Source organism: Oncorhynchus keta, chromosome 14 (genome assembly GCF_023373465.1).
Source record: "Oncorhynchus keta strain PuntledgeMale-10-30-2019 chromosome 14, Oket_V2, whole genome shotgun sequence".
Taxonomy (NCBI): domain Eukaryota; kingdom Metazoa; phylum Chordata; class Actinopteri; order Salmoniformes; family Salmonidae; genus Oncorhynchus; species Oncorhynchus keta.
Window position 1 is genome coordinate 35122366 of NC_068434.1, and position 120000 is coordinate 35242365.

General features: G+C 45.2%; 4 protein-coding genes and 2 long non-coding RNA genes across 10 annotated transcripts; 3 read left to right on the forward strand and 3 right to left on the reverse strand.

Annotated features, from left to right (window-relative positions):
- The first annotated feature begins 32744 nt into the window (after positions 1–32744).
- rgmb (repulsive guidance molecule BMP co-receptor b) lies at positions 32745–44434 on the forward strand. The gene is made up of 3 exons (XM_035785867.2): positions 32745–33450; positions 40094–40617; positions 42959–44434. The coding sequence occupies exons 1-3, from the start codon at positions 33342–33344 to the stop codon at positions 43709–43711; spliced, it is 1386 nt and encodes a 461-aa protein (XP_035641760.1). The 5' UTR covers positions 32745–33341; the 3' UTR covers positions 43712–44434.
- A 583-nt stretch (positions 44435–45017) lies between these two features.
- Positions 45018–64271, forward strand: erap2 (endoplasmic reticulum aminopeptidase 2). Of its 2 annotated transcripts, none has more exons than XM_052461606.1 (20): positions 45018–47769; positions 50314–50888; positions 50996–51165; positions 51363–51501; positions 51589–51723; positions 51810–51930; positions 52709–52863; positions 53711–53824; positions 53958–54089; positions 54262–54393; positions 54765–54833; positions 55032–55207; positions 55326–55405; positions 56176–56359; positions 56919–57075; positions 62956–63140; positions 63307–63468; positions 63541–63681; positions 63900–63981; positions 64105–64271. In XM_052461606.1, the coding sequence occupies exons 2-20, from the start codon at positions 50541–50543 to the stop codon at positions 64249–64251; spliced, it is 2829 nt and encodes a 942-aa protein (XP_052317566.1). In that variant the 5' UTR covers positions 45018–47769; positions 50314–50540; the 3' UTR covers positions 64252–64271. The 2 variants fall into 2 exon arrangements, with proteins under 2 accessions (XP_052317566.1, XP_052317567.1); XM_052461607.1 differs by having other exon boundaries at positions 45018–47638.
- LOC127907275 (uncharacterized) lies at positions 47693–50295 on the reverse strand. Of its 3 annotated transcripts, none has more exons than XR_008063976.1 (3): positions 49118–50295; positions 48086–48673; positions 47693–47840 (listed from the first exon to the last, which is right to left on the reverse strand). It is a non-coding gene; the product is annotated as an uncharacterized LOC127907275 (long non-coding RNA). The 3 variants fall into 3 exon arrangements; XR_008063978.1 differs by having other exon boundaries at positions 47734–47840; positions 48625–48673; XR_008063977.1 differs by having other exon boundaries at positions 47734–47840; positions 48135–48673.
- Positions 52038–52669, reverse strand: LOC127907276 (uncharacterized). The gene is made up of 3 exons (XR_008063979.1): positions 52524–52669; positions 52223–52394; positions 52038–52179 (listed from the first exon to the last, which is right to left on the reverse strand). It is a non-coding gene; the product is annotated as an uncharacterized LOC127907276 (long non-coding RNA).
- Positions 64272–74427: 10156 nt separating the features above from the next.
- On the forward strand, positions 74428–92693 carry lnpep (leucyl/cystinyl aminopeptidase). Of its 2 annotated transcripts, none has more exons than XM_052461608.1 (22): positions 74428–74849; positions 79611–79705; positions 79832–80034; positions 80188–80299; positions 80497–80754; positions 80979–81169; positions 81350–81488; positions 81799–81933; positions 82060–82180; positions 82437–82588; positions 82792–82905; positions 83003–83140; positions 83265–83405; positions 85267–85427; positions 85511–85599; positions 85788–85971; positions 86297–86453; positions 86550–86734; positions 87088–87249; positions 88056–88196; positions 88395–88476; positions 88571–92693. In XM_052461608.1, the coding sequence occupies exons 1-22, from the start codon at positions 74828–74830 to the stop codon at positions 88700–88702; spliced, it is 3114 nt and encodes a 1037-aa protein (XP_052317568.1). In that variant the 5' UTR covers positions 74428–74827; the 3' UTR covers positions 88703–92693. The 2 variants fall into 2 exon arrangements, with proteins under 2 accessions (XP_052317568.1, XP_052317569.1); XM_052461609.1 differs by having other exon boundaries at positions 74429–74849; positions 83265–83396.
- A 5069-nt stretch (positions 92694–97762) lies between these two features.
- slc14a2 (solute carrier family 14 member 2) lies at positions 97763–114376 on the reverse strand. The gene is made up of 9 exons (XM_035785870.2): positions 114220–114376; positions 102667–102862; positions 101973–102162; positions 101759–101887; positions 101060–101252; positions 100301–100448; positions 100047–100181; positions 99869–99918; positions 97763–98474 (listed from the first exon to the last, which is right to left on the reverse strand). Exons 1-9 carry the CDS (start codon positions 114241–114243, stop codon positions 98097–98099), a joined length of 1443 nt encoding a protein of 480 aa, XP_035641763.1. The 5' UTR covers positions 114244–114376; the 3' UTR covers positions 97763–98096.
- Between the last annotated feature and the right edge of the window lie 5624 nt (positions 114377–120000).

Below are 120000 nucleotides of genomic sequence, written 5' to 3' on the forward strand. Positions count from 1 at the left end.
TGTGCAGTGTGCGTGCTAGCGCACTGTGTGTTTTACTCAATGTTCTACTAATTTAGCAGAGAATATGAATTTGAAACTTGGATTATACCTTCAGATGTATTCTTTAAACACCAGACCAAAGAAATGCATATTCTAGATATTCAGTGGTTGTCTGAGAACATTGCTCAGTGACAGCTGTGTGGATCTGTGTTGAAGAAGTGGAGTTACCACTTCAGCTTCTAGATCACTGTGAGCTGACAATTGACCATGGCTGTATGTCTGATCATCACAGTATTCTGAGGTTAGTTCAGGTTAGGTTAGTGTTCATTCAGCTAGAAACAGCCAGCTACACACACGTACGCTCATCATGAGAACCCTAGTGTGTCTGTCTGTGTGTTTGTTATGTGTGGGTGTGTACTGCTGAGTCCACGCATGTGTGTGTGAGGTGCTGTTTGATGTTCAGGAGAGGTTAATACATGTGCATTTGTATGAGGCCCCTGCAGCTGCTAGCCCCTTCCTCTGTCTCCATGTCTCTCTCTCTCTCTCTCTCTCTCTCTCTCTCTCTCTCTCTCTCTCTCTCTCTCTCTCTCTCTCTCTCTCTCTTTCTCTTTGTCTCCTATTTGTCTCTTTCTTTCTCTCTCTCTCTCTCTCTGTCTCTCTCTCTCTAGTTCTCTCTATATATGTGTATACAGTATATATATATATATATATATATATATATATATATATATATATATATATATATATATATACGCATGTCAATTACATGATAACATATAGGTAAGTAGAAAGATGGATGGACGTGCATAAGAATGGTTATGTGGGTCAAAATTATAATCCCATTTCACCTTTATGAATGATTGTCTTTTTGGACACTTCGAGAAGTGTAAAAAGAAAGTTTGATTTCACCTAATTTTAACATTCTGTCATAAGGAGCACATATAAAAATCACTATAGTACGTGCCTTTAAGTGCATCATAAAGTAACAGGGTGGACTGTAACAGGGTGGACCGTAACAGGGTGGACCGTAACAGGGTTGACGATTAAATCAGCCATGAATCCCCTTGTGCCAGGGGGAATGGAAGTTTGTTAAATTGTTAAAACCTTTCTAGCCAGTCTATCTATGTGTAACAGGGTTGACGTGTTATGCTCGACCAGCTCAGTCTTCCACCACAAAACATCAGAGAAATTGCCAAAATGAGTAGAACCAGCTCACCTGCTTTTACGCTATGATTTGACTATTAGTGAGCTACAATCTTCATAGAAATCACAGAGGGACATGTCTAAATGCAGAATTTGGGCACTTTAGCAAGTCTTTATTCATATAAAAAAAACAGATTTATTGAATTCTCCATGCAGTCTATATTAAATGTCACTTAATTTAATATAACAGGCTTTTAAAATTCAATATTGGTGCACGAGAGAGAGAGAGAGAGAGAGCGAGAGAAAGAGAGAAAGAGGGAAAGAGAGAGAAACGGAGGAGAGATAAAGAGATGGAGTGGGTGTCGTAAAAGAGCGAGAGAGAGTTGAGACCACTCCTGGGAGCGTAAATGCTTCCTCATCAGTAAACAGTGAATAATTCATATATATATTTATATATATATACACATACAGAGAGAGAGAGAGAGAGAGAGAGAGAGAGAGAGAGAGAGAGAGAGAGAGAGAGAGAGAGAGAGAGAGAGCTGAGAGTGGTCCTTCTGTAGCTCAGTTGGTAGAGAGGCGCTTGTAGAGGGTAGTGGGTTCGATTCCGACCACCCATACGAGAATGTATGCACACATGACTGTAAGATAAAAGAGCTAAATGGCATATATTATTATTATTATTATAGAGAGAGACAGGTAAATGATATTCGTGTCACAGACCTTCCATTTTTACAGCAGACAGCCCAGTCCTGAGTGGACGCTTTTATTATTCACTACACTATGAACTCTCAGAGACCCTCAAGACCTCAAGTGTGTGTGGCGTGTGCGTGTGTGTGAGAGAGAGAGGGAGATAGATAGAGAGAGAGAGAGGGAGGGAGAGAGGGTGAACCAGAGGACAAGGTGGGGCAGCACGCAAAGCTCCCCTAACGGTGACCCCAGCACACACTCGGCTCTCTGCCAGGGGGAAATGGATTGAGCAGACTTCTGTCTGAACCAGTGGTGTAGTTCTGACCCAGATACACACCCTCATGGGAACCAAAACAGCGAAGAAGTTTAGCCTCGCTCTTCAGGGCTCTTAGTATCGCTGTTTCCCTCATACATCGCTGGCTCTACCTTGAACATCTACAGTATATACCATACAGTAGCATCCACCATGTCCCCTTTAAATCAGGAGCTGTAAGAGATCGACCTCTACATTGGAGACAAGTATAACTGAAAGCACATGATGCTTCACAGACAGAATCTCTACTGACTTGTATTGACATTATAACCTCTGACCCCTGAACATGACTCCCGACACAGGCGTGTCAGGGATGTACACTATTCTACACAATACTGTGCTTATGGTGATGTCGATGTCATAAATATGATAGATGACACAGAGGCTGAAGCAGTCAGCAGTTTGTTCACCCCTCACACACAACTCACTGCATTATCACACACAACTCACTGCATTATCACACACAACTCACTGCATTATCACACACAAACACTCAGACATAATTTACAAACAAAGCATTTGTGTTTAGTGAGTATGCCAGATCAGAGGCAGTAGGGAGGACCAGAGATGTGTGTGAATCGGCCCCTTTTCTGTCCTGCTAAGCATTCAAAATGTAAGTATTTTTGGGTGTCAGGGAAAATGTATGGAGTAAAAAGTACATTATTTTCTTTAGGAATGTATTAAAGTAAAAGCAAATTTTCTAAAAAATATAAATAGTAAAATAAAGTACAGATACCCCCAAAAACGACTTAAGTAGTACTTTAAAGTATCTTTACTTTGTACTTAAGTACACCACTCAATATTTGATCACAGTATTATTTAGCATTGACATAAAACAGCCAGACAGTAATATGATGAAGGCCCACTGATATGAAGGAAATGGGTTTTGTCCCATTGTTTCTGTAGTGATTGTGTGTGTGTGTGCGTGTGTGTATGTGTGTGTGTGTGTGTGTGTGTGTGTGTGTGTGTGTGTGTGTGTGTGTGTGTGTGTGTGTGTGTGTGTGTGTGTGTGTGTGTGTGTGTGTGTGTGTGTGTGTGTGTGTGTGTGTGTGTGTGTGTGTGTGTGTGATGAGTGCTGTCTGGGGCATTGACCTCTGCCCCAGTGTTCCTTTAGATCAAGCTCAACTCAGGACACCTATCTTCCTCCAGCAGAACCCTCTCTTGTCTCAACACAGATCTGAAGATATGACAGAGAGTGAGAGAAAGACAGAGAGTGAGAGAAAGACAGAGAGTGAGAGAAAGACAGAGAGTGAGAGAAAGACAGCGAGTGAGAGAAAGACAGAGAGTGAGAGAAAGACAGAGAGTGAGAGAAAGACAGAGCGTGAGAGAAAGACAGAGAGTCAGAGAAAGACAGAGAGTGAGAGAAAGACAGAGAGTGAGAGAAAGACAGAGAGTGAGAGAAAGACAGCGAGTGAGAGAAAGAGAGAGAGTGAGAGAAAGACAGAGAGTGAGAGAAAGACAGCGAGTGAGAGAAAGACAGAGAGTGAGAGAAAGACAGAGAGTGAGAGACAGACCGAGAGTGAGAGAAAGACAGAGAGTGAGAGAAAGACAGAGAGTGAGAGAAAGACAGAGAGAGAGTGAGAGAAAGAGAGAGAGTGAGAGAAAGACAGAGAGTGAGAGAAAGACAGAGAGTGTCACGACTTCCACCGAAGGTGGCTCCTCTCCCTGTTCGGGCGGCGCCCGGCGGTCGTCGTCACCGGTCTACAAGCTGCCACCGATTCCCTTTTCAATTCTGTTACTTTTGTCTTGATTGTTTTCACCTTGTTACTTATTTGTTGTTAATTATGGCCTATTTAAACTTCCAGGGCCCGCATGCTTTTGTGCCGGCTTATTCTCACTGTCGGTGGTGAAATTGTTTTGCTTATACGTATTTTGCTGTCTGTTATTTTCCCTGTTTTTGGGGACATACCTGCTTATTGGTCATAATGCCTGTTTGTTGGCTCGATCCAGCTTAATAAACGTATGCATTGGAAGCATTGCTCTCTGCGCCTGACTCCACACCCACCACTCCTAGCTATCCGTGACAGAGAGAGAACTGTCGTTGTCATGTTTCTCTTTCTCTCGAACGGGTGACTTCAACTGTCACAGAAGCCCTACACCCAAACAAGGGCACTGCGTTCATCCACCTCTGGCCTGCTCGCCTCCCTACCACTGAGGAAGTACAGTTCCCGCTCAGCCCAGTCAAAACTGTTCGCTGCTCTGGCCCCCAATGGTGGAACAAACTCCCCACGACGCCAGGACAGAGTCAATCACCACCTTCCGGAGACACCTGAAACCCCACCTCTTTAAGGAATACCTAGGATAGGATAAAGTAATCCTTCTCACCCCCCAAAAAGATTTAGATGCACTATTGTAAAGTGGCTGTTCCACTGGATGTCATAAGGTGAATGCATCAATTTGTAAGTCGCTCTGGATAAGAGCGTCTGCTAAATGACTTAAATGTAAATGTAAAATGTAAGAAAGAGCATCAAACAAATGAAGCTCCCGAGTGGAGCTGAAGGACGGGACTGAAAACAAACAAAGGATAACTATGTCAAATATACTGTGTCCGTAAAATGTGTTTAGTATGTATAAGCTGGAAGTAGAAGCCTAAGTGTTGTTGTCCATTAGTTTACTCCAATTAGGGGAGGGGTGGTAGGGTTAGATGAAAATAATACATGGAAATACATGTAAAAATATATATGATATATGTATTTACAAAAAATGTATATGGAGGAATAGAAATAATGCAGACAATTACATTGATGGAAGCCACAACCTATCTGCAATATTAAAGCTGATCTACCCCCACCACAAAAAAAGGAAGGAAGCTCCTCTTTCTATCTCTCTACAAGAAACCCCTCTCTCTCTCTCTCTTTCTCTCTCTCTCTCTCTCTCTCTCTCTCTCTCTCTCTCTCTCTCTCTCTCTCTCTCTCTCTCTCTCTCTCTCTCTCTCTCTCGCTCTCTCTCTCTCTCTCTCTCTCTCTCTCTCTCTCTCTCTCTCTCTCTCTCTCTCTCTCTCTCTCTCTCTCTCTCTCTCTCTCTCTCTCTCTCTCTCTCTCTCTCTCTCTCTCTCTCTCTCTCGCTCCTCGCTCTCTCTCTGTCCCGTATATGTTGTAGTTTGGGTGTTTGTGGATCAGGGGTGTGTGTGAGTGGAAGCACATACTTAGACAAACACAGTAAGTCAGGCAAGTTTTCACAGTGGAGTGGTTGAGAGAGGTCTGTGCAGGGTTCACACACACACACGCACTCACACACACGCACACGCACGCACACACACACACACACACACACACACACACACACACACACACACACACACACACACACACACACACACACACACACACACACACACACACACACACACACACACACACACACACACACACACACACACACACACACACACACAGACCCAGCTGCAATCTGAGTGGAGTATCATTGAACAGCATATATTCGTCTTCCTGGGTGTCTCAGCTCATGCCTCTGTGTGTCTGTATGCTAGGAAGCTAAACGCTGTACACTCACAGAGCTGTGGTCACCTACTGACAGTTACTATGTTGTGTGTGTGATAGACAGGATGAGCTGTACCCAGGTGCATGGCTGGAGGGGGAATGGAGAAATGGGGGAGAGGAAAAGGGAAGAGAGAGAGAGCGAGAGAGAGGAGGGTTACCAGTTGGGGCCTGGGTTTGTGTTTGGGTGTGAGGGAGTCGTAAAATCATAGGAGAGGAAATCAACGCTGAGCTACACACACACACACACAAACTGAATTCTACATAAACTTACCACCTGCACCTGCTTCTCGACACCACATCACCACACAAGTCACCCTCACACCAATATCCCCTTCTTCATCACCAGTGCACCAGTTCACAAGATCATCCTCGGCCTCCCAGCGTGCCGTCCACCGTCAGAAGGAGCAGGCAGACCGCCACCTCAGTGAGACTCCAGCGCGCCGTCCACCGTCAGAAGGAGCAGGCAGACGGCCACCGCAGTGAGACTCCAGCGCGCCGTCCACCATCAGAAGGAGCAGGCAGACCGCCACCTCAGTGAGACTCCAGCGCGCCGTCCACCGTCAGAAGGAGCAGGCAGACGGCCACAGCAGTGAGACTGCAGCACGCCGTCCACCGTCAGAAGGAGCAGGCAGACCGCCACCTCAGTGAGACTCCAGCGCGCCGTCCACCGTCAGAAGGAGCAGGCAGACCGCCACCGCAGTGAGACTCCAGCGCGCCGTCCACCGTCAGAAGGAGCAGGCAGACCGCCACCGCAGTGAGACTCCAGCGTGCCGTCCACCGTCCGAAGGAGCAGGCAGACCGCCACCGCAGTGAGACTCCAGCGCGCCGTCCACCGTCCGAAGGAGCAGGCAGACCGCCACCGCAGTGAGACTCCAGCGCGCTGTCCACCGTCCGAAGGAGCAGGCAGACCGCCACCGCAGTGAGACTCCAGCGCGCCGTCCACCGTCCGAAGGAGCAGGCAGACCGCCACCGCAGTGAGACTCCAGCGCGCCGTCCACCGTCCGAAGGAGCAGGCAGACCGCCACCGCAGTGAGACTCCAGCGCGCCGTCCACCGTCAGAAGGAGCAGGCAGACGGCCACCGCAGTGAGACTCCAGCACGCCGTCCACCGTCAGAAGGAGCAGGCAGACGGCCACCGCAGTGAGCCTCCAGCACGCCGTCCACCGTCAGAAGGAGCAGGAAGACCGCCACCTCAGTGAGACTCTAGCGCGCCGTCCACCGTCAGAAGGAGCAGGAAGACCGCCACCTCAGTGAGACTCTAGCGCGCCGTCCACCGTCAGAAGGAGCAGGCAGACCGCCACCTCAGTGAGACTCTAGCGCGCCGTCCACCGTCAGAAGGAGCAGGAAGACCGCCACCTCAGTGAGACTCTAGCGCGCCGTCCACCGTCAGAAGGAGCAGGAAGACCGCCACCTCAGTGAGACTCCAGCACGCCGTCCACCGTCAGAAGGAGCAGGCAGACCGCCACCTCAGTGAGACTCCAGCGCGCCGTCCACCGTCAGAAGGAGCAGGAAGACCGCCACTGCAGTGAGACTCCAGCGTGCCGTCCACCGTCAGAAGGAGCAGGAAGACCGCCACCGCTGTGAGACTCCAGCGTGCCGTCCACCGTCAGAAGGAGCAGGCAGACCGCCACCGCAGTGAGACTACAGTGTTCCATCCTGGGGATTGCATCTGGCTATCTACCAGGAACCTCCCACTCCGCCTGCCCTGCAAGAAGCTGAGCCCCCGGTTTGTGTGGCTGTTCAATATTCCCCAGAGTGTCAACGAGGTGACTTATAGGTTACAGCTTCCCAGTGATTACCGTATCTCACCTTCTTTTCATGTCTCCCTTCTCAGGCCGGTGGTTCCTGGTCCCCTGGCTGATGCTGTCCATCACAACACCCCTCCGCCCCCCCTGGACGTTGAGGGAGGTCCCGCCTATGCCGTCATATCCCTACTGGACTCCCGACGTCGTGGAGGTCGGCTCCAGTACCCGGTGCCCTGGGAGGGGTACGGCCCAAAGGAGCAGTGTTTGATTCCAGTGGAGGACATTCTGGATCCCAACATCCGGCAGCGTCTTGCGGCTGGAGCCACGCGTCGGGGGGTGGGGGTCTACTCCCGCTCCTCCCCTCCGGCGTTCGACATCGCTGGTTTATTAACCACTGGTCCTGGGAATCATCATTACGCACACCTGTTCTCCATTATCTCACTCATTACCTCCCCTTTATTTGGCAGTATTGTTTCTGTTTCTGTTTGTTCATGTCTAGATCCTACTCCTACGTCGTATCGTTGCATGTTTGTTGTTATATTAAACTTACCACCTGCATCTTCTTCTCGACTCCCAGCGTCTACGTTACAGGATGAAACAACTAAAAAAATCCTCGGTACACACTACCCCATAATGACAAAGCAAAAACTGATTACATTTTTTGGGGGAAAATGTATTAAAAATAAAAAAACAGAAATGACTTATTTACAAGTATTCAGACCCTTTGCTATGAGGCTCGAAATTGAGCTCAGGTGCATCCTGTTTCAATTGATCATCCTTGAGATGTTTCTACAACTTGATTGGAGTCCACATGTGGTAAATTCAATTGATTGGACATGATTTGGAAAGGCACACACCTTTCTATGTAAGGTCCCACAGTTGACAGTGCAAAAACCAAGCCATGAGGTCAAAAGATTGACATTTTTTATTTTTTATTGAACCTTTATTTAACTATGAAAGTCAGTTAAGAACAAATTCTTATTTACAATGACGGCCTACCCCGGCCAAACCCGAAAGACGCTGGGCCAATTGTGTGCCGCCCTATGGGACTCCCAATAAAGGCCGGATGTGATGCAGCCTGGATTCAAGCCAGGTACTGCAGTGATGCCTCTTGCACTGAGATGCAGTGTCTTAGACCACTACACAACTCAGGAGCCCTGGAGAAGGGTACCATCATACCATCATTCTTAAATGGAAGAAGTTTGGAACCACCAAGACCCTTCCTAGAGCTGGCCGCCCGGCCAAACTGAGAAGTCGGGGGAAACTGGTCTTGGTCAGGGAGGTGACCAAGCTCTAGAGTTCCTCTGTAGAGATGGGTTAACCTTTCAGATGGACAACTATCTCTACAGCACTTCACCAATCAGGCGTTAATGGTAGAGTGGCCAGATAGAAGCCACTCGTCAGTAAAAGGCACATGACAGCACGCTTAGAGTTTGCCAAAAGGCTCCTAAAGATTCTTAGACCACGAGAAACAAGATTCTCTGGTCTGATGAAACCAAGATTGAACTCTTTGGCCTGAATGCCAAGCATCATGTCTGGTGGAAACCTGGCACCATCCCTATGGTGAAGCATGGTGTTGGCAGCATCATGCTGTGGCTACATTTTTCAGCGAGCGGGACTGGGAGACTAGTCAGGATCAAGGCAAAGATGAACGGAGCAAAGTACAGAGAGCTCCTTGATGAAAACCTGCTCCAGAGCGCTCAAGACCTCAGGACAACGACCCTAAGCACACAGCCAAGACAATGAAGGAGTGGCTTCGGGACAAGTCTCTGACCTTGAGTGGTCCAGCCAGAGCCCGAACTTGAACCTGATCGAACATCTCTGGAGAGACCTGAAAATAGTTGCGCAGCAACGCTCCCCATCCAACCTGACAGAGCTTGAGAGGATTTGCAGAGAAGAATGGGAGAAACTCCCCAAACACAGGTGTGCCAAGCTTGTAGCATCATACCCAAGAAGACTCAAGGCTGTAATCGCTGCCAAAGGTGCTACAACAAAGGAGTAAAGGGTCTGAATACTTATGTAAATGTGATATTTCAGTTTTTATGTTTATTCAATTAGCAAAATATTCTAAAAAACTGTTTTTGCTTTGTAATTATGGGATATTGTGTTTAGATTGATGAGGGGGAAAAAAGCAATTTAATCAATTTTAGAATAAGGCTGTAACTTAACTTGAAAAAGTCTTGGGGTCTGAATACTTTCCGAAGGGACTGTGTATGGTTACAGGGTGTTATGTGATTTAAGGCACAGCCAGAGGGGGAGTGAAGCTGTGAAATATGAATGCTCTCATTAGCACAGTTCCACTGAGAGTTCGTTAAGGTTTCAGGCCAAACGAGCATTTAATGTGTGACATGATTTAATGAGATGATCATTCTACACTCTCTGTCTCGCTTTCTCTCTGAGCTTTTTTTTCACCCCAGTCCCAATTCTCTGGTCTTTCTCCTGAAGAGTGCATTTGTGTACTCATTTGAAGGCTTTAAACTGGCAGGCCTTTGATGCTCATTTGATTCTTTGGTCCGCTGCAGAGATGGTCAACATTACAATTATGACAGACATGTGGTGATCTTGTTGACTGAGATTGTATGACTGGCATTGTTTAATGTTTTTTTTATGATTGACATATAGAAATGAATAGAAAGCCTATTAGTCTTATGACCCTATTTCCACATGATTCCCTCGCTGTGTGTCTGTGTCTCAATGTGGCAGCATTGATGTGAATTGACACATTGATTAAAAATATATCTGTCTGAATTATTCAGCATGTTATTTTAGTGTCAGCATGTGTGTGCGCTTGTGTGTGCGTGTGTATGTGCGTGTGTGCGTGAGTAAGTGTGTGTGTGTGTTTAGGTGTGTGTACGTGTGTATTTGGAGGTCAAGGGATTCACTGAAGTCTGGTTGTCACAGAAATCTACTTGAATAATAATGACTCCACAGCTGAGTCCCTCTGAGGTGAGAGAAAGGGAGAAACAGAGAGAGGGGGGTTATAGAGGGGGAGAGTGAGATGCACACAGAAACATTCACATTGGAGCTATGATAACGTATACTGTAATGCACGTCTTTTAATGAGTAGCTCAACCTGACTGTCTGTCTGTCTGTATCCGATGAGAAGCACAACATTCCATGTCTGACTAAAGCATCTCACTGAGACCAGGCTGTTTGTGTATGTGTTTGGTGTCCAGGGAGCAGTACAGTAGAGTCTGGAAGAACAGCTGTGGGGAGATCTGGGAACTGAGACATGGTTTTTCCACTCACACACACACACACACACACACGCACACACACACACACACACACACACACACACACACACACACACACACACACACACACACACACACACACACTTTAGTGTGTATTTCACATTATTTCATCAGCAGCAGTGCTGAGGATGTTTTCTTCACTAATGCGACACAAAGAAAATTTGCTTCTCGGCGAGAGAGAGAGAGAGAGAGAGAGAGAGAGAGAGAGAGAGAGAGAGAGAGAGAGAGAGAGACAGAGAGAGAGAGAGAGAGAGAGAGAGAGAGAGAGAGAGAGAGAGAGAGAGAGAGAGAGAGAGAGAGACAGAGAGAGAGAGAGAGAGAGAGAGAGAGAGAGAGAGAGAGAGAGAGAGAGAGAGACAGAGAGAGAGAGAGAGAGAGAGAGAGAGAGAGAGAGAGAGAGAGAGAGAGAGAGAGAGAGAGAGAGAGAGAGAGAGAGAGAGAGAGACAGGCGGGGGGACTCATTAAGGAGACAATAGAGTTGAGGGGAATTCGATTTTTTTTGTAAAACATGTTTCAGATGCAGGATCCGCATCAGACATCAGCAATGGATCTGTGATGCTGTGAAGGTGTGTGAAAAGGGGTCTAACAATAAGAGTTGTGGTGTAATATTCTCCTCGGAACTAGTCTCCATAACTTTCACGACTTCTGCCGAAGTCGTTGCCTCTCCTTGTTCGGGCGGTGCTCGGCGTTCGACGTCACCGATCTTCTAGCCATCATTGATCCTTTTTTAATTTTCCATTGGTTTTGTCTTGTTGTGTTTGTGTCTTGTTTACACCTGTTGTGTATTTAACCCTCTGTTTCCCCTCATGTCTTTGTCAGAGATTAATTTGTTGTCAGTGTAGTGTGATTGTTTGTATAGGTGTTCGTACCCATGTTTTGTTTGTTTGTACATTTATTGTTATGGAGCATACTCTTGGAACTTTATTAAAAGACTCCATATTTACACTCCATTTGACTCTCCTGCGCCTGACTTCCCTGCCACCTATTACACCTATGCATGACAATAACAAAGCTGTTTGGATCTCAGTGGGACTCCAACACCCACAATGCCTCAATCTGTCTCACATGTCAGGCAGGAGATGAAAGACATGCTATAACACACGGCTCTTCTGTGGGACACACACTGGAGCTACAGTATGCTGTGTGTGCTGATTTATACTGTTTTCATCATCTTACCCTATAAACTGAGTGTACTAAACATTAAAAACACCTTCCTAATTATTAGTTTACACCCCTTCAATTTCTCAGGCATGGAATCCACAAGGTGTCGAAAGAGTTCCAGAGGGTTGCTGGCCAATGTTGACTCCAATGCTTCACACAGTTGTGTCAAGTTGGCTGGATGTCCTTTGGGTTGTGGACCATTCTGGATACACATGGGAAACTATAAAGTGGCAACCCGTCATTCAGGGCAGGTGGAGCAAATATATTTTTTGGGGGACTTGCCTGTTTTGCATGTTATTTTGACATTAATACATGTCAAGTTATACATATCAGTTTGCAAACAAGGTAAAAAAAATATATAACATTGAGTTAATAAAGCTGCATACAAACATGGTCTCTTTTTTGTTTTCTTGAGTAAGGCAGCTCCAAAATACAGGTGTTTCAGCCTAGCTCAGTGCTTTCTATTGTGGTGGGGCAAGCCAGCAGAAAATACGGAGCGTTGCACCATGATTGGCTCAGTGTTCTGTCACTCATTTGGACACCATGTCACCACCAAGTCTAAGGGTAGAGCTAGAACATTCTAGCCCCTTGGGTGCTGCCGTAGAGTTACATTAGAAGTGCCCATCCAAGAAGGCTCAAGGCCATTGACCACAGATACAATTACATCAAATCACATTATATGTACAATAGCTTTGATTGGACTGATCATGTCAACATCATACTTTAAATTTGTTTAGCTAGCAGTCATCATCATGAATCAAGTCGACAATCTACTAGCAAATCCTTTTTAATCTTTGTCACATGGAGATTAATAATGAAAATAAATTATAGATAAAATGTATTGGTGCTCATCGGCCATAAACATTACACAACAAGTTGGAAATCGCAAATTCAACAATGAGTGGTTTGGAACGAATCAGTGAAAGTGGCTAACTACAAGCATTGCAAAGCAATCACTAGCCTGCTATTCAGTGGAGTGGCTGTGTGGTCCCAAATCTGGGATGAAGTAGCTAATTTCCAAGTTTAAAATGATAAACATTCAACATTGGCCATGCTGTCAGTGAAGCATGATTTGTGCCACGCTCAAAACAACTGTTAACTCGGAACTGGGAAAATTTGACTTCAGTGAGTTCAAGACAACTGGGAAGTTGGGAATAAACGAGCTCCAACTGGGAAAATATGTTTTGAACGGTCATCCAACTCGGAATTGTAAATCCGGCCACTTTCTATGACATCATCATGATTAAACCTTATTTTTTTCAAAGTTCCTAGTTGTTTTGAAAGCACCATGAATCCATAGATGCAAGACTTTAATGACGAAATTGTCCCATGAAGGACCGCCGCACCACCTTCCAAAATGTATTGTATGGTGCTGCATAAATTATGCAATATGCCAGGGAGATATGTATACTGTAGCTAAGAAAGTAATACTAAGTATATGTTGTGTAGTAAGATGTTAGTAGTCCATGTCTCTCACCCTAATAATTTGCTATATTTGCCCCTCTTAATTTCACCTTTTGTTCTGACTTGGTGGTGCACTTCTTTAGAGAAATGTAATCATTGAATATTGTAAGAGCTTTCATCGTCTACTTATATGCCCCCTTTATTTATCCTACGGTTCTGACTTGGTGTACAGGGAGACCACTGTAAGAACGGCCCATGTTCTGAATTCTGTTGCTGTACATTTCAAAAGTGCTAAACAAATAGTTATATTGACTACGTCTGTCCTAGCTCGCTCATGAATGTCTTAATCGAAATTACGGATTGCCTCTTATCCGCTTGACATCCCCTTTATTCAATAGTTTGTACATCTCATTTGTCAACTGGAAACACTTATCTCCCTCACTAGCTTTAAGCACCAACTGTCAGAGCAGCTCACAGATTACTGCACCTATACATAGCCCACCTATAATTTAGCCCAAACAACTACCCTCTTTCCCTACTGTATTTAATTTATTTATTTATTTTGCTCCTTTGCACTCCATTATTTTTATTTCTACTTTGCACATTCTTCCATTGCAAATCTACCATTCCAGTGTTTTACTTGCTATTTTGTATTTACTTTGCCACCATGGCCTTTTTTTGCCTTTACCTCCCTTATCTCACCTCATTTGCTCACATCGTATATAGACTTGTTTATACTGTATTATTGACTGTATGTTTGTTTTACTCCATGTGTAACTGTGTCGTTGTATGTGTCAAACTGCTTTGCTTTATCTTGGCCAGGTCGCAATTGTAAATGAGAACTTGTTCTCAACTTGCCTACCTGGTTAAATAAAGGTGAAATAAAAAAATAAAAAAATAATTAGAAACCACATTTGTTTAAGCAAGTCAGCGACATCAGCTGTTTTTTTAAAGGCAGGTTAAATAACAAGTGAACTGTTTCGCTGCCAGACAAGGCTCCGCTGATAGCCAGGTGAAGCAGTGGTAAAGTGTTGGGACTGCTGTTGGGACAGCTTTATGTAGGCCCTAACAGTTTGTGGGCACCGTTTATTACTGTTATAGTGCAATAAAACCCAGCGGCATTGCAGTTCTTGACACAAACCGGTGTGTCTGGCACCTACTACCATACCCCGTTCAAAGGCACTAAAATATTTTGTCTTGCCCATTCACCCTCTGAATGGCACACATACACAATCCATGTCTCAATTGTCTCATGGCAACAACAAAAAAAATCTCCTCCCCTTCATCTACACTGATTTGAAGTGGAGTTAACAGGTGACATCAATAAGGAATCATAGCGTTCACCTGGATTCATCAGGTCAGTCTATGTCATGGAATGTTTTGTACACTCAGTGTATGTTAATTAATTTCCCTGGGACCTGACTTTCTCCTCTCCTCTCAATGCTTCCCTTCTCAGGATTGTTTTCTCATTCAGGTGGGATGTGTGGACTGCTACTATCCCCCTCTCTGTGTGTTGTCTATGTCCCTGTCTCATAGCTGAGAATATGTGTGTACACCCATTCTGTCTATCTGTACTATGGAGTTCTGTCTGAGCTAGATCCAGTCTGTATGTTAGTTTTCCATTAGATATGCTTTGTTAAACATACACACATCATAGTTCAGATTCCAATTATAAAGCATAATGACACGTAATTACACTGATTAGAAAAGATTTAACATCCACATGATATATAAAATGTACATAATCCAATGTGTAATATTAATTTGTGATATTCTAGCAATAGAAGCGGTCTATTTTTGCATCTGCAGACTGTAGTGCTATTGGAGTTGGAGACTGGCATACAGTACTCTGATCTGTTGCCTATTGCGAAGACCCCCACACACACATGCACACACACACGCTGTGGGTAATGAAATGCTTCACAGCTCGTTTGGCTTCTGCTCTTCAAAAAAAGCTGCACGGCACTGGGTCTAAAACACAACTATTAGATCTATAATGACTCTCCTGCCTACTCCCTATGGAACTACACACACATACCCACGCACACACACACACACACACACACACACACACACACACACACACACACACACACACACACACACACACACACACACACACACACACACACACACACACACACACACACACACACACACACACACACACACACACACACACACACCCTGTTAAGTCTATGCATAATACATTCCACCCATCTGCCACTCAGAGCTCTCAATCCCATAGGGGGCAGAGGAGGAGAGGGAGAAGAGAGGGGCTCCCTTCATCTGTTTTTAACAGCTGGAAAAAGGAGGGAAGGTTTAGCATGATCCTACAGATGTAGGACCTTAATTTGAGCCAGTTTGCTCAAGTTGGAAAATAGTCCTGCAGCAAAAGGAAATGGGAATTGTTAAGTGGATTATAATTAATGGATGTTTTTGTAGGGGATGATACATTTTTCATTAGGGCAAACCAAGTCTAAAACTTAAAAGAATGAATTACAAACTTTAGAAGCCTTCGCAGGAAATTATCATTAATAAAGGAGTGATCAAATTAAGATACTACATCTGTATTTAGAACTCTCTTTCTCCCCCAAACCCAGTCACTTTCCCTCTCTCTATTCCCCATCTCTCCTCCTTTCTCAGCCCTCTTTCTCTCAACAGCCTCTCCTCCTCTCTCTTAACCCCCCGCACCTCTCTCTATCCCCAATCCTCCCCTTTCTCTTACTCTCCATCTCCCCCCTCTCTTCCTCTGTATATCTGTCAGGAGCCTGGCTGGTGGAATGTGAGGCCTTCACCTGTGTTTGGGCCTCATTAACAAACACCCAGAGAAATACACTATGTGTCTGGTCTATGAGTGATTTATACACACACATACCGCCATCTCTTTCTCTCTCTCTAGCTCTCTCGCACACTCTTTCTCTCTCTCTCTCTCTCCTCTCCCTCTGTCTCTCTCTAGCTCTCTCTCCCTCCCCCTCCCTTTCTTTCTTTCTTTCTTTCTTTCTTTTTTTCTCTCTTTCTCTCTCTCTCTCTCTCTCTCTCTCTCTCTCTCTCTCTCTCTCTCTCTCTCTCTCTCTCTCTCTCTCTCTCTCTCTCTCTCTGTGTTCTTCTCTGCTCATATTCCTACATTACACATACACCTGCTTTGTCTGTCTGAATGTATGTCTGTGTTCCGTTCTCCGGGGAATCAGGAAGCTGCCTGGAGACCAGACCATCTGCAGCCTGGAACCTCACTATACCTCTGATCTGATCCCTCCATCTGGGAGAGAGCGAGAGGGAGGAGAGGGAGACGTCTGTGAATGAGCCTGTCTCATTGTCTCAGAACCGTGATGACTGTCATGAGATGCTGTGTTGCATCCTTGCAAGAATCAACTCAACCCACACCTCCATCAAGTGTGTTGCCTAACCTACACCTGTGTAACAACCCTGCCTCTGACTTCTTTTTTATAAGTGTGCAACAAGCTCTCACAGTCTCACTTCAGAATCCGACGTTTGTCCATAAAAATCTAATTTAGAAGGTTAAGTTTAGCATTAATTCCAAATGTTTAAGGTAAGGGTTAAGGTTTGGGATAGGGTTAAACCAAAAACAACGCAACTGTTACGTAAGGGTTAAAGGTATACTTCAGGATTTTGTCAATGAAGCCCGTTATCTACTTCCAAGCGGCAGGTAGCTTAACAGTTAGAGCGTTGTGACATTAACTTGAAGGTTGATTGTTCGAATCATGAGCCGGCAAGGCAGTTAACCCCCACAATAACTGGGGCTGATACATTTGATGTCGATTAAGGCAGCCCCCAACACCTCTGTGATTCACTCACCATTGCCCCTAGAGGCTGGTTTTGAAATCATCTCCCGACGTCCTGGCTACCTGGACGGACGTCCAATTTTGCCTTGGATCTTGAGCAACTTGGCTGGTGTGTGTATACAGTGGGGTCCGAAATGATTGACACCCTTGATAAAGATGAGGAAAAATTACTGTTTAAAATAAATAATTCAAATACTGAGCTATACTGAACAAAAATATAAACGCAACATGCAACAATTTTAAAGATTTTGCTGAGTTACAGTTCATATAAGGAAGTCAATCAATTGAAATAAATTCATTAGGCCCTAATCTATGGATTTCACGGCTTGACAGGGGCGCAGCCATATGGCCGACCAACTGGGGAGTCAGACCCAGCCAATCAGAATGAGTTTTTTGTTCAGTTTATATTGTATACTGAAAGAAATTGGGAAATTATATAATGTTATACTAATACAATTGCTCAGAGAAAGAGATTTCGTTATTGACACCCCTTTTTTCAATACCTTTCAATACCTCACCTTGCAAGGATAACGGCACTGAGCCTTTTTCTAAAATGTTTTATGAGTTGGAGAACATATTGGTAGATGTCTTAGACCATTCCTCCATACAGAATCCTTCCAGATCCTTGATATCCTTTATCTGTACTTAAGGATGTGTGAGACAGACACACAGCTGCCCTGACAAACAGACACACAAACATTCATCCAATCCGACCACTAACTGCATGATCCTCCTCTGCCTTATTACATTCCTCAGCTGTTCCACTCAGTGTGTGAGTATGGTCTGGATGAGGACACAGGTTTAGTTGTTTTCAAGTGGCACTGTGCTGCTTTTATTAGTAATATGTACAGTATACTCATGGTATACATCGTTCAACGAAATGCTTACTTGCAGGTTCCTTCTCGACAAGGCAACAACATTAAGGAATCTTTTAAAAAATCAGAATACGAACATAAAGTGAACATATATATATATATTGTAGCATAAATATAATACAGGAAGGAACTATTTATAGTACAATATTTACACGTGTATTGAGGAAGGGGTGGGGATGGGGGACAAGTGTGAGTCTGGTAGCAACAGTTGTTATGTGTGCTAAGATGCAGAGAATCAGAGCAGGTGGTCAGTCCATTTCAAGTGTTCAGCAGCCTGATGGCTTGTAGATAGAAACTCATGCTCCGATACTGCCTGCCCGATTGTAAGAGAGAGAACAGCTAGTGGCTGGATTATGTGGGGACCTTGATGATGCTGCGTGCCCTCCTCAGGCACCATTTCGAGTAGATGTCCTGGATGGGTGAAAGCACGGTCACAGTGATGTGCTGGGCCATCTTCGCCACCTGCTCGAGGGCCTTGCGGTCTTGGATGATGCAATTCCCGTACCAGGCCATGATGCAACCGGTCAGGACGCTCAGAATGGTGCAGCGGTAGTATTTGGAGAGGACCCGGAGTCTCCTTAGGAAGCAGATTTGATTTGATTTATTAGTATCCCCATTAGCCGACAGCTAGTCTTTCTGGGGTCTGGTCCGACATATAACGGAAAAGACATTACAGACAGAAGACTCTACATTTTACAGTGCCTTGCAAAATTTTTAATCCCCTTGGCATATTTTCCAATTTTTTTGCACTACAACCTTTAATTTAAATGTATTTGATTTGGATTTCATGTAATGCACATACACATAATAGTCCAAATTGGTGAAGTGAGATGAAAATTACAATAATAAAAAACAGAAAAGTGGTGCGTGCATATGTATTCACCCCCTTTGCTATAAATCCCCTAAATACGATCTGGTGCAACCAATTACCTTCAGAAGTCACATAATTAGTTAAATAAATTCCACATGTGTGCACTATATGTATGCACACCACATGTGTGCACTATATACTGTAAGATGAAAAAGAGTTCCATGCACTCATGGCTCTGTACTGGACATGGGGACTGTGAAAAGACCCCTGGTGGGATGTCTGGTGGGGTACGTGTGTGTCAGTGCTGTGTGTAAGTTGACTATGCAAACAGTTTGGATTTTCCAACACATTAATGTTTCTTATAAAGTCAGTCTTTCCTCAACTCTTAGCCAAAAGTGTAAGTGGCTTCATTAGCTGTGGTTGCTGATATGTATATGGTTGAATCATCATCATACATGGACACACATGCTTTATTTTATGCCAGTGGCAGGTCATTGGTAAAAAATAGGAAAGAGTTGAGGGCCTGCGGTACACCACACTTTACTTGTTTGACATTAGCGAAACTTCCATTAAAGAAAATATATTAGATAGCTCTGAATCCACTATATGGAAGATGTTGAAAAGCCATAACACAAGTGTCACGAATCCCGTTTCCTGAGTCTGTTTTTTGCCTGTGTTCTGTCCTGGAGTGTTTTTTCCGGCGTCCTGGAACGCACCCTGTCTGGTTGCCGGGCAATGTAGCCAGTTGGGAGTTCTGATTACCCGCACCTGTATCCCATCAGCTATCTGCACACCTGGTCCTGATCATCATCTCTCCTCTTCATAAGCCCGGACCTGACATCCATTCCCTGCCGGATCGTTAGCCATGAACAGTATGTTGTGCCATAGTATCAGCCTCAAGTCGGATAGAATTTGTTTTGTTGTTTTTTACGTATTGCTTGCCTTAAACTTACCTCCGTTTGTTCTGTCTTCAGTTACTCACCCGGATCATTTACCCCATTCCCGCCTGGTCGTCGGAGGATTCCGCTACCCCATTGGATCCACCTTTTTACTCCCATCAACTCACCTTCTTCCTACTCTCCTTGTCCTGGTCTGCTTCTGGGTTCGATTTTGAAAGAACGTGACAATATGTTTTCTCAACAGGTTATGGTCAATAATATCAAAGGCTGCACTGATGCTGTTGCGCCTTTATGACAAGAGTGGAGAATCTCTAAAACAATGGGTTAAAGTTATGTATTGTAACTCTAGGTGTAAAATAGTAAATATGGCTACATCTCAGAGTATTACATTGTCAAGTGGAGAAAAACAAGGTTGTCCATGATCAGCATATCTATTTATTAAGGCCATTGAAATGTTGGCTATTAAAATTACATTGAACAATAATATCAAGGGTCTAGAAGTCCAGGGCTTAAAATCAAAGGTGTCATTTTATGCTTATGATTCATATTTTCTTTTAAATCCACAATTTAGATCCCTCCAGCATCATAGAGGATCCAGATAATTGTTCTAATATTTCTGGAATACAACCAAATTATGATAAGTGTACTGTTATGTATTGGATCACAAAAAAATACAACTTTTACATTACCGTGTAGTTTGTAAAATATACTGTGTCCAAATATACTATGTAAAATATACTGTGTCCAAATATACTATGTAAAATATACTGTGTCCATAAAATGTATATAGGTTCAGAACTTTATGAAACAGCACAAGTTGAAAAATATATGGCAAATACAAATCTAAACTGGATGGTCTTCACAGGTAAATGGGAGGGGTTGAGGGTCACTGAAGGATGGGACTAAAAACAAATAAAAGATAACTATTGTAAAATATACTGTGTCTGTATAAGTTGGAATGGAAACCTGATTTTGTTGTCCATTAGTTTAGTTGAATTAGGGGAGGGGTGGTAGGGTTAGGGGAAAATATATTTACAAATATTTTTTAAAGTGTTGGTGTTATTGGTCCATGACAAGCCCTCAGTGATGTGGATGCCAAGGCACGTACAACTTGTGACACTCTACTACAGTCCCATTGATGTGGATTGGTGCATGTTCCCTCCACTTCCCAAAGTCAAAAATCAACTCTATCAGAACTGAGGATAAGACCCAGATGCAGACAGCTAGTCACATATTAATACTGACCTGAACAGAGGGCAGGCAAAAGACAGGTCAAAGGCAGGCAGAGGTACGTAATCCAGGGCAGAGTCAATAAGGTACAGAACAGCAGACAGGCTCGGGGTCAGGACAGGCAGAGGTTCGTAAACGTGTCAGAGTCAGGCAGGTACAGAACGGCCGGCAGGCTCGGGGTCAGGGCAGGCAGAATGGTCAGAACTGGGGAAACTAGGAAACAGAACTTGAGAAAGCAGGGAGACAGGAAAACACGCAGGTAAGACCTGGCAAGACAAGAACTGGCAACAGACCAACAGAGAACACAGGTATAAATACACAGGGGATAATGAGGCAGATGGGTAACACCTGAAGGTGTGTCAAAGACAGATGAAACAGATCATGGTGTGACAAACTCCTTTGTTTTGTTGACATTGACAGAGAGGTTCTTGTCATGACACAACAATGCCAGTTCACAGACCTCCTTCCTAGGGTTCCCCTGTGTTAAGAGTAAGTGTGGAGGAGGTGTTATTGCCAACCCTCACAGACTATGGCCTGTAGTCTGCCAATCAAGAAGTCTCAGATCCAGTTGCAGAGAGTGGTGTCCAGACCCACGGCTTTTGGGGTCAAGCTTGGAAGGAACAATAGTGTTGAATGCGTAACTGTAGTCAATTAACAGCATTCTCACATAGGTGTTCTTCTTGTCCAAATTTGTTGCGGCTGTGTGAATAGCAATGGAAATAGATTCTTAAGTGGATCTGCTCGAGCGGTAGGCAAATTGGAGTGGGTCCAGTGTGCCTGGGATACTGCCCTTTATGTGGGCTATGACCAGACTCTCGAAGCACTTCATGATGACCGAGGTCAGCATGACGGGCAATAGTCATTTGGGCATGTCACCTTGTTTTTCTTGGGCACTGGGACGATGGTGGTGTCCTTATTAATGCAGCTGGGCAGCCTGGGACAGGGGTAGGTTTAAGATGTCACAGAAGATACCCACCAGCTGGTCATCACACACTCTGAGGATGCGGCCAGGGGGCCGGGACCAGAGATGAACTCACTCAGGTAGTGCCTTTTTTCAATGCTGAATTGAACTTAACTGAGAAAACAGAAAGGTGTCAATGTTTTTTCGTAAACATTCTTTCTGAATGTAAAAGTAATCATCTAGTTTTTTTTTTAAGTATCTGTAATCGGATTGCAATATTTTTGCTTGTAACATAAATGATTACAGTTGCAGTTTTTTTGTAATCAGATTACATGTAATCAGTTACGCCCCCACCCTGTTTGTCTATCGGCTGCCTGTTTCAGGTGTTGTAGATGCAAGGCCTAAATGAGAGGAATAGATGGGGGAAAAGAAGAGGAGGAGAGGAAAAAAAAGACATTGAGGAGGGTGAGGTGAGGACAAGATTGCTCCAGAGAGTGAAAGGGAGGTGGAATAGGATAATTAGGGATGGAGAAGGAGAGTGATGTGGAATAGGAGCTGTGTTGTCTTCCCTACCAGGGAAGCTCTTAAGGAAGCTCTTTGTATGGCTGGGAGAGGCACAGCTCTGCTCTGCTCTGCTATTGGTCCAGAATAATGTAGGAACCAATCAGAGACAAGATATCTATGTCACATCCACCCCAACCATCTTACACATTCTTCAACAATGTGATTTACATATCTATCTCATCTATCTCTCTTTTTTCTCTAGCTCCAGTTCCTCTTACACTCTCTTTCTCTTTCTGTCTCACCTGATGAGTGTTATCTAGACACACAGTCCAGTCTGATAGCTGAGTGTAACCTAAGGTACTGAGCGGTAAGGCACATGTGAGGTAAGGTGAGTATGTAAGGTAAGATAGGTGGTAAGGTAAGATGTACTGTAAGAGACAGAGATATCCAAGTGAAACACACCATTATAGGGTTGAGTTACCTACTAACCTCACAACACAGAGACACATGTTGTCATAGGGAGCTTTATCATTGACTCTCATCAGGTCACATCAGATACCTGTGACTATCGTACTCTGACCACCCCTGTGTGTGTTTGTGTGTGTGTGTGTGTGTGTGTGTGTGTGTGTGTGTAGCTCAGCGTTCTGCTGTCCTGTGATTTTATGACCCCTCACACCCAAACACAAACCCAGGCCTGGTAATGGCCCCTTGTGTGTGTGTATGTGTGTGTGTGGTGGGGGGAGGGGGGTTGTGTGGGGTTCTTTGCTATTTAGCACAATAATAGCTGCTGTCAGTTCCCAGGTGAGTCCCAGGGCTAGGGATCCCGAGACTGTGGTCTTATTCTGTTCCAATCCTACTCGGCCAGGTAAATGAAAATTACATTTAAACTGTTTGTATCTCTTATCATCCATGTACCAGTAGACAAAAGAATCTGTCTGTGAGGCTGTATTTACTCAGGAAGGGCCTGGCTAATGGCTGGCTCACTGTGTCTCCGTGACCCCTGCTCTGGATAGACTTTGGGGTCAGACTGGAGCAACAATAGCTACTTACACAGGTCACAGGTGTTCCCTGACTTGGTTTTAAAAGTTTATATACACTAGGTTGGAGTTATTAAAACTTGTTTTTCAACCACTCCACACATTTCTTGTTAACAAACTATAGTTTTGGCAAATGAAATAAATCATTCTCTCTACTATTATTCTGACATTTCACATTCTTAAATTAAAGTGGTGATCCTAACTGACCTAAGACAGGGAATTCTTACTCTGATTAAATGTCAGGAATTGTACAAAACTGACTTTAAATGTATTTGGCTAAGGTGTATGTAAACTTCCGAGTTCAACTGTACAGTATCAGTCAAAAGTTTGTACACACCTAATTATTCAAGGGTTTTTCTTTATTTGTACTATTTTCTACATTGTAATAACAGATATGGAATCATGTAGTATCCATAGAAGTGTTAAACAAATCCAAATATATTTAATATTTGGCATTCTTCAAAGTAGCCACCCTTTGCCTTGATGACAGCTTTGCACACTCTTGGCATTCTCTCAACCAGCTTCATGAGGTAGTCACCTGGAATGCATTTCAATTAACAGGTTTACCTTGTTAAAGGTTCATTTCCATTTCTTTCCTTAATGCATTTGAGCCAATCAGTTGTGTTGTGAAAAGATAGTGGTGGTATACAGAAAATAGCCCTATTTGGTAAAAGACCAAGTCCATACTATGGCAAGAACAGCTCAAATAAGCAAAGAGAAACAACAGTCCATCATTACTTTAAGACATGAAGGTCAGTCAATCCGGAAAATGCCAAGTACTTTAAAAGTTTCTTCAAGTGCAGTTGCAAAAAACATCAAGCGCTATGATGAAACTGGCTCTCGTGAGGACCACCACAGGAAAGGAAGACCCAGAGTTACTTCTGCTGCAGAGGATACGTTCTTTAGAGTTAATTGCACCTCAGCTTGTAGCCCAAATAAATGCTTCAACGAGTTCAAGTAACAGACACATCTCAACATCATCTGTTCCAAGGAGACTGTGGGAATCAGGCTTTCATGGTCGAATTGCTACTAAGAAACCACTACTAAAGGACACCAATAATAATAAGAGACTTGCTTGGGCCAAGAAACACGTGCAATGGTCATTAGACTGGTGGAAATCTTTCCTTTGGTCTGATGAGTCCAAATTTGAGAATTTTGATTACAACCTTCATGTCTTTGTGAGATGCAGAGTAGGTGAATGGATGATCTCGGCATGTGTGGTTCCCACCGTGAAGCATGGAAGAGGAGGTGTGATGGTGTGGGGGTGCTTTGCTGGTGACACTGTCAGTGATTTATTTAGAATTCAAGGCACACTTAACCAGCATGGATACCACAGCATTCTGCAGCAACAACAGGGCAATGACCCAAAACACACAAGAAGGAGAGTGATGGAGTGCTGCATCAGATGACCTTACCTCCACAATCACCTGACCTCAACCCAATTGAGATGGTTTGGGATGAGTTCGACCACAGAGTGAAGGAAAAGCAGCAAACGTGTGCTCAGCATATGTGGGAACTCCTTCAAGACTGTTGGAAAAGCATTCCTCATGAAGCTGGTCGAGAGAATTCCAAGAGTGTGAAATGGTGCCAAAGAGGATGGCTGACGTTTTACACGCTCCTAACCAACTGTGTTATTTTGTGAGTTTTTTTGCACTGTTTGTAATTTATTTTTTAAACTTATTTTGTACATAATGTTGCTGCTACTGTCTCTTATGACCAAAAATAACTTCTGGACATCAGAACAGCGATTACTCACCTCGAACTGGAATTAGCTTTTTCTTTTGACGAGTCCAACGAGAAAGATATACTGCTTTCCCGGGTACAGGCCCAAATCCACATCATTTGCGTGAAGAAAATACATAAGTGAGCGGAGGTCGGGCCTTCTGAGAATTCGTAGGCGAGTGAGTAAACTCCCACTGCCATCCGTTCTATTGGCCAACGTGCAATCATTGGGAAATAAAATTGATGACCTACGATTACCCTACCAACGGGACATTAAAAACTGTAAAATCTTATGTGTCACTGAGTCGTGGCTGAACCACGACACGGATAATATAGGGCTGGTGGGATTTTCCATGCACCGGCAGAACAGCGAAGCCACGTCTGGTAAGACGAGGGGTATGGGGGCTCTATTTGTCAATAACAGCTGGTGCGCGATGTCTAATTCAAAGTCTAATTTAGATAAGATAGAGTATCTTATGATAAACTGTAGACCTCACTCACGCAACTGCGACCTGGCCAAGATAAAGCATAGCAGTGTGAACAGACAACACAGAGTTACACATGGAGTAAACAATTAACAAGTCAATAACACAGTATTAAAAAGGGGAGTCTATATACATTGTGTGCAAAAGGCATGAGGTAGGCGAATAATTACAATTTTGCAGATTAACACTGGAGTGATAAATGATCAGATGGTCATGTACAGGTAGAGATATTGGTGTGCAAAAGAGCAGAAAAGTAAATAAATAAAAACAGTATGGGGATGAGGTAGGTAAAAATGGGTGGGCTATTTACCGATAGACTATGTACAGCTGCAGCGATCGGTTAGCTGCTCAGATAGCAGATGTTTGAAGTTGGTGAGGGAGATAAAAGTCTCCAACTTCAGCGATTTTTGCAATTCGTTCCAGTCACAGGCAGCAGAGAACTGGAACGAAAGGCGGCCAAATGAGGTGTTGGCTTTAGGGATGATCAGTGAGATACACCTGCTGGAGCGCGTGCTACGGATGGGTGTTGCCATCGTGACCAGTGAACTGAGATAAGGCGGAGCTTTACCTAGCATGGACTTGTAGATAACCTGGAGCCAGTGGGTCTGGCGACGAATATGTAGCGAGGGCCAGCCGACAAGAGCATACAGGTCGCAGTGGTGGGTGGTATAAGGTGCTTTAGTGACAAAACGGATGGCACTGTGATAAACTGCATCCAGTTTGCTGAGTAGAGTGTTGGAAGCAATTTTGTAGATGACATCGCCGAAGTCGAGGACCTACAGCCGGCTCTGAAGCTCATTGGATGTGGCAGGGCTTGCAAACTATTATGGACTACAAATGGAAACCCAAACGTGAGCTGCCCAGTGACGCAAGCCAACCAGATGAGCTAAATACCTTTTATGCTCACTTCGAGGCAAGCAACACTGAAGCATGCACGAGAGAACCAGCTGTTCTGGACAACATTCACAGAGCCGCGGGGCCAGACGGATTACCAGGACGTTACTCAAAGTATGCGCGGACCAACTGGCAAGTGTCTCCATATTGAGTCTGTAATACATGTTTACATGTATTACTACATGTTTCAAGCAGACCACCATAGTCCCTGTGTCCAATGAAGTGAAGGTAACCTGCCTAAATTATTACTGCCCCATAGCACTTACGTCGGTAGCCATGAAGTGCTTTGAAAGGCTGGTCATTGCTCACATCAACAGCATCCTCCCGGAAACCCGAGATCCCCTCCAATTCGCCTACTGACCCAACAGATCCACAGATGACGCAATCTCAATCTCAATCGCACTCCACTCTGCCCTTTCTCACCTGGACAAAAGGAACACCTATGTAAGAATGCTGTTCATTGACTACAGCTCAGCATTCAACACCATAGTGCCCCAGAAGCTCATCACTAAGCTAATGACCCTGGGACAAACACCTCCATCTGCAACTGGATCCTGTACTTCCTGACGGTCCACCCCCAGGTGGTAAAGGTAGGAAACAACACTTCTACCACGCTGATCCTCAACACTGGGACCAACAGGCCCCCATTAACATCAACAGGGCTGTAGTGGAGCGGGTCGAGAGTTTCAAGTTCCTTGGTGACCACATCACCAACAAACTTTTCATGGTCCAAACACACCAAGACAGTTGTGAAGAGGGTACGACAAAATCTTTTCCCCCTCAGGAGACTGAAAAGATTTGGGATGGGTCCGTAGATCCTCAAAAAATTCTACAGCTGCACCATCAAGAGCATCCTGGCAGGTTGCATCGCCGCCTGGTATGGCAACTGCTTGACATCTGAACTTGACGCACTACAGAAGGTAGTCACTGTACATCACTGGAGCCAAGCTTCCTGCCATCCAGGACTTTTATAATAGGCAGTGTCAGAGGAAAGCCCCAAACATTGTCAGAGACTCCGTCACCCAAATCATAGACTGTTTTCTCTGCTACCACACGGCAAGCAGTACCGAAGTGCCAAGTCTAGGACCAAAAGGCTCCTTAACAGCTTCTACCCCCAAGCCATAAGACTGCTGAACAATTAATCAAATGGCCACCGGAGTATTTACATTGACCCCCCCCCCCCTCCATTTGTTTTGTACACTTCTGCCACTCGCTGTTTATTATCTATGCGTAGTCACTTCACCCAGATAAGGGCTTGTAAGTAAGGATTTCACGGTAAGGTCTACACTTGTTGAAATTCGGCGCTTGTGACAAATTGTCACGTGTGGTCCCTCTCCGGCCTCTAGGTCACCAGGCTGCTCATTATGGCGCACATCTGTCACCATCGTTAAGCACACCAACGCGCCATCAGGCTCACCTGGACTCCATCACTTCCCTGATTACCTTCCCTATATATGTCACTCCCAGGTGTAATTGTTTCTATTACAATTTCATGTCTGTGCGTTGTTCATGTTTCTTGTTTTGTATTGTGTTGCGTTTATTTATTATAACACTCACTCCCTGAACTTGCTTTCAGACCCTCAGCACACATGTTACAGAATTACGCCTCACCTAAGGGAAGCATCAGGGAGTGTTTTTTAAAAATGGTTTTGGTTTCGGTGGGAATGACGTCAGGTCCGGGAGCCGCTACAGGCTCTCCTGCCTCTGTCGGCTCATCAGGCTCTGATGCCTCAGCCGGGTCGGACCGCCAGGCTCCCCTGCTTCCACCGGCTCGTCAGACTTTCATGCCTCAGCTGGATCGCCAGGCTCCCCTGCCTCAGCCGGTCTGTCAGGTTCCTGTGTCCCAGCCGGTGACAGGTTCCCGCGCATCAGCAGGGGTGACTGGTCCGTTCCTGATCCCCGGAATCGTCCCTTGGGTTGGCGTCCTGCGGCTGGAGCCGAATGTGCTGAGGAGGGGTATCCGGCGCTCTAAGTCACCATGCTCCTGCATCTCAGCTGGATTGACAGGTTTCCCGCGCCTGCCTCTGCAGAGGTATCCGTCTGCTCCTGATCCCCGGGATCATCACCTTGGTCGGCGTCCTGCAGCCGGAGCCGCGCGTCGGGGAGGGGGTACTGTCACGTGTGCTCCCTCTCCGGCCTCTAGGTCACCAGGCTGCTCATTATGGCACACACCTGTCACTATCGTTAGGCACACCTGCGCGTCATCAGACTCAGCTGGACTCCATCACTTCCCTGATTACCTACCCTATATATGTCACTCCCTTTGGTTCCTTCCCCAGGCGTTATTGTTTCTGTTCCTGTGTCATGTCTGTGCGTCGTTCGTGTTTCTTGTTTTGTATTGTGTTGCGTTTATTTATAAAAACACTCACTCCCTGAACTTGCTTCCCAACTCACAGCGCACATTGTTACACAAATAAAGTTTGATTCGATTTTGATTTGAGTGTGCAAAGCTGCCATCAAGGCAAAGGATGGCTACTTTGAAGAATCTAAAATCTATTTTGATTTGTTGAACACTTTTTTGGTTACTACATGATTCCAAATGTGTTATTTCATAGTTTTGATGTCTTCACTATTATTCTACAATGTGGAAAATAGTAAAAATAAAGAAAAACCCTTGAATGAGTACATATGCACATACATACATACACAGACACAAACACACACACTCACATACACACTCACACACACACACACACACACACACAAACACACACACTCACATACACACTCACATACACACTTATATACACATACACATATGCAGGTGTTCCCTGGCTAACAGAGGTGTGAGTCATGTAGTGACAGACGGGCTGTTTGAGGGAATGGAGAGAGGGAGGGAAAGACGGTTAGATGGAAGGAGGGAGGGATGGAGGTGTGGAGGTGAAGTAAGGGTGTGTGTGTGTGTGTGTGTGTGTGTGTGTGTGTGTGTGTGTGTGTGTGTGTGTGTGTGTGTGTGTGTGTGTGTGTGTGTGTGTGTGTGTGTGTGTGTGTCAGTTTCAGCCTCCCCTGCTCTCCAGGCTCAGCTGTGGATGTAATTAAATGGATTAGTATGGAAATATGAATTTAGCTTGATGAATAGAGTCAAGTATGTGCACAGTTCGAGTGTGGATTTGTGTGTCTGTGTGTGTGGTTAGAATGTGTGTATGTGTATCTGTGTTTAGTAAGAGATGTTACATTAGCCTTAATGAATAGCAGATGAGAGCTGTAATTGAACCAAGCAACATTTGTACCTGTTGCTGAAATGACAGACCAGGTAAAGAGTGTTTACCTGGTCGCTCCAAAGTAACATTTGTGTTTTCTCCCCTCTGAAATAGACTAATGTTGAGATAATTATCCACATCACGTCATGTTGTGTAGAGCCAGCTATGTGACTCAATCCCAGAAGATGTGAAGAGACTGTCCCCAGAGCAGAGAGGAGCTAACAGGAAACAGCAGATGTAATCTAATATCAGTGTCTGGTTAACGAGGATAATTTCCTCTGGCCATGTCCGACGAGTTTAGTTGTGTGTGTGTGTGTGTGTGTGTGTGTGTGTGTGTGTGTGTGTGTGTGTGTGTGTGTGTGTGTGTGTGTGTGTGTGTGTGTGTGTGCGCGCGCTGAAGGACAGTGGGGTGTATGTGCGGTGTGTGCTGTGATTATGGGGGGGTGTACATATGAGTCATAGCTGTAGTTATTACATGATCGGTCTCCCTGCATTTGCCTTTTATTGCACTGACTCTATGCACACTCACTGGACTCTACCCACACACTCACACATACTTACACTGACATCCCAACACACACACGGCATAGCACACGGACACATGCATACTGACGACACACACACACACTCACACTCACCACATACGCTGCTGCTACTGTCTATTATCTATCATGTTGCCTAGTCAATTTACCCCTGCACGTGTATCCGTACATAGCTACCTCAAATACCTTGTACCCCTGCTCATCAACTCAGTACTAGTCTTCCCTGTATATAGCCATGTTACTTTTACCCTTTGTCATCGGTTATTCACTGAGAATTTATTCTACATGTCACTATGCATTTTAGAATGTTTGTATCTTAACTCTGTGTTGTTGGAAAATGACCCATAAGTGAGCATTTCACTGTTAGTCGACACCTGTTGTTTCCGAAGCATGTGACAAAGTAAAATGTGCTTTGATTTGACCAACCTATAACACACACCAAACATACAGGTAACTGCCAAAATAGAGGATAACTTGAGCAAATGAGAGATACAAAGTATATTGAAAGCAGGTCCTTCCACACAGGTGTGGTTCTTGATTTGATTATTAAACACATAAAACATTCCATCAAGCTTAGAGTCCTGTATAAAATACCCAGTTGCTCATTACCTGGGCTACCATGGCAAGAAGAAGAGATCTCATTGAAGGAGGGTTCTCAAAGGAGCATAGGGGTTTTAGGGTGCGTGTGTTTGTGTGTGTCTCAGTCACACGATCTCAACCCAACTGAACACTTATGGGAGATTCTGGAGTGGCGACTGAGACAGCGTTTTCCACCACCATCAACAAACCACCAAATTATGGAATGTCTCGTGGAAGAATGGTGTCGCATCCCACCAATAGAGTTCCAGACACTTGTAGAATCTATGCCAAGGTACATTGAAGCACCTGGCGGCGCAGGCGGCTTGCGGTGGCCCAACGCCCAATTCAGACACTTTATGCTAGTGTTTCCTTTATTTTGGCCGTTACCTGTACCACACCATCCACAGAGCCGCTCTGTTCCATACTCCGGCAAGCCTACAGAACACACACACACACATCGTGACCACACTGAGTAGAAGTGATGTTAATGTGAACAGAGATTCCTACTGGTGTCTAAGTGTTCCCAACACCTGGCACATTCCAGCTGGACTAAAGGAGAGGATTAACAGACACGCACGCACACACACACACACACATGCGCACACACACACACACACACACACACACACACACACACACACACACACACACACACACACACACACACACACACACACACACACACACACACACACACACACACACACACACACACACACACACACACACACACACACACACACACACACAGTGTGTTGCTGTGAAGCAGGGAAACCTGATATAGACTCACAGGAAGCATATGATGAGGCAGAGAGAGTGTCGGTTTGAAGACGTTTCGCCATGATAGAGTGTCATCATAATAATGAGTTAGGGCTAGTAAAACTTCACATTGTCTAAGTCTTTGTCTGGCTTCTGGAAATAGTTTTTTTCAGGCTAGTAACAGCTAGACCTACATATAAGATGATCCACAATGACTTGAAATGCCTTACTGCATCTATACATTATCATTATTACTTTTAATAACTGAACACTGTTCCTCTCTCTCTCTCTCTCTCTCTCAATTTAAGGGACTTTATTGGCATGGGAAACATATGTTTACATTGCCAAAGGAAGTGAAATAGATAATAAACAAAAGTGAAATAAACAATTAAAAAATAGCAGTAAACATTACACTCACAAAATTTCCCAAAAAATAAAGACATTTCAAATGTCATATTATGTACATAGTCAAATATTTTTGGCCCCGTTTAGGGCCAAACAGCATTCTAGTTTGCTCTGTTTTTTTGTCAATTCTTTCCAATGTGTCAAGTAATTCTCTTTTTATTTTCTCATGATTTGGTTGGGTCTAATTGTGTTGTTGTCCTGGGGCTCTGTGGGGTCTGTTTGTGTTTGTGAACAGAGCCCCAGGACCAACTTGCTTAGGGGGCTCTTCTCCAGGTATATTTTTCGGATGATGGCTTTGTTATGGAACGTTTGGGAATTGCTTAATTTTAGGTGGTTGTAGAATTGAACTTCTCTTCTCTGGATTTTGATCATTCGCAGGTATCGTCCTAATTCTATTCTGCATGCATTATTTGGTGTTTTACATTGTACACAGAGGAGTCTCAATTTGGTGTTTGTCCTATTTTGTGAGTTATTGGTTGGTGAGTGAATCCCAGACCTCACAACCATAAAGGGCCATTTGTTCTATAATTGATTCAAGTATTTATTATCCAGATCCTTATTGCTATGTCGAAATGTATGTTCCTTTTGATGGCAGAGAAAGACTTTCGCGCCTTGTCTCTCAGATCATTCACAGTGTGGAAGTTACCTGATGTTTAGGCCGAGGTATGTGTAGTTTTTTATGTGCTCTAGGGCAATGGTTCTCAATCCTGGTCCTGGGAACCCAAAGGGGTGCACATTTTAGTTTTTGCCCTAGCAGTACACACCTGATTCAAATCATCAAAGCCTTTCCATGAGTTGATCATTTGAATCAGCTGTGTACTGCTAGGGCAAAAACTAAAATGTGCACCCCTTTGGGTTCCCAGGACCAGGGTTGAGAACCAGTGGCCTAGGGCAACGTGTCTAGGTGGAATTTGTATTCTCTCTCTCTTTCTCGCTCTCTCTCTCCCCCGCGAAGCCCAAGGCTGACAGTGCGGGCGGGTCCTGCTCTCTCAGAGGCGGGTTTTCTGCAAAAGGGTTGGTTGATTTGCTATCGATCTGAGGAAGAGAGGAGAGGGGAGGATTCTTAGGTGAGGCCTGGAGAGAAAGAGAGAGAGAGAGGGAGAGGGGGCGAGAGAGAGAGCGGAGCCGAGATTTATTGCTACAACAAGACTAAACTCAACCAGGACGGAATAGCGCTGCTAGAGACAGGAAATCTGATGCAGGGAGCGAAGAAGGAGTGAAAGTGTTTGGTGGAAGGACTGCTATTTTTCAATCGCTACTGTTTTTCCCCTTTCCTCCTCCTCTCCTTTTCTTTCCATTCCTCCTCCCTGGCCGATCGCATTCCGCGTAGAATCTGCACTTTAATGCCCCTGCGCACTCGAGGAGTGGAAGGAGAGAAGAGCGAGGAAGAAGAGAGCGAGGGAGAAGGAGAGCAGAGGCCTGACTTTAACGGAAACCCCGCCGCCGCACCTCACCCCTCTCCCCCGTGGCTGCCTGTCCCCTCTCCCCTCCTGGCCCTGTATGGACGGGGATGGGGAGAGCCGGATGTTGTTACCGCGGGGCTGAGCGCCTCGCATCCTCGCCTTCCCTGCGACCGCTGCTGCTGCTGATCGTCGCTCTCTGTTACGGGGCGCACAGAGGTAGGCTAACTAGATAACTTCAAATGTTGTTAATTTTCCTCAGTAGCCTCATCGGGACCTAGTTCCTTGTCCGCGGAAAACTTCAGATCGAGCGCTGTGAATGTGACTTAACAGTTAGAGGCTAATGGTGAGTTAATAACCAGTTAATAATGCCAAAACTAGGTATTTCGGATTGGCATATCATTTGGTTAAGATTAGTTTTATAGGCCTGTGTGTTGTAGCCTATTGGAGTGTATTCGAACCTGAACCTCCCGTTATCGTTGTGTTATTTATTGTCTGATATTGCTTGTCTCTTTCTCTCTCCCGCGGACCGCGGTAGCGCAGCAGTCAGAAGGGAAAGTGTTTCCTCCCCCATCGCTCTCTTGTTTCTCCGGAGTTTCTCCAGTGGTGGCTCTGCCGTGGGTCGCTATGGCTGATAGAGAAAGGGAAGGGTGGCTCTGCCGTGGGTCGCTATGGCTGATAGAGAAAGGGGAGGGTGGCTCTGCCGTGGGTCGCTATGGCTGATAGAGAAAGGGAAGGGTGGCTCTGCCGTGGGTCGCTATGGCTGATAGAGAAAGGGAAGGGTGGCTCTGCAGTGGGTCACTATGGCTGATAGAGAAAGGGAAGTGTGGCTCTGCCGTGGGTCGCTATGGCTGATAGAGAAAGGGAAGGGTGGCTCTGCCGTGGGTCGCTATGGCTGATAGAGAAAGGGAAGGGTGGCTCTGCCGTGGGTCGCTATGGCTGATAGAGAAAGGGAAGGGTGGCTCTGCCGTGGGTCGCTATGGCTGATAGAGAAAGGGAAGGGTGGCTCTGCCGTGGGTCGCTATGGCTGATAGAGAAGGGAAGGGTGGCTCTGCCGTGGGTCGCTATGGCTGATAGAGAAAGGGAAGGGTGGCTCTGCCGTGGGTCGCTATGGCTGATAGAGAAAGGGAAGGGTGGCTCTGCCGTGGGTCGCTATGGCTGATAGAGAAAGGGAAGGGTGGCTCTGCCGTGGGTCGCTATGGCTGAGAGAGAAAGGGAAGGATGGCTCTGCCGTGGGTCGCTATGGCTGATAGAGAAAGGGAAGTGTGGCTCTGCTGATGTCTTGGTGTCAGGTCCTTTACATCCAGCCAGACTAACAAAGGCTTGTTGACACAGTTTTAAAATAATGTAGGCTTATAATAATAATGGGAATGTAAATTATAATTCGGTATAATTACGTCACAAATGTATACATTTTAGCCTACTTTTACTTTTAATACACAAAAGAATATGAGTTCAGTGTAATATGACCAAATGGAGACAATAGAATAGAATGAAATGTAATAAACCATTAAAGAATAGAACCATATGGAAACAGTGTCATCAATAATCTGTTCTTCATTGAATTCATATGTATCAATAAAGGTTCAATAGAAAACAAAACAGAATAGAATAGAACCATATAATCTGTAATATATTAGAAGGGAATCAAATCATACAGAAACTCTAGGATTGGTAAATAGAATAGGCTGGAATACCAGAGGGTGGTAGTAGGCTACTTGAAGTCATCCTATAGAGGCTGGGTTTGCCCTTGTGACCCAGAGCTAGCTGACTGCTGTGCCTACACAGAGAGGCCTGTTCTGGACTGGCACTGTGACAGCCCACCACCCCTCTCTGGATGTCCCCCAGCCATAACCCAGACCCCAGGCCCTGTCATCCAGCCCGCGCTCATTGACTCTTGCGTGTATTTGTGTGTGTGTGTGTGTGCAGCAGTCACACCTCTGGTAATTCATTTAACACAGTCCCAGGCAGCTGGACATGACACTGTCTGTGCATAGTTCTGTTCAGTAGGGGGATGGGGACGGTTTGAGAAGCATGAAAAGCACGTTGACGCTCCCTGCTAATAAGAATGTACATTTTAAATCAGTTACATTTCAAATGATCTATTTAGAAGTTGGGCCTATTTCACTTCTCTAAGTTAGTTCAGGACACCATATAACACATTTTACATTGTAATTGCATTTAATTGATTGACACTTTTAATTTATCAGCATGTCCTGTCTCATTGTGAATGTCAGATGTTGCAACGAGGAGATATCCACAACACACTATTTAGATGACTTGGTGTGTGTGTGTGTGGCTAGCTAGCTAGTAACAAGACTTGGTGTGTGTGTTATAGTGTGTGTGTGTCTGTGTAGCTAGCTAGTAACAAGACTTGGTGTGTGTGTTATAGTGTGTGTGTGTCTGTGTAGCTAGCTAGTAACAAGACTTGGTGTGTGTGTTATAGTGTGTGTGTGTGTCTGTGTAGCTAGCTAGTAACAAGACTTGGTGTGTGTGTTATAGTGTGTGTGTGTCTGTGTAGCTAGCTAGTAACAAGACTTGGTGTGTGTTATTGTGTTGAGAGTGTGGTGTGTGTAGCTAGCTGGTCTGTGTGTTATTGTGTTGAGGGTGTGGTGTGTGTAGCTAGCTGGTCTGTGTGTTATTGTGTTGAGGGTGTGGTGTGTGTAGCTAGCTGGTCTGTGTGTTATTGTGTTGAGGGTGTGGTGTGTGTAGCTAGCTGGTCTGTGTGTTATTGTGTTGAGGGTGTGGTGTGTGTAGCTAGCTGGTCTGTGTGTTATTGTGTTGAGGGTGTGGTGTGTGTAGCTAGCTGGTCTGTGTGTTATTGTGTTGAGGGTGTGGTGTGTGTAGCTAGCTGGTCTGTGTGTTATTGTGTTGAGGGTGTGGTGTGTGTAGCTAGCTGGTAACAAGGCTCCACAGCTGTCTTCTCATAGTGCTCATCACCACCGGACGCATCAGACCAGCTTGGGAGTCATCAGCTATCACTCCTGATATTATATTGCAGTGTCATTACCGCCAGCCATCCCCACAATTTACCGTTATTCAGCCCTGTGTGTGTGTGTGTGTGTGTGTGTGTGTGTGTGTGTGTGTGTGTGTGTGTGTGTGTGTGTGTGTGTGTGTGTGTGTGTGTGTGTGTGTGTGTGTGTGTGTGTGTGTGTGTGTGTGTGTGTGTGTGTGTGTGTGTGTGTGTGTGTGTGTGTGTGGACTGAAACAGAAGTGAGTGTTGTCTGAAGCGGAGGCCAGAGCAGCTGTGTATTGTCCCACAGTCAGTCACAGTTATCAGTACGTTCATACTAGACTCACTGCACAAAGACCAGTGTGATCAGAAAGACCTGGAGATGCACGCGTTTGCTGTGGAGTTTTACTCTCAAGATTCAGCCTGAGAATGAGAATGTGTGTTGTCGTTCACTCATTGTATCTGTGAGTAACTCTCTGTGTGAGTGAGTGAGTGAGTGAGTGAGTGAGTGAGTGAGTGAGTGAGTGAGAGTGAGAGAGAGAGCGCAGTGAGCTCTGGATCCTTGGTGTTTAAGTAAATACAACACTGATAAAAGGAAAACGTTTACTTTAAAACTGGAAATCAACCAATCCTCCATCGGTAACACAATGGAAAGGCCAAGTGCTTTATTATCTAAATGTTGAAAGTGTGTGGGCGACGAAGAGAGACGACATGGTGCATGTGACCATGAGGCAGAGAATGATGTGGGTGCTGGAGATGGGGGTATGAGCAGGTGGGTCTGGGCAGGGTCATGTCCTTAATGTTTGTTTGTGTTTGTATGCTGTCATGTGTATGTTTTGTATTGTTCGAAAAAATATATACAGGAGGAGAAGTGACTCCTGGACAGGGAGAGGGGTGGGCTATGTCTGGCCTATGCCCACACACGGCTGAGTGAGACTGAGTCAGGATCTCTCACCAGGAGTCCAGTTTGAATGTGTCATTCTGTAAACACTGGGATGTAGAAAACTCATTTGTCCATTAAGGGAAGCCTGGAAGGGTCAGACGATAATGTTAGCATTGCGTGGATGTGTGTGTCTGTGTGTGTGTGTGTGTGTGTGTGTGTGTGTGTGTCTGTGTCTGTGTCTGTGTGTGTGTGTCTGTGTGTCTTTGTGTGTGTGTGTGTGTGTGTGTGTGTGTGTGTGTGTGTGTGTGTGTGTGTGTCTGTGTGTGTCTGTGTGTGTCTGTGTGTGTGTCTGTGTGTGTGTGTGTCTGTGTGTATTTGTGTGTGTGTGTCTGTGTGTGTGTGTCTGTGTCTGTGTCTGTGTCTGTGTCTGTGTCTGTGTCTGTGTCTGTGTCTGTGTGTGTGTGTGTGTGTGTGTGTGTGTGTGTGTGTGTGTGGGTCTGTGTGTGTGTGTGTGGGTCTGTGTGTGTGTGTGTGTGTCTGTGTCTGTGTCTGTGTGTGTGTGTCTGTGTGTGTGTGTCTGTGTGTGTGTGTCTGTGTGTCTGTGTGTGTGTGTGTCTGTGTGTGTGTCTGTGTCTGTGTGTGTGTGGCATCCAGCTGTTATTTGATTTCCTTATTTCAGTAAAAATCTGTTTGAGATGGGGAAGGTGGAGATTGATCGACACAGAGATACCAACTGTACGTAGACACACTCCACCTGGAGAACTAATTGAATCATCAGTCATACTGTAAAAATAGAGTTGGATTCATGATGAGGATTTGGATTAGTTCTAAGGCTATGGGTCTTTTAGAGGTGTGTGTGTTTGTGGCTGTGTCTTAGCTGAGGAGTAGTGTCAGTATTTAACACACTGGAGGGACATTCTAACCCAGAGTGTGAGTGGAGTGATATATTGTGTTCCCTCCCTCTAATACCCACCACAATACTGCCCCCACCTGGTAGGATCAGGTACTGACACACACAACCCTCTCACCACACAGCCCTGAGAGCGATAGTGAGAGAGGGTTGGCTTTCTGCAAACATTCCTCTTCTCCTTTCTTATCCCTTTATCATATGGTTCAGTGCATTCACACCAAGAAAACTATGGACGTGTTTGCTTTTTCTCTGTATACACCAGGGGAACTAGGCCTATTGTTAGCATTAGTTCTATGTGTGAATAGACCTATGCTGTGTGTGTGTTCATGTGATTGTGTGTGTGCTGGTGTCTGTTAGTAAATCATGCCATAATCAGATGAGCTTTGACAGTGCGTGTTGTTGGCAGTGGAAGCAGAGCCAGGATCCTTTCAGAGATAGTTATTAGTGTGTGTGTGTGTGTGTGTTTGTGTTTGTGTGTTTGTTTCTGCATTAGAGAGCTTCTGGTCTAATCTAATAGGAGCTCACTGTGGCTGATACATTAGGCCTGGCCTCTCCTCCTCTTCTCTCCTCCTCTTCTCTCTCTCTTCTCTCCTCCTCTCTTCCCCTTCTCTCCTCCTCTTCTCTCTCTGTCCTCTCCTCCTCTTCGCTCCTCCTCTCCTCTCCTCCTCTTCTCTCTCTCTCCTCCTCTTTGCTCCTCCTCTCATTCTCTTCTCTCATCCTCTTCTCTCTTCCTCTTCTCTCTCTTCTCTCCTCCTCTCCTCCTCTCTTCCTCTTCTCTCCTCCTCTTCTCTCTCTCTCTCTCCTCCTCTTTGCTCCTCCTCTCATTCTCTTCTCTCATCCTCTTCTCTCTTCCTCTTCTCTCCTCCTCTTCTCTCTCTTCTCTCCTCTCCTCCTCTCTTCCTCTTCTCTCCTCCTCTTCTCTCTCTCTCTCCTCCTCTTTGCTCCTCCTCTCATTCTCTTCTCTCATCCTCTTCTCTCTTCCTCTTCTCTCTCTTCTCTCCTCCTCTTCTCTCCTCCTCTCTTCCTCTTCTCTCTCTCATCCTCTCCTCCTCTTCGCTCCTCCTCTTCTCTCTCCTCTCCTTCTCGTCACTCCTCCTCTTCTCTCCTCCAGTTCTCTCTTCTTCTCCTCCTCTTCTCTCTCTCTTCTCTCGGTCAGGCTGACACTGAGACCTCTGAAAAACTTCTAGATCTTTTCTCTTTTATAGCTCAGACACACCAGGACAACCAACAGTTCAAAGCAGTGGGTGGCTGTCGTATCACCCCTGACCAAGATATCAAACTTCTTTCAACAACAACAAACGATGAGACCATACCATGAACACGGGGCCATGAGAGTCTGGAGAAGGACAAGTTTCATCAGACAGCATAGAGGATCTAACAGTGTGGATGTGTGTGATCTGTTATTCTTCCACTCTGTGTCTCAGCCTTATCTCTGGCTCTGTGGGAAAGTCTGCAAGTCTCTATTTGAGTCTCTCAGCACTGCTCTTTGTTCTGGTTTCTAAAAGTCTTAAAGCAGTGTTACTGTACACACACACACACACACACACACACACACACACACACACACACACACACACACACACACACACACACACACACACACACACACACACACACACACACACACACACACACACACACACACACACACACACACACACACACACACACACACACGCCAGCCTGTTCTTTGTCAGCTTTACTGGTTTAATATAAACAGGCCAGTAGCGTTGTGTTAATTTGGGCCATAGAGATCAAAGCTCCTAACCGACCTGAATGTGTGTGTGTGTGTGTGTGTGTGTGTGTGTGTGTGTGTGTGTGTGTGTGTGTGTGTGTGTATATAAATGAATGCAAGAGCTTTCCTAAAGATGTATGTCAAGCCAAAGCCAAAACCCCATGACTATGAGTTTCTATGACAGCCTTGGTCTGGCACACAATACCATCTGCACCACGTGTTCTTTATCGGTCTTTGGTACCATGAAGGAACATTGATGTTCTACATGTATTGCGGCCCCGCCAGGGCCACTGGTACTGTATTAGTGCTGTAATAATAGAACTGTAATACTATTGTAGTTGTACCATAGTACTGACTGTTAGTATGTGTGTGTTTCTCCAGGTCATTGCCAGGTGGTCACCCCTCAGTGTCGTATCCAGAAGTGCACCACAGACTTTGTGTCCCTGACGTCTCACCTGACCCCAGCGCTGGAGGGCTTTGACGTAGAGTTCTGTAAGGCTCTGAGGTCCTACAGCGCCTGCACCCAGAGGACAGCCAAGTCCTGCAGGGGCAACCTGGTCTTCCACTCTGCCGTCCTGGGCATCTCAGACCTCATGACCCAGAGAAACTGCTCCCGTGACGGGCCCACCTCCTCCACACACCCCGAGATACAATCAGAGCCCTGCAACTACCACAGCCGCACCCAGCACACTCACCCACACCCTCACTCTCACACGCACACTCCCACGCGGCCTGGTTACCTGTTCTGCGGGCTGTTTGGGGATCCCCATCTGCGGACGTTTAAGGACAGCTTCCAGACCTGCAAGGTGGAAGGGGCGTGGCCGCTGATTGATAACGACTTCTTGTCTGTGCAGGTGACCAACGTTCCTGTGGTAACGGGATCCAGCGCCACAGCGACCAATAAGGTGATGGGAAATCCGTACGGTATATTACTGTGTATTGAAATGAAAGCCTCGGCACTTAACTAGTTAAAAAAAGAAAGAATAATAACTCCTTCCTACATGGTTCAGAACAGGTGCAAGTCCACAAAGTAGAAAGCTATACACTAATAAACACAGGAAGACTGTTTTGTTTCAATATAAAAGAAAAACCTTTATTTGGAGCATGTTCCATCTTGTAGTGAATTAGTATATCGAGAAGAGAACAGGCCCCGGTATAGAGCCCTGAGGTACTCCCTCGATAAGACGTCTGATAAATGGAGGTTCTTACCCAGCTCTCCACTGAAGCAGCAGTGTTGTAAAGATGCAGTAAACAGTACATTCTGGGATGGGAGAAAAGAGGTTGAGAGTGACGCACAGAATAAATAAGCTGTCTAGTATGAAGAGCTTTGCAGCTGCAGCCTAGCCCAGATAGGTTTTATAGCAACTCCCTTCTCTCTCTTTTTGAAACCTCTTTTTACGTGTTGCGTTTTCACTTTGCAGACTGTGTTCGTCTTTTTTGTGTTCTAGTTTGAGTTTACTGAATGGCTGGTGTGTGTGTCTATATTCACCTCTGAGCTGCTGTGTCTCAGAGAAAGAGCTCTTTTCGTCGAGAACACACACACACACACACACAGGTGCGAGGAGAGCAGAGTGAACAGTTGAGTCTTGTGACTAACACTTGTGACTAACGTGGTGTTGGAATCCTAACTTAGTTAATGGCTGCTTATAGCATGACCCCTAATACCCTGAAATGAGCGGCGCGTGAAAGGAGCCACTATGTGTGTGTCAGCAGAGGGGCCGAGACCTTTCACACACATATGGCTTTAAGTAGGTTACGGTCGAGAACGAGGGGCGCCATACCATAAAAATACAAAAAACGCACACACACATGGACACACGACACAGACACAGACACATGGACACACAACACAGACACAGACATAGACACATGGACACATAACACAGACACAGACACAGACACACAACACAGACACAGACACACACACATGGACACATGGACACACAACACAGACACAGGCACACACACATGGACACATGGACACACAACACAGACACAGGCTGAGAAGGTCTTTACATTTACATTTACATTTAAGTCATTTAGCAGACGCTCTTATCCAGAGCGACTTACAAATTGGTGCATTCACTTTGTGACATCCAGTGGAACAGCCACTTTACAATAGTGCATCTAAATCTTTTAAGGGGGGTGAGAAGGATTACTTTATCCTATCCTAGGTATTCCTTAAAGAGGTGGGGTTTCAGGTGTCTCCCGAAGGTGGTGATTGACTCCGCTGTCCTGGCGTCGTGAGGGAGTTTGTTCCACCATTGGGGGGCCAGAGCAGCGAACAGTTTTGACTGGGCTGAGCGGGAACTGTACTTCCTCAGTGGTAGGGAGGCGAGCAGGCCAGAGGTGGATGAACGCAGTGCCCTTGTTTGGGTGTAGGGCCTGATCAGAGCCTGGAGGTAAGACGTCACTAAGATAGTTCTGTGGTGGCCAAGCGGCCATGTTGTCCCCCACCCAGGGGATAGTTGTACGACTGGTGCTCTGACCCTGTGTCAGGGGTGGGGCTCGCGATTCGTTCTAATTATTAGCACACACACACACCCGTGACTGCGCCTGCAGCTCCTGGCCTAATGGCTGCTCAGGCCTCATCCCTCATCGCTGACAACTGGACAAAGCAGTCATTCATGCTATCACTAATGCTAACCATAAAACTGTGTGGCTATGGCCACAGCCTTGCGGATACAGTTGGAGGACCCGGCTAAGGCTAACACCATGCCACTGCTAGCCGTTAGCCTGGGTGTGTTTGCTTAGCTGTGCCTGCTAATCACGGCTTGTTAAAAAGTAATTGGGTCATTGCTAAAATGGATTCTGTGGCGAGTTAATGGCATGAGTGTTTGTGTGTGTGTGTAGGTGTGTGTAGGTGTGTGTGTGTTTGTGTAAGACAGAGTTGGGCTGAGCCCTCTGACAAATATGATTTCAGCTCGTTTTCAGGGCACTTGTGTGTGTGTGTGTGTGTGTGTGTGTGTGTGTGTGTGTAACCAATAAATAACACAGTAAAAGCCATTTATAGTTTATATTGTAGTGTTGTATATTAGTTGTCAGTGTGCAGTCAGTGTCCTCTTTGCTGCAAAGAATTGGGGTTTGAACAAAACAAGTGAAGGTCAATATCCTTGCCATGTTTGTAATGTAAGATATTATAAAGTTTCTGGAAAACCTGTTTTTAACCTGTTTTTAACCTGTTTTACACAAAGACCAAAGTTCTTGTGTGCCTGGTCATACGATGACCTTTTTGTGTGCCCACAGATCACCATCATATTCAAGCCCTTTGAGGAGTGTACAGACCAGCGTGTTTACCAGGCAGTAACAGATGACCTGCCCGCTGCCTTCGTAGACGGTACCGTGAGCAGTGGGGCCCCTAACCACAACGTTAACGGGAATAACGGTGACTCTACCGGTAAGGTACGGGCGCTGTGGATCTCGGAGCGTAGCCCCGGTCACCACGTGGAGCTGCATGCCGGCTACATCGGCGTGACGGTTATCGTACGACAGCTGGGGCGCTACCTGACCCTGGCGGTGCGCATCCCGGAGGAGATGGCCCATGCCTACGACGCTACGCAGGACCTGCAGCTCTGCCTCAACGGATGTCCCACCTCGGAACGCATCGACCGGGGAGGTCACCTGCCACTGCCTCTCCCTCTACCCCCTCCAGCCCTGGGCTTACATCTCCAGCAGCCACACGGCCAGGGCAAGGGCCAGCCCTCCCACATGGCTCCCTACAGCGCCCCCCAGAGGTTCAGTGTAGAGGGTGCACGGGCACGCTGCAGGGAGCAGCTGGAGTTACAGGATATTTATTTCCACTCATGTGTGTTTGACCTCATGACCACCGGGGACGCTAACTTCACGGCAGCAGCGTTCAGTGCTCTGACGGACATGGAGAGTCTCCACCCCCACCGGGAACGCTGGAGGATCTTCCCGCAAAGCTCCGCCGACACCTCCCAGCCTATCACATGGCTCCTACTGCTCACTCTCTTTGCGCTCGGCTCTGCACTGGTATAGCGTGTGTGTGTGTGTGTGTGTGTGTGTGTGTGTGTGTGTGTGTGTGTGTGTGTGTGTGTGTGAGTTTGTGTGTTCATATAGAGCCCCTAGCTGAGCTGTAGGATAAAGTTCCCTCTATGCAGATCTAAGGTCAGTTTTGTGTTTTCCCCTAACGGTTATGATTGAGGAGGGTAAACCAAGCTGATCCTGGATCTGTGTATAAGAGAAACTTCTAACCAGAGCCCCTCTGGAGATTTCACTTTTTCTTCTTCTTGGTGAAAAGAGAATAGTTGACTGAACACCCTAAGGCATATTACTGCCATAAAGGAGTCCACAGCTGGCATCTGAGCAGATTCCACGACACTCCTGTGTTCTTCCCATCTCTGCTGTGTGGGACCTAGCAGGCTTCCTGGAGATGATGACCTGTCTATATGTGAGGATTACCAACCAACACTCCAACCTGTGTGTGTATATTGTAGAAACACACTCCAGACTGTAAATAGTGTGACGTATCTTGGAACGCTGGATGGCGTTGTTTTTATTTTTATTTTTGCGTGATTTTGTTGTGATAGTTTTTTTTTATACCTCATAGACAGAGGAAGTTGTTTTAAGAGAAGCACTTTATTTAGATTTTTTTGCTAAATCCACACCAGTGTTCCCCCTCTCCCCTTTCAACCCCACCCCCCACTCTCTTCCCCTTCCACCCCCCCCCCCACTCTCTTCCCCTTCCACCCCACCCCCCACTCTCTTCCCCTTTCAACCCCACCCCCCCACTCTCTTCCCCTTTCAACCCCACCCCCACTCTCTTCCCCTTTCAACCCCACCCCCACTCTCTTCCCCTTTCAACCCCACCCCCACTCTCTTCCCCTTTCAACCCCACCCCCCACTCTCTTCCCCTTCCACCCCACCCCCCACTCTCTTCCCCCTCCACCCCACCCCCCACTCTCTTCCCCCTCCACCCCCACCCCCCACTCTCTTCCCCTTCCACCCCACCCCCCACTCTCTTCCCCTTCCACCCCCCCACCACTCTCTTCCCCTTCCACCCCACCCCCCACTCTCTTCCCCTTCCACCCCCCACCACTCTCTTCCCCTTCCACCCCACCCCCACTCTCTTCCCCTTTCAACCCCACCCCCCCACTCTCTTCCCCTTCCACCCCACCCCACCCCCACTCTCTTCCCATTCCACCCCCCACTCTCTTCCCCATCCACCCCACCCCCACTCTTTTCCCATTCCACCCCACCCCCACTCTCTTTCCCATTCCACCCCACCCCCACTCTCTTCCCCTTTCAACCCCACCCCCCACTCTCTTCCCCTTCCACCCCACCCCCTCACCATTTCCCCCTCCCCAACCCCTCAAACTCTCCCCCTACTTGGCCTTTCTTTAGAGTCTAAGGGGCCATATCAATGACCCCTCTCTCCACTGCCCCCTACCATCCTCCAACAGCCCAAGTTGTGGATTTCATCTGCAGTTTTGTCACTCACAGTGCAAATCTCAAATGACACCTGATTCCCTGCAGTATGCTACTTTTCACCATAGGGAGATAGGGCATGTAGTGAACTAAACAGTGAACTATATAGGAGATAGGGAGCCATTTGAGACAGTTAACCAGCTCACTAACACAGTGAGGTGGAACCTCTGTTTTAAAGCAGAGATTCTAAAGGCAGTTGAGTTGATTTAGCCTCTGTTCTATAATAACTTAATGTGAGCTATTTTCTGTTGAATGTATTCTGTATGGTACCATAGCAGCTGTTCAGAACAGTTTCAGACCCACCATTGCCGTTCAATGTTTGATTATCATTTACAGTATATCTGCAAATACTGTGTGTGTGTGTGTGTGTGTGTGTGTGCGCAAGTTAGCGTGTTTTACCTGGCTTATTGTCTTAAGGACTGAAGAGACAGTCCTCTTGTTATGAACGTGTTCACTGTTCACTGCTCGTTCACACTGCTGTATTGACTATGACCTGCTCTTACTGAGTTTTCTGACTGGCGCTACATTTCAGCTGGTGGTAACAGTTCAATCCATTTACCAAACAGCTTTGACTATCAGCTTTTCTATGTTGTGTGTTTCTCTATGAGTGTTCAGTTTGCTTGCTGTTGCAACCAAAGACAACCACATACGGTGATTCACCATCGAAGCTCGCCTGTTTTCATATACGAACATGATGACCACACACCCCCTCCGAACCCAAACCGTAACCTCTCTACCCCCTAACCCCCTTCCTCCCTACCCACCTCTAACTCTTAGTAAACTTGCTACTGTAGATGGACTCTGTTTTGCTACTCCTGCCAGAGCTGACGGGCTGCTCCCGGATTGGGATACACGGACTAGGCTTTAGTAAACTGTAGACCAGGGTTGCACAACTCCAGTCCTGGAGGGAAGTAGTATACGCAGGTTTTAGTTCCAGCCCAGCACTAACACACCTGATTCAGCTAATCAAGATCTCGATGATTGGTTGATTAGTTGAACCAGGCAAGTTATTGCTGGGGTGGAACAGAAGCCTGCATATACTGCAGACCTACATAACTACCTGCTATAGGCAGGGCACTGGGACTTCCACAGGCCGAGACAAAGTCACACGCGCTGATGGGATATATATGCCCTCATATCAAATGACAAAAGCAGTGTCTGGTGGGAAATGTATGCTCAGTCTGCCTCTGGCATTGTGAACTCTTAACTTGTGTGTGAGAGTCCGTGTGGTGAAGAGTGACTGCTCAATGTTGAAATACGTAACTTATGTATAAACGTAGTGTCTGTTAGAGGAAGGTACGCTCCATATTCTGGCTGTTTCAGATGTGATTGTACTGCCACCTAGTGGCGCTCCATTGCTATGTCAGTGTTTTACTCTTATGGAGGCACTAATGAAAACTTGGGGGAAAAAATGTACATTTGTGCAAGTGTTTTATTTAAAAAACAATAAATGAAAAACGGACCCAATGTGTCTTTTTCTGATGTATTTTGTCTTTGATTTGCCTTGTGTCGTTGTTTACAAGAAATACTTCTACAGACCAAATAATATTGTTCTACAATTGATTTGCATTTTATTCACATATCTTACGTTATCTCACATTGTCTCTGGTCTTAGAGCTCGATTCAATCTGTATTGTTGAAGTTCAGCGCTGTGGCGCGATTAAAATGTAAAGGCAGTGTTCAAGCATTCGTGGAGACTGCATTCACGGTTAACGCTGCATATTATATATCGGCTCCATTGGAAATGACCTTTACATTTCAAGCGGATTGAATCGAGCCCTTAGTGTTTCTAACTGACAGAGAATTAGGTCAGAGTGGAAGCCAGTTGTCTCTATGTGCATCTGTCTGGGATGACCACATACCACAGGTTCATACACACACACACACACACACACACACACACACACACACACACACACACACACACACACACACACACACACACACACACACACACACACACAAATTCCTACCAAGAGCATCACTTCAGGAACCTCCTGGTACTGTCAGAATGCTAGTTGTGCACTATGGACGAGACACATGGAAAGTATGTGTTCTTGCAGTGTGTGTATACAGGAGAGACAGTGTGTTGGATATAGTATGTTGGCCTCCAGTATGAAATGGGTGGTGTTGTTGTGGGGGTAGTGTGGATTAACCACCTGGTTTCACCCGCCTCACCAGCTGACAGGTTAAATACAGACACAGCTATATATACATATATACAGTCCTAACATCAGCCTGGAAAATATGAAGAAACACTCTAATAATATCACTGCAGTCAGTAATGCATGGACAATCTAAACCATCCTATATGAGGGCTGGACTGGTGAAGAAAGGAAAAGTTGACAAAAAGGGAAGGTCACACACACACAGCTGCTGTACTCGTGTGGATAGGAAAGGGGGCGGGAGAATGAAAGAGAAAATGAAAGCTGTCAGCAGAGACAGAGAGCGAAGGAAGGATGATGCAGCTCAAATGAGGTAAATGAATAAAAACATGGAAGGAACCTCCGTCTACACCTCCATCCAACTCAGGGAACATCTGGGGTGCCAGGGCAACATGATTTCTGTTCTATGGTGATAGTGTTGGACTTGTTAACATCAAAACAAAGGTATTCATCTGTTTAGGGGGTGAATGTGCATTTGTGTCTGTCTATCCCAGTATCAGATTACAATTACAGTCCTGTCCTTCTCTATTGTAGCCTGCCTGGACAGCTAGGGTAACTAACAACCAGTCCTTCTCTATTGTAGCCTGCCTGGACAGCTAGGGTAACTAACAACCAGTCCTTCTCTATTGTAGCCTGCCTGGACAGCTAGGGTAACTAACAACCAGTCCTTCTCTATTGTAGCCTGCCTGGACAGCTAGGGTAACTAACAACCAGTCCTTCTCTATTGTAGCCTGCCTGGACAGCTAGGGTAACTAACAACCAGTCCTTCTCTATTGTAGCCTGCCTGGACAGCTAGGGTAACTTACAACCAGTCCTTCTCTATTGTAGCCTGCCTGGACAGCTAGGGTAACTTACAACCAGTCCGTCTCTATTGTAGCCTGCCTGGACAGCTAGGGTAACTTACAACCAGTCCTTCTCTATTGTAGCCTGCCTGGACAGCTAGGGTAACTTACAACCAGTCCGTCTCTATTGTAGCCTGCCTGGACAGCTAGGGTAACTTACAACCAGTCCTTCTCTATTGTAGCCTGCCTGGACAGCTAGGGTAACTAACAACCAGTCCTTCTCTATTGTAGCCTGCCTGGACAGCTAGGGTAACTAACAACCAGTCCTTCTCTATTGTAGCCTGCCTGGACAGCTAGGGTAACTAACAACCAGTCCTTCTCTATTGTAGCCTGCCTGGACAGCTAGGGTAACTTACAACCAGTCCTTCTCTATTGTAGCCTGCCTGGACAGCTGGGGTAACTTACAACCAGTCCTTCTCTATTGTAGCCTGTCTGGACAGCTAGGGTAACTTACAACCAGTCCTTCTCTATTGTAGCCTGCCTGGACAGCTAGGGTAACTTACAACCTGTCATTCTCTATTGTAGCCTGCCTGGACAGCTAGGGTAACTAACAGCCCAGTCCTTCTCTATTGTAGCCTGCCTGGACAGCTAGGGTAACTTACAACCAGTCCTTCTCTATTGTAGCCTGCCTGGACAGCTAGGGTAACTTACAACCAGTCCTTCTCTATTGTAGCCTGCCTGGACAGCTAGGGTAACTAACAACCAGTCCTTCTCTATTGTAGCCTGCCTGGACAGCTAGGGTAACTTACAACCAGTCCTTCTCTATTGTAGCCTGCCTGGACAGCTAGGGTAACTAACAACCAGTCCTTCTCTATTGTAGCCTGCCTGGACAGCTAGGGTAACTTACAACCAGTCCTTCTCTATTGTAGCCTGCCTGGACAGCTAGGGTAACTAACAACAACAGTCCTTCTCTATTGTAGCCTGCCTGGACAGCTAGGGTAACTTACAACCAGTCCTTCTCTATTGTAGCCTGCCTGGACAGCTAGGGTAACTAACAACCAGTCCTTCTCTATTGTAGCCTGCCTGGACAGCTAGGGTAACTTACAACCAGTCCTTCTCTATTGTAGCCTGCCTGGACAGCTAGGGTAACTAACAACCAGTCCTTCTCTATTGTAGCCTGCCTGGACAGCTAGGGTAACTTACAACCAGTCCGTCTCTATTGTAGCCTGCCTGGACAGCTAGGGTAACTTACAACCAGTCCTTCTCTATTGTAGCCTGCCTGGACAGCTAGGGTAACTTACAACCAGTCCTTCTCTATTGTAGCCTGCCTGGACAGCTAGGGTAACTTACAACCAGTCCTTCTCTATTGTAGCCTGCCTGGACAGCTAGGGTAACTAACAACCAGTCCTTCTCTATTGTAGCCTGCCTGGACAGCTAGGGTAACTTACAACCAGTCCTTCTCTATTGTAGCCTGCCTGGACAGCTAGGGTAACTAACAACCAGTCCTTCTCTATTGTAGCCTGCCTGGACAGCTAGGGTAACTTACAACCAGTCCTTCTCTATTGTAGCCTGCCTGGACAGCTAGGGTAACTAACAACCAGTCCTTCTCTATTGTAGCCTGCCTGGACAGCTAGGGTAACTTACAACCAGTCCTTCTCTATTGTAGCCTGCCTGGACAGCTAGGGTAACTAACAACCAGTCCTTCTCTATTGTAGCCTGCCTGGACAGCTAGGGTAACTTACAACCAGTCCTTCTCTATTGTAGCCTGCCTGGACAGCTAGGGTAACTAACAACCAGTCCTTCTCTATTGTAGCCTGCCTGGACAGCTAGGGTAACTAACAACCAGTCCTTCTCTATTGTAGCCTGCCTGGACAGCTAGGGTAACTTACAACCAGTCCTTCTCTATTGTAGCCTGCCTGGACAGCTAGGGTAACTTACAACCAGCTATCTCTTCCACTCACCATGTTGTTTTTTGACATGTAACACACTGGGCTTGCTGCCTGGCTGTAAGCGTGTGTATCATTGCATAGAATAGATAGCAGCCTTTCTCGACCAGACCGGAATTGAAATTGTTCAGCTTCTTGGCTATATAAAATCAGACCTAATTAATTCAACACATTACCACTTCATTACCGTGTGAGATCCTAGATGAAATAGATTCACTGTAAGAAAAAATAACATAGCTCCTTCTTCTGTCTTCCTTCAGGTTCAAGAAATAACTTCTGGACATTTCTCCTAGCCTGTTGCTGTAAGGTTATACATTTCCGTCTAACCAAAGAGAGACTACGTTCCTCCTGAAGTGTAATTATCAACAGCTATCCTCCCTGATGTTTCTCTACATTCTGAAAACCAACTGAGTGCCTGCAGACTGTTTGATGCTCTCAAGAGTGATCCTTATCCTTACAGTAGTCCTCCAACAACATTTCCACCATAATGGTCAGGTTCTTGGTTCTGGCCCTCCTGTCTCTGGCTGGTGTGACCCAGACCTCCGCTAGCCCGACCCAGGCCTCGGAGCCCCCTAACCCCACTGAGGAGCAGCCTCCCTTAGGTACAGGAAGCCTCTCATTCCCTTGGAGCCACCTCCGTCTTCCGGGGTACATTGTTCCGCTCCACTACCATCTCCTGCTCCACCCTAACCTCACCATGCTCAGCTACAGCGGTACTGTCCGGATAGAGCTCCAGGTTCAGAACAATACCAACTGGGTGGTGCTGCACAGCAAGGGGCTCCGTATCACTACAGCAACCATGTTGGACCAGAACCTGGCTCACCTGTCAGACAAGGTAGGCTACTCCCTCAGAACTAAACCGTCATGCTCAGTTTGTATCAATGTCCCACTTTTGTCTTCTCTGACATGTCCGTCTAATTACTACTGCATGTGTGTCTTCAGGTGCTCCCTGTGCTCCACAATCCTACCCATGAGCAGACTGCCATCTTCTCTCCCAGAGTGCTCAGTGGTGGGCAGAAGTACTTCCTATTTCTGGAGTTTGGGGCGGAGCTAGGAGAAGGCTTCTATGGCTTCTACAGGAGCACCTACAGAACCAGCAGCGGAGAGACACGGTACGGAGCGTGTGTGAGTGTATCTCCCTCTCTCTCTCCATGGGCGGGAGAAAGGCTGTGTTGTGCATCACTCCCTAACCAAATGTTTTTTTTGTGAGACATCACATGATAAACAACTTGTAATGTCTCTCTCTCTCTCTCTCTTTCTCTCTGCTCTCCACTCTCTCTCTCTGCCCACCCTCTATCTATCTCTCCAGGAACCTGGCCTCCACTCATTTTGAGCCCACCAGTGCTCGGATGGCGTTTCCTTGTTTTGATGAGCCGAGCTTCAAGGCTAATTACTCTATCAGTATCAGGAGGAGCCGGGCACACACCGCCCTGTCCAACATGCCTGTAGTGAGTTAACACACAAAACCAACACAGGTGGCAGGTGGATCATAGTATGTGAGTGTGCATTACAATGTGTGTGTGTTTTCCCTTTAGGAGCAGACAGTGGTCCTGGATGATGGTCTAATGGAGGACCGTTTTGCTGTGAGTGTGAGGATGAGCTCCTACCTGGTGGCCTTCATCGTGTGTGACTTCAGATCTGTCAGCGCAACAACGGCCTCAGGGGTCAAGGTAGGTGGGACAGGGGTGAGTGTGAATGTGTGTACGTGTGTGTGTACAGGCGGTATGTGTGATTTCATCACTGTCATATGTTTCAGGTATCTGTCTATGCTGCTCCTGAGAAATGGCAGCAGACCCATTATGCTCTGAAGGCTGCAGTCAAACTACTGGAGTTCTATGAGAAATACTTCAACATCAAATACCCACTACCTAAACAAGGTAACTAAATACTTCAACATCAAATACCCACTACCTAAACAAGGTAACTAAATACTTCAACATCAAATACCCACTACCTAAACAAGGTAACTAAATACTTCAACATCAAATACCCACTACCTAAACAAGGTAACTAAATACTTCAACATCAAATACCCACTACCTAAACAAGGTAACTAAATACTTCAACATCAAATACCCACTACCTAAACAAGGTAACTAAATACTTCAACATCAAATACCCACTACCTAAACAAGATAACTAAATACTTCAACATCAAATACCCACTACCTAAACAAGGTAACTAAATACTTCAACATCAAATACCCACTACCTAAACAAGGTAACTAAATACTTCAACATCAAATACCCACTACCTAAACAAGGTAACTAAATACTTCAACATCAAATACCCACTACCTAAACAAGGTAACTAAATACTTCAACATCAAATACCCACTACCTAAACAAGGTAACTAAATATATCAATATCAAATACCCACTACCTAAACAAGGTAACTAAATATATCAATATCAAATACCCACTACTTAAACAAGGTAACTAAATATATCAATATCAAATACCCACTACCTAAACAAGGTAACTAAATACTTCAACATCAAATACCCACGACCTAAACAAGGTAACTAAATATATCAATATCAAATACCCACTACCTAAACAAGGTAACTCAACAGTTCTGATGACCAGGGTTCAATTGCAGTTGTTGAAACAAGTAAGGTAATCATTGAAGTTGCTACCTTCCCCCCCTCCAGACCTGGTTGCTATCCCAGACTTTCAGGCCGGAGCGATGGAGAACTGGGGTCTGATCACCTTCAGAGAGACCAGCCTGCTCTACGACCCCGCCACCTCCTCAGGCTCCGATAGGGTCTGGGTTACCATGGTGATCGCCCACGAGCTCGCCCACCAGGTGAGAGCCGGACAGAAAGTTGTTCAGGGTGTTGAACAGGAAATAGCAGGTCATGGCAGGAAGTGAACATTGGTAGTGTGAAGAGAGATTAGACTTTCATGTCATAACCCTCTGCATTCTTCGGGAAGTGTATCCTCACTGGGAGACAAATAGATCTCCTCACAGTGAATGGACCTGAATGAAATGACTGGAACAGATAGATGTCTGTCCTCCTCTTCCTCTGACATCTCTCATTGTCTGTCCTCCTCTTCTGACATCTCTCATTGTCTGTCCTCTTCCTCTGACATCTCTCATTGTCTGTCCTCCTCTTCTGACATCTCTCATTGTCTGTCCTCCTCTTCTGACATCTCTCATTGTCTGTCCTCCTCTTCTGACATCTCTCATTGTCTGTCCTCCTCTTCTGACATCTCTCATTGTCTGTCCTCCTCTTCTGACATCTCTCATTGTCTGTCCTCCTCTTCTGACATCTCTCATTGTCTGTCCTCCTCTTCTGACATCTCTCATTGTCTGTCCTCCTCTTCTGACATCTCTCATTGTCTGTCCTCCTCTTCTGACATCTCTCATTGTCTGTCCTCTTCCTCTGACATCTCTCATTGTCTGTCCTCCTCTTCTGACATCTCTCATTGTCTGTCCTCCTCTTCTGACATCTCTCATTGTCTGTCCTCCTCTTCTGACATCTCTCATTGTCTGTCCTCCTCTTCTGACGTCTCTCATTGTCTGTCCTCCTCTTCCTCTGACATCTCTCATTGTCTGTCCTCCTCTTCTGACATCTCTCATTGTCTGTCCTCCTCTTCTGACATCTCTCATTGTCTGTCCTCTCCTGCCTGCCCGTTTGTCTGTCTATCAGTGGTTTGGCAACCTGGTGACCATGCAGTGGTGGAATGACATCTGGCTGAACGAGGGCTTCGCCAGATACATGGAGTACATCTCAGTCAACGCCACATACCCCAAACTCAGAGTGGTAGGATCCTGTTACTCATATGTTGTACACATCCCTACTCCAACTTCACAGTATTATTATTGATTAGTATGAATGTTTCACATGTCCCTGAGGGATATTCCTGTTGAAAAGGTGCCCTTTTTTTATCTCTCAGGAGGATTATCTGGTGGACACCTGCTTTGCTGCGATTGGTCGAGACTCTCTTAACTCCTCCCGTCCCATCTCCAGTGCGGCTGAGAGTCCCACACAGATTGAAGAGATGTTCGACACAGTATCCTACGACAAGGTAGACAAAAACGCACACATGCATGCACGCAAACACGCACATCTTTTTTCCATCACATTGCTTTTATCAACCCTGTCTTTGCTTCAAGGGAGGGAGTAAGGATGAGTGTCTAAAGTATTGGATCAGGGCCACAGTGTTAATGTACTGTACTGTTTATGTGTTTATCCACCAGGGTGCATGTGTCCTGCACATGCTCAGACACTACCTGACTGACCAAGTGTTCCAGAGTGGAATCGTGCGCTACCTTCGCAGGTACAGCTACAGCAACGCTCACAACCAGGACCTGTGGGACAGCCTGGCCAATGTGCGTAAATCGTTCAAATGATATATATTTTATTATAAACTGGGTGGTTCCAGCCCTGAATGCTGATTGGCTGACAGCTGTGGTATATCGGACCATATACCACGGCTTTGACAAAACATTTATTTTTACTGCTCTAATTATGTTGATAACCAGTTTATAATAGCAATAAGGCTCCTCGGGGGTTTGTGATATATGGCCAATATACCATGGCTAAAGGCTGTATCCAGGCCCTCCGCGTTGCGTCGTGCGTAAGAACAGCCATTGGCCGTGGTATATTGGTGATAAACCCCCCCGTGCCTTATTGCTTAATTGATCCCTCTGTGTAGGATGATTTAGTTCATAAATGTAAGGTGCTGTGTTGTTGTTCTCAGACGTGTTCAGAGGAGGAGTTCAGCTCTGGAGAACACTGTTACAGCAGCAGGCAGGCAGCTAAGAACGCAGTAAACACACCTCTCTTTACACAGCAGTACATTACATTACAATATCAACAGTCAAGTCTCACCATTGATTTAAGAGTGTGATGTTTACGTGTGTGTGTGATGTTTACGTGTGTGTGTGTGTGTGTGTGTGTGTGTGTGTGTGTGTGTGTGTGTGTGTGTGTGTGTGTGTGTGTGTGTGTGTGTGTGTGTGTGTGTCAGTACCTGTACGCTGGGGAGCACCTGGATCTGACATCCATGATGAACACCTGGACGCTGCAGACAGGTGTGCCCTTGGTAACGGTTACTATGCAGGGGTCTCATCTCCTGCTAAAACAGGAGAGGTTCCTGAGGACCGCACATCCTTCTGATCCAGCATGGCCCAGCCTGCAGCAGGGGTAAACACACACACCACACACACAAACACACACACACACACATTCTCTGTGATTGTCATGTGCAGTGAGGTCATATTCCTGCGCCTCATCCCTCCCCTCGCTGATCTCTCTGTGTTAGGTTCCTGTGGCACATCCCTCTGACATACAGAACTGACACCTCAACAAGTATCCACAGACACCTAATGACCACACTCACAGGTAAGACACCTAATGACCACACTCACAGGTAAGACACCTAATGACCACACTCACAGGTAAGACACCTAATGACCACACTCACAGGTAAGACACCTAATGACCACACTCACAGGTAAGACACCTAATGACCACACTCACAGGTAAGACACCTAATGACCACACTCACAGGTAAGACACCTAATGACCACACTCACAGGTAAGACACCTAATGACCACACTCACAGGTAAGACACCTAATGACCACACTCACAGGTAAGACACCTAATGACCACACTCACAGGTAAGACACCTAATGACCACACTCACAGGAAAGACACCTAATGACCACACTCACAGGAAAGACACCTAATGACCACACTCACAGGTAAGACAACTAATGACCACACTCACAGGTAAGACAACTAATGACCACACTCACAGGTAAGACAACTAATGACCACACTCACAGGTAAGACAACTAATGACCACACTCACAGGTAAGACACCTAATGACCACACTCACAGGTAAGACACCTAATGACCACACTCACAGGTAAGACAACTAATGACCACACTCACAGGTAAGACAACTAATGACCACACTCACAGGTAAGACACCTAATGACCACACTCACAGGTAAGACACCTAATGACCACACTCACAGGTAAGACACCTAATGACCACACTCACAGGTAAGACACCTAATGACCACACTCACAGGGAAGATAGTTGTGGTCTCTCTCGTAAGGTTTCACTAATTCATTGATTGCCTAGTCTCTTCTCTCCTCAGACAGTGTGGAGGTGGGGGAGGAGGTGGGCTGGGTGAAGGTGAATGTGGACATGGCTGGTTATTACCTGGTCCACTATGATGGTTCAGGCTGGGACGACTTGATACAACTACTGAAGGACAACCACACAGCTCTCACCTTCATGGACAGAACACACCTCATACACAACGCCTTCCAACTCACCACGTAAGAAACCTAGCCGTGTGTGTAAATATATGAATAGACGGCCTCCCGGGTGGTGCGGTGGTCTAGGGCTGTGCCACCAGAGACTCTGGGTTCGCACCCAGGCGTTGTCGCAGCCAGCCGCGACCGGGAGGTCCGTGGAGCGACGCACAATTGGCCTAGCGTCGTCCGAGTTAGGGAGGGTTTGGCCGGTAGGGATATCCTTGTCTCATCGTGCACCAGCGACTCCTGTGGTGGGCCGGGCGCAGTGCACGCTAAACGGGTCGCCAGGTGCACGGTGTTTCCTCCGACACATTGGTGCGTCTGGCTTCCGGGTTGGATGCGCGCTGTGTTAAAGAAGCAGTGCGGCTTGGTTGTGTTGTGTTTCGAAGGACGCATGGCTTTCGACCTTCGTCTCTCCCGAGCCCGTACGGGAGTTGTGGCGATGAGAGAAGACAGTAACAATTGGATACCACGAAATTGGGGAGAAAAAGGGGGTAAAAATATATATACGTATATATGTGAATAGACAACACAAACAGACTTTTATTTCTGACGTCATCTCTCTATACTACTTCGATAGGGCAGGTCGGTTGTCACTCGATAAAGCCTTGGACCTTATTGGCTACCTGCGATCAGAAAGTCACACCGTTCCCTTACTCGAAGGTTTGGGCTACCTGGAAGCTTTCTACAGGATAGTGGAGAGGAGAGACATACCTGATGTCACACAAAACCTCAGGGTAGGACACATACACATACAGTGCCTTGCGAAAGTATTCGGCCCCCTTGAACTTTGAGACCTTTTGCCACATTTCAGGCTTCAAACATAAAGATATAAAACTATATTTTTTTGTGAAGAATCAACAAAAAGTGGGACACAATCATGAAGTGGAACGACATTTATTGGATATTTCAAACTTTTTTAACAAGTCAAAAACGGAAAAATTGGGCGTGCAAAATTATTCAGCCCCCTTAAGTTAATACTTTGTAGCGCCACCTTTTGCTGTGATTACAGCTGTAAGTCGCTTGGGGTATGTCTCTATCAGTTTTGCACATCGAGAGACCGAATCGAGGGGCCGAATACTTTCGCAAGGCACTGTACATGTGCGCACACACACACACACACACACACACACACACACACACACACACACACACACACACACACACACACACACACACAAACACACATCACACATCACACATCACACATCACAAACACACACACACACACATCACACACATCACAAACACATCACACAAACACATAAAACAATTCTAAAAACATTCTGGTTCAGTTGCGGAGTTTGAGTGCGTGTGTGGTCTGATGTCCTCTATGTGTGTGGTCTGATGTCCTCTGTGTGTGTGGTCTGATGTCCTCTGTGTGTGTGGTCTGATGTCCTCTATGTGTGTGGTCTGATGTCCTCTATGTGTGTTGTCTGATGTCCTCTATGTGTGTTGTCTGATGTCCTCTGTGTGTGTGGTCTGATGTCCTCTATGTGTGTGGTCTGATGTCCTCTACGTGTGTGGTCTGATGTCCTCTATGTGTGTGGTCTGATGTCCTCTATGTGTGTGGTCTGATGTCCTCTATGTGTGTGGTCTGATGTCCTCTGTGTGTGTGGTCTGATGTCCTCTGTGTGTGGTCTGATGTCCTCTATGTGTGTGGTCTGATGTCCTCTGTGTGTGTGGTCTGATGTCCTCTATGTGTGTGGTCTGATGTCCTCTATGTGTGTGGTCTGATGTCCTCTATGTGTGTGGTCTGATGTCCTCTACGTGTGTGGTCTGATGTCCTCTCTGTGTGTGTGGTCTGATGTCCTCTCTGTGTCGGGTCGGATGTCCTCTATGTGTCGGGTCAGATGTCCTCTCTGTGTGTGTGGTCTGATGTCCTCTATGTGTGTGGTCTGATGTTCTCTGTGTGTGGGGTCTGATGTCCTCTCCGTGTGTGGTCTGATGTCCTCTCTGTGTGTGTGGTCTGATGTCCTCTCTGTGTGTGTGGTCTGATGTCCTCTATGTGTGTGGTCTGATGTCCTCTCTGTGTGTGGTCTGATGTCCTCTCTGTGTATGGTCTGATGTCCTCTATGTGTGTGGTCTGATGTCCTCTATGTGTGTGGTCTGATGTCCTCTCTGTGTCAGGTCGGATGTCCTCTGTGTTTGTGGTCTGTCCTCTATGTGTGTGGTCTGATGTCCTCTCTATGTGTGTGGTCTGATGTCCTCTATGTGTGTGGTCTGATGTCCTCTATGTGTGTGGTCTGATGTCCTCTCTGTGTCAGGTCGGATGTCCTCTGTGTTTGTGGTCTGTCCTCTATGTGTGTGGTCTGATGTCCTCTGTGTGTGGGGTCTGATGTCCTCTCCGTGTGTGGTCTGATGTCCACTCTGTGTGTGGTCTGATGTCCTCTCTGTGTGTGTGGTCTGATGTCCTCTGTGTGTGGTCTGATGTCCTCTCTGTGTCAGGTCGGATGTCCTCTGTGTGTGTGGTCTGATGTCCTCTGTGTGTGGGGTCTGATGTCCTCTCTGTGTCAGGTCGGATGTCCTCTGTGTGTGTGGTCTGATGTCCTCTGTGTGTGGGGTCTGATGTCCTCTCCGTGTGTGGTCTGATGTCCACTCTGTGTGTGGTCTGATGTCCTCTCTGTGTGTGGTCTGATGTCCTCTCTGTGTGTGTGGATTGATGTCCTCTCTGTGTGTGTGGTCTGATGTCCTCTATGTGTGTGGTCTGATGTCCTCTCTGTGTGTGGTCTGATGTTCTCTCCGTGTGTGGTCTGATGTCCTCTCTGTGTGTGTGGTCTGATGTCCTCTATGTGTGTGGTCTGATGTCCTCTCTGTGTGTGGTCTGATGTCCTCTCTGTGTGTGGTCTGATGTCCTCTGTGTTTGTGGTCTGATGTCCTCTGTGTTTGTGGTCTGATGTCCTCTATGTGTGTGGTCTGATGTCCTCTATGTGTGTGGTCTGATGTCCTCTATGTGTGTGGTCTGATGTTCTCTCCGTGTGTGGTCTGATGTCCTCTCTGTGTGTGTGGTCTGATGTCCTCTATGTGTGTGGTCTGATGTCCTCTCTGTGTGTGTGGTCTGATGTCCTCTCCGTGTGTGGTCTGATGTCCTCTATGTGTGTGGTCTGATGTCCTCTCTGTGTGTGGTCTGATGTCCTCTCTGTGTGTGGTCTGATGTCCTCTCTGTGTGTGGTCTGATGTCCTCTCTGTGTGTGGTCTGATGTCCTCTATGTGTGTGGTCTGATGTCCTCTCTGTGTGTGGTCTGATGTCCTCTCCGTGTGTGGTCTGACGTCCACTCTGTGTGGTCTGATGTCCTCTCTGTGTGTGGTCTGATGTCCTCTCTGTGTGTGGTCTGATGTCCTCTCTGTGTGTGGTCTGATGTCCTCTCTGTGTGTGGTCTGATGTCCTCTCGGTGTGTGGTCTGATGTCCTCTCTGTGTGTGTGGTCTGATGTCCTCTCTGTGTCGGGTCGGATGTCCTCTATGTCGGGTCAGATGTCCTCTCTGTTTGTGGTCTGATGTCCTCTATGTGTGTGGTCTGATGTCCTCTATGTGTGTGGTCTGATGTTCTCTCCGTGTGTGGTCTGATGTCCTCTCCGTGTGTGGTCTGATGTCCTCTATGTGTGTGGTCTGATGTTCTCTCCGTGTGTGGTCTGATGTCCTCTCTGTGTGTGGTCTGATGTCCTCTCCATGTGTGGTCTGATGTCCTCTGTGTGTGGTCTGATGTCCTCTATGTGTGTGGTCTGATGTCCTCTATGTGTATGGTCTGATGTCCTCTATGTGTGTGGTCTGATGTCCTCTATGTGTGTGGTCTGATGTCCTCTATGTGTGTGGTCTGATGTCCTCTATGTGTATGGTCTGATGTCCTCTGTGTGTGTGGTCTGATGTCCTCTGTGTGTGTGGTCTGATGTCCTCTCTGTGTGTGTGGTCTGATGTCCTCTCTGTGTCAGGTCAGATGTCCTCTGTGTGTGTGGTCTGACGTCCTCTATGTGTATGGTCTGATGTCCTCTGTGTGTGGGGTCTGATGTCCTCTCCGTGTGTGGTCTGATGTCCACTGTGTGTGGTCTGATGTCCTCTCTGTGTGTGGTCTGATCAAATCAAATCAAATGTATTTATATAGCCCTTCTTACATCAGCTGATATCTCAAAGTGCTGTACAGAAACCCAGCCTAAAACCCCAAACAGCAAGCAATGCAGGTGTAGAAGCACGGTGGCTAGGAAAAAACTCCCTAGAAAGGCCAAAACCTAGGAAGAAACCTAGAGAGGAACCAGGCTATGTGGGGTGGCCAGTCCTCTTCTGGCTGTGGCGGGTGGAGATTATAACAAAACATGGCCAAGATGTTCAAATGTTCATAAATGACCAGCATGGTCGAATAATAATAAGGCAGAACAGTTGAAACTGGAGCAGCAGCACAGTCAGGTGGACTGGGGACAGCAAGGAGTCATCATGTCAGGTGTGGTGTGTGCTCTGATGTCCTCTATGTGTGTGGTCGGATGTCCTCTCTGTGTGTGTGGTCTGATGTCCTCTCTGTGTGTGTGGTCTGATGTCCTCTCTGTGTCAGGTCAGATGTCCTCTGTGTGTCGGGTCTGATGTCCTCTCTGTGTGTGTGGTCTGATGTCCTCTCTGTGTCAGGTCAGATGTCCTCTCTGTGTCAGGTCAGATGTCCTCTGTGTGTCGGGTCTGATGTCCTCTCTGTGTCGGGTCTGATGTCCTCTCTGTGTGTGTGGTCTGATGTCCTCTCTGTGTGTGTGGTCTGATGTCCTCTCTGTGTATGTGGTCTGATGTCCTCTCTGTGTGTTGTCGGATGTCATCTCTGTGTGTGTGGTCGGATGTCCTCTATGTGTGTGGTCGGATGTCCTCTCTGTGTGTGTGGTCTGATGTCCTCTCTGTGTGTGTGGTCTGATGTCCTCTCTGTGTGTGTGGTCTGATGTCCTCTCTGTGTGTGTGGTCTGATGTCCTCTCTGTGTGTGTGGTCAGATGTCCTCTGTGTGTCAGGTCAGATGTCCTCTGTGTGTCAGGTCAGATGTCCTCTGTGTGTCGGGTCTGATGTCCTCTCTGTGTGTGTGGTCTGATGTCCTCTCTGTGTCAGGTCAGATGTCCTCTCTGTGTCAGGTCAGATGTCCTCTGTGTGTCGGGTCTGATGTCCTCTCTGTGTCGGGTCTGATGTCCTCTCCGTGTCGGGTCAGATGTCCTCTGTGTGTCGGGTCTGATGTCCTCTCTGTGTCGGGTCTGATGTCCTCTCTGTGTCGGGTCTGATGTCCTCTCTGTGTCGGGTCTGATGTCCTCTCTGTGTGTGTGGTCTGATGTCCTCTGTGTGTGTGGTCGGATGTCCTCTCTGTGTGTGTGGTCTGATGTCCTCTCTGTGTGTGTGGTCTGATGTCCTCTCTGTGTGTGTGGTCTGATGTCCTCTCTGTGTCAGGTCAGATGTCCTCTCTGTGTCGGGTCTGATGTCCTCTGTGTGTCGGGTCTGATGTCCTCTCTGTGTCGGGTCTGATGTCCTCTCTGTGTCGGGTCTGATGTCCTCTCTGTGTGTGGTCTGATGTCCTCTCTGTGTGTGTGGTCTGATGTCCTCTATGTGTGTGGTCGGATGTCCTCTCTGTGTGTGTGGTCGGATGTCCTCTCTGTGTGTGTGGTCTGATGTCCTCTCTGTGTGTGTGGTCTGATGTCCTCTCTGTGTCAGGTCAGATGTCCTCTGTGTGTCGGGTCTGATGTCCTCTCTGTGTGTGTGGTCTGATGTCCTCTCTGTGTGTGGTCTGATGTCCTCTCTGTGTCAGGTCAGATGTCCTCTCTGTGTCAGGTCAGATGTCCTCTGTGTGTCGGGTCTGATGTCCTCTCTGTGTCGGGTCTGATGTCCTCTCCGTGTCGGGTCAGATGTCCTCTGTGTGTCGGGTCTGATGTCCTCTCTGTGTCGGGTCTGATGTCCTCTCTGTGTCGGGTCTGATGTCCTCTCTGTGTCGGGTCTGATGTCCTCTCTGTGTCGGGTCTGATGTCCTCTCTGTGTCGGGTCTGATGTCCTCTCTGTGTCGGGTCTGATGTCCTCTCTGTGTCGGGTCGGATGTCCTTTCCGTGTCGGGTCAGATGTCCTTTCCGTGTCGGGTCAGATGTCCTCTGTGTGTCGGGTCTGATGTCCTCTCTGTGTCGGGTCTGATGTCCTCTCTGTGTCGGGTCTGATGTCCTCTCTGTGTCGGGTCTGATGTCCTCTCCGTGTCGGGTCTGATGTCCTCTCCGTGTCGGGTCTGATGTCCTCTCCGTGTCGGGTCTGATGTCCTCTCTGTGTCGGGTCTGATGTCCTCTCTGTGTCGGGTCTGATGTCCTCTCTGTGTCGGGTCTGATGTCCTCTCTGTGTCGGGTCTGATGTCCTCTGTGTGTCGGGTCTGATGTCCTCTCTGTGTGTGTGGTCTGATGTCCTCTCTGTGTCGGGTCTGATGTCCTCTGTGTGTCGGGTCTGATGTCCTCTCTGTGTGTGTGGTCTGATGTCCTCTCTGTGTCGGGTCTGATGTCCTCTCTGTGTCGGGTCTGATGTCCTCTCTGTGTCGGGTCTGATGTCCTGTCTGTGTCAGGTCTGATGTCCTCTCTGTGTCGGGTCTGATGTCCTCTCTGTGTCGGGTCTGATGTCCTCTCTGTGTGTGTTTTCCGCAGACGTACATCCTGTGGTATTTCCGTGATGTGATTGACCGTCAGACGTGGAGCGACAAGGGCTCTGTGTCTGAGAGGCGACTGAGGTCGGAGCTCCTTTCCCTGGCCTGCCATCTAGGAGACCTCCCCTGTTTGAAACAGGCCCAGCGCAGCTTCACACACTGGCTGGACTCCAACAGCACGCTTAAGTATGTTTCTCTGCCTGCCTATCTGTCTGTCTGTCAGCTATTTGAGAGTGTGGTTACATCCCTTTGACAGTAACATACCTCCTGAAATCCATGACCAATCAAAGGTGCAAACTTTGCCTGACTGCAGAAGTAAACCATGTCCTGTCTGTGCCTCTCCATCCACCAGCCTGCCTGCAGACGTGGCAGAGACAGTGTATTCAGTAGGGGCCCAGGAGGACACGGGCTGGGTGTCTCTCCTCCAGACATACACCCACTCCCTCTCAGAGACGCACAAACGCAAGATCCTCTCTGCCCTGGCCAGCAGCCGAGACACTAACAAACTAACCAGGTGTGTACGGTCTTCTATACTCGGTCAATTCAATATTTGACATTACATTCAGTGTGTGTGTTTCTACCCCAGGTTGTTGGAGCTGGGTCTAGAGGGAGAGGTGATCCGTACCCAGGACCTGGACTCCCTCATCGCCATGGTAGCCAGGAACCCAAGGGGACATCATCTGGCCTGGAGCTACGTCCAGAAATACTGGAGCACCCTGGTGGACAAGTAGGTGGTCGAGAGGGAGGGGATAGAGGGAGGGAGGAGAGAGGTAGAGAAGGAGACGAACACTGAGGATAAATAGGTGGAGAATGAGAGAGGGAAAGGGAGAAAGATTAACTGAGAGACTAATACTGATGACAAAGTAGGTAGAAATAGGCCAGCAATCCCATAGCCTGGGGGCTTTTGCCAACCTGTGGTGTTTTGCTCTTGTTTTTACCCTGCAGGTTCCAGTTGGGATCGTTCTCTATTAGAAACATCATCATTGGTGCCACAGCCCAGTTCTCCTCCACAGAGGAACTCACTGAGGTGAGATTACTGATCTTTCCATGGCAATATCATTTGTTGTCAGAAGCAAAGTTCTGTTTGAGCGAGGGAGAGGGTGTGTGCCATAACCCACGGCCATGCTTACCAGGTGTGTGTGTTCCCCAGGTGCGTCTATTCTTTGAGTCGATCCATGAGCAGGCATCTCAGCTGAGAGTGACTGAGGTTGCCATGGATAACATCCAGAAGAACATCCTCTGGCTGCAAAGGAACCTGGGAACTCTGAGGAGCTGGCTGGACCAACAGATAGACTGAAGAGAAAGAGAGAGGCAGAGGGAGGGGGGGATAGGGAGAGAGAGAGAGGGAGGGGGGGATAGGGAGAGAGAGAGAGGGAGGGGGATAGGGAGAGAGAGAGAGGGAGGGGGATTGGGAGAGAGAGGCAGAGGGTGGGGGGATAGCGAGAGGGGGAGAGGATTGGGAGAGAGAGGCAGAGGGAGAGGGAGGGGGATAGGGAGAGAGAGGGAGGGGGATTGGGAGAGAGAGGCAGAGGGAGGGGGATTGGGAGAGAGAGGCAGAGGGAGGGGGATAGGGAGAGAGAGAGAGGGAGGGGGATAGGGAGAGAGAGAGAGAGGGAGGGGGGATTGGGAGAGAGAGACAGGGAGGGGGGATTGGGAGAGAGAGACAGGGAGGGGGATAGGGAGAGAGAGAGAGAGACAGAGGGATGGGGATAGGGAGAGAGAGAGAGAGAGACAGAGGGATGGGGATAGGGAGAAAGAGAGAGAGAGAGGGAGGGGGATAGGGAGAAAGAGAGAGACAGAGGGATGGGGGATAGGGAGAGAGAGAGACAGATGGATGAGGGATAGAGAGAGAGAGAGACAGATGGATGAGGGATAGAGAGAGAGAGAGACAGATGGATGAGAGAGAGAGAGAGAGACAGATGGATGAGAGAGAGAGAGAGAGACAGATGGGAGAGAGAGAGAGAGAGACAGATGGGAGAGAGAGAGAGAGAGAGAGAGAGAGAGAGAGAGAGAGAGAGAGAGAGAGAGAGAGAGAGAGAGAGAGAGAGAGAGAGAGAGAGAGAGAGAGAGAGAGAGAGAGAGAGAGAGAGAGAGAGAGAGAGATGGGGATAGGGAGAGAGAGAGAGAGAGAGATGGGGGATAGGGAGAGAGAGAGAGAGATGGGGGATAGGGAGAGAGAGAGAGATGGGGGATAGGGAGAGAGAGAGAGAGAGACAGAGGGATGGGGGATAGGGAGAGAGAGAGAGAGAGAGAGAGAGAGAGAGAGAGACAGAGGGATGGGGGATAGGGAGAGAGGGAGGGGGATAGGGGTGGGGGATAGGGAGAGAGAGAGGGGAGGGGGATAGGGAGAGAGAGAGACAGAGGGGTGGGGGATAGGGAGAGAGAGAGAGACAGAGGGATGGGGGATAGGGAGAGAGAGAGACAGAGGGATGGGGGATAGGGAGAGAGAGACAGAGCGATGGGGGATAGGGAGAGAGAGCGAGAGAGAGAGGGATGGGGGATAGGGAGAGAGAGAGAGAGAGGGATGGGGGATAGGGAGAGAGAGGGAGAGAGAGGGATGGGGGATAGGGAGAGAGAGAGACAGAGGGATGGGGGATAGGGAGAGAGAGAGAGAGGGGAGGGGGATAGGGAGAGAGAGAGACAGAGGGATGGGGATAGGGAGAGAGAGAGACAGAGGGATGGGGGATAGGGAGAGAGAGAGACAGAGGGATGGGGGATAGGGAGAGAGAGAGAGAGAGAGAGAGAGAGAGAGAGAGAGAGAGGGAGGGGGATAGGGAGAGAGAGAGACAGAGGGATGGGGGATAGGGAGAGAGAGAGACAGAGGGATGGGGGATAGGGAGAGAGAGAGACAGAGGGATGGGGGATAGGGAGAGAGAGAGAGACAGAGGGAGGGGGGATAGGGAGAGAGAGAGAGACAGAGGGATGGGGGATAGGGAGAGAGAGAGAGACAGAGGGATGGGGGAGAGGGAGAGAGAGAGAGAGAGGGAGGGGGGATAGGGAGAGAGAGGGAGAGAGAGGGATGGGGGATAGGGAGAGAGAGAGACAGAGGGATGGGGGATAGGGAGAGAGAGAGAGAGAGAGAGGGGAGGGGGATAGGGAGAGAGAGAGACAGAGGGATGGGGGATAGGGAGAGAGAGAGACAGAGGGATGGGGGATAGGGAGAGAGAGAGACAGAGGGATGGGGGATAGGGAGAGAGAGAGAGAGAGAGAGAGAGAGAGAGAGAGGGGAGGGGATAGGGAGAGAGAGAGACAGAGGGATGGGGGATAGGGAGAGAGAGAGAGACAGAGGGATGGGGGATAGGGAGAGAGAGAGACAGAGGGATGGGGGATAGGGAGAGAGAGAGACAGAGGGATGGGGGATAGGGAGAGAGAGAGAGACAGAGGGATGGGGGATAGGGAGAGAGAGAGACAGAGGGATGGGGGATAGGGAGAGAGAGACAGCGCTAGAACATGCTTGATTAGAGCTTTGTTTTTATTTGATTTATTTTATGGATAGTTGTGTGTGTATATAATTTGGTCATGATTTTCAGTTTACATCAGGGACTTGGAATTGGTTTTGTTGAATTTGATGAAAATGTTTAATAATGAAGTGTTGTCAAAGTCTTTGAAGAGCAGTAAGAAGACCAAGATCATGTGGAATTACACAGAGTAAGAGCAGTAAGAAGACCAAGATCATGTGGAATTACACAGAGTAAGAGCAGTAAGAAGACCAAGATCATGTGGAATTACACAGAGTAAGAGCAGTAAGAAGACCAAGATCATGTGGAATTACACAGAGTAAGAGCAGTAGGAAGACCAAGATCATGTGGAATTACACAGAGTAAGAGCAGTAAGAAGACCAAGATCATGTGGAATTACACAGAGTAAGAGCAGTAAGAAGACCAAGATCATGTGGAATTACACAGAGTAAGAGCAGTAAGAAGACCAAGATCATGTGGAATTACACAGAGTAAGAGCAGTAGGAAGACCAAGATCATGTGGAATTACACAGAGTAAGAGCAGTAATAAGACCAAGATCATGTGGAATTACACAGAGTAAGAGCAGTAAGAAGACCAAGATCATGTGGAATTACACAGAGTAAGAGCAGTAAGAAGACCAAGATCATGTGGAATTACACAGAGTAAGAGCAGTAAGAAGACCAAGATCATGTGGAATTACACAGAGTAAGAGCAGTAAGAAGACCAAGATCATGTGGAATTACACAGAGTAAGAGCCAATGAAATACGAACAGAAAACCAATTTGTAGGTGTCAACAGTGAATGTAGGAGAAGCCTGAAAAGGCAAAAACAGCCGTCTCTGTATGAGAGACAGAATGAAGCTTGGTCTCACACACTACAACCTGACAGCCACTAGAGGGAGGGGACTGCTGAAGATTCAGTAGGAAACATACAGTTGCAGTCGGAAGTTTACATACACTTAGGTTGGAGTCATTCAAATTCATTTTTCAACCACTTCACACATTTCTTGTTAACAAACTATAGTGTTGGCAAGTTGGTTGGGACATCTACTTCGCGCATGACACAAGTAATTTTTCCAACAATTGTTTACAGACAGATTATTTTATTTATAATTCACTGTATCACAATTCCAGTGGGTCAGAAGTTTACATACACTAAGTTGACTGTGCCTTTAAACAGCTTGGAAAATTCCAGAAAATGATGTCATGACTTTAGAAGCTTCTGATAGGCTAATTCACATAATTTGAGTCAATTGGAGGTGTACCTGTGGATGTATTTCAAGGCCTGCCTTCAAAATCATTGCCTCTTTGCTTGACATCATGGGAAAATCAAAAGAAATCAGCCAAGACCTCGGAAAAGAAATTGTAGACCTCCACAAGTCTGGTTCAACCTTGGGAGCAATTTACAAACACCTGAAGGTACCACGTTCATCTGTACAAACAATAGTACGCAAGTATAAACTCCATGGGACCACGCAGCCGTCATACCGCTCAGGAAGGAGACGCGTTCTGTCTCCTAGAGATTAAAGTACTTTGGTGCGAAAAGTGCAAATCAATCCCAGAAAAACAGAAAAGGACCTTGTGAAGGTGCTGGAGGAAATAGGTATAAAAGTATCTATATCCATAGTAAAATGAGTCCTATATCGACATAACCTGAAAGGCCGCTCAGCAAGGAAGAAGCCACTGCTCCAAAACCGGCATAAAAAAAGCCAGGTTACGGTTTGCAACCGCACATGGGGACAAATATTGTACTTTTTGGAGAAATGTCCTCTGGTCTGATCAAACAAAAATATAACTGTTTGGCCATAATGACCATCGTTATGTTTGGAGTAAAAAGGGGAGGCTTGTAAACCAAAGAACACCATCCCAACCGTGAAACACATCTCAAGACATCAGTCAGGAAGCTTGGTCACAAATGGGTCTTCCAAATGGACAATGACCCCAAGCATACTTCCACAGTTGTGGCAAAATGGCTTAAGGACAACAAAGTCAAGGTATAGGAGTGGCAATCACAACGCCCTGAACTCAATCCTATAGAACATTTGTGGGCAGAACTGAAAAAGCTTGTGCGAGCAAGGAGACCTACAAACCTGACTCAGTTACACCAGCTCTGTCAGGAGGAATGGACCAAATTTCACCCATCTTATTGTTGGAAGATTGTGGAAGGCTACCTGAAACGTTTGACCCAAGTTCAACAATTTAAAGGCAATGCTACAAAATACTAATTGAGTGTATGTAAACTTCTGACCCAGTGGGAATGTGATGAAAGAAATAAAAGCTTAAATAAATCATTCTCTCTACTATTATTCTGATATTTCACATTTACATTTAAGTCATTTAGCAGACGCTCTTATCCAGAGCGACTTACAAATTGGTGCATTCACCTTATGACATCCAGTGGAACAGCCACTTTACAATAGTGCATCTAAATCTTTTAGGGGGGGGGGGTGAGAAGGATTACTTATCCTATCCTAGGTATTCCTTAAAGAGGTGGGGTTTCAGGTGTCTCCGGAAGGTGGTGATTGACTCCGCTGTCCTGGCGTCGTGAGGGAGTTTGTTCCACCATTGGGGGGCCAGAGCAGCGAACAGTTTTGACTGGGCTGAGCGGGAACTGTACTTCCTCAGTGGTAGGGAGGCGAGCAGGCCAGAGGTGGATGAACGCAGTGCCCTTGTTTGGGTGTAGGGCCTGATCAGAGCCTGGAGGTACTGAGGTGCCGTTCCCCTCACAGCTCTGTAGGCAAGCAGCATGGTCTTGTAGCGGATGCGAGCTTCAACTGGAAGCCAGTTTCACAATCTTAAAATAAAGTGGTGATCCTAACTGACCTAAGACAGTGACTTTTTACTAGGATTAGCTGTCAGGAATTGTGAAAAACTTAGTTTAAATGTATCTGGCTATGGTGTATGTATACTTCCGACTTCAACTGTATGTGTGTAAACATGTTGTACACATATCTATGTTTTTCATTTTGCTGAATTTCTGAGTGTTGGTTTACTCAAAAAACAGACCTATCGTGCATGCACATTGCTTGAATCATGGATGGAGGGATGGATAGAGAGGCAATGAGAACCTCCGAATCTCTCCTCTGTTGTCTTGGCAATAGCCTGGAAACAAGTGGATGGTGCTGACCTGATACTTGTTCTGGAAATAAACAGAAAAAGCTGTTGGAGAAGTACAGTGCCTTTAGATAGTATTCATACCCCTTGACGTATTCCACATTTTGTGTTACAGCCTAAATTAAAAATGGATTAAATACATGTTTTTTTTCAGGATACACACAATACCCCATAATGACAAAGTAAAAACATGTTTTTACATTTACATTTACATTTAAGTCATTTAGCAGACGCTCTTATCCAGAGCGACTTACAAATTGGTGCATTCACCTTATGACATCCAGTAGAACAGTCACTTTACAATAGTGCATCTAAATCTTAAAGGGGGGGGGGGGTCTCAGTTGAATGACTAGTCTTGAAACCTGACTGATTTGGATCAAGAAGGTCATTCAGAGAGAGATAGCGGGAGAGCTGGCCAAGGACGGCACGTTCAAGAGTTTTGGAGAGAAAAGAAAGAAGGGATACTGGTCTGTAGTTGTTGACATCGGAGGGATCGAGTGTAGGTTTTTTCAGAAGGGGTGCAACTCTCGCTCTCTTGAAGACGGAAGGGACGTAGCCAGCGGTCAGGGATGAGTTGATGAGCGAGGTGAGGTAAGGGAGAAGGTCTCCGGAAATGGTCTGGAGAAGAGAGGAGGGGATAGGGTCAAGCGGGCAGGTTGTTGGGCGGCCGGCCGTCACAAGACGCGAGATTTCATCTGGAGAGAGAGGGAGAAAGAGGTCAGAGCACAGGGTAGGGCAGTGTGAGCAGAACCAGCGGTGCCGTTTGACTTAGCAAACGAGGATCGGATGTCGTCGACCTTCTTTTCAAAATGGTTGACGAAGTCATCTGCAGAGGGGGGGAGGGGGAGGAGGATTCAGGAGGGAGGAGAAGGTGGCAAAGAGCTTCCTAGGGTTAGAGGCAGATGCTTGGAATCTAGAGTGGTAGAAAATGGCTTTAGCAGCAGAGACAGAGGAGGAAAATGTAGAGAGGAGGGAGTGAAAGGATGCCAGGTCCGCAGGGAGGCGAGTTTTCCTCCATTTCCGCTCGGCTGCCCGGAGCCCTGTTCTGTGAGCTCGCAATGAGTCGTCGAGCCACGGGGCGGGAGGGGAGGACCGAGCCGGCCTGGAGGATAGGGGACATAGAGAGTCAAAGGATGCAGAAAGGGAGGAGAGGAGGGTTGAGGAGGCAGAATCAGGAGATAGGTTGGAGAAGGTTTGAGCAGAGGGAAGAGATGATAGGATGGAAGAGGAGAGAGTAGCGGGGGAGAGAGAGCGAAGGTTGGGACGGCGCGATACCATCCGAGTAGGGGCAGTGTGGGAGGTGTTGGATGAGAGCGAGAGGGAAAAGGATACAAGGTAGTGGTCGGAGACTTGGAGGGGAGTTGCAATGAGGTTAGTGGAAGAACAGCATTTTTTTTATGTTTAGGGGGTAGATCAGCTTTAATACTGCAGATTGTATGTTCTATCAATGTAATTATTTGCATAATTTCCTATTCTCCATATATTTTTTGCTTATTTATTTGATATATTTTCTGTTATTTTCCCCAAACCCTAACTCCCATCCCCTAATTGGAGTAAACTAAGGGACAACAATACTCTGGCTTCTACTTCCAGTTTAACATACTATATACATTTTACAGAAATGGTATACGGACACGGTACATTTTACATTAGTTATCTATTTGTATTTTTTATTTTACCCTTCAGCTACCGTCAACCCCTCCCATCTGTCTCTAAACACCATCCAGTCTTGACTTCTATTTGACAAATATTTTCCTGTGCTGTGATGTTCCACAAAAGTTCTGAACTTTTCTATTCTCATAGTTTCCACAGATTCTAAATTAAAGATGAACACCTTCACTAAAAGTACTATTATATTATTGATTGACTGGCTATGACTTTTTAAGTCACCCAGCAGTGCTATTTGCACATTATTCTTTTTTTATTCTTCAAGCTCTGTCAAGTTGGTTGTTGATCATTGCTGGACAGCCAAGGCCACTCAGGAACATTCAATGTTGTCTTGGTAAGCTTCTCCAGTGTATATTTGACTTTGTGTTTTAGGTTATTGTCCTGCTGAAAGGTGATTTTGTTTCCCAGTGTCTGGTGGAAGCAGACTGAACCCGGTTTTCCTGTAGGATTTTTCCTGTGCTTGGCTCTATTCCATAATTTTTATTTTTTTAAAACTCCCTAGTCCTTGCCAATGACAAGCATGCCTATAACATGATGCAGCCACCACCATTCTTGAAAATATAAAGAGTGGTACTCAGTGATGTGTTGGATTAGCCCCAAACATAACACTTTGTATTCAGGACATAAAGTAAATTTATTTTCCAAATTTGGGGGAATTTTACTTTTGTGCCTTATTGCAAACAGGATGCATGTTTTGGAATATTTGTATTCTGTATAAGCTTCCTTCTTTTCACTCTGTCATTTAGGTTAGTATTATGGAGTCACTACAATGTTGATCCATTTGAAATGTTCTTCTATCACAGCCATTAAACTCGGTAATTGTTTTAAAGTCACCATTGGCCTCATGGTGAAATCCCTGAGCAGTTTCCTTCCTCTTTGTCAACTGAATTAATAATAATACAATTAAAATTAAATTGTAACCTTTATTCAACTAGGCAAGTCAGTTAAGAACAAATTCTATTTACAATAACAGCCACCCTGGCCAAACCCTAACCTGGATGACGCTGGAACAATTGGAAGACGCTGGCGCCACCTTATGGGACTCCCAATCACGGCTGTGATACAGCCTGGAATCAAACCAGGGTCTGTAGTTATGCCTCTAGCACTGAGATGCAGTGCCTTAGACCGCTGCGCCACTTGGGAGCCCAACTGTATGTAGTGACTGGGTGTATTGATACACCATCCAAAGTGTAATTGATAACTTCACCATGCTCAAAGGGGTGTGTGTGGGGTACAGTAGTCATCAAAAACGAATGTTAAACAATACTATTGCACACAGAGTGAGTCAGTTCAATTTATAATATGACTTATAATGTGTTTTTACTCCTGAACATATTTAGGCTTGCCATAACAAAGGGGTTGAATACTCAAGACATTTGAGCTTTTAATTTTTTATTAACTTGTAAAAAATTCTAAAAACATAATTCCACTTTGATGTGATGGGCTATTGTGTGTAGGTGAGTGACACAAAATCTCATTTTAATCTATTAGTCATGGGGTGTGAAAACTTTTTGATGGCAATGTACAACTTTCTCACACTACTGAAACAACCACTTCCTGAAAACACACACACACACGAACACAAACAACGATTCCGTTCCCTTGGCTCCTTTGACCCATAATGAACTACTTAGCTATTGCACATTTACAGATGCACACCCATGTAATGTTTCTGAAGTGCTGTGACACACTGAAGTGCTGTCAAGAATCCATCTCTATATTGAATAGCTGTCTGTGGCGACTGACTGTCTATTGATAAAGACAGGGACAAAAGTAGCCAAAGCTCAGTCACATGCTGATTGTGGGCCATGGGGACATCATTTTACTGCATGTGACTCCTGACCTCCTGAACAGTGTGTGTGTGTGTGTGTGTGTGTGTGTGTGTGTGTGTGTGTGTGTGTGTGTGTGTGTGTGTGCATCTGATTGAGAGAGAAAGAGAGAGAGAGAGACAGGCCAGTGTAATAACTCCACCCAAACTCTCTCCTCGGGACCCCAGGTGGTGCAGAATTTAGCTTTTTGCCCCTAGCACTACACAGCTAATTCAAAGAATCAACAATTTATCAAGCTTTGATCATTTGAATCAGCTGTGTACTGTTACTGCAAAAACCAAAAAGAGCACCCCTTAGGGTCCCGAGGACCGAGTTTGGGAAATGCTGGGCTATATTGTAATATTCATGAAAACTAAAATGAGCTTTTTGGTCTTCATTTAAGGTTAGGGATAGGCATAACGTTAGCAGTGTGGTTAGGGTTAGGCATAACGTTAGCAGTGTGGTTAGGGTTAGGCATAACGTTAGCAGTGTGGTTAGGGTTAGGCATAACGTTAGCAGTGTGGTTAGGTTCAAAATCACATTTTAAGAAGATAAATTGTAGAAATAGGCAGGGTGACGACCCACAGGGAGGGTCAAACACAGAGGTCTAACTGTCTTTTAATCACAGGCGGCACCTTAATTGGGGAGGACAGGCTCATATTGTTTTGCATTATCCACCAGAGTGTGTGTGTTTCAATCTGAACAGACAGAAGCCCTTTATTTGCGGTAATAAAGCTGTAGGGCCATAAAGCAGACAGCTTCAGCAGAAGGGATAGTGCTACTGAACCTACAGCAAGAACCTGCTGGTCCTTATCAGATTGAGCACACACCCCACATAAGGAGCCCTATCAAGCACAGGCTTGACCAAGCAAACAGTTGAGTGAGTTAAAACGAAATGTAAAAAAAAAGAAGAAAGAGGCACAACTCAACTGACTCACATAATGTAGGCCAACTGGAGTGTCCCCTGCAGTTGCTAGTGTGAATATTGCACAGAGCCTTTAGAACAGATAAACAAACTACTGACGGCCTACCCCGATGCTGGGCCAATTGTGCTCCGCCCTATGGGACTCCTGATCACCGGCGGTTGTGATACAGCCCGGGATCGAACCAGGGTCTGTAGTGACACCTCTAGCACTGAGATGCCATCCCTTAGACCAACTCGAGAGCCAAAAGTAATGACTGGAATGGAATTTGAATGGTATTTAACACATCAAACACATGGTTTCCATGTACTCCATTCCAGCCACACGTTTGATTTTTCCTGAGAATTAACAACGATATGTGTACGATGAGAGGATGTTCACAACATTTAATAATGGATTCACAAAAAAAGTACATGGATTCAAATTCTAGTTTGTTTTCACAGCAAGCGGTAGGGATTTGTCTTTTCACCTTCGAGCCACCACTCTTAGCCCCGACCAATAGAATTCCGGTAAATACATATGACAGAAATCTGTCAATAACTGCCCGGAGAGAAAGGGAATGGGACGCTATTATTGAAATGCATGGCGAACAGTTTGGACCATCGTTTGGACGATTGACCATATTCATTATTTTATTCCGTAAGCTACTAACTTCATCGATTGTGACTCGTATCTATAATTCAAAAACGTTAAAGCATGGAGAGGAAAGTTGTGGCCGCTCTCTAGTGTCAGAAGTTAGCTAGCAGCCAAGCTAGCTAGCCCACTTAGCCTGGCCGTACAGTCACCTGATCTGACAAGCTACTGATAGCATCGGTCTTTGGTCCGCAGTGGTTCCCTCGTCCTCCAGCGGGGTGTTGTTATTGGTGAAGTGAGGACAGTTCGGCTCGTCCAGATATCTTGTCATGGAGGACCCATTTGACAGTGGTAAGGAATGACGACGCTTGCGTATCCAGCGAACTGCTACCTAGACTTTCTAGTCAGACACATTCTCTGTAGTAACTATCAGTTGAGCTTGTAGTAAGGTTAGCTAGATAGCCGAATGTTTCAAGTCAACAAATGTCAGGCTCTTGATTGCCAAAACTGCTCCCTGGCTAACGGACGAATCAGCAATATATGCACTTATAATGATGGGTGTGTTATCTGATAGACGCCTGGCCTTGAGTACGTACAGTAACTACATTCGGGTTCGGCTGAATAAACCGGGAGTCTCTTAGCTAATGTGTCTTATGTTCTCAATATGTCAGTGTGACATTCACTTGGGGACACAAACACATTCCCCATTCGGGCTGAGGTCAGGGTTGACTTTTGACTCTTGTCACCAGAGGGATTTATTTAGCTAACCCATTTAAAGGCTAGCTAGCTAGCTACATATTAGCCATCTAAAGAGCAGGGAATTTAAATCTTATGGCAGCCAAGTTCCTACTGTTATCTGAGGGGAAAATCTGAGCAAACCTGTTGGATTGAAAAACTCAATTGCACTGACACCCCATCTTCTCTTTGTGCTTATTGGGACATTATTCTTATTGTTCAGCCTTGGCCTACACTTTGCCCTACCAAGGAAGGTGAGGAAATCCAACTCGGATTGGTTTACATTTTCTGCTGCTCGAATATGCTAAATCCTCTTGTTTTAGAGGCTAGGCCAAGCTGTGTTAGTGTTATTTACAGTCTTGACTGGAGGCTGCATTAGTTCAGTAGTTTGTTTATGTTCTAAAGACCCATAAAATGTCCTTTTAACTCAACTGTTTGCTTGGTCAAGCCTTTTGCTTTTGATAGGGCTCCTTATGTGGGGTGTGTGCTCAATCTGATAAGGACCCGCAGATTCTTGCTGTAGGTTCAGTAGCACTACCCCTTCTGCTGAAGCTGTCTGCTTTATGGCTCTACAGCTATATTACCGCAAATAATAAATAAAGGGCTTCTGGTTGTTCAGATTGGAACACACAGACACATATACTGGTGGTCAATACAATCCATAATAGTCAATGGAAACACTGCTACTTAATAGACACCACTACCACACCTACCACTGAGGAAGTACAGTTCCCGCTCAGCCCAGTCAAAACTGTTCGCTGCTCTGGCCCCCCAATGGTGGAACAAACTCCCTCACGACGCCAGGACAGCGGAGTCAATCACCACCTTTCGGAGACACCTGAAACCCCACCTCTTTAAGGAATACTTAGGATAGGATAAAGTAATCCTTCTCACCCCCCTTAAAGGATTTAGATGCACTATTGTAAAGTGGCTGTTCCACTGGATGTCATAAGGTGAATGCACCAATTTGTAAGTCGCTCTGGATAAGAGCGTCTGCTAAATGACTTAAATGTAAATGTAAATGTAGACAGACACTGCTATATTTCTGAGTGCTTTTGCCTAATTGAAACATGTTCCATGTACAGTTGAAGTCGAAGTTTACATACACCATAGCCATATACATTTAAACTCAGTTTTTCACAATAACTGACAATTAATCGGAGTAAAAACTCCATGTCTTAGGTCAGTTAGGATCACCACTTTATTTTAAGAACGTGAAATGTCAGAATAATAGTAGAGAGAATTATTTAATCACATTCCCAGTGGGTCATTAGTTTACATACACTCAATTAGTATTTGGTAGCATTGCCTATACATTTTTTCACTTGGGTCAAATGTTTCAGGTAGCCTTCCACAAGCTTCCCACAATAAGTTGGGTGAATTTTGGCCCATTCCTCCTGACAGAGCTGGTGTAACGGAGTCAGGTTTGTAGGCCTCCTTGCTCGCACATGTTTTCAGTTCTGCCCACAAATTCTCTATAGGATTGAGGTCAGGGCTTTGTGATGGCCACTCCAATACCTTAACTTTGTTGTCATTAAGCCATTTTGCCACAACTTTGGAAGTATGCTTGGGGTCATTGTCCATTTGGAAGACCCATTTGTGAACAAGCTTTAACTTCCTGACTGATGTTTTGAGGTGTTGCTTCAATATATCCATGTAATTTCCCCTCATCATGATGCCATCTATTTTGTGAAGTGCACCAATCCCTCCTGCAGCAAAACACCCCCACAACATGATGCTGCCACCCCCCGTGTTTCACGTTTGGGATGGTGTTCTTTGGCATGCAAGCCTCCCCCTTTTTCCTCCAAACATAACAATGGTCATTATAACCAAACAGTTATATATTTTTTTCGTCAGACCAGAGGACATTTCTCCAAAAAGTACTATCTTTGTTCTCATGTGCAGTTGCAAACCGTAGTCTGGCTTTTTTTATGGTGGATTTGGAGCAGTGGCTTCTTCCTTGCTGAGCGGCCTTTCAGGTTATGTTGATATAGGACTCGTTTTACTGTGGATATAGATACTTTTGTACCTGTTTCCTCCAGCATCTTCAAGGTCCTTTTATGTCTTTCTGGGATTGATTTGCACTTTTTGCACCAAAGTACGTTAATCTCTAGGAGACAGAACGTGTCTCCTTCCTGAGAGGCATGACGGCTGCGTGGTCCCATGGAGTTTATACTTGCGTACTATTGTTTGTAAAGATGAACGTGGTACCTTTAGGTGTTTGTAAATTGCTCCCAAGGATGAACCAGACTTGAGGTCTACAATTTTTATCTGAGGTCTTGGCTGATTTCTTTTGATTTTCCCATGATGTCAAGCATAGACACTGAGTTTTAAGGTAGGCCTTGAAATACATCCACAGGTACACCTTCAATTGACCCAAATGATGTCAATTAGCCTATCAGAAGCTTCTAAAGCCATGACATCATATCTGGAATTTTCCAGAAAATGTTTAAAGGCACAGTCAACTTAGTGTATGTGAACTTCTGACCCACTGGAATTGTGATACAGTGAATTATAAATTAAATAATCTGTCTGTAAACAATTGTTGGAAAAATGACTTGTGTCATGCACAAAGTAGATGTCCCAACCAACTTGCCAAAACTATAGTTTGTTAAGACATTTGTGGAGTGGTTGAAAACAAGTTTTAATGACTCCAACCTAAGTGAATGTAAACTTCTGACTTCAACTGTATGTTATTTCATTAGCCTACTTCAATTCAGAATGCACAAGGCCTACATGGAAAGCCTAACTGATGGGTGAATCTTGTCCTGGACACAGACTGCAGTAGTATGGAAATGAAATGCCAGGAGATTATTCCTTGTTCAGCTGACACAGGTTGTTTTCACTAACGCAGCCCAGAGGAAAGGCCTCTTGCCTGGCCTTATCTGCCCTGAGGCACCATGTATACCTGGTCTGGGCTCTGCCTGGGGTGAGTCTAGTCCCAGCACCACTATGGCCTTGAACTTCAGGTCTGTGTGGCCCTAGCTAAGTCATATATGGTAAACATATAAGTCTGTAGACTGTCTGTGGACCTGTGTCTGTTTGTTTGAAAACAGGAAGAGTCTGGTGAGATGCTGCTGACACTTTCAGTTTCGTTGCTGCTTCAGCTATAACATTAGACCTTGCTGTGTCAATTTGAGGTGCACTCATTTTGGTCTTAGTAACAGTTACCACATTTTTAGAATGGCCTCATTTGACACACTACTAGTTCTAACATGGACTAAAATATTGCTATGGTTCTTATTTTGATCGGGGTATTATTAAATATGTGCCAGCAGCATACCACCCTTCATCCCACTGCTGGCTAGCCTCTGAAGCTAAGCAGGGTTGGTCCTGGTCAGTCACTGGATGGTAGACTAGATGCTGCTGGAAGTGGTGTTGGAGGGCCGGTAGGAGGCACTCTTTCCTCTGGTCTAAAAACAATATCCCAATGCCCCAGGGCAGTGATTGGGGACATTTGCCCTGTGTAGGGTTCCGTCTTTCGGATGGGACGTTAAACGGGTGTCCTGACTCTCTGTGGTCACTAAAGATCCCATGGCACTTATCGTAGGAGTGTTCACCCCGGTGTCCTGGCTAAATTCCCAATCTGGCCCTCAAACCATTGTGGCCACCTAATCATTCCCAGTTTCCAATTGGCTCATTGATCCCTTCCCACCTGTAACTATTTCCCAGGTTGTTGCTGTATATGAGTAAGTGTTTTCAGTCAACTTACCTGGTAAAATAAATAAATATTCAGCTCCATATCAAGGCCTATTAATAGAAGCAGAATACTCTGCAGACCACAGGACTTCTGAATCAGGACTAGATCTGCTGCACGGAGGGATAGGATGAACTCTGATGGCTTCAGTTAGCCTTCTCCTAGTCACTCAGTCTAGGCAGCTGGGCCCTACCAACACGCGTGCATGTTCTCACACAATGGAACACGCGCAATAGAACGTACTAGGTGTATGAGATGCCTTTTTTTATAGTGTCATCGGTTATGATGATACTGGCTCTCTGTTCACTTACACGCAACACCCACTATTCACTGACACGCACTGGGACTTCAGGGTGTGTGTGAGAGCTTTGTTTGCACCCTGCCCTGCATTCACCCACCACTGAATCAGAACACACATAGGGGCTCAGTCCCTCTGCACGGTTTTATTACAGGAGAAAAATGGGACCCTTTACAAAGAGGCACAACGGGACATTTTTTTTACAGTTCAACTACTGTTGTAATTGTTGTTATTGAATTAAATAGTTGACCATTTCTCTGTTTTTCTGAGGAGATACTGGGGAGAATCAAATGAAAGGGAGCTCCACGCACACATGCACGTTTTATTGAACGTGTGTGTGTGTGTATATATATATATTTTGTTTGCTTGTATGTGTACCCAGAGCGAGCGTCCCTGCCCAGGAACATGATAGAGAACAGTATGTTTGAGGAGGAACCTGACGTAGTGGACCTGGCCAAAGACTCTACAGCCTTCCCGGTAATTATATACTATACAACACTGACATTAACCCCTCCCCTCATCACTATTCCCTTTTTTTCTTCCAACTGTTTGATTTTTACATCTTGCCTTCTCTTTTTATTTTCTCTCTTCTTTCTCCTCCAGGAGTTCCCGGCGTTGGACCCAGATGAGGTGGTGTACGAGCCCCGTAGCTCCCGTCTGCTGGTGCGAGGTCTGGGAGAGAACGACCTGGACGATGAGGAGGAGGACTATGAGTCGTCAGCCCGTCTACTGGGCATGTCCTTCATGAACAGAAGCTCCACCCGCAGTCCTAGCTCCTCCCCTTACATCAGACAGGCTCCACCCAGGTTACTTTTCAAGTCGAAATAAACTTGGTTTAAAGTGCATTTAAATATGACAGGCACTTTACAGTAAAATAGAAACAATGAAAGAAGCAATACTAAAGATGGATATTATATTTATAGATTATTAAATAGTTTTATTTGTTGTTTTTTGGCCAGGTCATGTTCCCGCCCCTCTGCCCGTATGCTGGTGGTGGGCGTGTTCATCTTGGTACTGGTCACGTCCATGGCGATGGTTCTCTATTTCCTGCCTGGCTGTACCTTCACTAAGGTGTGTGTGCCTCCTTGCGTTTGTGTGTGCCTCCTTGCGTTTGTGTGTGCCTCCTTGCGTTTGTGTGTGCCTCCTTGCGTTTGTGTGTGCCTCCTTGCGTTTGTGTGTGCCTCCTTGCGTTTGTGTGTGGTTACTGCATCGGCCTCCACAGCTACAGGGTGGTGTGTGTGTTCACCGTGTTGATCCTCTCTCCCCAGACTGGCTGTCCTAAGGCTAACTCCTCCACTCCTATGGAGCTGATCTATCCAAAAAGCACCAATGGGGAGCTGTTTCCTTGGAATGAGCTCCGCCTCCCAGCCAGTGTACGACCTGTAAACTACGACCTCTCCCTGACCCCTAACCTGACTTCCATGACCTTCACCGGCCGCACCATCATCAACATGATTATACAACATAACACCAAGCGTGTCGTTTTGCACAGCTCCGAGATCAATATCATCAAGGCAACCTTTCAGGTAACAACGCTACGAACATTGACTATTTAATCGGAAATGGTAATATTATTTTATTATTGAAAAGGTAACTGTTATTGTTCTTATGTAACTTCCTGTAAGAGTTGCTTTCCCTGTGGAGATAAATGATGTATTACTTAGCAAGGGAAACATCATTAAGCTAGATGTTTTTTCCTAGTTAGATTGTTTCACCTTGTTAAATACTGTTTTTACTGAAACCCTTCCAGGTTGGAGAGGGTAAGAGTGTTGAGGTGAAGGTGTTGGAGTATAAACCATGGCAGCAGATAGCTGTCAGCTTCCCAGGGGATCTGAAGGAAGGCCAGGTGTGTGTGTTAACATTGGACTACACAGCCAACCTTTCACACACCTACGACGGCTTCTATAACAGCTCCTACAATGACAAGACTGGAGCCAAGAGGTATGCAAAACACTCTAAAGACTATTTACTCAAGTTTGTCCTAAAAATAACAACATAACTCGGTGTGAATGCAGTGAGACACATTCTTTAAGTGTGAAAACTTGAGTCTATGTTGACCTTTAGTAAACCTCAAGCCTAGTCCTTGCTCTCTGTGACTGAGTGATTCTATTCAACCCTCAGGGTCCTAGCTGCCACACAGTTTGAGCCCCAGGCAGCCAGAAAGGCCTTCCCCTGTTTTGACGAGCCGGCCTTTAAAGCCACTTTCCTCGTCAGGATCACCAGAGAACCTGAATACATCGCTCTGTCCAACATGCCCAAGGTTGTGTGTGTGTGTGTGTGTGTGTGTGTGTGTGTGTGTGTGTGTGTGTGTGTGTGTGTGTGTGTGTGTGTGTGTGTGTGTGTGTGTGTGTGTGTGTGCGCGAGTGTGAGTTTGCGTGCACCTGTGTATTTTTAAGTTGTCAACACATTTTGTAATGTATATTTACATCAAATGATTATTGGAGATGCTTCACATGAAGAATGCTAGTGTGTAAACCATCTGTTAATGAAACTATGCACTAACTACTGTAAGTCGATCTGGATAAGAGCGTTTGCTAAAATATAGATGTAATCTGTGTTGTGTTTCCCAGGCTAAGACGACTACATTACCCAGCGGCATGCTGGAGGATGAGTTTGAGCAGACTAGTGTTAATATGAGCACCTACCTGGTGGCCTTCATTGTAGCCAACTTCACCAGCATCACTAGAAATGTGTCCAATACACTGGTACGTACAGAGTCCCTGTCCTATGGCCTGCAACACACGAGAATGCAACTCTGTCTACTCTGTGCCTACCCCCCACAACTTTGGTTCTATTGTGTTTATTCCATGTGTATGGTGTGTGTGTTGCAGGTGTCGGTGTACTCTGTGCCAGAGAAGAAGGAACACGCACAATATGCTCTGGACACCGCGTCCAGGTTGCTGCAGTTCTACAATACCGTATTTGACATTGACTACCCTCTGAGGAAACTGGGTGAGAGGAGAGACAGAAACACACAGACACACTCTGCCCTCACACAATTAGCTCAACTGATGAACACATTTTACATGTAGTAGTTAAATAAAGGTTCAATAAAAAATAAAATGAAGGCCAAAAGATGAATAAAAACAATGTGAGGGAAAAGTCTGTCTTCAATAATGTGACACAAAATACACAGTGGTATTGACCCCTCCATGTTTCTGTATCTCGCTCTCTCTCTCCGCTCCTTTCTTTCTTTCTTTCTTCCCAGACCTGGTTGCTATCCCAGACTTCCTGGCGGGAGCGATGGAGAACTGGGGTCTGATCACCTTTAGAGAGACCAGCCTTTTGGTACAAAACCAGTCCTCTCTTCTCGACAAACAACTAATCGCTAACGTCGTAGCCCACGAACTCGCTCACCAGGTGTGTAGACGATTACGCGGCGATGGGGAACACGTGTGTGTGTGTGTGTGTGTGTGTGTGCACACGTCGGCAGTCTTAATGCTGTGTTGACGTTTGGTTAAGAAGCGCTGCTGTTCTTATGCAGTTGCTTTAACAGTGTCTAATGCTCTTATGATACTGTTATAAAGCTGCCGTAACACTCTTCTAATGCCGCCATGTGTCAGTGGTTTGGGAACCTGGTGACGATGCGCTGGTGGAATGACCTGTGGCTCAGCGAGGGCTTCGCCACCTACTGGCAGTACGCATCTCTAATGACAGAGTTCCCACAGCTGTACCTAGTAAGTCGTACCACGTCACACGTGCGTGTAAGTGCTGTGCAAGGGGTCAATGTAGATTAAGATGGCCGCGGTAGAATGACCTCTCTTCCGTCTCCAGGGCAATGTGTTCCTGGAGGAGCGGTTCAAGGCGATGGCCAAAGATTCTCTGAACTCCTCCCACCCAGTCTCAGTGTCGGCCCAGGTGAACACACCTGAACAGGTGTCTGAGATGTTTGACTCGGTCACCTATGAGAAGGTACTTCAATTACATTATTTGCCTTTACTTACAACTTAATTGATTAGTATAGTGAATGATATAGAGTCCTATGGTCACAGCAGTGATGTGTGTTGTCTTTGTGTGTTTGTTTGTTTGTTTCTAGGGTGCGGCCCTCCTGCTGATGTTGAACTCCACCCTGCCAGACGGTCAGTTCAGGAAAGGTCTCCTCGAGTACCTGCGTCAATACAGAGGATCTAACACTGTTACTGACGACCTCTGGAACAGCATCACACGGGTAGCAGTGGTCTGTCTGTGAAACCCTGTCTCTGTTTCCTGATTTTTAGTTATTTTCACAGGTTCCTTATTTTGTGTCTGCAAAATCTAGTGTAGTATCCTTCCCCCTTCATCACCCTGCATGCGTATTGTGTGTGGAGATGTCTTGTCTATTGTGTTAGTACTACTGATGGGGATGATTCTCCAGCTCTCTCTGGCCCAATGTGACAACTAGTAATATAAGTAGTAGGGCTGCCTCTTACAACGACAACAAAAGATTGGTCGACCGAGGAAAAAATGAAACGTGTATTTTTCCATATGTTTGAATACAATCTACTGTATCTAGGCTACTGAGCTTGTCTGATGCTTTAAACACTGTGATTAAAAATGAAGAGACACAAATCACCGTTACGCTCCTGAAGTTGCCGGTAATAGGCTACACCAGCCGTCGGCAACCTTTTCCGTTTGGAGTGCTAAGTTATCGTACCATTTCTACTGATCTGCGTACAAGTTATAATTTTCATATAATGTAAAAGTAACATCCATTGCCAATATATAAAAATACCCAACATAAAACCAACAAATAAAAACATTGCAGCCCGCAGGTAGAAAATATCCTGATAAGTATCTAAGAATCACATTGGCTACGTATGGCCTGTCTACAAGTAACTTGAAACATTGTCAGCTATTAACTTGATCTGGCCCCGATGCTTGTGCTAGCAAACTTCCGACACTGTATAAAATCTGACCATATCCTCCTGATTCCTGCTTACAAGCAAAAACTAACGCAGGAAGTAGTCGTGACTCACTCAATGCGGAAGTGGTCAGATGGCGCAAATACTAAGTTACAGGACTGTGTTGCTAGCACAGGCTGCAATATGTTCCAGGATTCTTCCGATGGCATTGAGTACACCACCTCAGTCACTGGCTTTATCAGTAAGTGCATCGATGATGTCGTGTCCACAGTGACCGTAAGTACATACCCCAACCAGAAGCCATGGAATACAGGCAACATCCGCACTGAGCTAAAGGGTAGAGCTGCCGCTTTCAAGGTGCGGGACTCTAACCCAGACGCTTATAAGTAATCCCGCTATATCCGCCGACGAACCTTTGTAGTCCGTAATAGTTTGCAAGCCCTGCCACATTCGACGAGCATCGGAGCCGATGTAGTGGGATTGAATCTTAGTCCTGTATTGACGCTTTGCCTGTTTGATGGGAAGCACAGCTGTGAGCTGCCCAGTGACACGAACGTACCAGACAAGCTAAATTATTTCTATGCACGCTTCGAGGCAAGCAAAACTGAAGCATGCAGGAGCGCACCAGCTGTTCTGGATGACTGTGTGATCACGCTCTCCGTAGCCGATGTATAACCTTTAAACCCGGTCCACATTCACAAGGCCGCAGGGCCAGACAGATTACCAGGACGTGTACTCAGAGCATGCGCTGACCAACTGGCAATAGTCCCTGTGCCAAGAACACCAAGGTAACCTGCCTAAATGACTGCAGACCAGTAGCACTACAGCTGACTGTTGCAGGGCAGAAATTTGATGAATTGACTTGTTGGAAAGGTGGCATCCTGTGACGGTGCCACATTGAAAGTCACCAAACTCTTCAGTAAGGTCATTCTACTGCCAATGTTTGGCTATGGAGATTGCATGGCCGTGTGCTCGATTTTATACACCTGTCATCAATGGGTTTGGCTGAAATGGACAAATCCACTCATTTGAAGGGGTGTCCACATACTCTTGTATGTATAGTGTATTTGCCACTGCTTGACTAAAAAATGTTCTTCAACCAACAGCCTATCGATCAAACAATCGACCAGTTGATTAAATTGTGTTAGCCCTAATTAGTGGACATATATCATTGATTATTGTTTCTGGATGTGCCAGGTCCAAGTGCTTCCCCAGCAGGAGAGTGTGTCAGACATGATGAGAACATGGACACTGCAGAAAGGCTTCCCATTGGTTACCGTCAGCCGCAAGGGTGGTGAGGTGACCCTCACACAGGAACACTTCCTGCTCTCCACAGACAACACCACACACACCTCCAGGTGAGATGCATGCACACACATATGCACACACACACACACACACACCAACCAACCAACCTGTTTTTTGTTGTTTTTTTCCTCAGCCTGTGGCACATCCCTGTGACATATGTGAATGACAGCTGTAGCTCCGCCCCTTCCTGCAGACAGATGTTCACTCTGAGGAATAAGACAGGTATAACACATTCAACTTCTGTACATTGAGCTGGGTAGCTGTCATTTAGTTTGACTTAATGTTATGCATTGTCTAGTTCGTGTGTCAGGCTTGTATAGTACTTAGTGATGTTTGGCCTGCTGGTTGTATGCTCTGAGGTAAGAGCATGTTCATGTGTCTGAGTGCATTGTTCTGTGTTTTCCTCTTAGCGACTCTGAAGGTGTCAGAGAGTGTTAAGTGGCTGAAGTTGAACTACATGAACACAGGCTTCTATATAGTTCACTATGGAGACGTGGGCTGGGCAGCTCTCATAGACGCTCTAAAGACTGACGTCAGCACACTCACACCCCACGACCGCGCTTCGCTCATACACAACATCTTCTCCCTGTCCAGGTCAGTGTGTGTGTTTGTACTGTGGTATGGTCCACTCAATGGAGGGAAATAATCGCTAGATGATATCTCTCAGAAGGATGGGATTTCATTTTTTTCAGGCTGTGGTCGTTGCTGTAAAAAAGAAATGTGTTCTCAGTCAACCTACCTGGTAAATAGTTAAGAAATTGATTAATTGGAGGCCTTTCTTAATACTCTGCCTGGACTTGTACGATTACCTGAACATGTCTATATGTTAGATGTTTTGGATGCTCCACTGAACAGACAACGGACACAAATAGACTAAATTGATTCATATCTATTCATTTCTTTCTCTCCCGCTCATCAGGCTGGGTCGTGTGTCCTTCCGTCAGGTTCTCAGCCTGTTGGACTATACTACCAATGAGACTGAGACTGCTCCTCTGACAGAGGCACTATCACAGCTCAGCTCTGTCTACAGACTACTGGACAAGAGACCGGAGCTAAGACTGGTGGCCCGCATGAAGGTACACACTAGATTGTCAGGTACCTTGTTGTGGGGCCTAGTCCCACCATTTGGGACAAACTGACTATGCTAACGTTCTCTTTGTAATGTGTGTAAGGCGTACATCTTGGGTCATTTTGGCCCTCTGATGGACAGTCAGGACTGGGGAGTGGAGGAGAGCGTCTCCAGTCAGGCGCGGAGGTCAGCCCTTCTAGAGGTGGCATGTAGTCTTGGACGGCAGAACTGTACTGACCAGGCCACGGCCCTCTACGAACAGTGGACCAACTCCAACCAAACCAATCGGTACATGCATGGACTGAATGAAAATTGTTCAAACGATGTAGTAAAACAAGATTATATTTTGGGTTATGATGGGGTGCAACAGTTGAACTAAGCTCATGAGGCATTTATGAGGCATTTATAATATTCTTCAAGAATCAATGGCTATATATCATGAATGTAAAAGGTCCAAAACGTATGTATTTATCGTATATTGCCCCTCTATGGATATAAACAATGAAGACAGGCTTGCTTGTTAAAAAAAATATGTACCATTAGATATTTTGGCTGCCATTGTCTTCATCAGAAATGAGTAAAGCTAGTGATGTGTTCTATAGTGATCTTGTGGTAATGTAGTGATGTGTTGTCTCTTCCAGCATCCCAGGTGATCTTCAGCGAGTGGTGTTTTCTGTAGCAGCCCAGTCTGACTCTGGTTGGCTGTCTCTGCTGGACACCTACAGACTCACCACTTACGACTCGGAGAAACGCAAGATACTGCAGGCCCTCGCTTCCACACAGGACCCACGACGCATCGTATGGTGAGGGAGACCGCGTGTGGGTGTGTGGGGGGGTACATGGTAGAGGTCTTCACGGATCAATAGGCTACAGTCATAGCCTCCGTGTGGGGAAAAGGTTAGGAGATATCTAATCAATGATGGAATGGAAAGTTAAAGGAGAAGGACGAGCTACAACAATCAAGAGCCAACAGGTAGGCTGCTACTTTATATTCTGAATGGAGTTGTTGTTTGTAACTTTAGGATGAGAAAGCGCATGTAGCTTCAATTAGCCTAGATGGTTAGTTAACCAGGTTCTCCTGGTTTGATGCAGTCAAGACGGGTACTATGTAATCATATTGGATGATAAATAACTTAGCTACAGTATGGCAGCTTTTAGTCTACTATAGTGTGAGTCTGCTTGTTTGGTTGCGGTCTCTCTCTCCCTCCCTGTACCCTGTGTCACCCGCACAGCACGGCCCATGCTAGATCGTCACCTCTCTCTACCTCCTCGCCAATGTGCTTAATCAGCTCTGGGTTAGTAAAGTAGCTTAAAAATGTATTTTTCTGCTGCTTCCCTCACTCGGGTCGGGTCTGGATCCGACGAGGTCTAAACGGAACCGATCTAGTTGTCCCCAGGTCCATTTCAGAACGGGTCCAGCTTTTTGGACCAGTGAAGGCCTCTGATTAAGTACCATGGACTAATCAATATACAGACAATTAACTGGCCAACTTAACCTCTACCCATTGGTTGTGCGGAGAGTCACAGTTGTAATTAAGCTGTTCCCAGATAAGTTTGTAGCGGCCTGTGGTGTGTGTCTCTGCAACACTCTAAACACATCCTCCTTCAGGATTCTGAGTACGGTGCTCGAGGGAGGGATTATCCACACCCAGGAGCTGCCACTGGTCATCAGCACTGTGAGCGACGGCTTCGCTGGCCACTTGTTCGTCTGGGACTTTGTCAAAGAGAGCTGGGACAGGATCATAGAGAAGTGAGTGCCCCTAAAGAATAAGATCAATTATACGTTTACATACTTACACCGTCAACATACAGAAATGGACACATAAACAATACAGTTTCCCAATTAGAATCTATGGCCCTGTTTTGATTGCATGATGTGGAGATGTGGCCTGTTTGGATTGGCTGTTGTGAAGATGTGGCCTGTTTTTAATTGGCGGTGTGTGTGTAGGTTTCCAGTGGGGTCCTATTCCATCCAGAGCATCGTCAAGTCCACCACCTCCCAGTTCTCTACTCAGACACACCTGGAGGAAGTGAGCTGACACCTCAGAACCATGCTGACTATATAATGTCTGTGTATCAGATGCATAGAGTCCTCTTCTCTCATGTCAACTCTTGTCTGTGTAGGTCCAGGGTTTCTTCTCCAGTCTGAAGGAAAGGGGCTCTCGGATGCGTAGCGTCCAGGAGGCTTTAGAGACCATCAGACTGAACCAGCACTGGATGGACAGGAACCTCGCAACACTTAGAGACTGGCTCTAACATGGCAACTGTAGACCCCGACAACCCGCTCTGGGGACCTCATATTCCCCTTATTGTTCCTACTTTTTAAAACTACTTTTCGCTAGGGGTGGGCACAGTTAATCGAATATCTGGATATATACGGACAGACTTGAGTGTTAATTTTTGGAAGAATCAAAATTAGAAGCTTTTTTTTTTTTTTATCAATGGAAAAAGCTTTGTCTAAATTAAGCAAGGCAACAGTAAACATGTTGTCCCCCACAAATTATGCAGAAATCTAAATGGCAGAAAATCCATCATGGCGGGTCTTATTGTCTTTGTGAGGAGAGGAACCTCTGTACCGGATGTCATGACATTAGGTCAAACGGGTGAGGGGCGTGACCTTTCATAGTTTGAATTTTCAATCTTGTTATAGCGCCACCAACTGGCCATAACTGTAATTTTGTAAATGCCGTATCTCTATGGCAATACGCATTATTCACCCAAGTTTCGTCAATCGGACCAGTGCTATCTGAAATATTGGGCGTAAAGACAGATCGGGGAGGACAATTATACTTTTTTCTTAAATACATTTTTACCTACAAGGATATACAGATAACTGCCAAAATAAAGTACACACCAACATAGTGTCTTAATAGGGCGTTGGGCCGCCAGAACGGCTTCAATGTGCTTTGGCGTAGATTATACAAGTGTCTGGAACTCTATTGGAGGGAAGAGACACCATTCTTCTGTGAGAAATTCTATAATTTGGGGTTTTGTTGTTGATGGTGGTGGAAAACACTTGTCTCATGCAACGCTCCAGAATCTCCCATAAGTGTTCAAGAACGGGTGACTGATCCACCCACCCACACTCTTTAAACCCCCTATGCTCCTTTGACACCCCTCTTTCAAAGTAACAGATCTCTTCTAGCCATGGTAGCCAAAATAATGGGCAATTGGGCATTTTTATACATGACCCTAAGCATGATGGGATGTTAAATGCTTAATTAACCCAGGAACCACACCTGCTTTTTAATATACTTTGAATCCCTCATTTACTCAAGTGTTTGCTTTGTGTTGGCAGTTACCTATACCATGACATATGAAATTCTTAATTTAATAAAACAATATTTTGAATGTAGCTAGTTTTTATAACGGTGTGTTGCGCTACTGCTGCACATTTTAGGCCTCCAGGCTGCCCTGACATCGGCATTCTAGTTTTCCCATTTCAAATAGCGATTTACAGGCACTCATCTTACTGAGTTTTCACAATACCTGACAGATCATTGAAAAAGTCTCGCCAGAAAACCTTTTTGTGACAGAATCGGTTCCATCTTGGTGAAAATCAGACTTGCTGTTAGCCAACCTCCTGGAGGAAAGCAGCATGTCCGCTGTTTACCTCTGCCATGTGCATTTTCCTCATTCTGATTGGTCGGCAGTCAATATCCGGATATCCGAAAAAGTATCATGATATATTACTTGAATAGTAAAGTAATTTCAAAGGCCCATCCCTACTTTTCGCAATGATCAGAAGTAGTGCACTTTACTGTATAGGGAACATGGTGTTATTTTTAGGCTTGTCCTATGAGTTTATTTAGCTCAGGGTGAACTCAAATTCCTCTCTATGCTGTCGAGCAAACTTCCCCTACAGCTTTCACCACGACACCAAACTCGACGTGCTTCACATTGTATGCAGGTAACTCGCCCCTTCCGCCACCACATAGTGTATGTGTAGCAGCCACCTGAGAAATAAGGAAAGGGAATACAGGAAGAGAACATGCTGTGTGTCATCAACGCTGGCCACGTGTCATCAGTATGGGTCACCTGTGAAACTCATGGTGCAGTGACTAACTGCTCTCTCAGGCCCTGGCCCTGACACCAACCTCCTCATGACTGTCCTACTGACTGAACAGTGGGGGAGATGGGAGAATGACTGTTGAAGGTCAGAGTTGGGCTACAGAGCTGATACACAATACTACCCAGGCTTCAGCCAGAACATGTACGGCTACCAGTAACATGGTGAAGGAACATGAAAATACCTTCTCACTGTTTAGATGCTCCCAAAGTTCTACTGTACCACATTTCCACCACTAGGTCTTTTATTTAGACCTCAACAAGTATTGGTTGGATAGTGGGAACGTTGCTGAAACGTTGTTTGATGAATCTTGAAGCATCTCCCCCCCCAGCACTCCCTGTGAGCACTTCTTCTGTTGATGTAACTTTATTTGTTACATTTTGACAGTTAAAGGAAAACTCCACCCAAGATTGATCTTTTGGTATTTATTTCATTAGTCCATTGTTGATCTGGTCCCAAAACCGCTTTTCTACTTCCCCTTTGCATATGAGGCGATCTGTGTACAGAATATTTCACTCTCACAATGCTTGTAAAGATGTAATTATTATTATTACTCCCATCTCTACCTTGGTTTTTGCTTGTCCTATTTTGTGTGAGCAGATCTCTCACTTGTTGTTTTAAGTTTGGTTTCTGTTGTGTGTGTGTGTGTGTGTGTGTGTGTGTATATAGTGTGTACAGTGTGATACCACGTAGACATAAGAGTCCCGATCAAATGGTTTTGTTTTTACTAAACAATGACGTATACTGAGTTATAATGTTGGCTCACTTCAATGCCTCATGTTGGAAAATGGCAGGGTTTCCCAAACTCACCAAAAAGGTGAATGTTGTGGTTAATATACAGGGTCGTCTGATTATCTCTCTGTCTTTTCCATTAAAGGACTTGACTGTGAGGGACCCAACAGTGTTGCGTCTGTAGAGCTGTGTAGAGTCGTTTTCTATGCCGTGTCTGTAGTCCAACAAAGTGTGGATAATCAGAAAGTAATTTCACCAGTTTAAGTTCTGTGATTGGTTAGCCTGGCTCAGTCAGGACTAGGTTACGCTGTCTCGCTGTGTGTGAGGTTTATGGTATTCAGTTCTGTATGGTAGCCTTGTTGACGTAATTGTTTCAGCCTCCCGGCTGGCTCTGTTAGAGTTCCCTGTAGGAACAGATCTAGGGCCAGTTACCACCACCAAAGCCAATGAAGACCCTGGATCTGTGTTTAGGGGCATCTTCATGCTACCTCCTCTCTGCTACAGCAGCACTGGTCAACCACTGAATGTCCCGAAGGAACTCTTCTATTACAAAACAGCATGACCAATGACTGTCTAGCTAGCTCCTCTTCTAATCTAAAGCCTCAGATGTCTGTATGTCTCTTGTTGGTACTGGCTCATTTCTGAAGGAGGATTCACTTCCCTGTCTCACTCTGAATGTTATGTCATGTTGAAAACATTGGAAAAACCAGGTCATATTGGTGGTTATGATATTTATTTTTTATTTAACCCATATTTCACCAGGTAAGTTGACTGAGAACACATTCTCATTTACAGCAGGGACCTGAGGAATAGTTACAGGGGAGAGGGGGTATGAATGAGCCAATTGATAGCACTATGAAATCAAATATGGTAGCTTTGGTACAGAATTGTGAATGATATTGTTGATTTTTAGATGTTAATCATTCACTCACTCACCAGAAAACAGCCTGTACTGTACCTCAGAGCTCAGGGAGATGTTAGTAACTGTTAACTCTTCACTCAACCTACTGGCATAAAGCCTACCTAACACTGCCACAAAGATGACATGTTATATAACCAGTCATCATTACAGCTGATGCAATCTCATGAAAATGGCCTTTTCCACTACCATAACTCAAACTATTATTTAGGTTTGTTAGATTTTATATCAAGTTAATTAGCCAAAGCCGACATAATGACTGCTTGTTTTCTATGTCAGTCTTACGACAGTGTTATAATGCCTTATGACAGACGGTTTAGGTGAAGTGTATGAAGACCCAGGTGGAGGTGGCATGTCTCTAGATTATGATTCTGTTAGTGTATTCCTATGCCAAGCTCACCTTGAGGTTGTTGCTCATCATTTTAAACTTTTTTTTTGCACTGGGGTTGAATGATGGTGAAAAATGTAAGGCTCTTCATGCCATGAAAAATATATATATATGAATAAAATTGTTTTCTGGACTTTCATTGCTCTGTATTTTGTGTTCAGCGGGTCAAGTGTTAGCTTGGGATTTATCCAAATGTGCTTCAGATAGGAATGTAATGTAGACTATAGAGTTGTTAGGACTGTATGCTTAATTACACAACTAGACCACCAGAGGCTGCTCTTTCCCCCCTCTCCCAGTGACGTCTCACTGTCTTCAGTCTTGCTCGTCATATTTGTGTGGTGGAGGGCTCATTTTAATACACCATAGATCATGTGTCTTATCATTACTTTTCCCCACCACGAAAACACAATCTTTAAGATAATTTCTGTCATGTTTTGTACTCCAGACATGCACAACTGCACCACCTATCGCACCTTCACAAAAAACATGAAGACATGGCTAAAGGCCAATCCGACTTGAACATAATCCCTAGCTGTGTATTTCAATTTTCCACGTGTGTAGTTTGTGAGATGTGGAAACACTGTTGCTTTTGTGTTTTGTGCTATTGCTGTCAGCATGACACGTGTTGCTTGTCCTATGTTGCTCTGCGTGTGCTCACTACTCATTGTTTTTAATAACCTTCCCAGGGACTGCAGTTGAAAATTAGCCGGGTAGCTAAAACCGGCACATGTACTGAAACGTTGATTAATGTGCACTGTCCCTGTAAAAATAAACTCAATCAATTCCTGTCATACACTGGAAATGGGGCTGTGTAAAAAATAATTCACCACCCCGTATCACGGAAATGGTTCGCTCCTACAGAGCAGTGGGTTGCTATATAAAGCAGGCATTGAGGCATTGTTACTGCTCATTTGAACTTTAGGTTACTCGTTTTGCCCATTCTACGCGGCTTTGAGCGTGGTATTATCATTGGTGCCATGCGCGCCGTTCACAGAAACGGACAACCTCCTTTTCACGCACGATAGTGTCTAGGGTTTACTGAGAATGGGGCGACAAAAACAAAACATCCAGTCAGCGGCAGTTGTGGGTGAAAACAGCTCGATGAGAGGTCGAAGGAGAATGGCAAGAATTGTGCAAGCTAACAGGCAGGCCACAAACAGGAAAATAACTGAGCAAAACGGCATCTCGGAACGCACAACGATCCTTGCCACGGATGGGCTATTGCAGGAGGACACCACGGCGGGTTCCACTCCCATCAGCTAAGAACAAGCAGCTCCAATTGGCACACGATCGCCAAAACTAGGCAATTGAGTGGAAAAACATTGTCTGGTCCAACGAATCCCGGTTCCTTTTGCGTCATGCTGATGGCAGAGTCAGCATTTGACATAAGCAGTATGAGTCTATGGCCCCATCCTGCCTGGTGTCAACAGTGTGGGGATTGTTTTCCTGGCACACGTTAGGCCCCCTAATACCAGTTGAATAACGTTTCCATGCCCCAAAGAATTCAGGTCGTTCTGGGGACAAAGGGGGTTCTGTGTATATCCACAGAAAGTAAAAACACTACTTAAAGTTGGCCCCAAAGTAACATTACTCGGCTGTACATGGTAACTACATAATTGTATTTGTAATGATATAAATGGGTGGCATTTAGATTTCCTTGAATTAAACTTACATGTAACGACAGACATTTGTGTTTACAGTGCATTTGGAAGTTATTCAGACCCCTTGAGTTTTTCCACATTTTATTAGGTTACAGTCATACTCAAATGTATTTAAATAGTCTTTTTCCCCCTCAATCTACACACATCTAAAAACATGTTTTTACATTTTTGCTAATTTATTACAAATAACATCACATTTACATAAGTATTCAGATCCTTTACTCAGTACTTTGTTGATGCACCTTTAGCAGCGATTACAGCCTTGTGTATTTTTGGTATGACGCTACTAGCTTGGCACACCTGTATATGGGTAGGTTCTACCATTCTTCTCTGCAGATCCTCTCAAGATCTGTCAGGTTGGATGGGAGTGTTGCTGCACAGCTATTTTCAGGTCTCTCCAAAGATGCTTAAATCGGGTTCAAATCCAAGCTCTGGCTGGGCCAGAGAGATTTGTCCCGAAGTCACTCCTGCATTGTCTTGGCTGTGTGCTTAGGGTCGTTATCCTGTTGGAAGGTGAACCTTCGCCACAGTCTGAGGTCCTGAGCACTCTGGAGCAGGTTTTCATCAAGGATCTCTCTCTCTACTTTGCTCCGTTCATCTTTGCCTCGATCCTGACTAGTCTCCCAGTCCCTGCTGCTGAAAAACAGCCCCACAGTATGATGCTGCCACCACCATACTTCACCGTAGGGTTGGTGCCAGGTTTCCTCCAGATGTGATGCTTGGCATTCAGGCCAAAGAGTTTCATCTTGGTTTCATCAGACCAGAGTATCTTGTTTCTCATGGTCTGAGAGTCCTTTAGGCGCCTTTTGGCAAACTCCAAGCAGGCCGTCATGTGCCTTTTACTGGGGAGTGGCTTCTTTCTGGCCACTCTACCATAAAGGCCTGATTGGTGGAGTGCTGCAGAGATGGTTGTCCTTCTGGAAGGTTCTCCCATCTCCACAGAGAAACTCTAGAGCTCTGTCGGAGTGACCAATGGGTTCTTGGTCAACTCTCTGACCAATGCCCTTCTCCCCCGATTGGTCAGTTTGGCCGGGCAGGCCAGCTCTAGGAAGATTCTAGGTGGTTTCAAACTTCTTCCATTTAAGAATGATGGAGGTCACTGTGTTCTTGGGGACCTTCAATGCTGCAGAAATATCTATGCCTCGACACAATCCTGTCTCCGAGCGCTACGGACAATTCCTTGAACCTCAGGGTTTGGTTTTTGCTGTGACATGCACTGTCAACTGTGGGACCTTATATATCCTCTATATAGACAGGTGTGTGCCTTTCCAAATCATGTCCAATCAAAGGAATTTACCACAGGTGTACTCCAATTAAGTTGAAAAACATCTCATTGCAAAGGTTCTGAATATTTCTGCTTTTTCTTTTAAACATTTCTAAAAACCTGTTTTTCGCTTTGTCATTATGGGGTATTGTGTGTAGATTGCTGAGGATTGTTATTTAATCAATTATAGAATAAGGCTGGAGCACAACAAAATGTGGAAATGGTCAAGGGGTCTGTTGTTTGTTTTTTGAGTGTATGTGGGCTAGCAAGTGGGAAATTGTTTATATAGATAGTTAACAGAAGGGGGCCTAATATTGACCCTTGTGGGACCCCAATGTTATAGTAAATAGAGTCTGACTGAGTGTCCCCCAGACAAACCCTTTGGCTTCTATTATTCAGATAGGAATACATCCAACTAATGGCTTCCGTGGACACATGAAGGGAGGATAGTTTGGATAACAGGACCTCGTGATTCACAGTATCAAATGCCATCCAAAAAGACATCGCCGACTTCACCACTTATATCCAGTTTAGATTTAATACCCTCCAGAAAATGGCAATTGGCTGTTTCGGTAAAATGGTTAGTTCTGAATCCAAATTGCATTTGATATATGGAGTTGCCCTGATTGAGATGATCAGTCAGATGATCAGCCACCCTTGATAGCACTGGAAGAATGCTTACAGGTCAGGAGTTTTCCACCAGTGTTGGGTCACCAAATTTTAAAACATGACATTTTCATACACAACTGAATGCAGTCAACCGAAATGTGTCTCAACCCAACCCCTTTCAATCAGAGAGCTGCGGGGGACTGCCTTAATTGACGTCTTGCTCGAGCAGAAAGGAAGATTTTTCCACCTTGCAGGCTCGGAATTCAAACCAGTGGCCTTTTGGTTACTGGCTCAACGCTCTTATCTGCTAGGCTACCTTAGCCCTACATGTTATGTACCCAACTTCTTAGGGCTAGGCGTCCAGCTAGCGCGACAACCTCCAGTGAAACTGGAGGGCGTGCAATTCAAATAAATAATCATAAAAATGTATTATGGATATGAAACATTTAGGTACATACAAGTGTCTTATATTGGTTGAAAGCTTACATTTTTGTTAATATAACTGCACTGTCCGATTTACAGTAGCCATTACAGCAAAAGCATGCCATGTGATTGTTTGAGGACGGCGCCCCACATCAAAATATTTTACCACGGGCACAGGTTTAATAAATTCAGAATAGCGATGAAATATTCACTTACTTTTTGAAAATCTTCCTCTGAAAGATCTTGTCATCCAAAGGGTCCCAGCTATAACATGTGGTGTCGTTTTGTTAGATAAAATCCTTCTTTATATCCCAAAAAGTCAGTTTAGTTGGCGCCATCGATTTGAGTAATCCACTCGTTCAACATGCAGAGAAAGGAATCTGAAAATCTACCCCTAAACTTTGTTTCAACAAGTCAAAATATGTTTCTATTTACTCCTCAGATACCCTCAAATGTAAACAAACTATAATATGTCTTACAGAAAGAAGTATGTTCAATAGGAAACAGATCTTAGCAGGTGCATTCTGTATTCATCGTGTGCACGCATACACACATTTCCAAGACTGTGTCCCTGTACTAAAACGTATATTTCTTATTCGTTTTGGAAGTTACAAGCCTGAAACCTTGAACATAGACTGCTGACACCCTGTGGAAGCCATAGGAATTACACCCTGGGAGTTAGAATTCAGATGCCCCTATTACTTTCCATTGTAAGAGCATGGGCTCTCAAAAAAAAACTATTCTGGTTGTTTTTTCTTCTGAATTTCTTCAAATTGCAAAGTGTTTTCTTTCCAATGGTACCAATTATATGCATATCCTGGCTTCAGGGCCTGAGCAACAACAGGCAGTTTACTTTGGGAACGTAATTCAGGCCGAAATTGAGAAAAAAGGTGCCTATTATTAAATTAAGAGTATTTGGTGAACTGCAACTTCCCTGCTGCACCCTAGCTCTTATCCAATTGACCATTCAATAATAATCTTCTAGTACATTAAATACAGTAATTATGCATTATGTAATGGCATGTTGAGAATGTGCTACCTGATACCATTTTAAGGGTCTGTGAGGTCAAGCCATTTGTATGTGTGCCAATGGGCTTCATACATTCTTACAGTGCATACCACTATATGGGTAGTGTGTGTCTGAGGGTGGTTTGTGTCACTGTGTGTATGAGGATTGGTATGTGTGTGTGTCCCGTAACTACTCGAAGATACATATGATGGTGGCATTTTCAAAGAGCAACTACCCTGAGCTTTTGTTAGAAAAATAGACTTTTATTCGAACTCAAACCAAGTAAGTATGAAAGTACATAACTGTGGTAATATCCACTGTATAGCAAAGTTAGATACAATACCATACACCGGAATGACCTACTGTAGCCCTACCTGAGTGCTAGTTACCTGAGGGCTAGTTACCTGAGGGCTAGTTACCTGAGCTTTGGGCATTTTTCAGAAGTAATAAACAATAAGATAAGTTACATACAGTATGTATAACGCTAAAACGAACACTTCAGATACCGTCTACCAACACACACACCCATCTGTCCATCATAGTACATAGTAAAACATCTGGAGTCTGTTGATGAGCTCAGACATTTTCTGCCATGCTGCACACTTCACCCAAGGCCACCTCCATCATCTCTTCCTCCTGAATCATCATTTTATTAATCTCCTTGCCTTCCATCCCATCACCCTTCTCTTTGCCATCCATTCTCTCCATCCTCAGCACCTCTTTATCGTTACCTAGCAGCTCCTGCTCCTTTGCCCTCCACTTTTCCTCATCTCTTTCCTTCTCCTCTCTCTCCAGCTTCTCCTTCTTTCGGAGCTTCCAGAAGAAGCGCAGGTTCCTCTCTGGGTAGGCCACGTTAGCCAGCGGCAGCTTGAATATGGTGTTGGTTTCCGTGGTAAACAGAAGGAAGGTGAGGGCGGAGAGACAGAAGGGCCAGGTGCAGGCTGGCAGGCCAAACTGAACAAAGAGAGAGAGGGAGCGAGAGAGAGTCAGATTTCAGAGATTTCAATTTTTATTTGTCACATGCGCTGAATACAACTGGTGTAGACCTTGCCGTGAACCGCTTACTTACAAGAGTTAAGAAAATGTATTGGGCCAAATGTACGACCCTCTGTAGTGCCTTACAGTCGGATATCGAGCAGTTGCCATACCAGACGGCTATTCAACCAGTCAGGATGCTCTCGATGGTGCAGCTGTAGAACTTTTTGAAGATCTGAGGACCCATGCAAATATTTTCTGTCTCCTGAGGGGGAATAGACATTGTCGTGCCCTCTTCACACCTGTCTTAGTGTGTTGGACCATGTTGGTTATGTGGACACCAAAGAACTTGAAGCTCTCGACCTGCTCCACTACAGCCCTGTTGATGTGAATGGCCTTCCTTTTCCTGTAGTCCAAAATCATCTCCTTTGTCTTGATCATGTTGAGGGAGAGTTTGTTGTCCTGGCACCACACTGTCAGGTCTCTGACCTCCTCCCTATAGGCTGTCTCATCGTAGTTGATGATCAGGCCTACCACCGTTGTGTCGTCGGCAACCTTACTGATGGTGTTGGAGCTTTGCTTGGCTACACAGTTGTGGGTGAACAGGGAGTATAGGAGGAGACTAAGCACGCACCCCTGAGGGGCCCCCGTGTTGAGGATTAGCGTGGAAGATGTATTGTTGCCTACCTTTACCACATGGGGGCGGCCCGTCAGGAAGTCCAGGATCCAGTTGCAGACGGAGGTGTTTAGTCCCAGGGTCCTTAGCTTAGTAATGAGTTTGGAGGGCACTATGGTGTTGAATGCTGAGCTGTAGTCAATGAACAGCATTTTCACGTAGGTGTTCCATTTGTCCAGGTGGGAAAGGGCAGTGTGGAGTGCAATAGAGATTGCGTCATCTGTGGATCTATTGGGTGGTATGTGAATTGGAGTGGGATTCTGGGATGATGGTGTTGATGTGAGCCATGACCAGCCTTTCAAAGCATTTCATTGCTACAGATGTGAGTGCCACAGGTTGGTAGTCATTTAGGATTATGGTCAGATTTGTCAAATGGAGGGCGAGGGAGAGCTTTGTATGAGTCTCTGTGTCGAAGTAAAGGTGGTGTAGACTTTTTTTTCCATCTGGTTGCACATGTTACATGCTGGTAGAAATTAGGTAAAACGGATTTATGTTTTCCTGCATTACAATCCCTGGCCACTTAGAGCGCCACCACTGAATGAGCATTTTCTTGTTTGCTCTTCGCCTTATATAGTTAGTTGAATGCGGTCTTAGTGTGTTTTCAAAATGTGTTTATGTGCCCCACATTGTGTGAATGAAATTAGGCTACTGTATAGATAACAGCATGACTGTCATATTCTCATAACATTGTACTTACTGTGGACATGACATTAGCGATGGCTGAGCCCAGATATGCACAGAAGAAAGCTGGTGAAGAAAAGGCAGTCATTCAGTCATATTGCTACAGTACCACCCATCCAAACCGTTAAGGCCTTTAACCAGTCATGTGACACAGAGACAAGAGCTCCCCAGTTGGCATTACAGTGTGAACTCACCACAGGTGATTGCCAGCAGGTGTACCTGCCAGGTGAGAGCGTAGAACATCCCTCCAATAGCGATGCAAGCTAGAACACAGTTATACCCCCACAGACCAAAGTAGATCGCCTCAAATGGAGCTGCCAGGGCCAGACCTTCAGGAAAAGAGCCCACACTGGAATTCACTCAGCTGTACGATACTGTCCACTTCAAATACCTAATCTGGAACACTCGTGTTGTGTGTAGTCTGGTGGTTGTACGTGTGTGTGTCTACCTGAGACCATGCCGACTGCGGATCCAATGGTAGCGTGAGCACAGGTGATGGGAGAGGAAATGAAGAGAGCGACCATGAAGATTCCTCCTGTCCAGGGGTTATCACACCCATACACCTGGCCTATACCTACTGGCACTGCTGTGAACAGCTGAGGAGAGAGACAGAGAGGTGATCAGACTCGCGTGTGTGTGTGCATGCGTGTGTGGCCAGGGACAATCATGTCATCAAAACCCACAGGCACCATACCACAGATGATCTGAGTGACACAAACACACCTTCTGACTCACATATAAATCAGAAATGGACAAAAATAGTATGACCCACGCACAAGAACGTATCCATATTTTTTGTCATTTTGAAAAGTTCTCAGAGTCGGACAAAACCTCTCACCTACATCAGCAGCGTAGCCTAGTGGTTAGAGCGTTGGACTAGGAACTGAAAGGTTGCAAGTTCAAATCCCTGAGCTGACAAGATACAAATCTGTTGTTCTGCCCCTGAACAAGGCAGTTAACCCACTGTTCCTAGGCTGTCATTGAAAAGAAGAATCTGATCTTAACTGACTTGCCTAATGAAGTCAAATAAAAATCTCAGTATGTATGTGAACTATTTCTTGCATGTGGCCATTCCAGATAGATGGGATTCCTAGAGCTACTGAATGACTCAGCCTGGAAGTTTCTAGAATACACCTGAACCACACAACACGCAGAAACACACACATGCTTTGTTTATTCACACACAACACCCTGCTTTGTTTATTACCTTAGCTACGTTGACCTCAGCCCAGGTGATGTTGGCTAGTTCTGTGCGCGGCTGGATGAGGATTTGGGGGAAGTGGTGGTTGTAGTGGCCAGTAGCCACCATGTGGAGACATACGAGGATGTTGAAGGGAAGAGTGAACACTGGCAGGTCCCAACGACTGTTAATGGACGCCAACGCACTGGACACTATAGGGCTGGAGGAGAGGAGGTTCATGTATGCTGCTCAACCACAATGATACATAATAACCTCTAATCTCTCCAGTAGTCACAAGTCACAGTTGAGGTCAAATCTGGTTTTTACCATGTAGGGGAAAGTTATTTCCCTGTCCGTTCTGAGAAATGGTGATTGTCACAAGTCTATTACTGCACTGCAGATACTGGCTCGATATGTGCCAGTAAGACAGGACCATAATAACTGACATTAGTGAAAGTGGGTTAGACAAGGTACAAAGAAAGTCAGGAATGTCCTTTTGACCCGATGATGTGATAGAGGCAGACATGAATAAAGCTAGAAATAATAGGCAAAAAAGTGGGTCAGTTTGACGTCATTATGTGATTCCGATCTTAATGGGCCGGATAGCCATCTTTTCCTGGTACTGAAAAGATTACATTATTCACATGTTTGATTCACGTGCAAAACCCCATGAGACGGTGGTTATCAGCTCATCTGATGGGTATCTGGTGGCACAATCTAACTCACCAGGTCATAGACATGACGATGTTGGGCAGTAGGAGCCACCAGTACCAGTCTCCAGCGTTAGAGAACACGGCCATCAGCAGCCCCACCAAGATCCCATTGTAACCATACAGCCCCGCTGCAATCGCACCCCTAAAAGAGAGACAGACACACACAGTCAGAGATTGCATCACCCACGTGCACGCACGCTCAGACACACACACACACACACACACACCTGCTCTGTTGCAGTATGAGGGCAGAGATGGTGGCGAAGAGTGTGCCCACGAAGCCGTTGAGAGCCCACCAGCGGTTCTGCAGGATCAGCCCAGCAAAGATCACTAGGCCACTCAGAGGATTGTTGACAAACATGACCTGGGCAGCACCACGGAGAACCCAGTCTAGCAGCTGGAGTAGGAAAAACTGTTCTGGAGGGGGAGAATGGAGATGGGCAGCGGGTGAGGGAGAAAGAGAGAGTCATGTTCATAGAAGAAATATGATATATGTTTCTTTGCACACAAAGCTATAGATAATCTCGTCATTGTATGCAGGTTTCTGTATTATCACACACATACATGTACATACAGTCCCCAACACAGGTCCAGAGCTGTATTGTATACTTTGCTGCATTGTCTAAAGATTATGAATGTCTTTCTTTTTCGATGTTGTCACAGTCCTTTTTGGGACGATCTTGGGCGTGGGACGGTCTGGACATGTTTTCTCTGCTCATGGACATTGCCATTGGACATAGAATGATGTATTTTCTTTGCTGGAGAAGCATTCTGTTGAATTCACTACCTCAAGGTATATATTAAGTTATTTAAAAAAGGAAGTTTTTATTCAATGATTTGTCAATGTTTTTTACTGACTGTATATAAGATAAACTTAGCCTATTTGGAGAAGTGCTATGTTAAAATATAATCCATAGTTACTTTTCATCCACTCTGCAAACACCTCCATGTCTCCTGAGATGTAGGACAGTAACAGTAGCAGCCAGGCCTTGGCCTTCTGTTGGCAGGTGTGGACTGCAGACTTCCCAGCCTCAGCGTTTTCCCCCTGAGCCGCCTTCTGCTCCCCGCCCCCTGACATCTCTGGATCTGGGTTGGCCATCAGTGGCTGCTGCACTTGCTGCGTGGAGGAGAAGAACAGAGAGTTATACTTGCTGTAAAGCTGGACCCAGACAAAGAGCCAAGTCTATTCATGTGTCAACTACTTCGACACAACATAGAAAACGTTCAACATTGTTAAATTGTACAAATATTATACTGAACAAAACATATAAACGCAACATGCAACAATTTCAAAGATTTTGCTGAGTTACAATTCATAAAAGGAAATCAGTCAATTGAAATGAATTCATTAGGTCCAAATCTATGGATTCCACATGACTGGGTAGGGGGTGCAGCCATGGGGAGCCAGGCTCAGCCAATCAGAATAAGTTTCCCCCTACAAATGTAAACACATTTGTGCACAACATTTTTGATAAATAAGCTTCTTGTGCGTACCGAACATTTCTGAGATCTTTTATTTCAGCTCTTGAAGCATGGGACCAACACTTTACAAGTTGCGTTTACATTTTTGTTCAGTGTATGTACAGTTATTTCTATTGATAACCCTGTTATTTTATCTTGTTCTGTCATTCCTTTCCTTCATCAACATTTTAGTAGGTATAGCTACTATTATTTTGTTTTAGTTCGTGCTTTGTGCATAATCTCCTAAAAACAACCCTCTGAGCAGCCTGGTGATGTCTTAAAAAACCACACACAAAGTGAATCAAATCAAATCAAATCAAATTGTATTTGCACCTAATAACAACACTTTACAGACTTTACAGACTTTACAGGTCGGCAGCGTAGCCTAGTGGTTAGGGCGTTGACCTAGTAACCACAAAGGTTGACCTAGTAACCGCAAAGGTTGACCTAGTAACCGCAAAGGTTGACCTAGTAACCGCAAAGGTTGACCTAGTAACCGCAAAGGTTGCAAGATTGAATACCGAGCTGATAAGGTACAAAGTCTGTCGTTCTGCCGGTGAACAAGGCAGTTAACCTACTGTTCCTAGGCCGTCACTGAAAATAAGAACTAGTTCTTGACTGACTTGCCTAGTGAAATAATGGAAAAATAAAACAGTGATATGCGTACTCATCAGCCCATTCTCAACAGTGCAGAGATAAAAGGAAGACAAATATTTGCTGAATAAAAAAAGGAAATAGTAAAACAATAAGGAGGCAGTATACAAAAAGTACCAGTACTGAGTCAATGTGCCGGGATACCAAGTACTTGAGGTAATACAGGTAATACAGTATATACACTACCGTTCAATAGTTTGAGGTCCCTTAGGAATGTCCTTGTTATGAAAGAAAAGCAACATTTTTTGTCCATTAAAATAACGTCAAATTGATCAGATCAGTGTAGATATTGTTAATGTTGTAAATGACTATTGCAGGTGGAAACGGATGATTTTTAATGGAATATCTACATAGGCTCATTATCAGCAACCATCACTCCTGTGTTCCAATGGCATGTTGTGTTAGCTAATCCAAGTTTATCATTTTATAAGGAATAATTGATCATTAGAAAACCCTTTTGCAATTATGTTAGCACAGCTGAAAACTGTTGTGCTGATTTAAAGAAGCAATAAAACTGTCCTTCTTTAGACTAGTTGAGTATCTGGAGCATCAGCATTTGTGGGTTCGATTACAGGCTCAAAATGGCCAAAAACAAAGAACTTTCTTCTGAAACTCGTTAGTCTATTCTTCTTCTGAGAAACGAAGGCTATTCCATGCGAGAAATTGCCAGGAAACTGAAGATCTTGTACAACGCTGTGTACAAGATCACAGAACAGCAAACTGGCTGTACATGTTCTCTCTCATTTATTTTCCACAATGAGCAAATTTCTATTTTATCATAATGTAGGCCTACCAAAGGGGCCTACCATGAAAACAAATGGAGAAACATGAAAATAGCTGTTCTATCATTCAGCCTACAGTAGCAGCCAATGTGTGGTGTTAAATGTATGGCTACATTAAATGAGACATTTGAAAAAACACACGCAGGGCTTGATATTAACCTGTTTATCATCTTGTCACTCAGACAAGGAGGTGACTGAAAATGTTATTGTGTTGTTTGATGCAAAAAAAGTATTATTCTTCCCATACCATTGTTACAGAGAATCAGACAAATTATGCTACCCTCTGCCTATTGGCTACTGAGCTTATTCAAGCCTGTCTCAAAATACAACACTGCCCCATTAAGACAAAAAAAAGCTCTTTACCCGACTTGCTTTTTAAAAAAGATGTCTAGAAAGGTACACATGCTATACTCTTGTAGGAAGCAATCACTCCCCTATTGCTGACTACAAATGATCTATAACTGGGCTAATAACTCACTAACTTGCAAAGGATATGAACAAAATGTGCATAAGTGGCTACATTCAGCTCTTGCTTTGATCCCAAAACAAGCACACCTACTCAGGACCACAGCTGTAAACACAGTCCAGATTGAATTAAATGGCACAGATCATCCATACATGGCAATGGTCATATACAGAGCATTCGGAAAGTATTCAGACCCCTTTACTTTTTATACATTTTGTTACGTTACAGCCTTATTCTAAAATGGATTAAATTGTTTTTGTTCCTCATCTATCTACAGTTGAAGTCGGATGTTTACATACACCTGAGCCAAAAACATTTAAACTCAGTTTTTTACAATTCCTGACATTTAATTCTAGCAAAAATTCCCTGTCTTAGGTCAGTTAGAATAACCACTTTATTTTAAGAACGTGAAATGTCAGAATAATAGTAGAGAGAATGATTTACTTCAGCTTTTATTTCTTTCATCATATTCCCAGTGGATCAGAAGTTTACATACACTCAAACAATTTAAAGGCAATGCTACCAAATACTAATGAACTTGGGTCAAATATTTTGGGTAGCCTTCCCACAATAAGTTGGGTGAATTTTGGCCCATTCCTCCTGATAGAGCTGGTGCAACTGAATCAGGTTTGTAGGCCTCCTTGCTCGTGCACGCTTTCAGGGCTTTGTGATGGCCACTCCAATACCTTGACATTGTTGTCCTTAAGCCATTTTGCCACAACTTTGGAAGTATGCTTGGGGTCATTGTCCATTTGGAAGATCCATTTGCGACCAAGCTTTAACTTCCTTCCTGACTGTCTTGAGATGCTGTCCAGCAAGGAGCAGTGGCTTCTTCCTTGCTGGACGGACTTTCAGGTAATGTCGATATAGGACTCGTTTAACTGTGGATATAGATACTTTTGTACCTGTGTCCTCCAGCATCTTCACAAGGTCCTTTTCTGTTGTTCTGGGATTGATTTGCACTTTTTGCACAAAAGTACGTTCATCTCTAGGAGACAGAACGCTTCTCCTTCCTGAGTGGTATGACGGCTGCGGGGTCCCATGGTATTTATACTTGCTTACTATTGTTTGTACAGATGAACGCAGTACCTTCAGGCATTTTGGAATTGCTCCCAAGGATGAACCAGACTTGTGGAGGTCATTTTTTCTGAGGTCTTGTCTGATTTCTTTTGATTTTCCCATGATGTCAATCAAAGGTAGGCCGTGAAATACATCCACAGGTACACCTCCAATTGACTCAAATGATGTCAATTAGCAGAAGCTTCTAAAGCCATGACATCTTTTTCTGGAATTTTCCAAGCTGTTTAAGGGCACCGTCAACTTAGTGTATGTAAACTTCTGAACCACAGGAATTGTGATATAGTGAATTATAGGTGAAATAATCTGTCTATAAACAATTGTTGGAAATATTACGACATGCACAAAGTAGACGTCCTAAACGACTTGACAAAACTATAGTTTGTTAACAAGACATTTGTGGAGTGGTTAAAAAACGAGTTTAAATGACTCCAACCTAAGTGTAAATCAAATTTGGATTTGATTTGATTTACACTTAGATTGGAGTCATTTAAACTCGTTTTTCAACCACTCCACAAATGTCTTGTTTGATTTGATTTGATTTTAAGTGTATGTAAATGTCCGACTTCAACTGTACACACAATACCCCATAATGTCAAAGCAATAACAGGTTTTTAGACATTTTTGCAAATGTATTAACAATAAAAAACGGAAATATCACATTTACATAAGTTTTCAGAACGTATACTCAGTACTTTGTTGAAGCACCTTTGGCAGCGATTACAGACTCAAGTCATGTTGCTACAAACTTGGCACACCTGTATTTGGGGTGTTTCTCCCACTCTTCTCTGCAGATCCTCTCAAGCTCTGTCATGTTTGATGGGGAGCGTCACAGCACAGCTACTTTCAGGTTTTTCCAGACATGTTCGATTGTGTGCTTAGGGTTGTTGTCCTGTTGGAAGGGAAACCTTCACCCTACTCAGGTCCTGAGCGCTCTGGAGCAGGTTTTCATCAAGGATCTCTCTGTACTTTGCCCCGTTCATCTTTCCCTCAATCCCGACTAGTCTCCCAGTCCCTGCCACTGAAAATCATCCCCACATCATGATGCTGCCACCACCATGCTTCACCATAGGGATGATACCAGGTTTCCTCCAGATGTGATACTTGGCATTCACGCCAAAGAGTTCAATCTTGGTTTTATCAGACCAGAGAATCGTGTTGCTCACAATCCTTTAGGGGCCTTTTGGCAACCTCCAAGCAGGCTTTCATGTGCCTTTTACTGAGGAGTGGCTCCGTCTGGCCAGTCTACCATAAAGGTCTTATTGGTGGAGTGCTGCAGAGATGGTTGTCCTTCTGGAAAGTTATCCCATCTCCACAGAGGAATTCTGGAGCTCTGTCAAAGTGACCATCGGGTTCTTGGTCACCTCCCTGACCAAGGCCCTTCTCTCCCGATTGCTCAGTTTGCCGTCAGAGTTTTTAATTTTTAGAACACACTCAAGAACCTCCAGAAGCTAACCAGCTAACTAGCTACAAGCTATTTAGTCATTGTTAGTTTTTTAACCTGGATAACACTCGCCAGTCCAGCCCCCCTGCCCCATCCACCGCTGCCCCTGGACTCTGATCACTTGGCTACATAGCTGATGCACGCTGGACTGTCCATTAATCACGGTACTCCATTCTGCTTGTTTGTTTTATCTGTCGGCCCCGTTGCTTAGTCAATGCCATTTTACCTGCTGTTGTTATGCTAGCTGATTAGCTGTTGTCTCACCCACTGTTTTAGCTAGCTTTCCCAATTCAACACCTGTGATTACTGTATGCCTCGCTGTATGTCTCTCTCAAATGTAAATATGCCTTGTATACTGCTGCTCAGGTTAGTTATCATTGTTTTAGTTCACAATGGAGCCCCTAGTCCCACTCCTCATACCCCTGATACCTCCTTTGTCCCACCTCCCACATATGCGGTGACCTCACCCATTACAACCAGCATGTCCAGAGATGAAACCTCTCTCATCATCACCCAGTGCCTGGGCTTACCTCCGCCGTACCCGCACCCCACCATACCCCTGTCTGCGCATTATGCCCTGAATATATTCTACCATGCCCAGAAACCTGCTCCTCTTATTCTCTGTCCCCAACGCTCTAGGCGACCAGTTTTGATAGCCTTTAGCCGCACCCTCATACTACTCCTTCTCTGTTCCGCGGGTGATGTGGAGGTAAACCCAGGCCCTGCATGTCCCCAGGCACCCTCATTTGTTGACTTCTGTGATCGAAAAGCCTTGGTTTCATGCATGTCAACATCAGAAGCCTCCTCCCTAAGTTTGTTTTACTCACTGCTTTAGCACACTCTGCTAACCCTGATGTCCTTGCCGTGTCTGAATCCTGGCTCAGGAAGGCCACCAAAAATTCTGAGATTTCCATACCCAACTATAACATCTTCCATCAAGATAGAACTGCCAAAGGGGAGGAGTTGCAGTCTACTGCAGAGATAGCCTGCAAAGTAATGTCATACTTTCCAGGTCCATACCCAAACAGTTCAAACTACTAATTCTGAAAATTACTCTCTCCAGAAATAAGTCTCTCACTGTTGCCGCCTGCTACCGACCCCCCTCAGCTCCCAGCTCTGTGAGCAGGCCTTTCTAATCGACATGGCCCGGGTATTCTGGAAGGACATTGACCTCATCCCGTCAGTTGAGGATGCCTGGTCATTCTTTAAGAGTAACTTCCTCACCATTTTAGATAAGCATGCTCCGTTCAAAAAATGCAGAACTAAGAACAGATACAGCCCTTGGTTCACTCCAGACCTGACTGCCCTCGACCAGCACAAAAACATCCTGTGGCGGACTGCAATAGCATCGAACAGTCCCCGCGATATGCAACTGTTCAGGGAAGTCAGGAACCAATACGCTCAGTCAGTCAGGAAAGCTAAGGCCAGCTTCTTCAGGCAGAAATTTGCATCCTGTAGCTCCAACTCCAAAAAGTTCTGGGACACTGTGAAGTCCATGGAGAACAAGAGCACCTCCTCCCAGCTGCCCACTGCACTGAGGCTAGGGAACACGGTCACCACCGACAAATCCATGATTATCGAAAAGTTCAACAAGCATTTCTCAACGGCTGGCCATGCCTTCCGCCTGGCTACTCCTACCTCGGCCAACAGCTCTGCCCCCCGCAGCTCCTCGCCTCTCCAGGTTCTCCTTTACCCAAATCCAGATAGCAGATGTTCTGAAAGAGCTGCAAAACCTGGACCCGTATAAATCAGCTGGGCTTGACAATCTGGACCCTCTATTTCTGAAACTATCCGCCGCCATTGTCGCAACCCCTATTACCAGCCTGTTCAACCTCTCTTTCATATTGTCTGAGATCCCCAAGGATTTGAAAGCTGCCGCAGTCATCCCCCTCTTCAAAGGGGGAGACACCCTGGACCCAAACTGTTACAGACCTATATCCATTCTGCCCTGCCTATCTAAGGTCTTCGAAAGCCAAGTCAACAAACAGGTCACTGACCATCTCGAATCCCACCGTACCTTCTCCGCTATGCAATCTGGTTTCCGAGCCGGTCACGGGTGCACCTCAGCCACACTCAAGGTACTAAACGACATCATAACCGCCATCGATAAAAGACAGTACTGTGCAGCCGTCTTCATCGACCTTGCCAAGGCTTTCGACTCTGTCAATCACCATATTCTTATCGGCAGACTCAGTAGCCTCGGTTTTTAGGATGACTGCCTTGCCTGGTTCACCAATTACTTTGCAGACAGAGTTCAGTGTGTCAAATCGGAGGGCATGTTGTCCGGTCCTCTGGTAGTCTCTATGGGGGTGCCACAGGGTTCAATTCTCGGGCCGACTCTTTTCTCTGTATATATCAATGATGTTGCTCTTGCTGCGGGCGATTCCCTGATCCACCTCTACGCAGACGACACCATTCTATATACTTTCGGCCCGTCATTGGACACTGTGCTATCTAACCTCCAAACGAGCTTCAATGCCATACAACACTCCTTCCGTGGCCTCCAACTGCTCTTAAACGCTAGTAAAACCAAATGCATGCTTTTCAACCGATCGCTGCCTGCACCCGCATGCCCGACTAGCATCACCACACTGGATGGTTCCGACCTTGAATATGTGGACACCTATAAGTACCTAGGTGTCTGGCTAGACTGCAAACTCTCCTTCCAGACCCATATCAAACATCTCCAATCGAAAATCAAATCAAGAGTCGGCTTTCTATTCCGCAACAAAGCCTCCTTCACTCACGCTGCCAAGCTTACCCTAGTAAAACTGACTATGCTACCGATCCTCGACTTCGGCGATGTCATCTACAAAATTGCTTCCAACACTCTACTCAGCAAACTGGATGCAGTTTATCACAGTGCCATCCGTTTAGTCACTAAAGCACATTATACTACCCACCACTGCGACTTGTATGCTCTAGTCGGCTGGCCCTCGCTACATATTCGTCGCCAGACCCACTGGCTCCAGGTCATCTACAAGGCCATGCTAGGTAAAGCTCCACCTTATCTCAGTTCACTGGTCACGATGGCAACACCCATCCGTAGCACGCGCCTCAGCAGGTGTATCTCACTGATCATCCCTAAAGCCAACACCTCATTCGTCCGCCTTTCGTTCCAGTACTCTGCTGCCTGTGACTGGAACGAATTGCAAAAATCGCTGAAGTTGGAGACTTTTATCTCCCTCACCAACTTCAAACATCAGCTATCTGAGCAGCTAACCGATCGCTGCAGCTGTACATAATCTATTGGTAATTAGCCCACCCATTTTCACCTACCTCATCCCCACAGTTTTAATTTATTTACTTTTCTGCTCTTTTGCACACCAATATCTCTACCTGTACATGATCATCTGATCATTTATCACTCCAGTGTTAATCTGCAATATTGTAATTATTCGCCTTCCTCCTCATGCCTTTTGCACACATTGTATATAGACTCCCCGTTTTTTCTACTGTGTTATTGACTTGTTAATTTTTTACTCCATGTGTAACTCTGTGTTGTCTGTTCACACTGCTATGCTTTATCTTGGCCAGGTCGCAGTTGCAAATGAGAACTTGATCTCAACTAGCCTACCTGGTTAAATAAAGGTGAAATAAAAATTTAAATAAATAAAATAAAAGAGTTTGGACATTCCAAACTTCATTCATTTAAGAATGACGGAAGCCACTGTATTCTTGGGGACCTTCAACGCTGCAGAAATGTTTTGGTACCCTTCCCCAGATCTGTGCCTCGACACAATCCTGTCTCGGATCTCTATGGACAATTCCTTTGACCTTGGCTTGGTTTTTGCACTGTCAACTGTGGGAACTTATATAGGGTGTGAACACTTTCCGAATGCACTGTATGTCAGTGTTCTATATTGGCCTACTGCAGCTCTGATTGGCTGTGCCGCATGGTCTGTGTAGGATACGGTCTCGTGTGCAACAGAGTCATGAGAAATAGAGTCCAATAGAGTCCTGGGTTCTACCTAGAAATAAATATCTTGCATGTATTGAAAGTGGCTAATATTGCCTTGATTCTCTCACAATTGCCACAGTAAAGGGAAATGTTGATAGTGTTAACTAACAGGAAAAAAGAAGAAGACCAATCCTGTGCTTCTCTCAGTAGGCTGATAATTCTCTACGCTCTGCATGGCAGTCCTTGGGAGCTGCTCGGCAGTCTCAGGCTACTGCGAACCCTCACACACATACAGCTTATAGGGAACATTGCATGTGGTTTGGGGTAAAGTGACTAGGCAATCAGGATATAATGAACAGAGTAGTAGCATAGGTAAAGTGTAGTATGTGTGAGTGTGTGCATATAGTCTAGTGTGTGTGCATAGAGCCAGTGCAAGGGAGTCAGTGTAATACAGTTAAGATAAAGAAAATTGTCCGCGTAGCCATCTGATTAACCATTCAGCACACTTATGGTTTGGGGGTAGAAGCTGTTCAGGTGCTTTTTGGTCACAGACTTGGCACTCCATGACCATTTGCTGTGCGATAGCAGAGAGAGTCTATGACTTGGGTGGTTGGAGTCTTTTACATTTTTTAGGGCCTTACTCCGCCTGGTATACAGGTAGGAGTTCGGCCCCAGTGATGTACTGGGCCTTATGCACTACCCTCTCTATCGCCTTGCAGTCGGATGCTGAGCAGTTTTCATACCACACGGTGATGCAGCCAGTCAAGATGCTCTCAATGGTGCAGCTGTAGAACTTTTTGAGGATCTGAGGGCCCAGGCCAAATCTGTTCAGCCTCCAGAGGGGGAAGAGGTGTTGTCGTACACTCTTCATGTGTTGGTGTGGTCGGACCATGATATGTCCTTATTGAGGTGGACACAGTGGAACTTGAACTCTCGATTGATGTTATTATCATGATTATGACACACAAAGACCCTTCTATGGCCTGGCTTATCTTTGACTGGAATGCGGATGCAAGTTCTTGCGTTAAGGCACTATAGAAACTTGAGATTTTCTTGGGAATATCCTACAGAAGATAAGTCATGTTGAAAAATATTATTATATCATACTAGTGTACACCACTAATTGGTGTAGGTGCTGCACTCTAAAACAAATTCAACATGTAAAAAGTCAATTCAGCTTAAATATCTAAGTTGTCTGTACTTCAAAATGGGAAGTTGTTGAGCTGGTGTGGAATACTCCACAAACCTAATGAATAAAACAATGTTGAGTGAACTGAAATAGTGAAACTGAACTGAAAGTTTGCCACAACAACACAAATAGCTGAGTTGATCACACAAGAGAGTTCAGTTTGCTGAGATCAGCAACGTAAAATACTGTGTTGGCTTAAATACGTGCCTCATTAATATATTAACATGTGTGCTTTTCTGCATGATGTATTTAACGTGATTTTTTTTATCAATTTACATGTCAGGAACCAGTTTACAACTTAAACATTTATTTTAGAGGCTGAAATATGATGCATTAACCCAGATATATCAAAAAGTGAAGTGGATTTGTTCAAACCATTAGTGAGTTTGTTTTACCTGTTTATCTGGTGTGTGGTTAGTCAGAGCACATTTGTAAGAACCCACTGTCTGCTTTCAACCAATTATTTTTAACAGCCATCTGTCAAAAACATAATTATTTCCATAATTGAGCAAACATTTTATAGGTAATCCAACTTCGTATCTCTTGGCGTAATGACTAAGGGGACAGTCGCTGGACCTGGGTTTGAGTTCATGGAGTTAAAATAGTTTAGCTGAGGATATTCTTACATCGTTAAATTGGGAGGACTTGAAATAAAACGTTTTAAAAAGATCAAGTTAACCAGCTGCAATATAATTTCCAGTTTACTCAACTGTTGAGACAACTTAAGAATGCATGTTGGCAAAACTTTTCTGTCCCCCAAAGTTAAGTGAACTAGAAATTGTATTGTAGGTGGTTGCCTTGATTTTTAAAAAGTTGGCTGAAAACACTTTTTACAGTGTGCCCTTTAGAAGAATAAATCTCAGTGAACTCAACAGAAGAAAGAGGTGCAACTCTACAGCATTCGAAGAGCAGTGTGAAGAGCAGTGTGAAGAGCAGTGTGAAGAATGCATCTTCTTCTTGAATGCACACATTGAGTCAAACACAGGTGTCAGCCAATAAAAAGTTGCATTCACACTGCTCTTCACACTGCTCTTCACACTGCTCTTCACACTGCTCTTCACACTGCTCTTCGAATGCATTCTGAGGAAGTTCTGAGGACCAAAACACGCATGCTTCAGTGCATTTGCTCTGAAGCTTTCCATTTCTTTTATCATATTAATATTCTACTTGAAATAAATGATGTAATCAAAGGCTCAGAAGCGTGAATGAAAGTCACACAGTCTTCTCATTTGCAGTGAGATTTATATTATAACCAACATCTTGTTCTGTTCTGTCATCAGTACCTCACCTTAAAGAGTGGCCATTGTTTATTTCTTTATAACGTTACTATTTAACATTATCCTTATATAACACTATCTACGTAGGATGAAGTATTGGCATGTCCAACTTTCCCTTTTTTTTTTTTACACAGATCTGTGCCCTTCTGCACAACAGAAAATGTTGCCTCCATTTAGACAGAAAGGAAGACGAGAAGGATGAGTAGTGCAGTGTGTGTCCTACCTTTGTGTGATGTAGTCCAGGCATATATGTTTCCAGTAGGGCAGGGTGCTGTGTGTGGCAGCTGCTGTGAAGCTGTGCTGTAGCAGGGCTCCCACCACTGTTTTTATACCTCGCACAACATTCCTACTCTCCTTCTCCATGAACAAGAGCGATAACGTTCAACCACGCGCAAACTTCACTTTGATATGGAATGTGTGTGTGTAAGAGAGAGATGGCCTTGACCTATGGGTGTTCTATCAGCAGGTCCTGTCCAATAGCCAGCCACACAACTGTTAGCATCATGACTTTTGACCTGTGAGAGATTTACCCTATAGAGAGAGTTTTATCATTTTCCATACAGTGTTTCAATAAAACTTGAAGTGCACAATTCATTTTTTTAAATCCAATGGCAGATTGTGAGCATGTAGAAAAATGTGTCACTCTTACAATTTCATTAACCTTTGCATGCAACATTGATTAAGATCACCTATTTTATGTGACTTGCCAACTGATCACTATCACCCTTCTCCTTGAAATTCATCAACTAACGGTGTATCAATGATATTCAGATAATGAGTGGAATATTTTTATACAGAACCCAGGTATTTCAGCAGTGCATTTTACACTACACTATTCCAAATGGTAGAGTGACACTTTCCACTTTGTTCTATTGAAGAACACTGGTTGATGTAGAATGATGATGTAGTATTTGAAGCCACATCCATATAGCATTCCGTTTAACCAACATAAATGTATGTCAAATGTATACATTTATGAGGTAAAAATATAGAAATTGACAGTGTTCAGCAGTTATGTAGCTCTATACATTAACTAGGCACTACATCATTTTATTGTGTGAATATTGCATTCGATACTTAGATTGAAAATGCATCCACATTGAAAGAGTAATTTGGTGCAGTGAACAAGTGACTTTGTACTCAGTCAATTGAAAATGTGTTTAGAGTTTTGAAATGAGCCATTTTGATGATCTGTTTAGATTTTTGTGCTTAGGGTTGTGAAAATGTACCACATACGTGAAAATTGCACCAAAGTGAACTGCAACTTCACTCACACCTTCCTCTGAGTTTGTTCAAAGGAATTCCCATCCCTTCAACTATTTAAATCTCTGCAATTATGAGGAAAGGTGGATACACAGTCAGTTGTACAACTGAATGCCTTAAACTGAAATGTTTCCTCCAAATTTAACTCAACCCCTCTAAACAGAGGGTTAACTGCCTTGCTCAGAACAACAGATGTTTACCTTGTCAGCTCAGGGATTCAATCCAGCAACCTTTCGGTTACTGGTCCAATGCTCCAATCCGCCAGGCCTCCCGTCAGACTACCTGCCGCCCCTAACATCTGTGACAGATCGACTCGATTTTGTCTTATGTAGCAAAATTTGAAATTGTGTTTTTTACAATGGATTAAAGTAGAGACTCAGAGCTAGAAAATTGTATATCATATACTAAAGTTAAGGAACAATGGGAAAGTAATTCTGCTTTGATAGTTGATAAACTTGTAAAATCACTTCTGAGAAAATGACCCTTGAATGTTTTGGTACACATACTGGAGAGTTCTTCTTTGTCTACACCCATTCAGCATTGTTCACACCCTCTTAAGCTTTAGCCCCACCCATCTCTTTAAGGATTCACATGTGATGCCATGTACAAAACAACCAAAGATTTCAAAGGCTGGTTTTACTACGGGTGTCTTCGTAAATTCAGTCTGGAGTGTCAGAGTGTTTTCTGGGCATTCGTAAACTCAGGGCGTTGTCAGATTGTCCGTTCGTAAATTCAGAGCGTTTCGCTCTCGGTGCTTTCAGAGCGCACACTGGATGCTCTAGCCAAGTAGAAGGGTTGATTCGAGTGTTCTGTTCTAACAACAGCAGTCAAGCACCCAAGCTAACTGGCTAGCTTGCTAGCTACTTCCAGACACAAATGAGAGAACAGCTATGGTGGTAAAAAATGACAAACTTTGTTATGCACATGCGCTGTATGAGCCTTAAACTTGTACGTTTCCCAGGTCTGTTTCTCTCATTTAAGAAGAAGCCAGTATTTTTCCTCTATTGTTTTTGAGTAACTTGGTCACGTGGCCAAAGACAAATAATAGCCCCCCGACACATAGACTACTGCAGCATAAATACTGGAGGCTGAGACAGGAGGGGTCAGGAGGCACTGTGGCCCCATCCGAGGACACCCCCGGACAGGGCCAAACAGGAAGGATATAACCCCACCCACTTTGCCAAAGCACAGCCCCCACACCACTAGAGGGATATCTTCAACCACCAACTTACCATCCTGAGACAAGGCCGAGTATAGCCCACAAAGATCTCCGCCACGGCACAACCCAAGAGGGGGCCTGTGTGTTTTCTTTTTGACTCCATCTGCATATTTGTAATCACCAGCCAGAATCGTCTCCATCTCCTTAGCTATCATACTCTAATTTCACTGATTTCAAAACTTGGTCCTGCAGAAAGTGGAGAGCAACACATGCAGTTCTTCTACGTGATATCTTTCAAAAAATCCAAGTTGGAAAGGATTACCTATACCTACTGATCAGCTAATGTTATAGACAGAAGTGTGCTTTATGGCAGACCAATCCGAACTCATCTATCGGAATGTCCAGCCCACTCATTATTTCAGCCAATCATGGCTAGCGGGAAGGTTTCTGACTTTTTCCGTGTCTAAACCAACTAGGCTCATAACTTAACACTTTTATTTGTATTTACAGATGGCATACAAGTTTGTTATTAAGGCACATGAAAGTTCATATGTTCCAGAAGGCATTTCTGCCAAAATGCATTTTGATTTAAAAAAAAGTTTACATTCAAATGTCTCTCCGCAAAGTTTTGTGTAACAAGTCATATTTATTCTAATGCATTCTCGTAGTACTATGCCCAACAACAGTCACTATAAGCTGCACTCCCCTAAGTATTTATTTGGACAGTGAAGCGAAAACCTTTCATTTGGCTATATACTCCAGCATTTTGGATTTGAGATCCTTTATATGAGTCGACAGTACAGAATGTCATTTTTCATTTGACGGTCATTTCATACATATGTTTCACCATTTAGAAATGAATGGTTAATAATGTATTGTGTCATTTTTATTGTAAATAAGAATAGAACTTGTTTCTGAACACTTCTACATTTAGTGTGGATACTACCATGATAACAGATCATCTTGAGTGGATCCTCATGAATAATGATGATGATTGGAAAAGTTACTCAAGCAATGATACATGAGAGGCCATGTGTTACGGCATTTTTATCATGGCTATGATGTGGTCATTGCCACGAGGGGAAGCCGAGTGTGTTATTGTTTCTATACAACGGGTTACCAGCATTAAAAAAGATGAGACAGTGTAAAAGTAGTTGTCGTAGTAGTAATAGTGCGTTGCTCGGTAACGATGTAAACGATGGCACTCTTTATGAATGTGGTCATGTGTATGTGGTCTAGTATTTCATGGGCAGGATAGACTCCAACAATGGAAATTCCAAACCACCTGTTGTATAAAGAGTCACACACACATCCACACACAGAGGCATAAATATCATACACCCCCCAAAGAATTATGCTAACTTCCCCTGTTAATGGTAATGGTGACTGGTTAGCATGAATTCATGATTGTCTGTAGTCATGGTAGTATCCACATGACTGTACAAGCGTTTAGGAAAATATTATATTCTTTTGTACAATAAAAACCATTAATTTCACACCATAACCCAAAACACAACCAAAACAAACTGCAAATGCATCCAAGAAGTTTGTAGAGTCACAAGCTTGATGTAGTCATCGTTAGCTTATAATACACTATAAGTGAATTTGTTCAAATACTTATGAGATCTTAAAATGGGGGGGACTAGATACATAAAGTGCTTTCATTTCTAAACGGTAAAACAGATATGTCTGAAAATAGCCTCAAATAAAAGGTGACATTCTGTACTGTCGCCTCATATGAAACATTTGATCTGAAATCCCAAATGCTGGAGTATAGATCAAAATTAAATGTTTCAGCTTCACTGTCCAAATACATACGGAGGGGAGTGTATAATCTAACTACCATGCAGTCAGGTACATAATTATTGACAACCTTGATAAAGATGAGCAATAATGACTGTATGAAATAAATAATGCAAATACTGAGCTATGTTGTATGAATGTTTTGGGGGGGAAATTATATTGGTATTCTTTCACTGTAATATCTACTGTAAATTGAACAGTGCAGTTAGATTAACAATAATTTAAGCTTTCTGCCAATGTCAGATATGTCTATGTCCTGGGATATGTTCTTGTTACTTACAACCTCATGCTAATCGCATTAGCCTACGTTAGCTCAACTGTCCCGCAGGGGACCTACCAATCCTGAAGAAGTTTTAAGAACAAATTCTTATTTACAATGACGGCCTATCCCGGCCAAACCCTCCTCTAACCCGGACAAAGCTGGGCCAATTGTGTGCCGACCTATGGGTCTGATCTGATGTGACATTCCTGATCTGGTAGGTTGGATAGGTGCCTCTGTTACTTGTTTTCGAAGACTATGAACTAGTCACCTGCTGGGGAGTGTGTGTCTGCATGTGCATGTGTGTCTGTGGGCATGTGCACTCACATATGTTTGTGTGTGTGTTTGTGTGTGTTGGTGTGTGTGTGTGTGCATACTTGTGTGCATGAGACATGTGTGAGGATATTGGCAAGGCTCTTGGATTCTGTGTGTGTGAAAGCAGGTAATTCCAGCTGGAATGCCACGCCTATGATTGACACCTTTATCATAGTCTTTTTCTTCTTCTCTTTTTACCTTGAACCTTCTAGCAACATGCACGCAGGGGAAAAACAGAGTCCGCAGAGTAGTAAGCATGTGAGCAGTGCACGGTATGTTATGGCTCCCTTGTCTGTTCTGTTTTTTCAGACTGATCGCCCCCGTGTGTGTGTGTGTGTGTATGTGTTGATATGAAAGGGGGAAGGGGTCTCCAGGTGTGTCATAGGCAGAATCACAAAATGACATACACACACACACACACACACACACACACACACACACACACACACACACACACACACACACACACACACACACACACACACACACACACACACACACACACACACACACACACACACACACACACACACACACACCACTCAACACTGTGAGGCAGACGGATGTAGGAATCTAAACGCCCACGCCTGTGTTTGTTTCCCCGGCAGGGTCGTCTGGTCATTAAACACAATTAGAGTTACATAACCACCTTAACATTTCTAAACGGTAAAACAGATATGTCTGAAAATAGCCTCAAATAAAAGGTGACATTCTGTACTGTCGCCTCATGTGAAACATTTGATCTGAAATCCCAAATGCTGGAGTATAGATCAAAATGAAATGTTTCAGCTTCACTGTCCAAATACATACGGAGGGGAGTGTATAATCTAACTATCATGCAGTCAGGTACATAATTATTGACAACCTTGATAAAGATGAGCAATAATGACTGTATGAAATAAATAATGCAAATACTGAGCTATGTTGTATGAATTTTTTTTGGGGGGGGATTATATGGTATTCTTTCACTGTAATAGCTACTGTAAATTGGACAGTGCAGTTAGATTAATAAGAATTTAAGCTTTCTGCCAATGTCAGATATGTCTATGTCCTGGGATATGTTCTTGTTACTTACAACCTCATGCTAATCGCATTAGCCTACGTTAGCTCAACTGTCCCGCAGGGGACCTACCAATCCTGAAGAAGTTTTAAGAACAAATTCTTATTTACAATGACGGCCTATCCTGGCCAAACCCTCCTCTAAC

Bases quoted from the DNA above. Each gene is read 5' to 3' on its own strand.
- slc14a2 (XM_035785870.2), bottom strand. From the start codon at position 114,243: ATGCCTGGACTACATCACACAAAG. The intron at 101,888-101,972 runs GTGTGTGTGTGT...TCTCTCTTTTAG, and splicing joins CTCATACTGCAACAGAGCAG to GGGTGCGATTGCAGCGGGGC. The intron at 101,253-101,758 runs GTGAGTTAGATT...CCTCTCCTCCAG, and splicing joins ATCGTCATGTCTATGACCTG to CCCTATAGTGTCCAGTGCGT.
- rgmb (XM_035785867.2), top strand. From the start codon at position 33,342: ATGGGGAGAGCCGGATGTTGTTACCGCGGGGCTGAGCGCCTCGCATCC. The intron at 33,451-40,093 runs GTAGGCTAACTA...GTGTTTCTCCAG, and splicing joins CTGTTACGGGGCGCACAGAG to GTCATTGCCAGGTGGTCACC. The intron at 40,618-42,958 runs GTGATGGGAAAT...GTGTGCCCACAG, and splicing joins GCGCCACAGCGACCAATAAG to ATCACCATCATATTCAAGCC.
- lnpep (XM_052461608.1), top strand. From the start codon at position 74,828: ATGGAGGACCCATTTGACAGTG. The intron at 74,850-79,610 runs GTAAGGAATGAC...ATGTGTACCCAG, and splicing joins GGAGGACCCATTTGACAGTG to AGCGAGCGTCCCTGCCCAGG. The intron at 87,250-88,055 runs GTGAGGGAGACC...ATCCTCCTTCAG, and splicing joins GACCCACGACGCATCGTATG to GATTCTGAGTACGGTGCTCG.
- erap2 (XM_052461606.1), top strand. From the start codon at position 50,541: ATGGTCAGGTTCTTGGTTCTGGCCCTCCTGTCTCTGGCTGGTGTGACC. The intron at 54,090-54,261 runs GTAGACAAAAAC...TTTATCCACCAG, and splicing joins ACACAGTATCCTACGACAAG to GGTGCATGTGTCCTGCACAT. The intron at 56,360-56,918 runs GTAAGAAACCTA...CTACTTCGATAG, and splicing joins AACGCCTTCCAACTCACCAC to GGCAGGTCGGTTGTCACTCG.